Genomic DNA, 144179 nt, shown 5'->3' with positions numbered 1-144179 from the left:
TTTTTCACCCTTTATTCATCGCGTACTGATGATTCGTTCTGCGAATGCTATAATCTCGGCTCGTTTTTTTTTTTCCTTTCCCTTCGCGTCTCATCGAAATGTAACGTTCGCGTGAACTCGATCGTTCTTACGCTTCTCGGGAATATAATCAAAGAGAAACCGAACCGACACGAGCTTACGTGACGTTTATTGTCTGTGAAATGTGCTTTGAATTTTATTATTCAGATTGTTCCTCTTTTCGATGACACGTTTTGATCTACCGGATGAAGAGTGTAATATCATAGGCGATCCACGAGAGTTTGGATAAAATTATTCATCTTTGCAGTTCCTTTCGAAATTTACTTGAATTTTAGAAGCTTCGTTTTAACTTGCGTTTCATTCCGTTTCACGAATGTATATGTGATATCGGGTGTGTTAATAGAAAAAGCTTGGAAATTTCATTATCGTTATAACAAGACACGATCGTCGCGATTCTATTGGTAAAAATTGCAACGAATCTGGAAATGTACATGGAAGTTAGGAGGTGATCGTTGCAGATATCACCGAAATAATTGTTCATTGTATTTTCATACTGAAATTATGTTAATACAGCGAATATCGTGCTACATCGATATCGTAGAAAATGTGTAGATAAAAGCAGACAGAAATCCTAGAAACAGTAATTAATTTCGTATGAAGTAGCTTGTTTACGCCAACTCGATGTCCATTCGATACATTATCAAATAGCTGTCACGGGTTATTACCGATTAATGTCAGGTGCACGGATCGTAGGAATAAACTATCTACGGTGATGGTTCTCTGCCAGATAGATCAATGAATGGCCGTCGCTATTAGTTGAACATCATCGGGTTCGAAGCTTCGCAATGTCAGTTACACGTTGTAATTGTACGGTGCGTTGTCAGGAACCACAGAAACAAATTACGTTCGTTGGCCATAGAATGTGCGTCACGCTATGCATTTCCTTTGGAATAATTAATGAAACAGCTGTATCGGACAAGGATGAAAACACCTTGTTGGAAACAAGCTGCCGAATCAACTCGACTCTCATAGATGCGTCCCTTCCTCGATAACGTTCACGTTATTAAACAATCCCGTGACACGTTGCTATTTACACGTTCTTCCTCTGATGCAGAAAATTCGAAAAATACGCTCGATGAGAAGAGAATTAACTCGATGTCAACATCTGATAATAATCAATGAAAATATGTATATTGACTTTGTAATATGAACATTAATCGTAATTTTCATTTATTGAAAAACACCGAGCGTTGCTTTCGTACGCTTACGAAATAACATTGTTCCATGCTTCGTTCTGAATTTATATTGTCTCATATTGTTTGTCGAAATACGTAAACTTTATGATGTTCATCTAAAAATTGACGAGTGGACTCCATGAAAAAATGGTGTGTTATATGTGTGTATGTGTATATAACGATTTATAGATGTTTTCTTGAAATTGGAATTACGTCGTTCGATGAAATTTTTCTTTTATCGCACTACATCAGAAATAACATTATTTTTCTTCGGGTCAATGATCAAAATTTTTAGTAATTTTCTTGTAATTCTGACCATTGAAATTTGTAAGTTATATTTCTAATCGTTTTATCATTGAGTTCACAAATGTCAATCGATTCCTTTTTATTCTTTTTGACAATCACAAAGCAACGTAAGATTTTATGTTTACGACCAAAGTTCCTAGCCAAAGACGAAAAATATCAGGCGGTAAAAATTAATCGATATTTAAAGTGTACGTTTAATTTGCGTATCTATTCGTGCTTGTTCTTCCTACGACCGATAATTCTGTATTTTCCATTTGGGATTTTAATGTGAAAGAATAACGGCGTATCCGCGTGGCAGGTTTTATTAATCGGTAATACAGAAAATACGTGTTTGCGCGGATTTTGCAAAGATCCGTGCACAGATTGGATTTCGTCAGAAATGCATAAATGCATCGTACCGTTCGAATTACTTCATCGTGTTTTCACGCGAAAATTCACGGGTAAAGTATTACGGAGAATGGCAATTCAAAAATAAAAATGTATCATACGGTTATTAGCATTGCAAAGTTTAATCCAAAGAAAATAGCAATTTAGGAGAAAATCCCTCGAACAATATACGAAAACATCGCAAGTTTACGAAGCAAATAGAGTTGTCTTGAAAAGAAAAAGTAATGATATTTTTCAATTAATTGCGATAAGATAATAAAGGGAGAAATTTAGAAACATCATAGAACGAAGCTTATCGAAAGAAAATTTTTAATTATCTGATTCTATAAATAATAATTTTGAATATTTCACTTCTTCGGTAAAGAAACAAAGTTCGATAAATCTTATATCGCATTGTTTGTAACGTAAAGTTTAGTCGCTGCGTTAGCTTGAACTCTAATTAGATAGCAGAAAAAGAAGCAAGTAAATTTCATAATCTCGGTTGTGACCAAAAAAATATACTATTGCGCGGTAAAATCAATGCAAATGAATCGTACGATAAAATTGAGCATTTTCTGTTTCTCCCCTTATCCATCGCATAAGATTTAATTACAATGATAGATGTAGAATTTTACAACGTTGCAATTCATTAGGATATCAGATATAAATATTTTTAATTTCGCGTTTAAATACAACGACAAATATAAAATTGTATAGCTTTCCAATTAATTAATGTAATAGTTAGTAAATTTGATGGCTACATGAAATTTTTATCGTCCATTGAAACGATGCTCGACATAAATCGTTAAGCTTGCACGTTAAATGCCACCCCCATTTTATAAATATAAAAGGACCGAGTGGAATACGCTATTACAAAAATTTTAATCAATCAAATTTGTTCGTTCTGTTTTGAAATCGCAGGGTAAGCGAACGTTTAATCGGAACTTTCTCAGGAAATGAGATCTGACGCGAAACGTATTTCGAATTTTCGATAATTAAATAGAACGATATTAAACATTCGTGAATCGCCACGCTATCGAATCGAATGTCGAGTATCGACGATCGAATGAACAAAAAAGTGGACGTAAAAGGCGAAGTTTAGAACGGTTTAGAATTTAATAGAACGGTGTACGGCCCGTAAACCAAACTCAAGACCCAACTAAACGAGAACTCTGTCAAACGATTGTGAAATATTGGCTTGCAAATTTAACGCAATGCCTCCATTTTTTCGGAGTATCGGTTTTCGTGAGACACGCGACGATAAATTACGAAGGAACTCCATATTAAAAATTTACAACATTCTGATTTATAAAGACGTCAAAAGCTTTTCACCCTTAAGTATGGTTGTAAAACTTGATCGCACGTAAATCGTACCCCGTCAGAGAATCTATGATCGCGTTTTATTACGGATTTTGGAGCCACGATAATAAAAATTCGGCCATCAATCCTTCATATTGAAAATAAATTCGTACTGTACGTTCCTCTTGGCTCTCAGTGAATGTACACATTTGCCATGATACATGCGGTTTTGCCTAGTAAAATAATAGTTCCTTGTAAGATAAATATTTACTTCCTAGTACTTATCTCCCATCGTTTTATAAAATACATGAAATTTTCGCCGAACTATTGTTCATTCCTAAAAGTACATTAAATTCAAAGGAATTTAGAAAAAAGTTTACCTAGCTAAAAATACAGCATGTAAAATACTCATTTGTCCAAGATGAAGAAAAAAAAAAAAACAGAGTTTTAATAATCGATACCAGGTCATTATACTTTCAAAATAGCGTGAATAAGTATGCAACTCCCGATACCAATACACTGGAATCTGTTTTGCACTTCTACGTGATGTTACATTGTCTGTTTACAGCTCTATTTAACATAACAAAGGCACAACTTTAACGTATGCATATCGAAAACATGCAGCGCAATGTATAACACGACGACCAGCATTATTCCACGCATATTCCACCGATCAGTGGAAGGTTCTACCGTCGAGTGGAAAGTGGAACGACGTCAGTTTATTTTTCCATCAGAAAATAAATTTTCTCGGCGTATTTTAAATTGCATATATTTTGCAATAATTATTTCTCTTAACAGTTACTAATCGAAAGTTACACCGAGCACAATGCTAATTATTCGTATTACCGTTTCCTATAAAGAGATTACACATTAAGAATACGTTGTGATACGCGATTTGTTCGTAAACATGGAACAAATTGATTTCAATATGAAAACGATATCATCGTTATGCGATAATATACAATTATTATTACGAATCTCTACTCGAAAGAAAAAAGAAAATAGAAATATAAATGGAGATTCGACATAGAAAAGCGGTCGAATTGTGCGTAGATTTTCATGGCTGCTCGAAGTTAAATGCGACAGCAGAACAGAAAATTATACAAAGTTACGATTGATGATATTTGAGAAAAAAGTATAGAGTAAGATGTGAAAACATATTAACACTGATACATTTTTTCCGAGCGATACGATAAATACTAGCTGCGAAGTACAGTGCTGTTCAATTGTTTGCTCACTTACGTACGTGCTACTTACTGAAAGTACTGTTTGCTCGTCCATTACCGTGTAATGTTGTGCAAACAGAATCCATTGGAAACACGAAGAGCGAGTGAGACGAATCAACGCTAGATAATACTAACGTTTGATCTATTCGGTTGCCAACCCAATAACAATGAGATATTATCGAATACGTTCGACTAGTCATTAGACGATGAAAGGAATACGTGAGAAAATCGATTCAGTTTCGTTGAACGAATAACTCGAAATCGTGGATCGAAAGTTGGCGACATATTATAAATGCAAATTACAATATAAAGGTTAATGGGTATAACGAATTATCATATATTCTGTGAATTGTTCCTGAGTAAAGCGGCGAGCGACACAACGGTAATAGTCCCATTAAACACATACAAGGTAACACAACCAATTTACAACTGTAATCACCCGTAACAACGTTGAATTTAATGGAACTTCAACTTTTGGAATTAAACTTGCCGACTGTTCTTTTCACCGCCCCCCTTTACTTTCTTCCGAATTTGCAAACCACCCTCGAGGTAGAAACGAAATTACGTGAAAAATTCGAGCGATTCGCGTTTTATGTCGGGAAACTCGGGAAATCGTAACCATTAGGAATTCTTGTTTCGAAATCCAATAACATATTCCAGCGTCATTGTAAAGCCGTTTTGCAACGTTTTTATTATTATAGAAAGCGCGACAGGAGCGGGAATATGGGTCAGCGTTTGTACGCTCATCTTGCGGCGTTTTATAGCTCGAGAGATAAAACCAGGTATTCCGGGATACGTTTTCTGATATTCGTTTTTGATAAAACGAGCTGGCGCGTGCGTTTCCGATCGATGTTCAGCTCGTTGGTTCGTGCGAAAATGATTATATTTCAATTTTGTATTTATATCAAATCAGCTTCGTTATTGAATGGTGGAAAAAAAATTATTTTCTTATAAAATTGCGCTCCAACGTAAACGGGTCTTTTCAATGTTGAACTCTTCGAAAAATTAAATTCTTGAAAGAGAATTTCACGACAACGTGAAACAAAAAATAGTAGGTGACGCGAAGCTGTTATGATATTTTGAATACACGAACAAATTACATTTTATTCAATTTTGCTTACGCATACGGAAACGTAACGTCGGGAAATGCTATGAAAATCGATATGGAACGCCGTTAAAAAATAATCGAATATATTCGATGTTTGAAATTTACGGCGGTCGTACGGCGTACACGATGTGCCAACGTATCTTTTGAAAACGTGTTGATCTATAGTAACAAGCTGAGACTAAAGCAAGCGCGTGAGACCGGAAGTATAGCTAGGCAGGTAGTGCATCAAGCGAACGACCACGAAGAGCGGTCATGTTTCGTCGCATATTACATTTCACCTGGTCGAAAATTCGTTTCTGGTTGAAACGCGTTCGCGGATTCGCGCTGCCTGGGCGGATTAATTTCTGCGAGTTTTTGGTGTGTCCGAACGATGTCTCGTGGCCCGGGTTGAGAGGTCCACGCGAATATCGGTCGGATGGCGTGCAATCGGTGACAAAGCGAATTCCATCGACCGGGACCCCTTTAGGCTTTTCATTTGTAAGCCTTAGCTTTTCAGGCGTGTTCTATCGCTTTTCAATTGGAGCCTACGCAGCTGGCGAATGCGAGCTACGAATGACGGGGCGCGGAATTTTCAGAGGGTATTTTCGCAGGATTGCCACGGCATCGGTGGAAGAGTGGTCATTTCCATAACGGGAAAAACAGCAGTTTCAAATTTAGGATATACCAGAGAGGAATCCCTCGTTGATCTTTCTTTCTATACTGATTATTTTTTCGTAGCTTTTTAATTAGCCATTTGTTGCAATTTTAATCTTTTATTTATTTTATTACATATAGGATGTTTAGTTACGTGAAAACGAAACTTTTATTAGTTTTCTGTTACTCGTTTTTACGTTTTCTTTATTTACAAGTCGTAAGTGTAAGTCGTAACGTGTTTGTAATATATGACAGAGTAATCTTTCTATTACGTTTGTATGCCACGCATTTGTTACTTTACACAATGCCTACGAGAAAGGGCAATTGTTGTCGCAGACGTATTAAATTAGTCACTGTCACGTAGGTTGTTCAAAACAATGCGACGCTTGCAACAATTTTAAAAGAATATTAAGATAAAGTGAGACATCGTATATTCGTTTGAAACACTTGAAAGTGGCTCTATAAGCGTAAAAATACTGCGTGTCACGAAGCGAGTAAAAAGTACGCGAATTAAATCTACCTCGAAAGAAATTTACATCATTTACGTATTTCTCTCTATCGTTGTCATTTGAAAAAGTTAGATCGATAAACTTGATCTTCTATTCGTGAAACAACAATTAAATCTTAAAGAATATTCAGACGAAAAAGTTTAAGAATATCTAATAGTCACGTAAATCTCTTGTAGTAAACTATCCGTATTTTCTATTAATTTCCGATTAGGCTTGCTACCCATCATTTTATAAAATGGTAAAACGATATGCAAGCATAATGTATAAAACTATAGACAAATTTGAGATTTCTATTTTAACGAATGATACATGTATCTTTATCATGGAATAACAAACATAAGTATAATGTTTCATATCAAATTACATAATTCATGTCCTGTTAACGGTACTCCTTTACTGTAGCGCAAGAAATTTAAGCTCAGACTTACTTGTTATCAAGCAGCTTCCAGTTTTGGCGACCCGAAGAAATTCCTAGTTACGAGAGTGTTAAACTATTAAAGGTTAAATAATGGAATATTTTGCGAAAAGTACTTCAACGTAGTATCAGCGAAATATTTATTATTGTTTTATATAGAAAGAACGTATGCAGTGATATCAGATACTTTAGAAAAGTTCATTACACAAATTACAGACGTGCAACTAAGATTTTCGTGACTTAATAAACTATATTTTATGATATTTCTAGAAACAGGTAGTTCAATTTCTTCACGCTCTATAAAATTACAAGTAAAAGAACGAAGAAAAAAGTAGCGATGGAAAAAATATCAAGCGCATAGTTCTTTGTAACTCGATAATACGATGCGGATGAAGCTAACGTTGATTTCTCATACGACAATAATAAGACTGCCATCTGATAATTAAATAACTAGAAAGAAATACAAAGAATTTCCATTAATAACCGGCGAGGCAACATTAATTTGAGTAAAAATATCATCTAACTGAAATAGCACGCAATTCTTAATGCAAACGCACGTAGGAGATTGAATAAAGCGCGCTACTGAGAATGTATTTTCTGTCAAGCCGATATTGCAATTGGTTTGCCGAGACACGAGGCTTTAAAATGTCTCATTTAAAATATACAGATTATCGAGTGGCTATTGAAAATTCCGGAGACAGTATGACCCACTTTTTCTCCTTGTGAAATACGTACAAACCTGTACCAATGCAACGGTAGTAAAAAGATGCTTACCAGCGTCTGCCACTGACCACCGCACGTTGGCCGGGTTTGTGGTGGATCATTGGCAACGTGCAAGCCAGAGTGTAAAGCAAAATGCTTGAAATTATGAATATTTCGCGAGGAAAACTCATATCGAGACTGTAACAAAAACTGCTTTAGGAAACAGATTATTTCGTGTTTAATGGATTCTATCACGATATGTTGCGATAATTTTTAGGGAAATTTTCTGATAGCTCTTCCGTTTTATCTGGTTCTTATCACTGATTACCTAATAACAGATTTATGGATATAGAGATTAGAATAGAAGCTCAGCAGGTTTTATTAGATTTATGGTTAATTGTGAATTTATGAACACGAAGGTTAAAACAGATAAAATTCGTGAAATTATTAGATTTATTTGGAACGAGGCAATATCATAGGGGCAATTCCGTAGTTTATTAATATTCAATTTATGCATCCGAACGCGTACAGGTGTTTTAAAGAATCGATGGGAACGTAAACGAGACAGTCTGGGGAATTCGTTGAATATTCTTTTGTTGTTAAATGGAGAGGAACGAGGGCAAACAAAGGAATGATAATTTAAGTGAGTTCTCCGGCATACACAATGAGATGAATACAGCTCCTCTTCTTTGTTACGCCGATACCCATTACTTATGTAACTTGCGAGTGTTCAGAGCAAAACGGTAACTAAAAATTGCGAACAAGTAGCGCTGCCTGCGATATATGTAACAATGGCAATATGTTTGATAAAATGCGCGATCTCCGCATTTCACACCGCGTAAGATATAAACTTAGAACTTTCTCTTAGATTTTTCCCTTGCTTACGTATAAGGTAAAAGAATTGAAAAATACGTCGCAAAAATTGTACAATTTATTTATTTAGTCTACCACTCGTCCAATACGTCGCATGTAACTGCTTCCTGATTCCCAACTAAATCATTCGACATTTTTTAAATTAAATTGTTTGATACATTCGTTGCTACTGAAATACAGCTAGTCGTATCATATATCTGCATTCTCTTTCTTAGCAGAAGATTAGAATTCGCGTTTTAAATTATTTCAACACACCGTCTTGTTCTTCTCCTTAATCGTTTTCGTCATTAGCCAATCGTTGCTCGTATTTCCATAATCTCCTCTTTGTCCACTATTTTCGCGAAGCTCGACCACAACGTGTTGCTTTTCAATTTTTCACCAGCAACGTTTCATCGAAGTGGACGCGCGCGACACTCGAAACGACGTCTATCCGTACTAAACCTAGGCAAAGAAAATATTTCCACTAACTGTCAGAGCATCGAGCGACGTATCCGGATACATCGTAACTGTCGCGCTTTCATATCGCTTGCGCAGCAAACCGCAGCCATTGTGTGTATCCATCAACCATTTCTCCATCCAGGAGAAAGGGAACCCTCTGATTATCGATCTGGCAGCTTCGTTGACGGATCGCGTTATTGACAATGCACGTCGTGCCCGGATCCAGACAAGTTTGCCTTACCTATGGATTATGTCTGATGAGTTAGAGAGCAGTCCAGCTTGAGTCAACCTCTCGAGAACCACTGACTATATGATTTTCCCTCTTCCGTCGTGCCATTTACACGCAGGAAGTCGTTCGTTTCGGTATTTAGATCACGTGGATTGCCTTTCGATTCGAAGTCCAGATCGACTCTGTATATCAATGATGAATATGAGCGACGAAAAATATCGAAAGAAACGCTTCTACCATTTCCCGTGTACGCCAGAACTATGTGCACGATCGATGAGGTTTTCGAATTCGTTGAAGGGTTTGTATCGTTTATCGATCGTACGCTCAAACAGTACTTGACTTAAAGCTTGAGACATTTTAATTGGAACTTCGCTACGGTAAAATAATAATAATAATAATAATCTATTCCCTTAGCGACATTTCTCCGTATTTGTCCCTATTGTTTCGAGCGATGTAGGATGTTTGTTTATCATTGATTAAACTTTACTCATGTATATATATATATATATATGTATACGCACGTACGTATGTTTACCGTTCTGTGAAATTGGTTTAATTGTATATCATTTGTGGCCAAGATATACTCTCGACATTTTCTGCGTTTCTACAAAATCACACGAATGTTTCGTAAAGAAGCGGTCATTTTGACGGTGACGAGGAATACTTTAATAGGAAATTTGCCGTCTACGAATTAAAAATATTTCTGATAATAATAATAATAATAATAATTCCTTTCATTGGAAGGTATGTGAATGCAGAAGTATTATAAAAAGTTACTAAGTGATGAAATACGTGATTCCCATCGGATTTCTATGTATCTTATTCCCATAAGCGAAAACGGAAATATTTCTGATAATAATAATAATAATAATTCCTTTCATTGGAAGCTATATGAACCCAGAAGTATCATAAAAAGTTACTACGTGATGAAACACCTACCAGAGCTTTTCATTGATGTTCCCATCGGATTTCTATGTATCGTATTCCCATAAACGGAAACGAAAATATTTAACAAATAACGTAATTGCACAAGAGAAGAGAAAAATTAAAAGCGTACGATGATACCACGACTCGAAGGTATCGGCTCCAGAAGCTGTTTTTTCTTGGACGATTACCCTTTGAATCGATCAACTTTTATCACAAACTCCTTGCCGCTTTTTAAAGCAACGAACGCGTGAAAATGTTTCAATTAGGCAGGCTGTTCATATCTTTACAAAAGTTTAAAGCCTTACAGTTTGGTTGAGCGTGAAGAACGTCTAGGCAGCAGCTTTTTCCTGGACACGATGTTCTCGTTGCACCTCTGAGAATTTAAGTAGGTCGTCGTTTCCTCGTGGTCATTCGGTCGAAGACAGATCAGCAAATTTTTTCACTCGTTCAATCCCATAGATCACCGAAAACTATCGATAAATCAACACCGTGCTTTGGAATCTTTGCGCTCGAAGCTCCCCATAGAATTTTAATGATTTCTCCGATAACGCGAATATGTCGTTTTACACGTACAGTTTCGAGTACGCATTGAAACGTACAAATAACAATCTGTTTACCAATATGCAATAACAATTTGTTTATTGAATCTTTTCAGCGATATGAAAAGAAATGTTTATTCTCATACGCCAACGATTTCGTTGAAACAAAATTGAAGTTAAATATAAATTTAAATTTCATAGTATTTTATATGCGGGACAAAATCATTTGCTTTTTTCAATCAAACAATTTAGTTGGAGACGGGAAATTGAAAACCATTTTCAGTCGAATAATTTGATTCATGTTGTAAGCATTTTGTTCAATTTTGTAAAATTTACAAAACATAACCCAACTTAAAACTATATTTTCGAATAAATAAGAAAGAAAAAACCGCAGTTCAATGATCCGAAATACACTGTAGATAGACATTTATTCATTTGCCACGATAAATGTTTAAAAAAGTGCACGAATTTGTTCCCTAAATGTCAAACACCTTTTTAAATAACTGTGTAAAGATAATAAAATATCATTAAATTTCGTACTTCGATGAACAAATCCCATTTAAACTATAATATTATTTACTATTCCACTGTTCGCTTCGTTTTCACGCGCTAATAATCCTATTTGAAAAAGAAGTTGTAAAACACTGGCAGCTCGTGTAGAACGTTAGCAAAATCGGAAACGCAGCACCTGGGTGCCAGACACCTCGTCAATTTCCTGAGAATTGTCTCACAGGTTTAGAGATTGTCTCGCACTTCAGCTTCGCCAGATAAGCGGAAACGGTCGACTGACAAGCGTCCGATACAAATGGAACGAAATCTAGAGGCACGTTACAAAATTGAATTTTATCCGACCATAGAGTCGAACAGACCAGCGTCACGCTCCGATGTTCCTTATAACGTGGAACGTTCTCTAGGAGTATCCCAAATATCGTACAGCTGTTTGGCTGGAGAGGCCTTTCTCGGGCAGAAATGGAGATCGTTTGGTATAGCGATCTTTGGCAGGCGTCGCGGTTAATATGTCTGGGAGTAGTCAGCAGCAGAAAACTACGAAAATCCTTCAAACGTCTGCAAAATGCTGTTTCCATCGATAGAAAGAATTCTTATAGTTTGGAACCGTATCTCGTTGGTCGGATGCGTGGGTAAAATTCCGTATTTTCCAATAAAAGCCTCTCCATTCTGCAGCTCAAGGTACTGCGGTGCTCAAGAGATGATAACCAGGTGAAAAATGTTCCTCCTTCTGACGTTTATCGGCTCGATCGATGTTTCCACGTTGATATGGCCACGTAAATGGTACCACTGACGTTTTCTCTGCAATGGTAGAATAGAAGTGACATTGATTGTCAGAATTATGGAGTGTTAAAGTGAAACGTTGGACTTAGAGTCCGCGACATTCGATTTGAACGGAAAGTTGACATTATTTTTAAAGCTGGACATAGATAAAATATCGATGTTAAACAACTTCCGATCTGTTTCGAACAAAAGATACACGAAAAACAAAAGTATATTTCATCGTTCGAATGAATATTTCATATGTTGAGACATGGTAACGATTAAGAAAAATATCCATATGTTGATTAATATTTTATTGGCATTTGCACAGGAGACGAATGAAATTATCACATCTTCCTAAATTCTGGAAATTTTTAACTAACGATCGAGTTAGTTTGTCTTAGAGGTAATTGTTAGATTCGTTATTCGCACGTATAGGAAATTTTAAGATGTTCACGCAAATATAAAGAGCAGTAGAAAATGGAAATAGATATTATCACGCTTCGATTATTTGTGTAATAATTACACGATGATTCCAAAGTATTATTTTATCAGGAAATAATGTAAAGACAAATTCGCGTAGGAGCAAGTAAGTCAGTTTTTATTAAATGGAAAAACTCTTGAAGCTTACCGATCAATTTATAGCGTCCATAGTATGAAAAATCCTCTTGTGTACAGCAAATCGTAAAAGCATCAGTTTATTATACGACGATGTCTTTTTTTATGGGTCTTTAGAGACACGAAGGTGGAAGATGTTATTTTCGAAACGAAAAATACTGCAGGGATCGAGGTAAATGTCCTTTTTATTTGAATTAAAAATTTATGCTTTTATGGTTGCGCATTTGAACAATGTTTTGCATTCGAGTCAATTCACGCGAGAATATGATCTCAAAAGGAAATAAAATGTATAAATTTAAAAAATTTAGAAAGAATGACTTTTGTTTATGTGGCTATTATATGGAATCCCTGTGTATTATTATTACATTCAATCACTTAACGATATCTGATCAAGACAAGTATCTTCTTCCTTTCAGTAAATACATTTTTAAATAAAAATGATTTTTCGTACTTTTTTTAAACTATTTATTTTATTTTTTACTTTTTACTCGTTAACTATCATTCGACAATATACATTGAATCCCATTGCGGGATAAAAAGATTTTTTCAGATTTCGTCTCAACTAACCAGACGATCATTTCCAACAGAAAAGTTGTCAATTTTTTGAAATCATATCGTATTGTCGTCGGAAATGAGCATACGTTCCGAATTCATCTATGTAGCTCCTCGGGGAGTGGGTGAAATTTCGCTTACAAAATTCCACCCAGACAGACAGGCAGACAGACAAACAAAAAAGTAAGCTAAAATAGAAAAAAAGTTTGTCAATTTTGTAAATTTGTATCGTATTGTCATTGGAAATGAGCATGTGTCCCAAATTACAACCCTGTAGCTGGTCGAGGGGTGGGTGAAATTTCGCTTACGGAATTGTACCCAGAGACAGACAAACTGAAAATTTAGCTGAATAAAAAACACTAAAAACGTAAAAAAATATGACAACCATTTTTCAACTTTAATCATATTATCTTACATCGTACGCAAAATAACGACTAATAACATAATATATTCTGAGCATAAATTAAGATCAAGTAATAAATATCGAATTTTATTTCTTCGCTAAAGCTTCTAAAAGTAATCAATTAATTGAAAGAAATGTATGCATATGTACCGCTGATTATAAAAGTGGTCTAACAATAGCTTAATAATAAAAAAAAAATGTGTAGCTTATTTTGCGTTGTATCGATTTACATTGTAACGACGCAGCACGCTTCCGCAAGGTACGTAATCGTAAATTGAACCGTAAAATGCAGCTGTTATTCGTATAAAGTAACTACTCGCATTTACGCGATTAAATGAAACTTATCTTATATTTTCTAATTATTCCGTTAATTTGGAATTTAGGAAAAGGCATTTTTTCTCCAACGTACTTGCGAGAATTGTACAGTCAGGTAAAAGCTTGACGTTACAAACGCAAATATTTTATTAAATACCACGTTACGTAATAAGAAGACCATATGCGAAACTCTACACACGAATCTAGCAACTATCAAGTTATCAGTTCAACTATCTCAAAATACAAAGTTTAATAAACGTTTCACAATAACGGGAGAAGCAATTTTTTCGAGTTCGTACGAGCTATAAACCCAACTATCGCGCGTATTACGACTCAAGTTAAAATTCACGACAGCTGAACGTGAAACGGAAACGCGTGGTATCTCAATTTAGATGAACGTTAGCAACGTTGCAACTGGAAAGGCTGGAAACTTGCTATTTATTTTCCGACCCAGAAACAAGAAACGAGGAAGTTTTTTAATTCGTGTTCGATCGACGTCCGAGAGATTTAAAAACATGAATTGAGCGTAGAAGAGGACGCGGATGGCGGAGGTCGCTAGGGGCGATCAGGGTACGGAAAACCGTAGCTATTTAAAATATACAACGTGGTAACATCGATACGGGGCCTTTTGCATAGCGATTCGGCTGTAACAAACTGCCTTCAGCGAGTTTTCATTAAATCAGCGCTCTATATACGTGTTATCTATGAAAAAAAAAACAAGAAACTGGAGGGTGAAAAAGAGCGATGGAAACCATGATTTCCAATAAAGGAGTAACAAAGTTATAGTTTTTGATGCGTCGAATGCACCTATGTTGACACTTTCACGAAGAATTAATTTAGAAGGTGGAAAGTTCATTATACGACGGCATTTATATGGATTCTATGGCAAATTACAGTAAATGAAGCGTGCACGAGATGAAAGCCGACGCCTCGCGCGACCGTTCAACTATTTAACTCATTTTGATCGTGATTGGTAGTTAATGAGTTTCCCCGGGGCAGCTACAGCTACGAAACAGCGTTGCCTCCCAGAAATCGTAGCTTAACGGGAATAATCGTTTCCGAACGTCGTTATTCGTATTCGCTCCATTAAAATTGGACGATCGCGCGTCACTGCTACGCGACCTCCCTTCGTTGCTTCCTACATCGTCGACAAATTAATGCCAGGGAAACGACATTTAGGTTAAATAGAATTTACACCAAGGATCTTTCAGCCGCCATTTGACTTGTCGTTAAATTCGTTTGAAAAAGCGTTAATAGTCGAACGTTCGCTATTGTCGAAGGAAATAATTTTCTTTTTGTTATCTAATCTTATACTTTGATTATCTTCCACGTTTATTTGTACGACGATATTTATTCAGGCTGAGATTTTTCAACGACTTTTCTAATAAAATTCTAATATCTCGAAACATTTTAATAAAATTTTTTAGAATTTTTTAATGTTTACCCGTATTTCTGGTTATAGCGACGATAAAAGATATTATAGTCGCAATTTTCAGGACATAAAATTGCACTTGAACAGTTAATTAAGCGTGATCGCTCTTAAATGCTAAACTTCCTTAGTTTGCCGAGGAAAGATTTGCCACAATCTGTCGGCGAACTTTCGCCAAGTTAATGTTCGACCGAATTCGAATAACTTGGTTGCACGCGATAAACGGCGCGCAAATTGCGATCGGGAGAAAAGCGAGCGAAAGTGGTAAGAAGGTTCGTATCTCGGGTCCGGACGAAGGATCGAACAGTTTAGGAAACAGCAGGGCGGATGATCGAATGGAATTGAATTAATTCAAATTGATTCGAATATTCGGGTAAACAAAACGAACGTGAAAGAATAATATTTTTCCCGTCTCAAATGAAAAGAGAAAGAAGGAAGGAAATACGAAATATTAGCAAACCGCGTTATCATCCTACCTAGTGAAACGTTATCAAAACATTTGTACAATTCTATCGTTGCTGTAACTTTATTTGTTTTGCGATTTTAAATTTACGTCCAATAGTGTATCGAATATTGTGTGGCTTACATTTTCCTTTTTTTTTTTTTTTTTATTTTTTATTCAACACTGACAAGTGACATCGTGAAATATTTTTGGTCGACTGCGAATCAATTTATTTACACGTGGTATAATTCTTTCGGCCGATTAAACTTTAACGTGAAATTGCTTTTTTCAGTGAGAAGTATTCTTTTTTTGTTTTGTTAGATCAAAATGACAAAACGTGAAGATCTATTCATCCGTATAGCGAACCTACGATATTTCGAAATAATATTTTAACGTTTCTAGAGGTAATCTTCTCTCTGTTTAATGTATAAAAGAAATTGGCCAATTGCAGATGTAGGATAGTTAGGTGTATTTTATTCTTAGAGCTAGCAGCGAAAGTAATGGCAGGAAGAGGTAAGTTTCTCTGGACTCGCGTATTTCACGAGTTCGATAAATCGACGCAAATTTGCACCGCGAGGGCCGTGGCCCAGTTTTTGATCGGCCTAGAAAATCTGGAATTAATTCAGCCGACGATTATCGAAGTCTGTGGTTGTCTGTCGGCGCCAGCCGATTGCAGAGAACTGCGCTCTACGGCTCCAATGATTTCCAGAGAGATGTGCCAACGGGACGATTCCTCTTATTGCACGTACTTCCTGTCACCGCGTATTGACCTGGAAATCCATAAATTCCGGCGACAATATCGATGCTGATCGAGCGTGCGAGAGCAAGACAGCTAACATACGTGCGAAATATAAGCGCGAGCGAGAAAGAAATGTTTCAGGTAACGTCAATATGTTTCCAGCTAACGCTCAGATTGCGGCTTTATCGGCTGTAAGATTTAACGTAGTATTTTGAATTGACGAATTCCCTATCTGTATCGCGGTTTTCGATTATTCGGTGATCGTGTCACGGCCGTCGATTATTTCGCTTTAGTTTGAAAATTCTGGAATTTGATGTGTTGGCTGGAAAATTTAATGGCACGAGATAACGACTTTTTCCAAAGTAATTTCTCTTTTGCTATATAGTTAAATTTTTATAAATTCTTATAAATATGCAAAAAATTCCATTGTTTTCCTAATGATCACACGTCGAAGAATATCATTATGTGATCTTATATTTAGTACGATATAAAAGATAGCGAACAAATATATTGTTTGTCAAGCGAAAAGAAAACAACAGCTTATAGCTAACTATAACAGTACGTTAAATTGGAACCAGTTATATAGCGAAATTATAGCGAAAACTGAGGATGCAATACTATCGGTATAAAACGACTACTCTCGACGATTCATACGTATACGATAAAACCGTCAAGATCTAATTTATATTCTGACAATAGAGAACGACGAGTGCGCTTATTCACCGCGATGGGCCATTAATAAACAGCGTGTACACACCAGCGACTTTCAAATCCATTTTGCCGAAAAACCGCTCCCACGACACAAGACTGTGGATGCGCAATTTCGATCAATTTTTTATAAAGAATTTATTCGAGTCACGGCTTTAAACCCGTAACACTTTTCGATTCGACCACCAGTTCCCTCGCTGGTATTTTCTGCCAAGCTGCAGCTCGGGTGATTTTTAACCCGAGATACCCCTTTGTTTCCTGTGCGAAAAGTAATCGAACGCGAGAGGATATCCGGCGCGCATAAAAAGATAGTAAATTTAATTCCGGCAAAACGGACATCGCCAGGAAAAATATTACATTGTAATCACCTGGCGGAGATTGAAGCTGGCCTCGGCATCAACGTGGTTCTTGTACATCGTTTTGCGCACAGATTAAAATCGTGTTTTTCCGCGAAACGCCTTTTTACGGATTATACCTCGAAGCTTGGACTCTCGTTGTTTTTCATACGCAGACACGCAGAGCTTTGTGCTTCGTTAGATGCCTGCTGTTTCTCCCAGCTGCTGTTCTTTTATTCCAACTCGTTCCAACTATGTTCGGGGTCTGTTCGACCGTTCGATAAATCATGGAGAGTTTAACATGATTTAGAAAGATTCCACTTGCGACAGCATTACTTGGTAAGCTCGAACATATATTAAACGCAATATGATAAAGGAGATACGAAGAGTACCAGTTAAAGAAGGAATATTCTATTAGCCTAAATACAATTGTTTGTGAAAATATCGTTGCAATTATCGTATTGCTTCGAGCTAAGGAACAATATACGTATTTGGAATTCAAAATTACGTAATTGTAACTGTACCATTTTTTGGATATCGTTCCTTTCGGTTATTTGCTTCCACGTTCGCTTGTATTCGAAACTTATTCGGTATTAAATACCATTAATCGTTAAGTTTTATTTTTTGTTCGAAAATTTAAAACTGCTAGAAGCTAACTAGTGTTGCAGATAATGTCAGAAATGTATAAAAATTTTGAAAGTTTTGTTCGGAAACAGTGCGTTAAAAATGCAGGGCGAGATTTTTAGCAAACAGTTTATTTCGACGTACGAGGAACTGCGATAATTATTCATAACAGTTATTACACGACCGGTGAATCATTTGTTTTTTACGATTCTTGGGTGCGTGCTCGCGTTTCAATCCTTTTTTTTTTTTTTTGTTTTTTTTTTTTGTAGACTGTTCAATGATGCTGTTTTGTAAAAAGAGATTAATTATTCCACGTAATATGCCGAGGTATTAAATGACAGAGATGAATGAATAATTGAAAAAGTGCAATATTTCCGTTGATTAACTGTAATCCCACCACGGCAACTTTAATTCTCTGAATACCGGGACTAGATTATTGTACATGGTACGGTATTAAAAATTTTTAAAATTATAGATAGTAACGTTGTATTGACCTATCTTGTATCTATTCCATTATATTTTAGTATCAAACAATAGATATAGTAAAATATCGCAAGGACACAAAAACACCCGAAATATAAATTGTAAACGTACTATTAACTAATTTTTTATTTATTTATTTAAAGGATACTGGACTCCAGTAAAATACAAATATTTATAAAATATGTATTCACGATACGTATCTAGGATTATTTTACTATTATAAATTACACTATGACTTGATATTTATCAAGCGTCTTTTAACTGAAAGATGATGTTTCTATTGGATTATCGTAGAAATTTCTATGGTTCAAACTATTATTCAGTTCGATCGAACCTAAAATCCAAAGTGTAAATTTTTAACAAGGCAGTAATAATCAATTTAATAATTCGTTCGAACACGGACGAAAGATATAAAATTTGGAAGGTATGCAAAAAATTACAATGTAAATGTCGGAGAAGAAATTTCTGTTGAAACGCTGGAACACAATAATTTTCAGTGATAACAATAACAATAACAATATTCTGTCTTTTGTTCGAAAGACAAACACAGAAGGATATTCTAAGGCCTAAGGTATCGAACAGATGTACATACAAAAAATTGAGAACGTAAGCATCGAAAAGCAAAAAGCACTGCAGACACGGACAGCCTAAAAAGGACGAAAAGCCAACGTATTTTTTTATGTAGCAATTTTATTATCCCGTTATCCGAGATCTTGTTGACGATGTCGGTGTCGCGTCGTTATTTCAGGACTCGCAATAGTATTGCCCTTTTGCGCGGATCACCGTGACGAAGCAGAAAAGTAAAATTACGAGGCGGCTTCACGTTACGACCAGATTTTAATCCTGTCATTGAATCTTATGAAGTGTAGAGAAAATCTAGCCTTGTTCTTAAAAGATCTTAACATTGCGATTTTCTCTGCTCAAACTGCTCGTTCATCTTTGACAAGTACTGTCTCTTTTCCTTTATAGATGTATAATCGAGTTTCTGGCAGTTGGTTTTACATTGATAGATAGAGGAAGATTATCGGAAACAATTTTGTTGGCCAGAGAGAGAAGAACTTTTTTACAAAGAGATTTGTAGTTGTTCGATGAATTTTCAAATACATTTACTTACTTTACGGTAGACTTCTTTGGGTCTCTTTTTCGATAGAATTAGTTAGAAGTGCACTTTTTATACATAGTTCTAAATTTAATCCTCTTTATTCGCTTACGCTCCAAATGATGAAATTTTACTCACGAACGTCGAAGTTTCTTTCCTGAAAATGCTGTTACACGTGTGGCTCAGAAACTGATTGCGAAAGAATTCGATAAGTGTTTCAGAGATTTTTCAAATTTTTAAATTTAATTATTTTAATTGCTAGTTAGGTCGATTAATATATTTTCATTGAAAGATATCGTGTAAAAGACCAAATAAATATAAATTACATTAATTCGTTTCTATCTGTTAACAGCGCGAACGTTATCATATAATGTGACAGTACAATTATGTAACATTATAAATGATATACTGTTATATAATACAATACTCTCTTTATGTTAAATCTGTATTTAACGAGATATAGGTTAAAATATTTTGCATGCATATTATTAGGAACGAACAGAAATGAATATTAATAAATCTCAATTATTCACACTGAATCTTTAACGTTTCACACGAAAAACACGTATATGCATAAATCATTTGAAAAATTTGTCAAACATTTCGTCATTTCACAGATGTGTTAAATACAAACGTATTATATATCCCTCTAAATTTCTACAACGTATTACGCAGTCGACAATGTAATATGCAATTCATATTTTAGTTCTTTACATTATTAACGCGCAATCACTGGCAGAATGTTATCAATAGCTCATTATGCAAACGAAGTTTCTTCTACGTAATTTCTCTTCGAAAAACGAAACGATTTCTGGTACATCTACCTGGTCTATATCCTGCTAAAAAATTTGAAAAATTCACAGTGACACATAGAAATACGATCCTTAATTGCAAAGGAATCGCAATGAAAACACGTTTCATCAAAGACTGTCGCTACAAACGCGAAGAACATCGCGTCGTTTGAGCTTCAGACGTTTTGGAAACTGTCCTATCGGCTTCGTATCGGATAGAGAGGACGGAAGAAAAATCGATCGAAGAGCGAGTGGCTTAAGGCCAGTTTCCGGAGACAACTGCCGGGGAACATTCGTTGTCCTGTAACGGCCTATACGTTATCCAGTAAGCCTGGAAACAACTTGTTAAAACAGTGAATAGCGGTTTCATCGCCTGTCTCGTGAGTTAAGGTGTCTCTAACTCAATGACGTTCTATGGCCCTTCGTTTCACACCCTCCATTCTGCTCTTCCGGCCATTTCTGACTGTATTTTCGCACCAGCGTACATTGTTACAGCTGAGTTTAAACCAGGTGATTCTATAACTTTTCCTGCGGCTTCACTGCCAGTTTTATAGGAATATAGCGCTCTAGACGAGCACTGTAACGTCGAAAGTGCGCGCGTTTCCTACTTTCAGTTCAATATTCAAAAGACTATGTAAGATGAAAATGAACAAATAAAATATGTATATATATTAACTGAAGATTACAGTCTAGCGTAACGTAAAATTTTGTTTATTCATTCAAATCTATATTTGCTCCTAGTACAGAACAAACTATTTAATCTTTGTTAATACATCATGGGGTTTGTCTACTTTTGTGATAATCCGTGTAACCAGGGCCAGCGCAAGGCAGGAACCCGGTCCCGCGTTTTGAGAGGCTCCGCGGTCTACTAAAATTATCTGCGATCATCGATAAGCCAAAAGAGATTTCCATATCTGGCTATTCTGTCAATAGAAAGTGAGGTAACAAATTCGATCAATTTTGATGAAGTTATCAAAGATTTGACGTCGAAAAATGCGAGAAAAATTATCTAATACTATTATTGGATTGTATTATTATTTAATATTCGTCTTATAAAAAATATATAATACGTAAGGGCATTTGTAAATAAATAATTCCTCGTTGTAAAATTTAAGCGTAGGATTTGAATGTGTATTCAGGCCCCGTAAAAGGGCACGTCGGTTCTGCGTGTAACCATCGTGAATAATCTCATCAAGCAGAATAATCTCCTCTATAGTTTATTTATACATTATGCTACGTTCACAAAAATAAGCCATGTAATATTTTAATATATTACATAACAGTTGCTTCTTATCGATATTCTCTATAGGAGACCATACAGGTCAGAATATAGAAATAAACAATGTTCATTAACTTACCTTTTAGTCGGTTTTTATAAAAGTATAATTGGAAATACTTCTCGTTCCGTCAATCGTATACCATCGCAATGTTTTATTCACTTTCTGTTCTACTTGCTTTTTATGAATATATCGCAAAATAGTTTATTCTACTAACTGGGCTAGCCAGGCGATCGACAATTTCGAATATATTCGCGAATAAATTTGGAACAACACAGGAAACAACGAACTATGATTGCAATTTGAAAGTTTCAAGCAAATAGGCGATAAACAGAGTTTACCCCGTTCGCCGTACAGTTTTGAAAACTGACAGCTGAGGCGCATAACTTCTCCGCAACGATATTTTCGGAACACCGTATGCAATTACGAATAACTAATTAGCTTGTCGATATCGGAAAAATTACAACATAGTTTCGGAACTAAGCGAATCGACAGAGTACGTTTACGTATTTCAGTCAACTGGATTTTAATTAAAAACTTTTTTTTTCACGGCTGAAAGCCTAGCGCTGGATAAATAAAAAAATTGTATCAAATTCCTAGAAGATCGTTTGAAAATCTTTCCCTTTGTGTACCTTACGCTCCGAAACTATAATCTTATACGATAGACCTTAAGACTAGAATTATTGAAATTCAAAAGAATATTTATGCAAGTATTCCTTTTATGTTCCTCTGTAGCGAAAGGTAAGGCTGTAGTCCAAAGTCTAAAGTCGTCCAAAGTCTAAAGTAGTCTAAAGTCGTAATCAAGTACTAAATGTTAATAAAGCGAAGAGGTCGAGTAGCGCAATACTCTATGAAATAGAAAAGTCGGTTGCATAAGTGAGAGACGCACTTTTCATTTTGCGCTTTATTTGTGTAATACGTTGTGAGACTACTGCAAAAAAAAAAAAAAGAAAATAATACATTTCTTTTACACCGTTTCTTCATAATGTTCTTGGATGCAAAGAGAGTAACAAAGAACATACACCTGCTGCTTGCTAGAATAGGGATGCAACAATGTAGTCGTTGAACGTGAATGGTATTATCGCTTCTTTTTAAAGGGTAAAGAAACGAATGTACATGGTTGCTGAAGACGTTGTCTTCCGCCGAGTTTTCCTATACGATCCGTTTCCTTTCAATTCCCAGTTTATCTCTGTACAGATGAAATTGACAAATTTGAAAGGATAAGGAACAGAATATACGAAAGTTCCGAGACTTTCTATTCGCTTCGTGGAATAAGGATGTTATCCTTACTGTTTATCTTCGATCTTTCCACCAGACGGTTGCTTCTGTATATTTCTGTGACATTTTGTTACAGCGAATTTGATAAACAAAGTACACAGGTTCGTCGAAATGTATTCGTAAACGACGAAAAAAATATATAGAAATTGTTTTAGAAAAAGGAAGAGGCGAAACCTAGACGCGAAAAGAAGGACTCTTACGAAAAGAAGTCGCTTGTGAATTAAACAAACCCGTGAAATAAATAAAAGAAAAGAAAAGCAAGAGAAGATAGAGAAAATCTCGAATACGAAGAGAAAGAAAGTAAGCAGAAGACAAAGTTCTGCGACGTCTTGAACGAAAAGCTGTGAGTTTCCACTTGTGAATCGCAGCTGCAAAGCCGACGACGATAATACCACGACGCTATAATCTCCGCTGGACAAGCAACAGCAGGGAAATTTAGATTCGAAAATTTCCGTGTGCTAAGTTCTCCTGGGCCGGTCATACAGCAGTGGTTCTTAGCTGCTTATCCCGTCGGCACGTTAGCACTTTTAACGCGTTTATCGAAGCTGGGATCGTGTAACCGGATTAACAGGTTCCCTCGAATAAGGGAGGAACTTTTATTTCTCGCCACCGAAAACGAGGTAAACAACGTTTTCCTATTATCAGCGTTTCTCCTCGTTTTGCGGGCGAAATTGTTTCTCCTTGTTGTCTAAATACATTATCAATTCATGAATTTACCTTCTTCTTCCCCCTCCATTTTTTTATTGTATTCAGAGTAGTAGAATTTGTCGTTGGTGATAACTTTGCGATAAGATTTATTGATAAGAATATTATTTAAAATCTTATTTAATCGATGAAAAGAAGAGTGAAATATTCGTACGAGGTAGATTTGTATCGTAACGAAAAGGAATTTTATATAACATAATTTATTGAATTGTACAAACGAAGATGGATAAAAGGTAATTTGTCAAAGATATTGTAACAATTCTGTGAAATCAGTTGATAGACTGGAAGCTTTAGTTGGAACTGAATCACAAAGTCCGTTCCTTGTTCCATTTATTTACATTCCTGGAATTAATACATTAGCTAGTAGATAAGAGTACTATCAGGTTTAAACTTTCGTGGTTAAAACGTCCCTTGAGAATTTACTGGCTGTGACGCAAAACCCGGCTTATATACTTTAATTAAGACTCGCTAATCCAATATGAAAAAGCGTAGCCAAGACTAAGAATATCATACCGGCAGAAAATTGAAAAGTTCCACATTTTCAATCTCTTGCCTACAGCTATACTTCTCCAGCGAAATTATACCTATCAAAATCACTCGAAATTAGACGCGTTCAATACGTTCAATTCGAAATTATTACAACTCTCTGACAAATAGTGTCTTAGGAAAAATCTATTCAATTATCAAAATTATAATTTCAACATTTTAATTTCTGCTAAGGTTTCTGATAAAATTAAGTATTCGCATTTTTATCTCTCTTACGTATTCTCTTCCATCATCCAAAATTCTTCAATATCCCTTTCCTCTCGTTCAGAAAGAACATCTCGAATCTCTTTTTTCTTTTCTTTCCTTTCCTTTTTCTCTACATTTTTACACGTTAGCCAGAGGTTCACGAGAGCCGTGTAATTCGGAATAATAACTTTTCGTAGAGCTATCGTTACGTCGCGTCGCGTCGCGTCCAGAGAATATCGCAGTCAAACGATGCTGAACTTGGTCACAAAAGCTCGAAGTTACCGCGGAGAAAGACACTGCTAGAAACTTTTACTTCTTTTCACCTATACACACGTGTATATATAGCACGTACACATACGAAGATGGGACATGGAAGCTGGGAATAAAGTTAACAGAGTCGCGTTTTGCGAGATGGATCTGCACGCTTTCGCCGTTTGTACAAATAAACGGTCCACCGTGTAATTACAAGAGTTCTTCGGGAAATTGAAATTTAGTCTCCGGCCAGTGTAAAGTAAAGAGGAAAATACGAATACCGTTTCGTTCGGTAAAAGTTGCTCGTTTCTCTTCAACGTCCGGAAATAGAGTCGCAGACGTCGTAGTTTCGTTTCGGAGTAACTGTTCTTCTTTGACTATCGCCGCTTTAACTCTCTGCACTCGATTCGCGTTTCAAGCCGTATAAATAAAAACGTCGAAACTCGATTGAGATTAATAGTTGGTACGACCCTGCTTTTCTATCAACTTGTCAGATATCGAAGGTGCTACTACACATTTTGTACATTTTCCGTTAAGCTTTCTTTCTAAGGGTGGCGTTTACTCTTTAATTCCTCTTGTTGATAAAATTGAATTCTTTCTTCATACACGTTGCACACTGTAAAAACCGATGGCTCGAGAAGTAAATTCGAACGAATTTATTCGAGAAGAGCTTTCACCTTCTGTTACAGAGAGTACGTTGGCTCCTGAAAATTTATGTTCACGCGTGTTAAATATCTTTTATCGCGTGAACATCAAAGGGAAAATTGTTATCAAAGAGATTAATATACCGAAGCTTGTTATAAGATCGCGTCAAAGAATTTAACGTGTGGATCGTTCGTGTACACGCATAAATTAATTCATAAAATTGCTAAAATGAAAAGTTTACGGTAATTTGTAACATTTACAAGTTGCCATCGTGATATCCTTTATTTTCTTGAATAATATTTCTTAAATTACGTGTATATAACACATTGACATTTTTTCAATTTCCTTATTCAGTTATTGCAGTTTTCCACAACATTAAACAAAAACATATCTTTTTTTTAGACACATGACATTGAAGAGGAAACAAAGTAATCCTTCCAAAAAATCCAATTGTTTTAACGTTGTTACAATGAAAAACTGACTCGATACCATGATGTGCTGTCATTGAACAACATATGAGTGTATTTGTACAGAGTCGGTATGACATGTGTTAATTTGCATCGGTTGTGTGCTGGTTAGTGTACATCAACGTTGACGTCTGTGAACGTTGTCCGCCGGTATCGTTCGCCACTTTGTTACAAATAAAACAAGCCCCTCCAACGTGGTTTCTATCCTCGTTTCGGCACGATATTGCTGTAACGAGTCAGTTACGGCATCACAAAGGGACAGAAATGAAAATTGAAGCAACCGTTGCGAGTTAACCTCACGCAAAACAGAAACGCAACAGAATAGGAGAAAAGAATCAAAAGAAAAATACGAACGGAAAATATCAAATAAAACCATGTATTCTTAACGAGGTTGTCCAGAGAACAGCTTGGTCGTTGTTTTCGAGGATCAACGAGGAAATGCTTTGTCTTTTAATTCTTTCCAAGCTGTGGAATTATTCTTTCCGAGGGACGCGTTTCCATAGAGACCGTTGGACTTCCTTTTTACGCGTTCGTACCATTTGCGAATGAAACTCCTTATAAGATTTCGTCGGTTTCATAATTATTTCACGCGAGAAATTAAGCCAATTTTCAAAGCTACCATCTTCAAAGGAACGCGAGTTACAAATTTTGAACGTTTGAAATTACGTTTCTAGGTAATACTTAAGATTAGCATGGGTCGAGGCTGTTTCAAAGTTACGTACGTTACGCGGAAATGTTTCTGCAAATACTTTAGCGACTTATCGCATCCAATCATAAAATTACGGTAAGTTGAAACTTGAAACGATTCAAACTATTTATGTTCTCCGATCCTAGACACTCGATTCTCCCATGCATCTTCGACATGCAAAATTCACTCATTCTCCGTAAAAGGTCGCACCATATTCCTGTTCGCACGGTACCACAGCTCACAGTCGATGAAAAGGTTTCCAAACGATCGATCGATCTGAAACGCGAAACATTTCGGGAAACGTCGGAATGTAAGAACGAGAGACGACGGTGACCACTAACGTAAAGAGGAGAAATGCTTTCGGCTATTTGTTCACCCGACCCATTTTACCAGATTCGATGGGCCGCGGACTTATCCGGTGAGTTACGTCGCGAAAGTTCCACGCGATTTTTCGGTTCAGCCAGTTTGTCATTGCTTGTTCTATGCGCGCGCCACTTTCAAGCCAAGTAACTTTACTGTACACCCAGCGAAATTCGATTTCCAAGCGAGAAATCTTTGATCCTGATCGCTCTTACCAACTCTCATCGCTTCTCGCGCCAACTTTCGACTCTGCGAAACTCGAGATGCTTCGCAACGTTGTCGGTTAACGCGCGTTTCTTCCTTGTCCGGTCGCAATTAAGACCGCATTCTTGTGTCAAGATAAGCGCTAATCGACCTCTCCTTTTCGCATTCGCTGCTTTTTCTTCGTTCCCTTGTTTCTTCCTCTTCGTATAAATAACGCAAACTGTCCCTTGTTAATGGAAGAGTCGAAATAGCAATCGATGCGTCTGACACGAAAATTCGTAGCATAAATAAAAAAATGAAATTAATCTTCCATTTAATTGCGTCGGACTCTTAGTTGAGCTCTGTCGAATAATTAGTCTGAAAGCTAAAAATAAATTATTTTGTACACGTACATGTACATGTATGATCTGGTGATTTGGTATACGGATGCTGTACTGTAGCGAATTGTTTGTTGTTGCTCCATCAATATCGAGGAGAAGTATTATAAAATACGAAAACAATACCGATCGTACGATTTAGACTTTTTTTTCTAAATCGGTCATTTATTTACTGTATCTCAGCTGCAATAGCAAATACAACTCAAGTTGTGTAATCAGGGTTACACAACTTTCTCGGTGTTACCGTGAACTTTGAAAGTTCGTAACATGTTTGGTTTGTAGAAGCAGGGTTTATAGCTTGATACTTTAGAGAAGCTACGCTACAAATTTCAGCCAGGAAGAAGATCGTAGGATCATCTTATCTTGAATGTTAAAAAATGGGTGATGGAATAGAATTTACAACTTCTCCAACTTTTGAACGATAACATATGCACTAGTAACACGTTGTGCACAAATATCATAGGCTGATTTATGTTTGCACATAAAATATCTTGTATTTACTGACAATTTTACGCTTTGTATTGTACAAGTATTTGCTTCGTACTCGTATTTGTCTCATAAAATCAGGAGCACGGAGATATTAACAAAAAGTGATTAGCAACAACTCTAATTACCATTTTGTATTACGTATCGAACATTTGTCACAGAAAACAGCTGATTCGAAGTTGCAGGCGATTACAATTAACGGATCCGCTAACATCTATTAACAGTTTATAGGAAACAATAGCTAAATGCTCGTTTTCCATTGGATTAACTTTTCTAATTCACGTTCCACGTATCTTCGTCGTGGCCGAAACTGAATTCACTAAAACTTTGCTGAAATTAACCGAATTCCACGCAGTAAAAAGTATAGTTTGTGGCTTGTTGACTTCGTGATAACGCGAGCGTAACTATGGTAGAACGTTTCTCCGTTATTTGGACATCCAATTTTTTTTCGATACGAGAATAAAGTATCGTCATGATTCTTTTGTCCCGTTCTTCTTCAGTACTCAGTTTTTTTTTTTTTTTTTTTTTTAGAAATGATCGATTGTATCGTCTCACAACGCTGGTAATATCATCCGTACAAATTATACTGCGTTCCCTTTATGGTTTTCTCGATGCTTCTTTTACTCTTTTTTCTCATTTTCATGTAAAAAGTGAAAGAAGCTTACTTCGTCTTCGAAAGATGCTCTCGGTAACTAGGTCTTCGTTCCACAGGGAAGAAATAAGCCTGCTTAGAAGAATTCTCGGCAAGCATGTCCACGCTATAAGCGACTGTTCTAAAATAGCTTTCTTTAACAAACACTATGCCCCTTACGATACAACGTAATTTACAGAACAGAAGTAATACAAAGAAAATGAAACAGTTGTGATCGTCGATTATAAAATAATATTATACGTATGTATGTATATGCAAATATATGCCGGCTTCTGTATATTTCGATTCATTTCCAAAAGTATCGCATGGCCGACAGCCCAAGCCATAAACGTTTCGTCAGGGTTTGGACTAGATAGCAGCTTTGAGTGGTAATATTTTTAAGGAATACCACGGATATATTTTCGCCATAGTTTCGGGGTGCCGACAAGGGATCCTCTAATGCCTCACAATCCGCAGCCGAGGATCATGTGCACGATGCCCATGAATCGGGGACACTCGGCGTCACGATGTCCGATGGTACGTGAAAACTGGATAGAGCGATAAGTGTTTTCCAGAAGAATCCGGCTACGCGGAGGAGGACGATGAAGCCTCTGGCAAGAGGACTGAGTGAAAAAGTTCAGCATTTGGAATCTTCGATATACGTATTATTTAACACGTGTTGTTCGAACCGATTCGTAACTATTAATCACTCGAACAATATCAAGAATAACCGATGAACATTTATTAAGTAATTTCAATTTACGACACGTACAGTTTCGGATTGACGATACAATTAAAACAATGTTCGTTATTGCAACAAAGAATCACATGCGCTAACAATATAGTTGTCTATCGTTTGTAATAGAGGCGAATATTTTGTCAACTAAGAATCATCGTGATGTAAAATCTGTTCGTTCGCTATTTTTCGTAAATTATTGTCATCGATGTTTCTCTTGGAATAGAGCTGCACGTACGCGTGCTTATTCGTACGGTAGGTAGAGTAACTGCGATATGACAGGTAATATAGCAAATAGACAGGATAAATGGACACTAACGTAAAATAACGTTTTAAGTCGTAAATTTCATAAACATTATCTTTTGTTGCATTGCGGTGCGCTGCAATTTTTTATCTGGAACCGCGGGAAAGCCTTCATTTTTTACGCTCGAGCAACGAAACATTTCTGACATAGTGCTTTTTATGATTTCCATTGTAAGCCGAGGAACGACCCTCCATTCGTCGCCAAGAAGTTTGTTTAGTATGAATGTCGAACCAAGCAATTTATTGCATAGTATTTTATGCTTGGAAAGCATATTTTACGGTATCAACCGTACCTACAGCGGAACGGAATTTATGGGTTTTGTGAGACACCTCGTTGCTTCTGCCTAGACGCGTACCTTCCTTTTCTCATGCAGTATAATTCTTAAGGATATCATTGCAGTCAGCATTCAGCGAACAAACAGGATTATAATCATCCGAACGTTAGCGCACGAGGAACGCGAGAAATTAATTAAAATTAGTTTTAATTGAAAATACCTTCGTACTACGTGGAAAACTCGAAATTCACTCTATATCACGCGCAGTACGACTTTTCTAGTTCTAGAGAAACTTTATGCATGTATCGACGACATCGAGTATCGTATTTGGTACTCGAAGAATTCAAATACTGGTCGAGTATGTTAAATTCACTGGCGTTAGATTCCGAGATGGTATTAGGCGTTCTGGAATCTCTCTTCACGGTCTTCGTTAAATCCGTTAAATTTATTTCGTCCGTATCACGTTTTAACGTCGCCTTTAATATTTTGACGCAACATAACTCCACAAGAAAGTTACTATCTTTCAATGAAATCAAACGTGATATCCTCGATCTCTTAATTTACGTCTACGTTCTACCTGTCGCTTAACTTCTCGGATTATTCCATTTTCTCACCTCAAATCTGCGATAGAGTGATTTAACACGAAATGTCAGCTAATAATTCGCTAAATTCGGCTGAGAAATCATTACTCGATTTAAAAAAATGTTGTCTTACCGTCTTATCTCGAACTCGTGGTAAATTAATTCCAAGCTGTAAAAAACTGAATCTAAATATTCGTGAAAAGTTGATCGAACTCGGGAGATTTCTCAAAATATCAGTCGTTAGATAAGGTAGAGTTTAACATACGGTGAATCTGAATACGATGACATTGAACCAATTGGAACGTTGAGCTACGAACGGACTAAATCACACGAGTAACACGCGTATGTATCCAATTTCGCCAATGACTGCTGTCTCCTCCCAACTACATTTATCAAGCGGACAACTAACAGTCTACCAGCGCGCAGTGATGTGCAGACACGATAGACAATTCGTAACATTTGTAACAATGCACATAGAAGCGTCGAGTAGAACGCGCAACCGCATTCTCCGAAGTGTTATAACTCAAATATCTAAATGTTTGATTCCATCCTCGACTTTGCACTAGTAAGTGTATGTATCAGGTACAGGTACGAAGAAACCGTTTACGAGCAAATAGTTGCACAGTCAGTGTTTGAAGTGTATCCGGAATGCTTAGAAGTGCACAGCGAAGCTGTTAAAATAAACGAAATTCAACGGATAAAAGCGACTTTTAATCTCGATTACCAATCTCGTTCCGTTTCCTTACGAACGATAGTTCCATTACTGTTCGTATTTACAATTTTCAAGAATTAACTAATGGACGCTTGATTATCGAGGGAAAACCTTCGATAAAACCAGTTTTGGATAATTCAATCAGGTATCGACCGATTACGATGGTCCGACTGTAACATGTACGTATACCAGACGAAGAATTATTTAACTTTATACTCAAATTGTTATCGATAAATTGTATCTATTCATTAGTATCAATTATTCACGTTCTATTTGCTATACGAATGAATAACCAAATTGTTGGAAAACGCGATTAATTACAAAATGTCGAATAGAGTATTACGTGATACATAATTTGGCAAGCAAAATGAGGACAAAAGAAAGAACAAGTATTCGTAATTTGGTACAACGATGATATTAACGTAATGGTCGAACGAATTCGCTTTAAATACGATTTCGAAGGATATCCGATTTCGTTGTCTAACTACCGGTTCACCATAGTTTACCAGATAATTCAATTGGGGTCTATGCGATGATGAATCAGTATGTAAATGATGCCCATTAATCAAATGTCATTGTATTAGATTGGACGCGGAAACAAAATTGAGCATATAATGCGTAATAACGCGTTATGAATTCAACGATCAGAAATGAGAAACATCGGATTCGATGTAAAAACTACATACAGCTTGTTTGATGCTATTTCATTAGGATTAAAATCAAAGGTAGATTTCTAGAAGACCTGGTCTTTAAAGAGTATTTTCGTTAACTGCGTGGTATCGTTTGCAAGTTTTCAATCTACAACAATATAATTTCAAATTATTCTCCTTTATCTCGTCTGATATTATTTCCTCCACAGAGTCGGCTACTGACGTAATAAAACAGAATTTCTTTCCAACGCACGGATATTAATATAATATATGGTAATGTAATCGTTGACCATTTCCACCAGGCAACGATATCGCGTAAGAAATAACCTGATATGCCAAAAGAATGAAACGGGACGGAGCAAGCTTAGAATCGAAAGCTTTTATTTACCACTTTCAACGGCGCTGTAGTCCCATAACCCCGGGCTAAAGCACACATTACTCAGGAAAGTATCTGAACCGGTAGCACAGAGTAGCCTTCGTCTTTTATCCCCGCTGTTAATCTATATTTGTTCTGAGAGTTAAAGCAGTTTGTCCAGCAAATTTCAGTGACCGATTAACCAAACCACGATTCAAACATTCGCCGCTATTCTCGACTACTCTGAAAAATACACGCGACCAAATGTCCTCTAAATAAACTAGATTTCGCTTGTATTGTATCGAGATTAAATCAGCTAACTGTAAAATCAGGACAGTCTGGATATCGAAGGGACATTGGAACATTCAGCGTTTCGTTTACGCGAATGTGGATCGTGACGAGGAATCGATGGCTCCATCGCATCGAACAAGTCGGTTCCCTTCTGCTGACCTTATGTAGGTCCATCGTGGTTGTAGGTAAAATTATTTGGAAATTGGCCGGGGCGGTTAAACCGCCGACTCGTTTGTACGCTATTCCGAGCACGTGTGCGTCTTCCGAACTTGCGTATTATTATTCGTGGTACTCGCATTACCGAGCGAAGCGGAGAACCTCGGACCGGGATACAAATCCCTCGACGTTGGACGAAAACGCGCGTGGAAAAATGTGTTTCGTCTATAGGTGTGGGTCGTTGCAAGCTGCTCGAACACCTCAGCGCAAGGCTATGGCGAAGCGTTTTCAACGGGGTGGCTAAAATTGCCTGGAGTTGCTGGAAAAGTTGCACCTGCATCTGCTTCCAACGACGTCGTTGTCAAAGATAGGGATTTGTCTGACGCGCGAAATAGAAATTTGGACGTTTAGGAGAATGAAAGATAGCGCAGCTGCCGCTTACCTTACGTATAAATCGTGTCGCACGGTTAAACTTCGCAAAAGCACGAATGTTTTGACAAGCGTTTATTGATTTTCGTCATAGTTGCGCTGTTTCACGAAGAAAGTATGACGTTGGATATCGTTTCTTGATAATTCAGTATGTTGTGGTCTCTTAACATTGACAGTTACCTGCGTGTAAATAAGAAAGGACCGAATAAACAAGTCGTTTTTAAGCGTTACTTTTTATATAAAGAGTATTCGTAAGGTGTTTGACGTTCCATACACGTTGTACGATTATTATTATTTATTACAAAAAACCTTGATTTGCTAACTTAGTCTATGGAGAAAGTTCGTAGTATTGTAAGTATAAGCTTAACGCGCTGGCTGTGTAGTTTTAAGATTAATGCCATTTCTTGATGAAGTTTCGTGATTCATTGCGGAGCAACCTCGCGGAGTAATTAAATCGTTTGACAAGTAATACGTAGCACTTTAGCACTTTCAATGCCTGACGTTCAATCGAAACATTAGTTTCCATATTAATTCCAGTTCACTTAAGAGAATACTCAAGCAGCTCCATTCACAGCGAACGGTCAATTTACGTCGAAATGAACAATCTTATGATTACTCTACATAGAACTACTGTGTGTACCTCTCGTAGATATATTGTACATAGTATGTATATATGTATGAAACCCTTCGCAAATCGATACTTTCGTGTAACCTATTGGAAATAATTTTTCCCTCCGATGAGATCTGTGGCTAAACGTTTGTTGCTGTTACAATTTGTCCATTAACAAAAATATTTGTCTTCGTGCAACTGCCTGCTGTTTTGTTCGCATTTCTCTTCTCTTCGTTGAAATATATAGAAACAAGGACAGCTGAGAACTAAATTTAAGACGACGCGTAACGGCGAATTTATTAAAGGACGTATACTATCTCGATTAAAATGGTAAAATCGATTTAAATCGAAGACTTTAATTCAGTTGGCGAATCGATCAAAATCAATATCATTTATTTAAAAAGATCGTTAAGGTGCACGGATTTTTTCATTTTTCGCTACTAGTCTTCCCAGCAACTACCGATATTTTTTCTTCGCCTCCTGCAAACTTATTCCTTGTCAACTTTCGATACTTTTATCGCAAACAATATCTGTTGGCAATCGTATTATCTTAGCATATAACGATCGCGGATAATCACCGGTAAAACGCGATTTTGAGACAGTCTTAAACCCAGCAATTTATTAGGCTCTTCTCGCGAGAAACCCACTTAAAGCCCTCTTCAATTTCTTATTACGTTAATCCTCTGCAAACGAAGCTACCTCACCATTTCGAACCTTCTTATCTTTCGATCAGCAAGAAACCGTGTTCTCGTGTAGCTCAGATGACATCGTCTAATCTATCTTTTAGATGTCGAGCAGTCCTCGACGAGACTCGAGATGCAATTGAATTCATCTCGACTAGCTTCGACTCGTCGTGTCAATCCGTTTAAGAAGAGAAGCAACCAGGTTCGTCGTTAAGGAGAGAAGCGAATAAATTGTTCTTAGGGAGGATTGTTCTAGGATTATCGTTCTAAGGATAAATTAAAGCTATCGTCGAGTTGTTTTTTCTCCCAAGTTTCCGATCTGGGGACGATGTTCGATTCGCCAGAGTCTATCGCGACTCTGTGATACCCGAAAGCTGAGATTAAGACCTCGAAAGAAAAGTAATCTGTAGCTGACGGCAACGGCATACTATTTGCCTAAGTGGTAGTTAAACGTAATCAAATCGTTCGGACAAACAGCGGGCCCGGAGTTCTCGGATTAAATAGAGAACGATTATTCGAGCAATCGTATCCTACGGGTCGGTATCCGATTACCATTTGTCTGATAATCACGATACAATGGCTAATTCTGCTGCGCCGGTGTTTCGATGCACAACGAAGCGAACACTGGCGTAGACGCGACCCGAAATTGTCTGGGGGTTGCGTAATGGAGTTTTGGATCAGTTGGTTCGTATTGTGTCGGCAGTTGTTCTCGTCAACGTCGTCAGACGTGGAAACCGCATTCCCGCGATCCGCGGTATCATGCACTCACAATCAGTGGCGCAGCAAATTGAGCGATGACGTTTCCCATTGCGCAGAAACGAATCGACGTTGCTTCACGCAATCAACCTACGCCGGGCAATGATTTTGATCTAGTTAAAATTAAAGGGTTGGAGTCGCAGGTCAGCCTCGTTATTGGAAATTTTATAGGAATTTTATATCGTTAACTTACTTACATCGGAAGAGATTCTTTTTGCTAGAGTCTTTCAGTAATTCGAGTAGGTCGAGGAAAATCGTATTATTTAGAATGGTTTCAGTGGGCGAAGAAATTGGAAGGCTTGGAAAAAATTGATGGAAGTTTCTTCTTTTATGGGCACAGCTGAAATATTAGAATCGAGAAGACGGATACGTGTACGTGAGTTTTGCTTTTAATCTGGAAATCGCTAAACGTAGCGTTCAAGTAATCTATCCTCCCTTTTTACGTAGATTGAATTTTATGTCGCGACTTCGAAATATATAGAAAACAGTAAATCCAGAAATACCGAGCAAAACGTTTTGCCGCCTCTGTATGTATCTGTGTTTATCTACTAATCTACTTTATCGAGACTGGTAGTGGTACGCGCTACGGACGACTAAATATTTAAACAACATAAATTTTCACGAAAAATAGCTTTTAACCACCTCTGATCGTAAATGTTAATAGTAATTTTGTTAACACAATTCGACCATTCGTCGAAATGTGTTCTGATTCTAAACATATTACTTCCTCGTTGTGATAATAGATCGCTATTCAATTTCGAAACAATAGATCGCTTAAATCCATTTAGATCCTTTAAAGCCCTAGACGTAAATGACCATTGTGCGTTACGTAATATCTAAATTAACTACTGTTGCACGATATCGAACACTTTCCCTTCAGAATAATCGTTCCGCTGTAATAGGTTGGAAAATTCGCGCAAACGAATTCCACGAAACAATAACATCGCGTATCGATTGATTGTAATTCATCGTATCGACGAATAATCACGAAACAGAGAACGATTTTGTACAAATGTGTTCTAAAATCAGCATCGTTATCCGTCAGGAAAACCCATAAATCGTATTGTTTACGTTCAGCCGTGATACAGCAGCTTCCAAAGCAATTTTACAATGTACACAGACGGATTTACACAAATATGTTTGTATTCGATACAACACGCAGACCAATGTCGCTAGTGTTTCATTCGATTTTTCCCATTTTTTCCCCGTCCTCTCTTTTTCTGTCGTTTTTCTTTTCTTTCTGCTTTTCTCTTTCTAACCATATAGAACGAAATTGGAAACTACAACAGGGGTAGCTAGTCAACTGCAAAATCGAATATTATGATATAGACATTGAAAAGAGTTGCGTCGAACGATTTCTTTTGCCAGAGAAACTTGCGTTAACGCTTATCGAGCATATTGAAAGTGTTCTCGAAGCTTTTAACCGAGCGATATTTTTATGAAACTATTTTACAACAACGTAGCCCGTCACAGCGAACGAAATCTAGCATTGGAATAAAACGGTTGCTCGATATCTAATATCGTGATAAATTATAAAGAAAGCAAGCAGGACTGTTATGTCGCGCTATTCGGTTTGATATTTTCAATAAAAAAAAAAAAAAAATGTAAAGATTTATTTGTAAGAATTTTTTGAAACTTTATAACAGTTTCAACCACGGTATAATTGCGAATCTCTATTTATCTTTGCGGTGGAGACAAGTTATTCTAACGAACGGCAGCTTTCTTTCACAACAAGTCTATTTCTGAATAATAACAACGTGCCAATGAAGCATGGTTAAGTATCGGAACAACTACGCTTCGCGAGATATCGCTAATACAGCGCCGTCAGTGCAAACTGTTTCACTTTAAAAGCGTTTCAAGTATAGCAGCTTCCGCGAGGATCATTCATAAAATGAATCGCAACGTATCAAAAGCATTACATTCTTTTATAAGGCGGGCAAGTCTTTTTGCAGTAAAACCTTAGTAAAGGAAGAGAGCATCACGTCGTTGGAAAGATATCAGAAGACGACGATTATCGCAAATATAAAGGTCCTTAGCCAGTCATCTTCGGAATATCATGGCAGGCTATACAGAGTGAACGTGGCTCGCAGTGGTATTCTTAATACCATTGAAAACAGTCCATCCGTCACAAAGCGAAAAAGGCGCACAGAGGAAAGCTCTCTCGGCGAACAGTCAAAAGTACTTTCGCGTCGGCAACGGACATATCCTCTTAGAAACGGTCGAAATTGCCGCACCGGGTTACAAAGAGAATCGCTAAATCCGAAGCCTTGAAAGCTACGTCGTGCCAGCGACCAAAGAGTCGCTCGTTTAGCAAATGAACTAAACCGGTCACCGGTTTTGCGCGAGTGAGTCAACAAATAACGAAGATAAGGTTTTAAAAACATCCTCGAACCATCATCGTGATCATCCGAGCTTTGTAACGTTCGTGAAACATTCTTTTGCTGTGGATTTTATTACGTACAGAGAGGATAATTAGAAAAAATAAGGTTGAATTAAAAGATGTTTGTTTTAACGTTTGATTAAATTTCAGCTAAAATTGTTGCGTTTGCTTTGACGGTATCCGTATTTAGATACTTTGACGTCTAGTTGCGTGAAACTATTACGATGAATAATATCGTAGAAATTTTAACGCTTTCGTAATTCTTCGAACAACGAATATTCCGAACATGAACGCGTTCTACAGATAACGTAGGAATTGAAATAAATTTTACGTACTGTGCGGAATGTTGAGCGACGCAAATATCGATTAAATATATATTTAGGTTAGCAGTTTGACATTTTTGCATTAGCTTGGCTTTTAACGGCAAAGTCCTATAAAATAGATAAAACGCGTTGTTTTACTTCAAATAATATTTTTGGAGATATTTTCTGCAAATATTTCAAAACTGACGATTTTTTACATGTGTCACCCTTTCATAAAACTCACGATATACACGTCCATAATCTATATACTGATATAACGTTTATAGAGAACGACAGTAGCATTGACTGCACGTGTGCGTCCAGAAGAGTTAAAAATCCATACAAAATTGTATTCCTATGAACTTTACAACCTTCAACAACGTATTCTTCGCATTATCGTTCAACAACATATTCTTCGTACTATCGTTCAACAACATATTCTTCGTACTGTCGTTCAACAACATATCCTTCGTATATCATGAATTCGAAACGAATATTTCGTGACTTTATACAAGCTCGCAAAAGTATCCCAACACTTGTACATAGCTCTTCCGAACATATTATGCGTGTTACACGGGACATTTTGAAATTTCATTAGTACTGTTATGAGATTCGACTATTGCGATTATATTGGCAAAGTTTGAAACGAATCTGAAAATATACATACATATAAATTGCAAAGTACCCAGTATGTATTTCGCAGAGATCAGAGAGGTATTTAAAGAGCCGGTAATCCATTACATTGAAATAAACCATAATATTCAATGGGATCATATTTAACGTTTATCTTCTGCTTAAGATTGATATTTATGCTGTGTATTCGTTCGTTCGTTAAACACACGAATGCGATAATTGCAAATATCTTGTAACTTCTGTACACATTTTCAGGTCAATTTCGAATTTTATCGATACACGTAAACATGACAGCCGCGTTTCATTATTGCGCGAATGAGACTTCAAGATATTTTATATTTCGATTTCAGATATTTTGAAAACACATACGACATAGACATAAATGTACGAACACTTTTCTCAGCGTATTACAGCCATTGTATTATCCATTATCCTCGCTTATCCTAAACACGACAGACTACGTCTCTCCATTTGCCTACATTTTCCAGACATTGCTTGTCAAGAAATCGCGAAATTCAGAAACTCACTTATCGAGATTTCTCACGAAACATTGCCAGCATCGATCAATTTTGCCATAGCAGCTACGGATCAAGATTTCCATAGCTCAGCAAATTTTACTCCGAAGGCAATGTCTTGCCTTCGCAATAATCAATTCTATGGCATTCGGGAGTGGTCAAAGTGCACTTAAGTATGCGTTCTACATGGAGTTCGATCGGTTCTCGACAGGAAACGGCACCGCGCACAAGGCGAAACAACACTAGGCATAATGTCTGGCTACGAAATACACGCTGGTCAATCCATTTCGCCATGATTTATGTGATAATCACAGACCATAGCTTAGGGCTATTCTACGTGTCCCGTCCACATTGACTCGCGGTCGTGTATGAAATTGTTCGCAGGATAACGTAACAGGGCGTCGGAACACCCGGTTCCTCATCGGCTGCATCGGCGTCTTCGCTGTCAACGGCTGTCACGCCGCGTACTGTCATCCCTGTCATATTCCAAGTACAACGGCTCACGAAATCCATGTTTGTCTATTCGTGGTTTCATAAAATTTAGGCACTTGCGAAAACTTAAGCAAACCGTAGAAACATTAGGAAATTATTAAAACGTTTAAAAATTGTTATTTCAACCGAAACGAGGCTGTAGAGTTGTATTAGAAAATAAAGCACTCGTGTATTCGATGTTATCATAATCTCATAGATTTCGCATAATACAATTTTATCCTTTACTTATTTTACGTTTATCCGTCGCGTTTCCTTTTTCGTATCTTGAGATTTGGTTTCACGAGCGCTATAAGTGACTTTACAATACAGATTCAAACTTTCGATAAATTTCTTGGAGTTTCCTATCCAGTCCGGTTGCAGTCTTTTCAAACGGATTCGGATTAAAAACCGCAGAGGCATCGACGCGTAATTATTACGATTTACATAAATTATTTTAATTCTTCCAAACAGCTTGAACAGATTTTTGTATTTTACACATGTAGGTATACCGGCTCACAACCTAATCGTTTCTTTGATAACTTTAGATATTTATTTATTGTTTGTATTACGTAACATTCGAGAACACTTTGATATTTTATTAGCACTGACTCGACTATTACGATTACATTGATACGATTTTATGATAAAATTCGACGTTTTCGTAACAGTCACTTTCTCAATTTCTAACTAAAATTGAATCGAACGTAAACATAGCGGGATATCGAGTAAAACAGGCCTGGCGATGGTTTAACGACGTGGATAGATAGACTCTGGCCCTACTAGCGACGTTTATTCAGTTACTACAGCGATCGACTTTCGATCGAATCGGAAGACGATAGCTGGCTAACAACGCGGACTCTAATACGCTTCGACGATCTTGTCTGGCATCGTCAAGGAAGTGGAACGACGACGAATAAGATGCTGATAGGGAAACGGTCTGACTCTACGAGACTTTAATTCCTCGATATTGCGGTTGCATCGTTGGTTAAAAGCTTGGATTTGTCGGATGAATGAAAACGTAGCAGTGGAGTTTCTTGAATCGTTGCCGTACGTATGTTCGATCCTGATAGATTCTCATGTCACATATTGATATTGAGAAGAACGTAAAATTAATTGCAAATAATTTATAACAGACAGTCTTCGACGTTTGTTGATATAACTGTATAACTAAAAGTGTAGGAATACAATTTTTCGTATCATTATTGAGTATATATTTGTCTACAATTTGCTGGAAACATTGTTATCGCGGGTATTAATATCGAATGAAATTTTAATTATGTTTTTTGTTGTAAATTTATATAAAATGTCCCACCATAGAGAGCTTTCGAACGTTTGTTTGCCAGGAGTTTCATCTCTATCGATAACTCGTATCAAAGTTTGGACTGGCGGTGGTGTAACGATCTGTATAAATCTGGAAAAAGTATTGGCAAGAAATGTACACGACCAATTAGGAAACAGAGAAGTCGTAAAGGCTGAAAGAATTGACGAGAAACGGATGGAACTTCGAAGTACGAAATACATGATCGTTTCTCAAGTCAGTAAGCGCATTTAACTCCGATTCGTAAAACGAAGATTTTGAAACCAAGCTTTTCTTTATTCCTTTACGTTTAATAGTTTTTTTTTATTTTTTAATGGGTTTTTAATTTTTACGTATATGTTTTGAACAGAAGATTGTCCATCACGGTTGGTAAAATATTCCGTAGAAAATGTTGCAATCGTGCGTTGATTGCTTCCAGCGAATGTAGTCTATTACGGTTTCGAAAGGAAAACGAAGTAGCTACATGTACATAGCTGTTTAATAGGAATTTCTATTGGAGCTTGAAGTCCTTCGAAGGAACGCAATTACAAACTCGTACAAAGGTCCATTAAAATACGTTTTATTAGGTATATGGAAGTCCATCAGCCCGCTATTACCTTGCTTGTTTTCCTATTGTATCTCTTCTATTGTTACAAACATCGATAAAACGAACAGGCATTTGTCTTTTCTACCATTAGACGCGTTTAAAATATACTGTTGTTGCCATTGAAACTCTAAATCGCGAAGAAGATAAGTGTTCTCGCATAGTGTAATAGCTCGAGAATAGAAACGTCGAGAATCTTGAATATTGCGTGTAACAAAATTGTAGGACGATAAAGATTACTATCAAATAAGCTCTGTTGTTTTTTCATCGCGTATATTCCAATGAAGTGCTGTTCCCTAAGAAGCTATCTCGAATATCGTCGAAAGCCTAAAGAATACAAAGGAAAAAATTGGCCGTGGATCTACCTCTTCGACGCGAAGCCGAAATTCAACGATGGATCCAGAACGATAGGGGCTGTGCCGTCCTTCTTTGCTTTCAAGAATAATAAAATATAAAAATATTATGTCACGTTCTTAAAAAACTTGTTAGGCATACGATTAATGTCGATCTACAGTGTGGCAAATTTTTAATCTCGTAAAGGTAGTTTCAAAGTTGTACCTATGTACTTTTACACATTGTGCCGCCTCTCCGGTCGCTTCGCCACTGCGGAAATTGAATAGCGATCGAGATAGTCGAACCGTGCTCCACAGAATCAACTAATCGCACTATTGCAAAACAAAAAACGGAAAACGATAAATCAGCGACGCGGGATGGTTTCGGTCGTAAAAGCGAGCGATTGAAAATGCGCGAAAGAGGCGAAAAGACGCGCGTAGTCGTTTAAAAAGACGAGAGTCGCGGTTTTGGGATAGGCGGTCTGTGCAAACGCAGCGATCGCGTCGCCGTTGGTAGTCTTGGTGTTGCGTTGGCGCGTATCACCGGGAACGACGATGTACCGGGCGTCGTATTCGTGAACATCGCAGTGCCACACGTCCCATAGACTATGAACCGCGTTCCAACGATTCCACGTTTCGTACGCGGTGACACAGTGTATTGACTGAGCGTGGATTGTGCGCCGCCGACTGATTTGCCGCGGCTGCGCAAATCTGAGCTCGGAGCTGCGGCCTCCGTATATCTAGTGGCCTGGTGGTACCGCGTACTCGGGTACTGTACCCTCGTGACTCGTTCCGTACCCTTAGTCCGTGCTCGTGGCACATACACACCGCGTTCGACTCTCGCGTACAATCTAGCAGCCGCGCCGTCGACGCCGACGCCGACGCCGACAATCACCTTCTCTCACGCTGTGCTCCGTTCTCCACGCCGTCGCTACCACCACCATCTCTCACCCTCTCTACTCACTCGCTCTACTCCTTCCACTCTCGTTCGGCGCTCGGACAACCACAGCCGCGCAACTGGCTCGCTCTCTCGCACCGGACCAAATATACCGCGAGATAAAAACATGTCGATGACAGGCGTCGTGCGGAACGTACCGAAACGTCAGTGCCGGTCCGATTCGGGACGACGCGTCGCGATATAGAGAAAGAGAGAGAAAGAGTGACGAAGAGGGAGGAAGAGAGATCATAGCTCATCCGACAGATCAACACGGTCCTTCTGTCCAAAGAAATCGTTGCAGGACACTGTGAAGAAGAATCGACAAATTCGATCGGAATTCTTTTGGTTGAAGAAGAAGAGAGTGGTGATTGAAAATTCGCGTTTATTACCGTGATTATTCTTCTGCCTGCAGTTTCTTTCTTTTGTTCTATTTGCTTCGTTCGTTGGTAACTTACGGTGTGCGGTTTACTCAAATTTGTTATTTAACATTGTTCTTACACGGTGATCGTTATTTGTGAATCGATTTATCGCACGACCGGTGGACCTCGAAGACGAGTATCCAGAATATTCAGGGACATAGTGTGTGTCGACGCGTTAAGCGGTTACGGTGTCCTGTGGTTGAGCAGCCACGGCAGCCAGCTACGCTTCTCCATTGGAACGTGTTGTTTATGTGATGAACGTGGTTTAATGGTTGATCCGCTAAAACTCTTCTGGGTTATTACCAACAGCACCTATTTAGGTACGTCGAGTGATACGCTTTCAATATCGTTGATAATAGTTATTTGTCTTTTACACGATAAGATCACGTACGACACTCTGGCGAAACCAAGCCGAAAGAACAGGGAAAATGAGATAAGGATAGAACCGGGGAAGAGTCGCGGTAAAGTAAGTCTGACGATAAAAAGATACGAAGGGTTTGTTTCTTCCAATACTATCTATCAGGATTTCGCATCACGGACTCGTCAGACTAGCTCGATCTTGAGAAAATTCAACGAGTTCTAGGATACTCGAGGACTTTGCGAGTTCGCTAGAGGATCGCCCGTCTTGTAATTAACGAGCTTTGTGTCGGGAAAATTCGTGCGAACGATCCGCAAGTTGCGCAACACGGATTCCCCTTCGCGTATCCCAACAGGTGAACGGGATATTTAACACGATGCGAAAGCTATAGAGAAAAGAAAGTTTTCACGGTCGAGAAGAACGCTCGAGAAATTCTTTCGCATCAGCGTTGAAGTTTTTCGGAAAGCAATTGAAATTTCCGCGGCGAGCCGCCTTATCCGCCGCTTCGTTCTATTCAATACTTCTCTATTCGTCCTCCGGAATATTTGAAACGCGATCTGTTTCCCGCCAGCGGACAAACTTTTCGACAAAAGCTTCAAAGGACGAACCGTCACGAAGGAAGGGGCGAAAAGTGGTGGAAGATTTCCGACGAAACGGTGGTCATCCGACGACGATCAAATTCTCGTTACGTCGTTGCTCGACCAAGTACCGGAGAGGCAATTGGCGAACGTCACTCCCGATACAAGCGATATCCACCATCCTTTCCGCGTGCAATCATCGATCGAGGTCGCTGTTATTTTCAAAGGATACGATGTGTACACTGTACGTGTACAACGACAGCCGGCCCAAGCTTGGTTTGCTTCGCACAATTGGGATATCGTTCCATTCAACCGACGGAAAATCAATTCGGCCTGGTAATTACGAGCCGCGCCGACGGAGAAGATATCAGCGACATCGTTGCGTTTGCATCGAGTTGCCATTCTCTCGTGTACCGATCGTTTGTTTTACTTACGTTTCGTCGATCGTGCGACGCCAAACGCGACATTGCCATCGAACGAAGACTTTGCTCGTACCAGTGGAAGCGGCCAACGAAATTTTCCATGATCCGTTTTACCATTCAGCGGTTCCATGCGAACGGTTTAGCAGGCAGGATCGCGAGAATATCGCTTGTTAGCTTATGAACAGTAGCTTCGCAAGATTTAATGTGACCACGCGACGATAAAATTAGGTACTGTTTCTGAACGGTCGAGTCGTAGGGCTACGGTTTATCGCGGGATATCTCGGTAAAACGCGCCCTGTTTAAACAATGAGGTACACGTTTCGTTACATTCGACGGACGAACGACGCTTGGCCGCGGTTTCTCACAGAAATTCGATTAAGAGTCGGTCCGTTTGATACTATCGTTCTTCTTTGTTCGAAGCAGTTTTTAACCAGCGTTAAATCCTAATTGTAAGTGGTTCTTCGAGATGAATTCTTTGATAGTTTGATATCCGCGTTCATTTTGGATATTGAAAACTGGGAAATATTTTGGGGGAATATACAATTTCCATGGTGTTTAAATGGTACGGAAATCAGAATTTTCTTGCGATTATATTGGAATTTTTGGTTTCGGAATATCATCCTCCCGCGATCAATTCTTTAATATACGTAATAGTTCGATATTTCAATTTATCTTGCATGTTGAAAATGAACGAACAAATTTCGAGAAGAGATCTTATCGCGTTTTAAATTAAATGAAAGTAAAATTGACGTAATCGGTATTTTCTTGCGATTGCGTTGTAATTCCTGGACGCGGAATGCCATTGGAAATGTTAATTTTCAAACACTGTTAATGTGTTAATTTGGTAGGTTATGCAGAAACAAGGTGTTTGAAGGGGAACTCGTGCCGTTGGAAGAGATAGATTGGACTGCTGTCAATTACGACGGCTGAAAATTTGCACAATCTACCTTTGTGCAACAGTGTCTTACTAATTATACCGTGCTGTATTTGCTGCTTTGAAAGGCGATATAGTTTGAATTTCGACATCGTTTCAAATTATGTTTCAATGAGAAATGCGAAATAAAAGATAATCCCGTCTCAAACGAATTAGATCCACCATCAATTTAGTACACCGAAAAGTATCTTTCAGTTGAGTCAATTTATATTCTAAAATAATGCCAGCTACATTAATGTATTTGATCTAAAAGAGCCACTAACTATTTGCTTCATGTCTGAACGTAAAATTTAGGATAATCAGTGAACTTGTTTGAAAAGTCAAGTACATTTGAATTTCATTACTTGCACATACGCGTTGCATTTCGTCATAAAGTGAAGTTTTGTAACTGGTGCGTGTAATAAAGCTGAAAGTTTGACATAAATCTGTTCTGAATCGAATATGTGTTTGTCAATGGAATTTGTATTTGTACAGTTCGTATTCGTACAGTTTGTATTCGTATACACGCAGTTAGTGTTGTGGTATTTTAATTAAAAAGCTGGCCAATGTTTAATAGAATTGACTCGCAATTTATACCGCGAAATTGTATCGTTGCATAGTTTACCACGTAGCAAAATTGAAAATTAAATAATGAAGCAGCAAGTTTTGCCATTGCAGAAATTACACATTTTTATTACGTTATTCTTACTTGATTTACAAAAATACAAAATCAAGATTACCAAATACATAAAATCATGAAAATTGTAATATTAATGACAAATTATATATAATTGTAGTCCGTTATTACTAACAAATAGACGTGTAACGTTATAACAATTCATTTCCTCAAATACGACATTTGAAACAACGAGTCTATTAAAGAGTCTTCATTAGGGAAAAAATCTGCCCAACTAATGTGACACAATGTAATTTTATTCAATTTATGAACGTAAATCGTCTCGCGACAAACGCTTAGCCATACGTATACAAATTTTTATGCGACAGACTTATTCGCGATGACATTTATTATGAAAGAATAACTATGTATTGTTAAAAATAAAAAACAAATGAGAAAACGAGAGGGGGTCGAGTGAGATAGCAAACACAATCTCGACTTTTCGCATACTTTCTAATTAGCAAATGTAGGTTAACCTCTTTAAATTTTCAGAAATAAAATTTACATTACAGGTTTGATAAAGTGTCGGGAAGATTTACGATGAAAATTAAATTATTGAATATAATGACGTAAAATGGTTGCGCGAAAGTGCTGACGGGAGCAATTCTTATCGCGTCATTTCTTCGAATCTTTTATTTTCGAAAACTTTCCTGACACGCGTTCATCGAGAGGAATAATTTAGGATACACCACTAACTTCGTGTTTATTAATTATAAGGTACTGACGTGCTGCTTTTTACAATAATTAATATCGCCAACTTTAATAAATATCCAAAATCATCAACAACAGCGTTCGTGTTACCGCTTACTCATTCTAAATTCATCTTTCATCGTACTGTAAATTCAACTATAAACCAATTAATTTACACGCTACGTTTTATTAACGTATATACGAGCAAGACTCTTCGTTTATATCTGTGAATCAACATTTCCAGGAACTGTACAAATGTCGCATTATTGCAAAATTTGCTGGGGAAAAAGGAAGATATAATATTCTATCACGTTCGTTGACAAGGAAACGTTGCTTTTATTCATTCCGTTTACATACCAATACATGGAAAACTTACACCGAGCAGAGCGAAAAGGCATTCAATCATTGCGTTTGTTTCTCTTTCGCCATTGTTCGAGTGATTTAATCCGTTACGAAGCATTTTTCAGTCAGCGCACGTTGAATCGGCTCGATATCGTCAAATACGTGGGTTGCAACGCGTTCCGACGCAATGATCCTCGCCAAACAGCGAAGAAAAATTCTCCGGAATACACTTTCGTAGCTGAATTACGAGCAAAGATCGATCTTGGCATGCGCCAGGCATCGTCGAGTTTTTTACATTTGTCAGCATACCAAAAACCGCGTAGCTTGCATCGTCCGCGAACTGAACAAACAAACCACGTTTCACGCGCTTCTGTCGGGTTCCGTTGGTCGAACCAGTCGTTTCGTCGCCGAAGACACTCGCTGTTCGACAATCGACAAAAGAGTAAACTAGTAGTAGTAACCGTCCCGTGACTGGACAGTGTGAAACGGACGACAATGATTCGAGACAGACGAGGAAACATCGACCAGGCAAACGTACGGGTTACGGTTCGGTTCGCATCGGTGATCTGGGTGCTGCGTCAAAGGCAGTGCCCGATGGATTCTCGCGAGACTCGAAAATTTCGTCAAATTCTTTCAGCAAAATTCGAATCTCGCAGATACGCGATAAACATCTACGATCTAATGTTATCACACCGATCAGAGTCAAGTTTCTAAATCTCCAAGGAACGTCACTTTCTCCGCTTTGCGCTACCCAGAGGACTACCTCAACCTTTATTCTCGAATCACAGAAACCATCCGTTATACCGCAACCACGCGATCAAGTCTGTCGACATGAGAAACGCAGCGTGTACGATAGTATGTATCTTCACGTTCCTCTCTATTGTATCTACCAAGTCTTACGAAATATTCTCGTCTACGAAGTTCCAAGAGATACTTTTCCTAAATTTCGATATATTAAAAAAGAAATACGAATGAAAGAGATATCAGGTGTTGACAAAGGAATGTCATCGAATACACGCGATATTAATAAAAAAAAAAGAAGAAAATGTGAAAAAAAGTAATCCCAAATCGAGAAGATGTTATCCGTCGCCATTGTGCCTGAGGTATATCACGGAGCAAAACTGCGTGGACGTTCATGAAATTGGAAACGGTGCAGAGCTCCGGCATTCAACAGGAGATAATACGCGCTCCGGTATCGTTGGTAGCAGGTGAGATCGATGCCAGTTCTCGAGATGTACGTGACGGTGTGTAGGTGGCTACTCTATAGGTTGCAGAAAGCTTGTACCTCTTTCATCTCTCTCTCTCTCTTTCTCTCTGTCGCTATCTTGCATGTTCTTGCATCGACCATCTCTTTCTTGTTGGTGATAAATCGACGCGAAGTGCTCTCGGAAGATCTGTTGAACGACTTTCAAACGACAGGATAAATCATTCATATACTCGCGTTTGTCCGGAAACGGCTGGAAGCAGGCTTTTCGAGAAGAGAGATATCGGTTTAAAGGTGGATCGATTCGGTCTTCCATCCTTCGCCGTTGAACGTTATTCGTGCGTCGCGTCGCTTGCGTCGTTCGTTGCGTGTGCTGTCGCTCGCATGGAAAAGTAACCCCCTACGGCGCTCGAACGTCCTCCAGCTTCTTTATGTTCATATTTCACACTTGACAACGCTGATAATTCTCCGTTTTCTAGGACAAACGCGAACGAGCACGTTACGTGAAAAATACGGATTTTTCTGCCAATGAACGGCGAAACAGCCATGTGTAAGGAGTTGCGCGGTAACGTTCGAACGAAAAATGTAAATGCCTGGCCAGAGAGCTGCCACGAACTTAAATGATAAGGCGACCGACTGATTCGGAAAGAAAGAATAGAGGGTACCGACCCATTTAGACGACTTTTTTCTGTTTCGTTGCGGAATCCGTAGCAGCATCGCTTGGAAATATTCATGAGGCAGATTTATTTAAATACGGCAATGAATTGTTATTGGATGATCAGCGAAAGAAAGGAATATGAGATCTTCCGCTTTGTTTTTCGTGTTTAACGACGATGGGTAATCCAGCGATATATAAAGATATTTGCTCGGAAATTATGATTTTATATTACTTTCGTGTGTTAGTCTAAGTGATGTAAGTTATTATTAAAATTTCATTAAAGAGTGTAGATTGAAAATGATAAGCAGACTGTCGGTGTTTATGCAAATTCATATTTTTATGAACATAGCTAAAGAAATGGAAGTTCAGCAGAGATTTCTTGTATCTCCTTCCATTCCCCTCCATCTCCAATCAAGAAGATAATTCACATCAAGATCCTAAATTATTTTCAAGTTATTTTAAATTTCGTCAACATCGAGTTTACCTGATACAATGATTTTTCAACTAATTTTATAAATTTTACTTCACCAATTAACCTAAAATTCACGTAACATAATTATACACCGCACCAAGAATGATCTCTGTTTATCACATACTCTTCCTACGCTAATCTCGTCTGCGCTAATATCATAAAATCTCCAATTATTAAACGATGAAAATTTAATAAAAACGTACCGCTCGAAGGCAGTACAGTTTCTCAATTAATCGCAACTTCCCTGTACATTCTATAGATTGCGACGGAACCGCTTTCTCTTGGATCGTTATCAATTCCAAGTCTTAATTAGCGCGAATCTGATACGCGAATCCGATTCGAAGGTTAATTCAGGCGAATACCATTCGATCGGTTAGTTCTTGTTGGTGTGGTGGGCGTACGTTACCCACGTTTCGACGTCGCGTCGTCCTATGTACGCGGTGTCAATGGTTTAACTACAAAATCCCAACCAATAATCCGGTTACTTTGATCTGGATTTCTATATTCGAGTACGGTGATTCTAGTCGAGGCCGATACCGAAACCGTGCCATCGTGAACATCCGGTGATTTCATTCGTGAACCGGTTTTCTCGGTGAAATAATGCTTCGTGTACATCGTCGCGATTCTGCAGACATCGTACTTACGTCCGCTGGAAACCTTTCTTGGTCCCCGAAACAAGTCGAAGAGAACGCCGTTCCTACGGCGCGCCAACAATCGATTCTTTACTATCCGGCGAGAAATAAAATCACTTTTTTTTTATTCCTATACATTTCGTGCCATTCGCGTAAAACGTTGACGACGGAATTGTTACGTAGACACGTCTGTTTGATCGGTTAGAATTTGCCATTTCTCGTGTGAAAATTCGCTGATGCAGACAATTAGCGGATCGTTCGCTCCAGGGATTTTATGAATTCGCTGCTAAGTAACAAGTAATACGTGTCTTTAAAGCTGCTTCGACTGCTCATGCCGAGTATCGAGGGAATATGTTCGTTCAATTGCTTATTTAATAAAGACGAATACTCTTGTTTCTTCCCGAAGATGTAGGAATCACTTTTTATTAACAAAGTCGTGTATCCATATGTTTATATGCTTGGTGTCTCTTAATTTTCTCACAGCTAAATTATATCGTTTAATTTGTGAGAAAAATTGCTTTTTACCAGATTATTGGTAATAGGAGCACAGTAGCGTTCTTGAAGAAGATTATAGAAAATAAATATAAAATAAATATCACTGGAACATCTTGTACAGAGTATGAGATTGTAACGAAAGTGCAAACCGATTGAGAATTCGAACTGCGCCGACTTTCGATTTAACATACATACGAGGTATACGATTTACTCGTTGTCACGACGCATCTCTTTAAAGCTATCTTTCGTTGCCAAAGAAAATAAAATCTCTATTAGGTTGTTTCTTCGCCGAGGGAGCAGGTGTACGCGCTCGAAAGGCTCCGGCCGAAAGAATTCTTGCGAATTGTTCGCGATTTGCATAGATATTCGTCGTTTCGCGCGTGTAATCGTAGCGAGGATTACGAAGCATTTAAATTCAATGCATCGTGTCTGTTATGAGCGCTGACTGACGTGAAAAGTTTCTATCGATCTTTTCTCGCGACTTGTTCCTTGTTTCGTGGTTTCGTACGCTTCTCGAATGTAAAGAACGGATCGAGAAAATACACTCCTCTAATTGCTACGTCGTTCCTTTGTGCAACGAACGCAGCGGAGTCGAAGTATATATTGGGTTGACAACTAAGCGATTGCGGATTTTGTTATTTGTTAGTTGCCAACCCAATAGAATGTAACGAAACAAGCTGAAATCTTTTTCTTTTTTTTAATTTAAGTTGAACTCGCCTTAAACGAGTAGCCTTAAATTATTATACGTATATTCGAAATTTCACGGTATTAAGCGATGACCAAGAAATTTTCCGCGACTAATTCTACTTGACCAATGTACGGAGAAGTCTTTGAAATCGGAGCTTTTGAAAGCTGTACTGGCGCGGATGTCAATAACGCTAATCTGGGTCAGTTGGAGTGGACGGTGCGCTAAGCACGCGTGTATATGTATGTGTTTCGTAAATAATGCAGAGCATACTAGACGATAGAGAAGGCGAGAAGGTTCCAACCGCGTGGAAAACCACGTTGTTCGTCCACTGAGAGTCTGCTGACCAAATTTCCGTTATTGTAAGAGACACGACGAGTTCGTTCAAATATACAGGATGCACCCGGCTTTAATAGTCAAACTTCGCCGGTGTATTTTGTGAATATAATCCAGCAAACCATGTTATATATATATGTATAGATATATATTATTAATTTTTGCCTGCCGGCTACAAAATAAGATTGATTTACATAGACTTTTTCATTTAACCTTAATTTACACTATAATACACACATGCAAACGATACTGTATAAATATTGATTATTTAAAACTTTGTTGAAAAAATTATAATAGAAATAGGAAAAGTAAAGAGAGTAACATTTGGAGATCGATATTTCACGAAACTGGATTTTTATGTGTTAATAGTTTTAAAGAAGGAAGATACGTCAAACAAGTATTCATACGCGTGGCGCTGATACAAATAGTCTATCGATTCATTGAGGCGAAGCAAAATGAACTTCATGGAATAATAGATTTTTAGAGATACAGTTTGTTACTGTCGTCGGTTTCATTTCGACAGGATGAAGCAAAACGAGCTTCATAGAATAATAGATTTCTAGAGGTTCAGTTTGTTACTGTCGTCGGTTTCATTTCGACAGCAACGATAAATATTTTGAAACGGGGTATCGATTGTTAATAATTATATCGATTGCAAACTTATTCTTGTCGTATAGCATCGTAATCGTAAGTCCATTACTGTTTTTTACTCCCTCGTACTTTGTATTTTTATTCTAACTTGTTTATACAGTTCCAAATAACCTGCCTTTAAATATACAATATTTGTCACTTGGTTATATCTACAGAATATATTTACAATATTTTTTTTTTTTATTTTATTTTGGTTATTTTACAATTTGTCCTTGCGGACATTTGGTAAAGTGTTATATCTTGTTGGCGAAGAAAAAAATATAAATAAAAAATAATATAACATGTGGGCGGCTACCCCCAGCGGGGTGCCAGCTTCGTTTTTTTTCTATGTTATATCTTTTATGAGGTCTATTGGGTGTTTCCTTTTTAGTCTTCTTGCGATATTTGTTGTGTTGCACGTTTCAGCTGCCAGCTGGTTCGGGTGTGTTTCTATTCTTGTTCTGTATCTTGTTGCGAATTTACAATATTTGACTGTTAAACTTTACGACACTCTGTATATCTAACATCCACATAGCGAGGGGCATTAGGAATATCCTCTTTAAAATTCGTCGCCTTTGACCATTTTTCGGTAAAGCGCGATTACACATTGTACATTACATGTTGTACGGTTAGATTATAATTGTTTGGATTGTTAAAAGAACGTGGAACAGGTCCGTTCGTCTGCTGTTTCGTATCGTCTCGAGGAAATTACAACTACGATGAAACAGTTCTCTCCCTGTGTTCGTCCGCGATGGAAACATTTAAATAACGAACAGGGATTTCGTGACTTATTACAATTATTATTTACCTACTATGACGAGAAAACTCGAAGATGGAGACGGTCCCAAGGATACGGCGGCAGATGATGACTGTCCTCCTTTATATTATTTCAGTCTGTCCTTTTTATCGCTTCCTCGCTGATGTGTTTTCTGAGATATTGCTTAGGATTAGGGTGATGCCATTTTTATTTGCAATTTACGGGGAAATTCCTCGAATAGTAGCTGTTATTTTACACTATTAATAAGAATGTTTCCCTTGGGCCGACTATCGAATATAAATGTTATATCGTCGATCAAAAAATTTCTAAAGATATACGATACTTTCTATGATAATATCAAAGATTTGAACTAAACCCGGTCCTTACCGTCGGATGATAGAGCGCTAACTCCTTGGCCAGGTAGCTTAGTCCGTATGAATATCTCGAACAGAAAAGCTATGCTTTAGCATAAGCTCTCGAAAATCCGGAAAATATGAAAACCCAAATTAATAGAGCTTACGAGGAATTCACAGCGAACGTGCCGTGACTTTATAGACATGTTGGCGTATGGCTCGTGCCCATCGCAAGTTATCTTTAAAGTTTTACAGATTTCGATTACTTTCATTCCAATCACATTCACTCGCAACCCTCGTAGTTCGTTTCCGCTTAATTAATTAATACTATCGAACTTTGCGTGTAATTCGACAGCTCGTTCGAATTCGTACCGCAAAATATTCTTGAAACTCGGCCAGTTGGACGGCTTAATAATGGGAATATCGATTTTACATAAAGAAAAGTTTATTGTACCATGCTTGGCCAAATATAATTTGCCCTAGCGTTAGTAATTTAAATATTCCCGAAAAACAACTGATAAAATTCGCGAATAATTCGCAAATCATATTTCGATGAACTTTGTATTCACAGAATACACGCGAGTTGTGATTTCTTCTCGACTGTTTCTTTTCTTTCCTTGCTTTTTCCTTTGCCATTCTTTTCTTTAATTAACACACGTGCTTTTAATGTATGCGTGCGCGTTGATATAAATCAGAGACGCGACTCGCATTCCTGTACCGTAATTTGCGAAATTAAAAATTCTTCTCGTTCGTTGTTCTCGTCCACATAACGTCACGCTGCGACGGCGAAGTAGAAAATTTTTCAATGGATCGTTCGATTGCTTTCGATTAAATATTCGCGATTATTCCTTTAAATATCGAAAACTAACGTTTGATATGACAAATTATTTCTGTTACCGCTGTTAGATCATTTCGTAATCCAAGAAGAGAATACAACAAATTGTTGCTGCAGTCATAAACGCTTGTTACATTGGAAATCCACTCTGATATTTTACGATTGTTCTCACGGAACTGTACAATTTACCAAAAGAAATACTCCGTCATGATAGAAGCACAAAGTATTATTTCCATTACTTCGCTCTTTCATTTCCAGGGATTACTGTCTCGTGGGCAAATGTTGAAAATATCGATTAAAAAATTACTGTGTGCGCCACTCATTGCCCACCGTACAATTACCAAATAAATTTCCAGAAATAAAATCAGTGGAAAGAAGTTGGCGAAGAATTTCACTTCGCTAATTAATTCAAACTTTTTTAATTTAACCTCGAAAATGAATCTCGTCAATTATTCGTGATTCGAACAAGGCGCGGAATAAAAATTTACCGAGTCCAAAAGCAATAACGATTCGGCCAATGAATGTAATTCGTCAAAATTTGCCTCTGATTGGCCACCGTATATATTTTATTTCACTCTCCCAACGCTGTTCCTTCCCTTTTCACCGTGAAATTCAAACAAAAAACCGATCAAAGCAGCGATCATCAAAAATGTTGGCCGCATTAAAAGCGGAATGAATTTAGTGGCTGTCGAGATACGAAGATTTCGCGCGAAAACATCGGTTCGTCCACAAAGAAATATTTGATATTTCTTTTACGTAAGCGCGCGCACGCAGATTTTCGCGGAAATAATTCCTGACGAAATGGAAGTGAATTTTCACAGTGCTCACTTTGTTGCTCTCAGTTTGCTTCGAGTTGTTTTCCTCCACTTTTTTTTCTGTATACGTGAGACGTGTTTATCAGGTGGAAAGGAGAGAAAAGAGGAAACGAGAGAAATTTGCAATCTCTCATAAGTTGACAGCCACGCGAGGAGAAGAGACGTCATCGTTCAAAGCTTTATTCGTTGAGATTACGCAATGGAAACAAAGTTTCCTTATAATCTCGCTTTTATGAAACGAACGTTGAGATTTATGAAGCGCTCGCGTTTTTAACGGAATTGCGGGGAATTTTTGTAGTTTGTTAACGTTTTGAGAAACGTTCTTCTATCAAATTTATGGAGTGATCGCGTGCTCGATGGAGAATCGTTTGTGGTTTGTTAACGTTTAACGAATTTATGAATCTGCCATTAATTTTGAAATAAGGCTTCCGATTAATAACGAAGAAGCAGAGAGGATAACTATTAACGCACGATAAATAGTATACGTAATTAATTATAAAAAAAATTACTTTAGATACACGCGTTTGTTTGGATAGATTATTATATTTACGAAAGTATCTATAATCTCTCTTTGAACTATTTTATTGCACTACGTCCCGATATCGAAATATCAACATTTAATTATTCATAACTAGACCGTGAATATTTATACACTTGTGGAAAATATATAGAACGCGTTTAGTATTGGAAAATATATAAAATATTCGAAAGAAAATTCTCGTTGTTATATTTCGTAGGCGAAACAAATTTTTGCCCTTCGGTATTGTTTAAAAAAATGTAAATTTACATAAAATAGAAATTTGCATTCGCAGTCTGTTCATAATATTTATTCTTCGACTATTCCTTTTTTTCATTTCGCTAGATTCGACATCACGCCAAAAGATATCTACGACATCGCTTCTTTAGTTTCCACAATTCTACGTTTTCTCTCTTTACTACCAGCATAACAAAATTGTCAATTTTCTTTGCCACTGGAGCTAATTGAAAATCTAGCAAAAATAATTCTACGCTACTATTTAGCCTCTTGGACGTGATTCTCATTTTCACGTATTATTAAAGAAAATTTTTTATTCTCGAGCATTTTTCTCTTACGTTTGGAACAATGGGAACCATCGTCTCACATTATCCAAAGTCCGGATCTTTTCGAGACCCATATTGTCCGGTTTTCGCAGAGGAAAAGGAAGTAGACGACCGCCGGGGGAAGCTTTTAATCGTCCGAAAAAGGGGTAATCGAGGATTAAAATTTAGAAAATCCGCAATTATAAAAATGCTGGAAATTAGAAAGGGCTTAGCCTTTTTTTGCTCGCTCTATATATATTCTACATCCTAAAAATTATATTAAAAATATAATTACGGATAACGATGCTATGAGATGTGTGCGGACGAGTTAACTGTATATAAAAGGTCGAAGGAAGTTGAGACAGAGGTGAAATATTCTCCAAGTCGTTGAAACTGGTTTATAAAAGTTCCAACGATTGAAATAATGGGAAACTTCTTGCAAGTATCAGAAAGTTAATTTCACTCGAGTCCCTATGATTACTTTGGAAAATCTATAAAACTGCTACAAACCTCCAGTGAAAATCATAAAACTGTCTTGAAAAAATAACCCTATTAGGCCTTCGAGTATTTTATAGGGCAAAAATCGCGTTAGGCTAAATGCTTTTTCATTTGCACCGCGTGGTACATTTGTATCACGAATATGATAAAGTCAGTTTACGATTCAACCACTACAGAAGCTATTAAGCCCGTTTTCAAGGAACATTCTGCTTCCGTAATGACACGCCCTTAATTATAATCTCATGTAAATAACCACTTTTTCCACGATTTTCATTTTCCACGTAGCCGTCTTGTCCGATAGTCGGCCATTATTCTCTGAAATTACGACAATTCCTCAGCCGCATTATCTTTTCCCATCGATTTCTCATCATGTCCGTGCATTTAATTCGCCATGAAAAAGGGGACTCATTAATTTCGCGGAGTTTTCGGTTTGTCGTTCATCGCGTAGATCGATCGGTCACCGCTATCAAACAAAACGTTCCATAATATTAACCGGTTCTGCTACACGAGCTGACGTTCGATGAAATTTACTACGTCGAAAACGATGTCGAATAGTTTGTTTAACTGAGGATTTTTCTCGGTCGATGAAGAATACAGAATTTATATTTCGACGAAAAGCAATGTAATGGATTCAGATTCGTTCTACTCTGCTCTGTTGCCGAATAAAAAACTAAAATGGAAGTAAAATCCAGAATATATTCTCCTACGTTTTCCGTGCTTCAGCTTCCATTTTGACAGCGGCAATTTGCTACTTCGGTTTAGCGCTTCCGTTAATTCCCCTTGATTGTAACGGCAAACATTTCGCTTACGTGTTTCCGTGCTCTTGCTCGGAATTCTTTACCGGATTAAAGCCCGTAATTTCGACTTATCTTTTCACCTGGATCAAGCGACGTTCCATTCGTCTATTTTCGCTAGTACGTTAGGTCTCAACTGGTGCTACGTTCGCCGTCGAAATAACAATCGGAAAGTAATTTGAAGTATCAGTGAAATAAAATTAGAAGAGAAACAATAAGATAGGAGAATAAAAAAGGAACGAATATAAGAAAGAAAATCGGTTGCAGATCTTTAAATTTCTTTTTCTTATTTTATTCTAGAAAAGAATAATGATAAGAAAGAACATGATAAGTGCATCGTGGATAGCAGAATCAGTTGCTTCAGCTTAAAATCAAAAGCAAATTGTTCCAAATTCGCCATCTTCTTACTTTCTCTTTTAATAATTTCGCTTTCAGAACTACCGATATCGCTCTTTAAAATAATTTTTCTCAATATCTAATAACTTTAAATCCAAAGTCAGTTTGACGGTGAAAAGAAAGAACTCGCGTGATTCTCTACTGCAGTTGAACGAAGAAGAAACGATCGTATCAAAGTTCTTCAGTTTAACTACAGCTGAACAGTCTTTCTGGTTTGTTACTAACCGATATCATTCTTCTTACGAAGGTATTACAGCAGCGAAATCAATACCCCGGCGGACCTATAACCAGAACGTTACAAGCAACTAATTTTGAGAAACTACTCTTGAAAGTTTGAATAAAACAATCGTATACGATCGCCCGAACACGATCGAGTTACGAAACGACTGGCTCCTTTATAGATTTCGAATTCAGTATTCCCTTTAGAGATTTCCCGGCGCACCAGCAATTTCCTCTCCCCCGAGTGAGGGAAATACTAGGAAAATTCCGGGGAATTCGTGTCCTTCTCTAAAACGTACCGATAACTTCACTGTTCCACTTTTTATTGCAAGATTTGTTCAGTGTGCTGAAAAAGAAGATTTTATTACATCGAAATGTAAAAAGTTAAGAAGCTGGCGGAAGACTTTTTTCATTATCATGTACAATTATTGCGAACTTTGTTTGTGACAAATTATATTTATATATATATATATATATATATACTTGTTGCTAAACAAATTGTTCGAATCGAATAAACCTGTTTTGACGTCTTAAATGTTGGATAAAAAAAGAAGGAAATTCCTCCCCTGCAAGTTTATTAAGAAGCTAATGAATTCATTGTAATTTATAATCAGTAATCAACTTCTGTGATCGTAAACAATTTAAAAAGGAATTTGCATGGTTTCGATTTGAGTAGCGTTCTCCAGATGTTTACGAATAAATGATACTTGTGTGTCAATATGTATGTAAAATTCAGCAATTAGCAGCATGTGAAATATTAATATCGGTATCGTACTTTTACGACATTAAATATCGATATGTGAAATTAATTGGTATTAAAATAGCTTCCTTTTTTGTGAAAGCATTGTTGCAATCCTTGTTTCTTCCGCAGGACTATTTATTAATTTATAACTCACGGACGTTGAACACGAAGGGATAATTGCTTAAATAAGATTCGTGGAAATGATATATGTACATCGGGAATAACATTTAGCGAATTTAAATGGAGATCGATCGAATAAAACAGTACCAGCGATATTCATAGTATTTCGTTGTTATTCGATTTTCAGCGTCGGGTTAGCGCGAATCGAATCAATTTTACCGTGCTTATAATAAGCGAATCAACAATCATGGATTGACAGTACGAGATAATTCGAAATAAGAGAGAAAATAAACATTTTCAAGATATTAATTGTTATAACATCAATTATATCTTTAATAATTTTATCAAACTTCGTGCACTTGTATAATATTTCAGTTTCGTAATAAATCTTCTTCCTTTCGATCGTCCCAATCGACGAAGAAAATCAAGAAACGTGGATTTATCGTGTTTTTCCTACGTTGGTGATCTTCGTTTGTAGTTGTATCACTTTTAAAGCACGTTTGCTATATCTTACGTACCATGAACTCTATTTAATAAGAGGAATATTTAATCATACTTTGAAATTAATCTCTCCAAGTTATCTCAAGATTCTTTCTTTCGTGGTGATTGTCAAGGTATTTATGTCGCAACATCCGCCTTTAAACGAGAATTAATATTTTAATTTTAAGATTTTACTGAAAGTGATTTAAAGGTGAAAGATTTCGTTCGTTCGCTTCACCAAGCAAACTTCCCTTACCTATCAAACGTTATTTACCTCTTCCGACCAACACGTTAAATTCACCTAACTAATTCCTGGAATCATCGTTCGAGGGTTTCTTGCTTAACTTTCTTCTTTTTCTTTGTTAATAACTGTTGAAGTGATCGCCACTTCTAAGAAAACTCTACGTCTGGTCTTTAGTTTTCTCAAGCGCTGAGGCCATCGATAGCGCATAGACGAAAGAATGCGTCGACGACAGACCATAAGCGGTACATGTGCGACGTTGGCTTCAGGGTTCTTTTAGTCTCAGGGTAACATTGCTAGCGAGAGGATCTGGATCAGCTTACATTGTATTTCACATTTTGTACTTTATTATTCACAATATATATACTTTCAATGCCTTACAATTTACCCACGCATTTCTTTAATTCCACATACACCGAGTAACCTTAACAATAACTGTTAAGGTTATTGGATGTATGTGAATACAAAGGAACGCGTGGATATATTGTAAGGTAGAAAATATATATATTTTTGAATATCAAAGTGTAAGTACAAAGTTTGGAATACAATACGAGCTGGTCCAGATCCGCACGCTAGCAGCGTTACCCTATCACTGAAAAACCTTTAAGCCAACGTTACATGTGTACCGTTTATGGTTTGCCTTCGACGCAATCTTTCGTCTCTGCGTTGTCGATGGCTTCGGTGCTTGAGAAAACTAAAGACCAGACGTAGAGTTTTCTTAGAAGCAGCGACCACTTCAACAATAACCTCTAACAAATTCCTGCAATTCGTCCTGCAGGACAATCGGCATAATTGTTAATGGTAATTTCATCGGATCAGCGCTATTACAAGAATGTATTTATATTTCTTCTTGCGTCACCAGGTCCTGCTTCTTCTTCAGTTTCCTAACGGTACTGTCAGCGTACAATGTATTGGCTAGCGCGTATGGGTGGTTTATCGTTTCTGTTTCGTAACTGTCTGATATTCGCTGAATTTTCTCCTTTACAATGGGGATTCGAAGATCTTCGCGTAATTCCATTTCGTATGTGCCAATGTGTGTCTCATGATACTTTACTTTCTATCTGCATCCTTTCGTGTATGTGCCGTGTTCGTGTCAGTTTTGAGTCTGGATGGAGTCCCAGGGGTTTTTACCCAGTTTTGTTTGTGCTATTTCATTCGCTTAACTTAGCAAACAAAATTTCTTTTCAGTATTTCTACGGTGCTTGCCTTCAATGATTCGGTGTCATCCTCCTTTAGAAAGGTTGCGGCGTTCTCGTCGCAACGAGAGAAGAGCGCATGCACGTACAAACAATTTCGCGGAATCATGGGCGAAGGTTGTTCGTGTAATGAGCGTGTTTTATTATTTAATCCCCCTTAAACTCTCGCAGATTATGGCACTTACGGCGACTCCTATCTACTACCATCAGGCCTGCCCTGTTTCCACCGCCGGTGACATCTCCGCGCTAATTAGCATCCACGTTCGCTGGTTTCACCTGTCTGCGAGTTCTCGCGTCAAAACCAACCACTTCGTTCGTCTGTTTTTTGCACTTTCAATTTAGTTTTCACCAGCGTGTTTCACCGACTCGGCTTTATCGTGGATTACGTGACTCTTTCTTGGAATTTATGAAACTGAAAATGAATCTAGCGTTCCTTGCTTCGATTTTTTGCTTCTCTTTTCACATTTCTCTTACTTTTCTTTAGTTTACGGCTACAGTTACAGTGGAACGTGTTCTGACAAAGTGTTCTTCCGACGAATGAAACATCTGGAGACCGAGATGCACTCACTTATAAGAATCTATATATGTACATATGTATGTATTTGATTGCTTGAGTGTAGATATCGAATTCGTCAGAACATGCATCTACCACAACCGTATCCCAACATATTTCATATAAGCTCGTTATTTCGTCGCATCTGTCTTCGTTCCTTCGTCAAAGTACTGCGTCAGCAGTTTACAATTTAATATCTCCTGTCCTCGGTTATTTAACAATGATTTATTTTTTATTCAGGGAAATCGAAGTATCTGCGATAAGCGAAACAACATTGCATAATTTAATTTATAATACCCGTTATAAGTCGATAACGAATCTTACGCTTGTTTATCTATTTTTTCTCTACCATAGAATACCTGCAGTCTTGTAATATCTCATTTTGCGTATATTTAAATGAAACTCGTCATTTCGATTGCTCGAGAATTTCGCTTTACGTGTAAATTTCCTTATGCAGAATTTTCTGATTGTTCGAATTAATGGAGTATGAATTTTTTCTTAATTTTTATTTTTCCCGGAGAACGTATTAATGAGTTATACAACAACGACAGGCAACATATTTGGACAGGGACAAAAGAGAAAGAGAGAGAGAGAGAAACGTATAATACATAGCGAGTAGGGAAATTTTATTAATTCCATACAAATGAAATCCGGCATTAAATGAATTCTTTCGACAGATACGCATTTATAATATTCATTAAATAAAATTCGGAGATTCGTCAGGTTGGCAACGTACACGAATCGACACGAAATATTCGTTATATTTCTTTTAATGGAAACACATATTTTTAATTAACTTTTAATAAATGCTTTCAATACGCATCTCGATGACGAATGAGCTATCCAAGTTTTAATCGAATTCCTACATCATTTTCTGTAGAATTTCAAGTTACAATAGTATTCTAAGGCCTGAGATATTTACTTCTTCGAACGACAAACAGCAATATTTCAATATTCTTAGGAAATCAGATATATCATCGAGATCAGAAACCAAACACAAACGTCGATCGAAACCTCTCGATCCTCTCGTGTTTCGAACAGTCATATCCAACAAATATTCGATTAAATAATTTTAATTTTCAAACAATTTTAAAATAAACGCCGTGGCAGGTGCTTTAATTCTCGTTACAGCGAATCGAATTTGTAACGAGGGGCGGATCAACGAAACTCAAGTAATTCACTACGGACTTCTATTACCAAACCACAACATTTCTTTTCCTTGTGTCGATAGAACGTTCGCAAACTCGCCAGCCTAAAATTCTCGCGTTACTACGAAGTGCATTATCAATTAAAATCTTTCATTCGGCTGCAATGAAAATAAATTGGAAATTTGTCAAAGATATACGAGCTTAACTAATTCCTCGTTGAATATGAGCGAATAAACAATAAGATGTTCACTTAGTGCATAATTTTGTCGAAAACGAAATTTCAAAGGGAAAATATCTTATTCTATATTTTCTACTTATTTTCACCTGTAGGTTAATTTCCTTCGTACCATCCGTTCCTATTCCTTGTTCGAAGAAACTGCGTTTTTTTCTATAACTTTACCGTTATATCGTCGGTAAAAAGTTATGCTTTTGTAATTCCTTGAAAGCTATAGAATAACGTCGCATAGATATTTCTGGTGCTTGGACTACACAAAAATGCGCCACATTTTGTCATCTACCAGTATAATAACTTCGGATGCTTTTGTGAGTCGCTGTACGCTCGTTGTCCCGTCCATCGAGGTCAATTTGCTTTCGGAGCTTAGACTACGTTTAATTTCTCGTCACAATAGCCTCGAGCCAGTGCAAAATACACGCGAAGCACGCACTTTGTTCCTCTTTGATTTCGGATTAATAATGTTCCGTACATTCGGCTATCACTGTTATTGACAACATCCTGTATCACATTGCTTTGTTACAAGTTAATTAGCGACCAGTTTCATCGCGAACGATGTGCAATGAACTGGCAAGGAAAGAGAGTGGCGATCCCGTTTCTGTTTAGCGACAACGCAAGACAACAATTACACCCTGAACGCGGACTTATGTAGTTTCTCTTCGATAGTTACCTGACAATAAATTCTTCTTTGTTTCTGTTAAGGTAATTTGATGAATAGAGGATAGAAATCAGGAAGAAAGAAAAATATCTGTAACTTGTACTTTCTTTCGTTTCATAAGGTGACAATAGATGAACAGGTGACAATAGATTTCTGTTTTATATTATTTTATTGAATTAGGTATGATCCATTTAGTTCTATTTATATTATTACGTTCGTGCATAATTCAATAAACTAATATAAAACAAAAAACATTGTGCGTCCATTATTTCCTTATAAAACGAAAGAAACATTTCGGACAACCTAATACAAGGAAAGATGAATAGAGGATAGAAATCAGGAAGAAAGAAAAATATCTGTAACTTGTACTTTCTTTCGTTTCATAAGGTGATAATAGATAAACACCAATTTCTGTTTTATATTATTTTATTGAATTAGGTATGATCCATTTCGTTCTATTTTTATTATCACGTCCGTGCATAATTCAATAAACTAATATAAAACAAAAAACATTGTGTGTCTATTATTTCCTTATAAAACGAAAGAAACATTTCGGACAACCTAATACAAGGAAAGATGAATAGAGGATAGAAATCAGGAAGAAAGAAAAATATCTGTAACTTGTACTTTCTTTCGTTTCATAAGGTGACAATAGATGAACAGGTGACAATAGATTTCTGTTTTATATTATTTTATTGAATTAGGTATGATCCATTTAGTTCTATTTCTATTATTACGTTCGTGCATAATTCAATAAACTAATATAAAACAAAAAACATTGTGCATCTATTATTTCCTTATAAAACGAAAGAAACATTTCGGACAACCTAATACAAGGAAAGATGAATAGAGGATAGAAATCAGGAAGAAAGAAAAATATCTGTAACTTGTACTTTCTTTCGTTTCATAAGGTGATAATAGATAAACACCAATTTCTGTTTTATATTATTTTATTGAATTAGGTATGATCCATTTCGTTCTATTTTTATTATCACGTCCGTGCATAATTCAATAAACTAATATAAAACAAAAAACATTGTGTGTCTATTATTTCCTTATAAAACGAAAGAAACATTTCGGACAACCTAATACAAGGAAAGATGAATAGAGGATAGAAATCAGGAAGAAAGAAAAATATCTGTAACTTGTACTTTCTTTCGTTTCATAAGGTGACAATAGATGAACAGGTGACAATAGATTTCTGTTTTATATTATTTTATTGAATTAGGTATGATCCATTTCGTTCTATTTCTATTATTACGTTCGTGCATAATTCAATAAACTAATATAAAACAAAAAACATTGTGCATCTATTATTTCCTTATAAAACGAAAGAAACATTTCGGACAACCTAATACAAGGAAAGATGAATAGAGGATAGAAATCAGGAAGAAAGAAAAATATCTGTAACTTGTAGTTTCTTTACCCAAAATGTTGTCGTTGTTGGATTTTTCTATAATTCTATAAATCGTTGCATCATTAGATTATTTTGAGTCTCATAGCCTACAGTATTTTAATTGAAATATATTAGTTTGTTTGTAAGGTTCGAAGAATTTAGATATTCGAATATCTTGATATCGAAACGTTCATACGCAATGTATATCAAATAGTGTAATACTACTATACAATCGCCGTTAGCGGATAAGTTGTAAAATATTCATATTTACTAACCGCATGAAAGTCTTAATTCGCTGTGCGAATTCCTGTATATAAGCGACTTTTTCGCGCGGAACGGTAACATCGCTGCGGTGTTCGGTAGTTTAGGGCTGAAATCAAGTTGTTTCACGAGCGAATTGTATCCCGCCAATTTTACACTCGCAATGCAGGCACCGGTGTGCCGAATCACCGCGTACTCTACGTTAGTTCGCGCTGAGTTTTCACGAAATCTCGCTGAGACTACGCGCCATACATACATCGTGTATACGTGTACGTACACCAACAAAATTTCACTTTTCACAAGGTTTATCGTTCCTTGTACGTGTCCATTGTCTCTATTTTCGTTCACTCTGGTTGGAAAAATACCATCAGCTCTTAATCTGTATCGAAAATTAATTCCGTAGGAATATACACATATACAGGGTGCGCCGTTAGAATTCGGACAGAATTCAATTTGTAGTTCCCACCATATTAGAATTCAGATGTTTGTGCTGATTGACTCTGAAGTTAGTTAAATATGTCAATAAGTCTTCTATAACCTCAAAATGACAGAACTCGTTAAGCAAAACCCGGAATACGATAGAAGAGCGGCGATTATAGAAAGTCTTCGCGCCGGGAGAACGCCGGTCGAAATTATAAAATTCTTTAGCTACCCAAGATCGACGGTATACGACATTGCTAAGAGATACGCAGCCTCAGAGTGGTTCGAGAAGGGTTCTCCTTCTCCGGCGAGAAAAGTTCAGGTTAGGGAAAAATCAACAAGGACGCCAGAAATTATTCAAAGGGCCCAAGACATGATTTTGGAAGATCCGGGAACTTCTCTCCGAAAATTAGCCTCCGTCTTGGGGGTGAGTGAAACGATTGTCCGTCGAATAGCTCAAGAGGATCTTAGATATGCCTCCTACGTTCTCAAAGTCCGTCAGATGCTCTCCGAGGCCGCCAAGCTTAAAAGATTTGCCCGTTGTCATTTGATTCTGTGTTCGTTAAAACACGAAGCTGCTCCTAACAGTCCCGACCTAAACCCATTGGACTATTACGTGTGGGGCGTTATCGAGAGACAAACTAATAAATGCAGGCACCCCAACGTCAACTCCCTACGAGCTGCTATCGAGTCAGAATTCGCGACAATTAAACGCGACCAGTTGAAGTCAGCGTGCTCGCGCTTTAGAGCAAGAATAGAGCAGGTCATAGAGGCAGAGGGTGGTTACATAGAATAAAAGTTCTCAGCAAGGACCCTTTAAATGAGATATAACAACATTTTCATGTGTTTTTGTGTATTGACTTAAATAAACAACTTTCTGCACAAAACTTCTTTTGTCCGGATTCTAACGGCGCACCCTGTATACGTAGGCATATATCTATATTATATACACGTTTACAGGAATTTTAGAAAGAAAAACATACATACATATATAGTAAAAAAGGAAAAAAAAAATCGAAACGAATCAACGTTCATGTATGGGTTTTGCGGATCTGGTTAGGAGTGGCCCAGATTTCGTAAAACCAATCCTCGTTTCAGCGCAGTCGCTTGTGCTGTACGCAGCGTTGCGGAATAAGATATAAAAAGAAGAGAGCGTGTATAAACGGAGCGTGCTGTGGCATTTAATTATCGTCTCGGAGCATGGATAAATTCCGGTGAAAGGGCACAGTGATAACGGTCTCGGCTGATGTTTCGAGAAACGCCTATGCGATAAGAGGTAATATTTATTCGATTCATTGTATGTCGCGTTATCCGATTAGAATCTCTCTTGTACGCCTTATCGCGCGATGAAACAACGTCTCGTCGTTTCAGCGACGGCGAAACTACGTGAAACTGCGATTGCTTCTTTATTACGTACGATCTTTGCTTACGAGTTTTTCTAACGAAAATTACTTTTTTCCTTTTTTTCTCATTACGAGAAGGATTTTATCTGAATAAATATATCTCTTTTGAGATATTCAGTAATATATCAAAACTAAGGCACTTTATACGGATCAAAAGATCGACAAAACGAAACAAAATACTTGGAAAGCATGGGCAAATGCTGTACAGCGATATGTGGCAATTTTGCTGAAACGGCTACGCCGTTATTTTCCACAATTCGCCGTTATCTCCATAGAGGGTAGCGACAGGCGAACGAGGACCAAAATTTCGTTGCACTACGCATTGCTAACTTTTAGTTGCCACCGACTCGTCCGCTATTTATCTCCGGCAACTTTTAATTCTCCACTTTTCCGGACATCTCCTCCGCCGCGTGCATAAATTCAATCCACCCGGTTAATTAGTCGTCGTTGCGGATGTGAATTTGCAGACGATTACAAAACGAATTTCGACGCGTAATTAATCATTGAGAAGTAAGTAAGAGCGGTAAAGCGGCGACGATGATGATTAAGGGCTCCACGACCCAGCTAGAGCTTAATTAAATTATCGTTGTTTTAATTTAATCAGTCGGGCGTGGCTGACGTCCCCAGCTAATCCACCGTGAAAAGTTGACGAACGATCCTTTTCGATCGTCGGTTATAGCGTTGTTAAACAACGTTACGGTGAATGGCGAGGAACGACTATGACATTGGATTTCTCATCGGTCTAACGTTAATCATCGATGTTCGAAAGCGTTGAATATCACTGAGGATAATTTGATAATACCACGATGAAAAATTGATTTCGGCTGAGTGAAGTTCAAATAGTGAAATATTCCAATTATTTTGTCCCAATAAAACGATTTATTTTTCTCCTCGCAATTTCTATATTTTTATCTTATTCTTTGGACTAGCTGATGATGAATAAGTGAAAGTAGATTGTGTAGATTGAATAGTGAGATAGTACGGAACTTTTTTATTCCGATCTACATACATATACACATATATATATATGTCGGATCATCTTTGGAAAACGGGGCGTGTAATGAGTCTTGCTGCTAGTTGTCCACAGTTGTCTTATACCAGATGACGTTTGTTTATGGGAATGTATTACAAAAGTTAACAAGTGATATCGATGATCGAGTGATCAAGATGTCTACGAAGATGAATTTGGGTTCGATAACGAATACACGGTCAACGGGATGACGATCGCGATTGGGAACTCGATGTACGTGTTCACTGGGCTAGTCGAACTTATCGGATTGCACCTCGGTCCAAGTGGAACTGCCCTTATATACTCCTCTCCGTATTCCTCGGGTCAATCCCTGTTTTTAAGGAGAGTTGTTTAATCACTTTATACCTCTGTTAGGTACACGTCCCTCCCGTGACCGTGGCTACGTTCAGTGACCCATTATGTCACTTCGAGCCCAAGTCCACTGTCATAAATCTCGGATAATCATAATTGACTTGACTCATAAACAGCTACTTCTCAGTTTTATTGTTTAAGTACGACTATAATAAAAAGTCTGGACCAAAGTATTGGGAACCTTCCCAAATATTCCGAAAGAAAGGCTCCGACGTCTCTTCATCTCCGACATATACATATCTTCTTTTTTTTTATTGCATCGTCTTAAGCAGCGGAATATTGCAAATATTTCAGCGTGATTAACCTATATTTTTAGCGATATGTACATGTAGGTCACGAGAGAAACACGCGATAGGCAATTGAAATGTTAATTTTATCAGAAATTTGGATTCTCGCGAAATATCGTAAAATCGCTTTCGATGTTCCTCCTACAGATATTTTCGCGTCGATATTTTTATACAAAAGTTTCAAATATCGAAACTTTAAACTCGCTTGTACGCCTATACGTCTACAGTTTGAGCGATGGCGTAGGCTCGAAATCTCTAAACGCCGAACATCGCGTAAATATAATACAAAATTTCAAATCTGGCGATCGCAGCGTGACTTTCACGTCGGCCTGGCGTCCGCGGTTATTAAGTTTGAAGTAGAAAAACTGAATAGCCGGCTAACTAATAGGATTCCATCGATCTCTCAGGAGCTATTACAAAGAACGAGCAGCGATTAAGTCCCACGGGGGAAGAAGATAGCGGCTTTGAGAGAGTCGATGCACGAAGGATCGAAGCTTCGCAGAAAGAAAAAAAGAAAAAAAAAAAGGAAAGAAAGGGTAGTCGCGAGGAAGAAGGTAGCGAGCGAGGCTCGAACAAAAACTACAGAGGAGAGGAAAGAATTCTTCGGATAGCTGGTCGTCACGGCAAAGTGGAGAGATCCTCTTGTGAATCTAGCGAGTAGTAAGCTCGCGATGATCGTATCCAACGTTATGAAAAAAAAGGTAGAGAGGCAAAAAAGAAGAAATATAAGAAAAAAATATGAATAGAGAAGGGTGTTGGAGTGGGCGGATCTTAAGGATCGCGCTTGAATCCTATAGAGTATAGACAGAGGCAGAGAAAGTGAGAGAGAGAGGAGAAGAACTTTTCCCCCGAGAAAAGGCTGCCGTTACGTTTATTCGTTATTGGATACGGCACCACGGTCGATTTTATCATGCTTCGGCGCGATACTAACGTTAAATCCGTCAGCTCTAGAACCCCTTGCAGAATCTGTGACGGTCATTAAGGTTGGCGCGAAACGCGCATTCCGTAATATATATAGATATATATATGCGGCAGCACGCAAGTCGATAAGATACTCGTCTGTAAGTTAGCGGGTCTGGCCTTGCTTGTCCATTTTTATTTATGAAGCAGATCGTCGATATCGTTGCGAAACACGCGCCCTGAGAAATGGACGATACTGGATTACCATAGGAGAAATTTTGTTTTGGGCAAAGTGAGAAATGGCATGGATTAGGTAAATTGTGGAAATTCAGCAGCGAGAATTACCACATTCGCTTATTTAATCAGAGAATTAAAATTTAATTTAGCAAAAAATGTATTTTCCGATCAACGATAAATTATTAATGAACGCAATACACTAAATTAAATATTATATCTAATTACTGCCGATACGCGCCGAATTACATTCACGTTTAATATCCCGGCGAATAGAGGATCGGAGTTCGCCAAGTTTACCGGAGCTCTGTGTTTCGCCCTTGGCACGAGCGTGAAATGGACGCTTGAAATTCACCGTGTCACCACAATTTTCCCCGTTGAAAATCAAATTCCGGTTTTGAGGCGGCGGAACGTGCTCGCGACCACAGGCAATGCCAACCATCGAATCAAGGAAAGTTTCCTGCTCGACGTTGATAAACGACCCTTCTTTCTGACTTCGTTCGTTACGAACAGTCGAATTTTTATGACCAAAGCGTACCTTTAATTCTAAATAAACATTATGAAAACACAAATTTAGTAACCAATGAAGACTCGAGAAAGCTAAAAAGATAAAGTTAATATTACGAGCATACGTAACTGTAAGGAAGAACGGAATTGAGCGTGTGCTACGCGTGTCTGACCTAACACGTGCTCGTACTACTTGCCTGCCAATAATTACTAGACACGGTATTTACCGATAAGTGTTAAATAGTTGATAAGAAGAAAAGAACATATAGACACTTTCTTAATCGTTTTTCGCACGAAATACAACGACTAAACTTTTCCACCGTAAAGTATAACCTAACCCGAACGATTTCAACAAAAAGTTTGCCACATGTCGCCAACAAGAATTCGTGTAACTTTCGGATTTTAAATGGAGGTCGTAGAGGCAGGAAGATTGATCGTGGTGTACACGATTCGTGGACGCGTATCAAAATAATGCGAATTTCGAGGCCGATATTCCCGTGAACTTTTTCAATTTCAAGTTTCGAGCAGCGGTCCAAGTTCTTCCGGTCGCCGTCGACAACACGTGAGAAAGGCGATAAATGGTCACTGGCTTTTCGAAATTAAACTTTACGCAGCTTCAACCCCGAGACTTTGTTGATCCTGAATGCGTAAAGTTCCACGCGTTCCGTTGAAAGAAAATCCAAGAACACGTTTGGCGTCGGTCAGATTCCTATCGAATTTTGAAATCTTATCGAACACTTTGAACGAAGAGCGTTACAAAGTTAAGATGAACGAAACGTGGCGCAAAAGGTAATGATATTGCCACGGAAGCTTTGCTCGTTCGAACAAAATATACAAAACTGTGAAACCATCGTTTCAAACGTTATTCGTAATAACTCGGGCTCGTATAATTGAATCATTAGGCGAACAAAGATCTTTCATCTTTCTCTTTGAATTCGTTATAACGATTTCGTTCGGACATTTTATAAACGCGCGTATTTATTAACCAAATGACGAGTGTCTATCGACGCGAGAATACGTCCGATTCGACGGCGCGTTGTGTGTGATTTAATCATAAAGACTCGTTGTACCAACAACGGCAATACGTTTCATTGTTGCCTGTTTACGCGCGATCATTAGACACGGGTCAACAAGCGTCGTTCAACGTTTTAATTAAACGCTTCTCCGAAAATTGGACCGGAATACGATTTTCGGGCCGACCATTACGCGTTCCTCGTATTTTCACAGAAGAGCGCAACGCATTATGATACTTGACCATCGAATCATTTTATTTAAAATCCGATACAAGTACATATTTAAAATCGTGATACAAAAATAGACATCTTTGACGTTTCTTCGCTTCTACTTTTACGTTACCATCTACCCAAATTGCGCATATAATACGTACATTGTTACGTAACTGACAGAAGCTAAAATATTTTATTATTATCGTAAGATTCCGTAAGACGAACAACTTTTTTTCTAGAAATTCAACTTCTCGTAATATCGATGTTTCGATCGTGTAACGCTTTGATCTTGTTCGATAAGATTTATCTCACATCTAATTGTTTTCGAATATTATCATTTATCACCTGGGTATATATAATTATATTCCTCGATTCTTTGATAAAATATCTCTTTTACTGAAACAATCTTCGGAATCTTCGATAAAGCTGAAAATGTAAATCGGAAACTGTAATTGTTCGAATTAACGAAAAAGCTGAACCCTCCGTTAGCAAATACAAAGGAGAACGAAAGACTGGTTCGATGTTAAATCAGAGGCCGAATTCCCGTTCCAATAGCCGATTGGCCGTGGAATGAACACGATCCAGATATCCGAGGTATTTACGATCGTGAATTTAGGATTTTGTTGAGTTAAGCGTATCAGTTTTGCCGGAACAAATCGGCTTTTGCGAATGAATGTGCAATAATGCCATCCAACTGACGCGTCCAACCAAATTTGTATACGCTATAATTTATTGTCACTTTATTATTCCGAGTCTAATCCTTCTCTCGAAACAGTTTATTTTCCTGTATAATTTGAAATGTCATAATTTATAGACGTAAGCGATTTATTAAATATTATTTGTATTTATCGGTACGAATTGTTTGAAACGTTAAGAGTTACTTATCCATTCTTTTATCATAATCTTTTTTATCACAAATTATCGCAGTTCTAAGATTGTTTTAAAATGTATTTTAACATTTGTTAAAAATTTGTACGAAACAATCTATATAACAAAGCGCGTAATGAAAAGGAAGATATAAAACTTTATACATATATCTCATAAAAGATCCCTTAAATCGTTGAGAATTCCCGAAAATCTATAAAATTGCTATGGAAATTTATGGATTCTATGAATTACGAGTTTTAACGTTAAATTAGCCGCGAGATCTGCGATAGATAAATTATTTCATATACCATTATTTAGGATGATAAATTTACATATATCGAAAATATGTCTAATTTCTTTTTAACGTGATTGAATATTAAAGGAAGTTAAACACAGAATTACTCTTACGATCGAAACGTGTACAGTAGATAATGCATTGATTTGCATAAATTTCCATTCCATCGTTTCTTCAAATTTTAATAAAATCGAGCATTTCTATATACTCTTTTTATTTATCATATTTTAGATAACGTTTCTCTTCTACCTTTCCAACCGCGCGTTTAATCTTCTCAAAAACAATCCAGTTTCCAGCGACCTGTGTCAATGTTTATGTTGCATAAAACATGCAATGCGAAATCGTTGTCATATTTCCTGCTCGCAAATATCTGTCATAACGGAGGTTACGAGGTTTCAACTTTAAAGAAAAAGGTCCTGGATCTCGTTAAAACGAATTTTACGCAAATCATTTTTCAACAGCTTTCGAGCATACAGATTCGTGTCGCATTTCAAATGCGTGGAATATCGTTACCTCGTTTTTCAAGGAGGAGCCGTGTTCGTGACAGTGTCAATACGTCAATCACATCCTATCTAATAAATAAAATATCTGTGCTGTTTCGTTTTCCCATACAGGGTTTACAGATCGATACAAGGCTGTCCATGGTTTTCAGTACTTTGTGCGCAATTTAAAATACCAAGATTAAAATTGAAAAATGTATAATAGCTCGATATCGACTTTCAAAATTAGTTTGAAACCTCATTACGTTACATCGTGCAAGTTTCAGTATAGCCTGTGGGACTTCGTTTAATTAATTTTCTTCCTTACCCGTCTGTAAATATATGTTACTCGGTTTCTTAGTTACTTGAAGACACTTTACGCTATCAAAATTTGTTTTCATTTCCCGAGACATAGTCTTTAATAGGGATTTCTCATTTATAGTTATACCAATATCGCAGTAATACCGGGTGTGACGAGTAGAAATTCGAATTAAATGAAACTATCGAGTGCCAGGATACGGATCGAAGAATCAGATAGTTTAATAATACTGATATTTAAGCCACGTGATTATGATTCACGATTCGTTCCTCTTGTTCGTATTCTGTACACGGCTAGCGGAGGGTTTTGGAGGAAGAAGATAAATCTATGGCGTGGAGACCTGTTTAACGATTGATGGTTTTCCGCAATGAATTCCTTAGAATGGGAAAAATAGAGGCAGGTATCTCTGGTCTTTGTTTCGTGTTCGGTTCAGTCAAGTGTTTGTAATGTTCGTCTTAAACGATGGTTGTAAAAGTGACCTTGGTCAAAGAGCGGTTCGACATACGGTTCTCAGATTCAAGGAAGACGAAAGACCAGAATCTAATCAAACTTCGAAATTTTATTTCGCTCGGTTCGTTGTAAATGTTGGAAAATTCTAAGGTTTTCAAATAATCTAAAAAGTAATTATTTGAAGAAAATAATTACCAACAAAAGCAAACGTTAATAAATTCGCTAAGCTTTATAAAAAATTAAGGGAACAATTAACGTAATGGCGATCAATTGGTTTTTTAATCTTCAACTAAACGTAAAAGAATTTAGAAAATTAAAGTACTTACCTAATTACAAAATGGACAATGGATCGAACGATGGTTGGTTCCGTGGTATCTTTAAAATCGTTACGTAGAATTATATTAAAATTAATTATATTCGTAATTATGAAATTGTGAAGTATAACGTATAACATTATAGCTTTGAACTTATCGTTCTGAAGAGACGTGACTTATCAAGCTTCTCTCGTACGGTGATAATAAATAGAACTGTAACACGAAGACCTAGTCGGTAGTGTAGGTGGTAAAATGATTTCTGTTTCATGTCAATATGACTTTTCGTTCTCGAGATTTGACGTTTAACCTCCTCGGTACGACGCTCGGCCGTGCGGACATATTCCACGGCTGTCGACTATAGTGGACGCTCGCACTTTCAAATCTCTCAATTACAACTCTCTCGTCGCTCGTAATGGTCAACGACAGACGTTAATTCAGCATCCTTTTTGTTACTACCACGAAGCACGACGCATTTCCAGGGGAAGAATAGGGGTCACGCTTTTTCAATGGCCACTCAACGATCTGTGAATTTTAAATGCCTGCACTTTGAAGTCACACATCTGCACAGTTAATTGAGATATCGACTTGAAACAAAATGCATTTTAAAGGGCATGCTTTCATCTGCGTTTCTGAGTTCATCGAACGAACTTTGTTCGCTCTATTATTCTTATTCTATTTTTGTTCGCACGATTGCCACTTTTTTACGAGTATTTTCTGACATTCTAATTATGTATTTAGAATTGTTGAGATGTGTATAATTTTCTGTGCCGGGCTGGGTTAAATGCGTATTAGAGATACTTGTATGTGAGTATCAGTGTGTGGATATATGTGTGTAAACGTCAGAGGGAGTCCAGGACTTAATTAGGACAAAAGACGATTGGCAGTGGTTTAGAAGCATCAGGAAGAGTCGGTTAACGGTCGAGTATAGAAGAAAGTGCTGAGACGCGTGCAAGTGTGTATCGATGAATATTTGAGAAATCGTCCGTGAAATAAATATATTATTATTTTAATATTAATCCTCAGTGTATATTCAGTGTTCCTATAAGATTATTTCGGCTCCAAAGATCCACAATTTTCAACAAGAATATTTATTTATTTGGTATTTAGAATTTACGAAAGGGATTGTAACGTGACCTTTAAGAAGATCTTTATATATGAATAAAATAGTCAAGTAAGTTTTTATTTCGCCACTTGGAATAAATCCACCGAATATTTCTCTTGCTGTCGCTATTTTAAATATTTTCGTTATTTATCATTCTCGTCCCATAAGCATCGAGAGATAGATAAGAAAAATAGCTGCTTAGGAATTGAATGTCGAACGTCATTTATGTTAAAACGGATTTGGGCGAATAAATCAACGTTTGGTAAATCGGGTGGAATGTCGTCATGGTGGCGATCGTCGCAATGAAACCGTCAAAGGAAAAGACACGTTTACCGATAAATCAAGCCACGTTCACGAGCCAAGAATAACGATTGCATCGGCGTCGTGGAATATTAATGATCCAGATTTGTATCGATTTCTTCGTGAACTATCGCCACGGACCTACTTACAGAGTAATTCTTCGCATAGCTTTACAACGAAATGTCTCTTTCGGTGAATTAGCGAGCTACGTAATAAACAGATAAACATTTCGTAGAGGCAGAAAAATTAACGTTTGAAAATTTGCAGTGCAAATAGAGAGAAGGAATAAAAATCAGCATGTATCGCAAATTAAATTATCTTATTGCTTCCTATTATTATAAAGATATTCGATCTTATGATATTAGAGAAAGTAAAAAAATTATAAAAAATTGTTTTATCGACGTTACTTGCCTCTTTTGTACGATATATATTTGTACAGTCGCAAGTGACTGAAGATTTTTCCAAACTACGGCGTTACAGATAAAAATGAAGAAAATTTCATATAGTTTACGCTATATTTTTCTGTTTGTCGGACGAAAATAAGTGAAAGGATATTATTTACTGTATCCAATTTTTATTTCTAATTGAACTTTGCTCGGACCAACGAAATTCTCCTCCTATCACGTCTATTGAAAAATGCCAGCTTTATTACCGGAACGATAAGCCGAAAGGATTGAAAATTAAAGAATCTTTTTGCGTGACGAGATTGAAAAATCAAGAGAAAATGCAGTACGCATGTAATATATTTTTCCAATTCTCGTTCAAGAATTTGGCATCTACACAGTTTTATTCATCCTTGTCCCACAGTTTACGATAAATTGTTTAAATAATTCAATTAATAACAAAAATATAATAATAGTATAATTTTCTGTCGTTGCAAAAATTTACGACAATATTACGCATTGAAATACATTAATAAAGTGTCGCATCTTGTTAAATTTCACCATCGATTCGCTTTTGGCGCAGTAGCTTTACGGATAATTAACAGCGCTATTTTCACGAAAAGGTATAATTGCGAAACCGAATAATTAGAGCTGGCTAATTATAATTCTCCGGGATGCTTGTCTCGCTACGCAAAGCACAGTTCTCCGAGACTAAAATCCTTAATTATCTTCTTTAATACATCTGCCAGAGCGAAGGAAGCAACATAAGCCGGATGTAGAAGTACGTGGTCGCTTCCTTGTACTCTCTACCCTTCCGACCGCTTTTTCCAGTAATTTATAGGAAATTTTCCGGCGAAAAGCTAAGGCGTGTCAGTTTAGCAAGTTCACGCGGTATATTTTCCTGCAATTTCCTTCTATAAATCGTCGTAGTTCCGTGCCTCAATCTCGACTATTTCGAAATTCTAGAGATCTCCCTGTAGCACAAGTGTGTCATGCAAAAATAACTGCAATTTGTCCCTTTGGTTAACTGCAGAGCAAACTGAACACGCGATCCTCGCTGGAAAATGAACAGATTAGTTTCTAAGCAGATGGTAGCGTCTTGTTCTTTTTTACTTTGCTTCCCTTTTGCGAAATTCAACTTCTAACGTAATTTCCTGCATATATTAATTGTGAGGCAATATTCTCCTAATTCAAATATCATTTTCTCGATGCTAAAGTATTCTTTGGAACGACGTATCTTAAACTTTCGTAGTCGAACTACAGGAGAATTTGAATCGTAATACGTGAGACTTTTATATAAGGAGCGAACGTTGCGCAAAATTTATATTCCTAACATTTCGGGAAATATCGTACTTTGGCGACGATATCGTTAAATCTCTGATTAAGATAATACGCGTAAAAGGCGGGCAACATTTGCAACGAATTTACAAATTTATAAACCTTTCTATTTCTTTCGTATTTTTATTCTACTTTTGAACAAATTTACACGCAGTAGAATCACAATACGTCTATCTTTTTGTATGGCGTGAACAACAACGCGCTAAACATTCCTCCGCATTCTATGTTAACGTAATATGCACTTTGCTACATCACGTTGTTTCTTCGATAAACGTTATTCATCTTGCGTCGTTGATGTTCGTCCATGCGCTCGTCTCATTCGCATATAGAAAAATATCGACTTCGCGCATTATGTAGCCCATTTCAGACTTTGTTATAATTCGATCGAGATATTAATTTTTTTAAAATTAAAAAATGAAATATTGAAATACAATTGCCAGACCACAACGAGTTCTGGATCAACGGTATTTTGTTGTAATCGTTCAAAGAATCGAGATAATCTATGTCTACGGTAATATATACAAATAAGAATATACACAGTACAAAATTAATACAAAATTAAATCTAAATTTCGTTCAAAAAGATAACACGGTTGTTACACAGTTCCTACGTTCAACGTTCCAGGAATCATATCGGGTCACCATAGGGAAAACAGATTGACAGGCTGAACGAAGTTAATTCGTAGCCACATTCCTTCGCTGTTAGCTGATAGCTTTTGAGATCACGAGATTCTATGATGCAGCTATACAAAGCTATCGATCGTTTGATCGTTTTATTGACAAGCGCGCTCGCATAAATCATTGGAGAATTCAAAAGCGTCAATAATGAACAGTGAAAGCTTTAACTTCTTCCTGTTGCTTTGAGATACCCATTGCCAAGATTTGTTTAATCCGCGTTTCATCACCGTGGAATTTCGCTCTACCATCGTACATCGCATTTGGAACTTGTATCGTTGATAGCTCATATTAGACTCGCGTACTGTAAAGGCTTCTTCATGTAATGCGGAAATTATGGGCTCGTTTGAATAAGGATCGCTAATTGCTTTGATGTGTACTCACGATTTCGGAGGAAAACGAAACAGATGAACTCGGTGCTGATGGAAGCAAACAGATGTAATAAAATAGTAATTAAACATATAGGATTATTTCGTAAATGTTGTTAAACTGTAATTTGCAGTTTCAAATAATTTCTCCAACTTTCGATATAACATTCTTTATGATATATTAATATTTATACAAACACCTTCTATGTGATATAAAATATATTTTTTTTAAATACCATTTTTGTGAAACGAAAACTGTAACAAATTTCTATATACGACAAAAAAATTCAGAAACGCGACTTCAAATTTTAATTTGGACAATACTTTAACGCTGTATAGTGTCGCAAGAAAGTATGAATTATTTTATCACATAATTCGAACATGAAAGATATAACTTAGAAAAAACGAAGCTGGCACCCCGCTGGGGGTAGCCACCCACATGCTATATTTATTTTTATTTTATTTTTTTTCGCCAATAAGATATAACACTTTACCAAATGTCCATAAAGACAAATTGTAAAAAACCAAAATAAAATAAGAAAAAAAACATAATTCGAAGAGCTACTAAAATAGAAGACCTGCTACGCCGCAAAACTTTTTCTAACATTTTCTTCGCCTTTGTATCAAACTCCCATATAGAACATCGCTAAATATTGAACTTCTCATAATCAGAATTAACCGACGCTCGCAAAGCAGGAACATGGTAACAGATCGCAAATCGATCGCTCTATGTCGGTCACTTACACAACTAAACGTTCTCTATTTACATTGAAAGGCAGGTTTGCGCGATTTTCCTCGCGCACGCTTCCATACCGGCAATCTCGGTTTCACGTGGCACAGACAACGCGTCGAGCAAGTTTGAAAGCATCTTAACTACTCTGGAAAGACGCGTGGTCTTCCCTCTGTTGGTTCACTTCATTATCATACACATATCCAGGTTTAAGGTGGCCCTGCGAATGTCAACCAACGCAAGCAACAGAGTATAACGCTTGCCCGTTAATAGTAATTTCGCGAGCTTACCGGATGACGAAAATGCTTAGCAAAGTGCTGTATGCACTCTGACACGAATGGAACGCAGCTGATGTATTATCGAACGAACCTATGCATATATTACTACGAATTCTTACGTTACTATCTCTAACGAGAAGGAAGTACCACATTGTTCCCAAACTATCAAATAACAGTCAAATAACAAACGATTTTGAGAATCTGATTCGTTGATAATTTTAGATAAATTGCGTCCTCGTAGACAGTTGATAGACTTTGGCGAGTTGAACAAAAATGAGAATTTTCAAGGAATATAAATTTTCTGTTTGCAACTTTGTCGCTTCCTATTACGAGTGAACAAATCGATGAATTTTTTTATCTATTAAATTTGTTGTTAAGTTTTATATACTCGTACAGAGTGTACGATATATCTAGGTCTACATAGGTGTATTTATGTATTATATATTCAACTATCTATCAGTGTCGTATAGTTTAGAGCATGAAATTATCGTTAACGAGCTATCAAATTATCATAGCCTACATATTTATAACGTTTTAATTTGAATATGAAAGATTCATGTGAATCTTCCACAAACATCTTCTCATTTGTCATTGCCTTCATATTACTCCCTTCCTGTAATACTAGATTTTACGAGAGTCGTATCTCATTCGGTATTTTTCATAATAAATCGATTCACTTTTAGGTATTTTATCCCATAAAGGGTATATATGTGTATTCTATCCTGTTTGCTTTACATATGTATATTCCCACAGTTCATTCAAGAGCAAAATGCATGAACGATGTACCGAATAAAAAAGTACACCGTATAAACCAGACCGCAATTACACGTGAATTGTGATCGATGGAGACACCGGAAAGCTTTGCAATGTAAATATCAAGGCATTTTTATTTGATCGATCGCTATACCGGGTACAGTGTACGATTTACTTTGGTTTATTCGTTAGATTTCATCGATTCGACGTTCATTCGGTGCTGTCCTTTAAGAAGCTTACATCACTCGCGTTGATTTAATTTGCTTCGATGATGTACGTAAATTAGGTACTTGCATTTAGTTGTTAGAATATTTAATGGAGGAAACAAATTTCCAAGCCGCTTAATTTTCATTTCCATAATTCTATTCCCAAATATATGAATTTCCATAAACATCCACGCTCTACTAATAAAATAACGGAAAAAATAAATCAAACGTATAAGGTCAAAGCGAGTTATTTTTCTCATAATGTAAATTTTTGGGACGAGGTATAAGTCACGAGCTTTTCGATTTCAAACTTGGCTCTTTACAGTGCTTCTTCCGTGAATAACGATCAGCTTCAGAATTAAAAGCACTTGCTCGGCTTATCATTTTTTATACTTTGACAAGTAAGGTCCAGGGGAGTTGGTCGAACTAGTTTGCATGTTGACAACCCTATAACCAGGATGGATGGCCGAGAGGCTTCTAAATAGCGTGCGAGTACGATAACTTTAAGTCTGCAGCGTATACTTTGATGTCGAAACCGAACCAAAAATAACATGAAATTTTTACAACGATTAGCGACGAAGAAAGATCACATCGAACGAAATCTTCCCATAAACAAAGTAAATATACTTGCTTCTTAAATCGATACAGTTGAATACGTTAAATCGATAAATTTTGTTGTTAGACGATGAACAATTATTAACGGTGTTCGATTAAATTAAATTGTAGCGATCGATCGTTTTGTTTAAAATTCTCTCTCCCTTGATACGCATTCGAACAAGTTGTAGCGAATCTGTGACGGAAACTTTCAACTAAATTGAAAGCTGTTGGCGACAACTTTGGAAAAAGCACTTCGAAGATTGGAGGGTTTTTCAGATTCTTGGAAATTCTCCTGTAAGTGGCGAAAAACATAATGTTTATTAGGAAAACAAAACTTTACGATAAGAAAGAAAAGTACAGAGCTGAAAATATGTACTCACGGAGTTTGTATGTTAAAATGGAAATATCGTAAATTTAAGAGTTTTAGATTCTGCTTTCTGCCTCTTCAAACGATACACCGAAGCCAGATTTTAGCAATTATCATTATTCCCAGATTATTACGCAAATAATACGCTCGTTCTCCGAATGTTTCATCGTCGAATCAGAAAATTTATTTTCAGAATATCATTTAACAATTTAACGTTTTAATACTCCGCGTCTTATCGATCAAATTCATAGCACTGGCAGAGTAAGAAGAACCTATAGAACTTTTTCCGACTTTCTAGGAGCTTCATCCGGGACTGAAAAGCGTCGTGACGTTGGACCCTTCAAAGTCTGTCCTTTTCACGAATACATTAGTTGGACGTAATGTCTGCCTTTCGCGGACGAAAAGTGGATGTGACAGTTTTGTCTTCTTCCTAAAACTTACCAGTCGCTTAGTAATTCTCTTTTCTTGTTCTTTCTGCCTGCCAAGATGCACGAAGAGGGGAAGACGAGGAAACTTTCGACAAAGACATAAATTTCTCATCGTTGTTAGACGATAACGCGAACTGGACGATCTAACAAAGATACGCGGCAGCGGTTTGCGGTTTTCCGGTTAATTCACGGGAAATTTCGAGGCAACGGAGCAGCGAAGTCGCCTCGGTTTCCTCGGGTTCCCCATTCTGGCTCTTTCCAATTTCCTGCGGGTTACGGGATAGAAACAAAAGTTGCTGCGCGCGTTTCCTCGCCGAGCTGAAACATGGCTTGTACGGTTTCCGGTCTGCTAAGAGACCAGTTTGACACTTTCAACTTGCCGACAGATCGATAAGTGTTGTCGGCGCCGAACAATTTGCTAGTTTGACGAAAGCTGCGAAACGGTCTTCCAGAGTTTGTCGACTACGTTTTGTCTATTTCCGAGGTACGAGACAATTCGTCGGAATATCCTTGCGAGTTCTAGCTTTATCATTAATCGTTATTCTTTATTTGCAATTATATTCGTCAAGTTACATATTCAGTAATGTTAAGGTTATTCAGTGGATGGAATTAAAGAAATGCGTGGGCAAACTGCAAGGTATTGAAAGTATATATATTGCGAATAATACAGTACAAAATGTGAAATACTATGTAAGCCGATCCAGATCCTCTCGCCAGCAACGTTACCCTGAGACTGAAAGAACCGCCGAAACCAACGTCGCACGTGTACCGCTTATGGTCTTTCCTCGACGCATTCTTCTGTCTACGCGCTATCGATGACCTTAGCGCTTGAGAAATCAAAGATCAGATGTAGAGTTTTCTCAGAAGTGACGATCACTTCAACAAGTAAGAACTATACGTAGAGTTTGTCACGAATTAATTTTCCTTTTTACCATGTGGCACGCCAGATGTGACGGTCCTTGTAAAATTCCACGTAGTCCGAACGCCAAGACCTATCTATTGTTCCATTAACTCGCAACAGGCCTAGGAAGACAAACATAAACCGAATCTGTTCAGTTTCAGTTTCCTTCACGTAAACATTTTCGGTTTATATTTGTTGCACGCTCTTACCTAATACGGAGAAAGCGGGTGTCTGGCAAGATAAGAGTTTTTCCACGAACAAGGATGCCCACGAGCCATATCTAGCTCTCCTTGTCTTTACTACCTAATTCATTTACCAATGGGCATCGCGGATCGTTACCCTCACTTTTCCACCAAAAAGTGTGGACAACGAATCCGCGTTCTGAGTTCCAAAGGGAACACCCACACCGAGCTTTCTTCTTTGATGGTACGAGTCCGTTCAAATAGTTCTATTTCTAATTTCAATCCAGTTACAATATTGGCCTCTGTAATAAAACACTAAGTCTAAAGAATAAAGACTATACTGAACTCAACTTTTGTGTAATTACTAAAAAATTACGTGACAAGTTCACCGCGTTTGTTCTTTGCTCTTCCTTCAGCGCCTGCTCTAATCAAGTATTTGTTTTTAGCCTATTTTGTATCCTTTGATATTCGAAATTCGATAGTTTGTTATAAACGTTCATAAAATATGTGTCAAGTAACTTTTTGCTACCAATTAGTAGAGCAAATTGCTTTTTCTGTCTTTCTTGAAAGAGAACAAGATACCAAGAATTAAATTCGACGGTTCTCCTCACTGAGAATTAAATAACACACTGGCTATAAACTTTGCTTTCGTATTATCTCAAAAGTACTACGTACATAGCTCTTTCGTCATAGACGAAGAACATTTTGACGAAGGATAACGTTTTGACGTAAACTTGAATGGCCTTATATTACCAATTTGCTTCCAGATCAATAAGTTTCGCTGAAACCTGGCAACTTGATACGTCTATGATATGCAGAAACTAGTTGCCGAGTTCGCAAAGCACGCCTCATTCCAATACTTGTTAGCTAGCCCTTCGCTAATTGCTGCGGATAGTTTGATATCGAGCTAAAGGAGCATTAAATTTTACAAGAACGTGGACAGGTAAATTCATTTGATGCGAATGTATAGGTTTTCTTCATTTTTGCATAATTTCCAAAAAAATGTTAAAGAATAAAAAAAGATCGAGACACTCGGTATTTTTCCACAATTATTATGAATATTCTAGTACAACTCCTTAACCTGATTTTAAAGCTTTTACGGCTTTTAATTTTCGCCTGGCCTGGAATATATTAAGAAAAAGTGTTCAACTTTCGTTTCTCGCATACAGAGAAGATTGCTTTTAATTTTTGGAGAATGTACCTTCTAAAGTTCCTCACCGTCGGATTTTTAACTCGCGACATTACAGAGATCTTCCTAAACCATGCAGCACTCTCTCTAGAAATTTCATATACAACAAAAAATCGTGAATGACAGTATACAGTTTGTAAATTGTTGGTACATACGTTTGCGATAAGAATTGTCGGAACTTTTTACCGGCAGAAAAATTCAAAAGCTTCAGAAGTAATATTTCGATATCTCGGAATAATCTCCGATAGAAGGAAGATTTATAAACTTGCCGATCACAGTAGCATCGTTGCGCGTACTTTTTAAATATTCCAATTGTTTAAACTTTTTAGTAATTACTAGACCGAGACCGTTCAGGTTAATATAAATCGTTTAAAGGCGAAATTTTCAGAGAATGAATTTAATGGAAACGTATAATAAAAATTATAAATGCGATTTACGTTTATGGGTAATAAAATTTCTAGTAGAAGCATGGGTCGCAGCATTAGATCGTTCATTGAATTTCTCTAAATCCAATTTCTATGCAGGACCATCGTAACTAAGCTGTGCAACATGAATTTCGACAATCAGAACAAGCTGTCGTCCGCATCAGCATTCGTCGAACAATTTCCACGGTCAAGATTCTTCCTTTCTTCCTAGACTATCCCAAAACGTTCAACGTGTTTCCCTTCAACTCGCGTTACTGCATTCTGTGCGCGTTCACGAAAACTACATTTTTCATCGCTGCGTAATCTTGTTATCCCAGGCTCAAGGGGTTGGGTCAAGAAGTGCTTAATAACACGCCTGTAGAAATCATCATTTTCAACGACGGCTCAACTTCCGACACTCGACAAACTGAAAGAATCTTTATCTCAAGCTGATTCGATCAACGGTTAGGGAAGCTCGTCGAATATACGACGAGAAGATTGGAAATATGCCTGTGATGTATTAACGTCATTAAACCTGATGACCAAGCAAGCAACAATGCTTCACGGTTCTTTTTTCCTTTACTTTAGTATCGACGGTTCCCTGTGTTTACCGTGGTTTCATAATTGGTTTAGGGGTAAGTTGATTTATGTCCCTCTTTCTTAAGGTTTTTGTTGACCAGACTCCTCTTACACGATACATTTAACAAGCGACAATGTCACGTCTATACGTTACAAATTACAGATTATATGTATAGTTCAATGCCGATCCATTGCAAATGACAACGTGAATTACAAAAAGTTTAGCGTCGAAGTTTGGTATTCCAATAAAGGAATGGTTTGCTCTTAATCGTGAAAAGTTTTCGAGAAAAACGGTATCCGATCGACTGCATAATTGAATCTGAAATGATTCTTCTGGTAGATAAACACCGAAGGACTGCCGTATTATTAACTGGAAATACAAATATGAGGATCGTAGCGGAAGAATTTATAAAGCATCTTATGTCGAATCACTGTTATTTCGAAAATCCGAATAAATATTATTATATCAGTATTGAGAAATGTGAAACTGGATGAAAAAATCGAAAGAGTATCTTGTCGTTGATGAAATGAGACTGTTTCCAGTCGCCTTAACCGCTTTCATATACGGGGAACCTCCGACAAATGGTAAGAAAGAACCTCTCGATAATTGCGAGAGGTTCATCATCTTCACCACGGTGTGGAGGAAGCTTAAACGTATTTAACAATTCTGAAATATTTCAAAAAAATTTCCCAAACATTCCCAAGTGTTAAAATATCGAATTAATAATTTCTGACTAAATTGCTAAATGGCATCGTTCCTGTTCAATAATTTCTGATAGAAGAAAGTCAAGAAAGAACTTTCGATAATTCGCGAATCAACCTTTAAGTAAAAAGTTCTACTGGCTCATTGGCAGACGCTGCAACTTAAACACGCAGAGTAAAATAATGCTATGTAAAGCCGTATTAAAACCTGTTTGGACTTATGGGACCCACTTATGGGGAACAGCGAGCAATTCCAACATAGAAATTCTCCAACGATTCCAATGAAAAACTCTAAGATCTTTGATAGATGTATCTTGGTATGTTACCAACGAAACGATACATCGCGACCTTAAGATACCCACGGTTAAAGAAGAAATATCCAAATTCAGTAACAGATATAATATAAGAGTTAATAACCACCAAAACTCATTAGTCACCCAATTACTCGACACGACGGATCAGATCCGCAGACTAAAAAGACAATATCCTTCAGATTTAAGCATTAGATTCAACTAGAATCAAACATACTATAAATTCTTATAATCCAAGTTACAGTAACACGCCAAAATAATTTACTTACAATTCTCAATGAGAATTGATTGTAAAAAAGTCTACCAAATAACAAAAAAAGTAAAAAGTCTCGTTACACTTTCTTCTTCTCTGATACTTCGTTGTTACAGGACGCGCAATACAAATTTTATCGATTACTTTGTCCGATTGTAATGAAAGCACATGGTCGTGCACATGGGCGTCGAGAATGTACATTGCGTTCTCTGATCTTTAAATGTACACTCACACTCTATCGATACGATATAATTCGTCGTAGCCAGGTAAATTTGTATTGCCAAGGTGGTTATCCTGGAAGAACGCTCTACTTATATATTCTTTCAAGTTGTCGAGCAATATCGTTAAAAGCATCGTTTAAGAAAGTTCGCAGTTGGATCGTAGAGTTGCCTGGAAATTGCAGGAGCGAATTTTAATACGGCTTCCCCTTTTCGTAAACTGGCTTCGCGCTCTAAATCGCGTGGAAAATTTTAATATCTTGGCGAAGAATGAGGGACGTGTATAAAAAAGCGGCGATAAAGTTTCGATCGGCCATCGTTGGACGCTCGAACGAGCTGGAAGTTTAAAGAGTTGGGTACAACGTGTGCCAAAAAACCGTACGTATCGGCGCGTTCCACGTTTTATTCGACATTAATGGCCGATCGATAATCCTGTTTGACGCGGAGGCAACGGCAATGGCAATTTACCTTACTTAGTTAACACCGGTTTGCTTACCGCAGAACAAAGAGCTGAATTCCTGAATACTGATAATAAATAGCCGTAATTAACGAGACGTCTGATCCGTAATGGACTTTGTAGCAAATTATTATATTTTATTCGTATTACGAAGCAACGTACTTTTAAATCAACTGTCAATTGATTCGTCGCAATTGTAAGTGAACAAATTTGTTAGAAAAAGGTGAATGGTTAACTTTTTCTTCTTTTTGTTTCGCTTCATTACGCATTATCCTTGCGTAATTATCTTTCGACTTCCATATTTCTGTAGAATTTCACTGCGATATTTAATATAAAAATTAGCAATCCTATCGAACCTATCAATTTTTTTTATTTCGTGTAATTACTGAAAACGAAATTAATATTATTAACAACGCGCGTAAGTATTGACTCGTACCGCCAGTATATGAATATTAGTATAAATTAATGAGAAAATAATGATGGAAAACGATGCTTATTATCTTCTTATGGAAACAACAAATAATAAACTTTAATTCTTTGTATAAAGGTTAACACGTACTTGTACATTGACACGCGTACTTTTAATTTCAGCTTAGTTTAAATTTCAATGAAAATTGTTAATATTTTTAATACGCTTCGAGGGAATATAAATGTGAAAAAGTCAGCCGTTTCACAAGTTGTGAATTAAAAGGCGTTGCTTACGCTTTGTACCTCTTAATTGAATTTACGTGTTATCATAGGAAATATCATACTTCAAGTAAATCGAAATAAATTTTAAACAATTCAACGTGACATCACAGATGTTGATTTTATACAAACAGTACGGAATATTGAAATTTTGAAAACGATTACTAAATTGTTTTATTGTACATTGAACTGTACCGCGTACGTTGTATTGGTCTTGTTGAATACGCTGGGAAAAATTTTTGGTTCCACTCTTTTACCGAATAAGTGAAAAAATTGGATTCGCGAACGTAACAAATTTTTTTTAGTTTACGTTAAAATCTAGGATTTCCAGCAGGAAGAGGAGATTTCACCATTTCGACTGTAAAATCGGCTATAAATTTGAAATATAAACAATAAAAAAATATTTAATATCTCCAACAATTTATTCAACTGTTCGACACAAAACGTATTTTTAAAGGTATTGAAATAAAATCGAAAATGCCTGTTTTTTTCACAATAAAACTCTATATTATTGTTACTAACAATAAGATAAATCGATTGTTCTCAATATGAATAATATAAAATCTAAAGAGATTAATTGGAAAACCGAATCGGAGTACATATAATCTAGGATAAATTTAATCCAAACTATGAAATTAGGTTACTACAGATTTAGATCTAAACGCATAATATTTATGGTTTTTGAAGTTTTCTTTAAAATCTCGGTAACTGCTGCATCTTCTTTTAGTCGGTGATATTTTTCCGTATATAATGGTCAATATCGCGATTCTTTCTATCGGCTCGTAACATGGTGCAGGAGAGAACAAATATTTCTATATAATTTTCACTGGCAATTTGCTTACGACGTTTAAGAAATTTATCATTAAAACGATATTTCTCAAATTCATCGCGAGAATATAAATGGAATCATCCTTTATTTACAACTACATATGTATCCCTAAATAAGAAATAAACCGATCCTCGCGAATTTTATCGCCAAATAAGTTATTCACAGCAATATTTCGTGTTATTGTACTTTCTGTTTGCTACATCAGACCTTGTTACGACTCCTTCGCTTCGAAAATAATTAATTCTTGATCGATCTCGTCGACGATGCTGAGAAACCCATCGAAAATAGAGAAATCCGAATCATTTTCCAAACAATGCCGATAGATAGGTAAGACTTAATCAGCAATTCTTCGTGCTACTGGACTTTCGTCGAGTTATCCGCATTCCTCGTTTTCTTCGTCTTTCTTACATACGAGTAGAACAAACGACCTATTAAAAGAGAACGCGTGATTTACGAGAGGCCTGCGTTGTCAAGACAATTAACCGATCGAAGAATAAATCTGAAAATCGATTTGGAACAACGTGACTAATGTGAATTTGTGATCGGTTATTTATTTATCCGTTTAGGCGAAGAAAGTGATTTTCTTTTCTATATTTTTTTAATTATAGATTTAAGTTACAGCGGTTCGTAGAGAAGAGTGGAATATTGTTCTTGACTAAGTTTTGTAAATTTTACAAAATTGTATTAAACGTTTTCATCGAATTTGTAATACTCGAAAGCACGATATTTTAAAGTAATAGATCGTCCGAAAAGTTTCTTTCGTTTTATAAGGAAATAATAGATGCCCAACATTTTCCGTTTTATATTATTTTATCGAATTACGTATGACCCATTTTGTTCTATCAAAATAAAGATCACAACGTTCGACAGATTAAGTTCCATATTTGTATAAAGATGCGTGGTTGTAAAAGACGTGTCTGTAGAAGAAAGACACTTTCCGGACAACCTAATACTTTTCATTGCTTAAACTTATTCGATTTACAGTAAAGTATTGTATAAAGTAGTGGTGCTAGTTTTCCCAGAACAAGCTAATGTCGGCCGCAAATAATAGTTTACTATTTCTCTTGCGTTACATGGCCAGATCTCGTTCCCAGTTTCCAAGTTGCTCTGCTAACAATCCAGATCCTCGTAAAGTACGAGTATGCAGTTCACAGCAGCTGATTTTAATGACCCCGTTCAAGTGACAAACTCTGGTTCGTCTCTCCAACGATTATCTAGCGAATCGCGAACAGGCGTGGTTCGCAGATCGTCAGATTTTGTCCACGTATCCTCGAAACATTGACAACGAACGAATCTCTCTTGATATTTCAAAAAGTTTCATGAAAATACCTAAAATCCTTCAGCGACATAGGTGTCATTATTGACATCATCTGGTTCTTCGGCACTGCGAGTCTTTTGTAAATAAGATGTTTTTATATAAAAATACATTGCTGTATCCTGTGTAATCGTTATACTTTTTTTTTTTACTAAAAATGATTATTTTTTTTTTTTTTTACCACGAAGAAAATTATCTATCTATTTATGTCAGAATAAAGACTCCTTATGAATTTGAAAGACGTATCGTAATGAGTTATGATGAAATTAGTATACGCCCGTAGTTTACAGTGAATCGTGAATAGGCGTGGTCGAGAAACATTTTCTGTCGAGAATTTGATATATCGCCGCTGTTTCCTCTAAGTTTCGTTATATTCTTTCGAAGTTTTTTTTAGAAACCATTTCTTTCGCTACAACTTTTTAACTCTTCGCTCAAGCAACCAAGTTTAAAGTGTATTATTTATTAGAATTTTCTATTGTATTTAATGTTACCAGTGAGCAACTAACCCAACACGTAAAATAATAAAAAGAGATTAACGTGTTCACCTAATTAATATTAGAATATTTTCACAAAATTGTTTGTCTACAATTTTCTTCTCGTTTATGGAACCTTATGAAACCTTGCTATTTATGAGAAAGCATCTAAAATGTCAATAATGCACAGTATTTACCACCTATTAGATCTCCTCAACAAGTAACTTCTACATTTCTAATATACTTTTTCAAATTGATTTCAAGTTTTACCAACATAATTAACATAATAAACATAATAAACGTTAACATAATAAACAAGCCGCCTCGTTGTGCTAATAAACACGTACGTATGTCTACATAATATACACATAAAAGTTTTCTACGACAAACGTTTAAACATCTTCGTGAACTACTATCGCGAAGCTCTCATCATCCGAACATGAAACTGCATGCCATCTCACCCTAACAAATTACAATAAAGAGCCATTAAGCGGGTCGCTAATAACGATAACGTTAAACACGCTCGATGGAGGATTGAGAATGAAGAAGGAGCGTGTGGTCCCTTTAAGCTGGTATATTTCTCGCGGCTAAATCCTGTCACCCTAACTGTATATCAGCTGCTAGTGTCATAACGTTCCATACTTTACGATGAACAATTCGTCCCCAACGCTTTATCGTCGAGTTTCGGCGTTTACCAACATCACACGCCGCTTAAATTAATTAAGTTTACGACATGCTACGAAGTCCCTGAGCGGAGACTGTAGAAATTTCGTGGCAGAACGGTGAATCTCCCTTTGTAGAACGTCACAAGGGAAGCAAAGAAAACGTTGTTTATGAGAACCGTGTCCGGATTACGAAATTTCTTCCCGTCGGTACATTTATCAGCGCTAACGAATGGTCGACAGTCGCACGAGATACGATTCCCACTGGAACGATTTCTCATTAACATCCTGATGTTCCTTATTAACGCGTTCATCGCCGTAATAAGAATCGGTCACGTTGTTTATTCCCCCTTTCGCGCTCAAATGTAATATCCTACCGATGATAATATCTACCGAATAAATGTTCCGGTGTAGATTTTAGGAAGGTTATAGCTCTTCCTTCGGTTGTAATATTTGTCGAGAAACTATGACTTTGCTACCGTTTAATTTAGTTTGTTTAGTTTAGTTAAACTACGCGTATGCTCGTGCATTCGCACATAAACGTTGCGAAATGTAAAAATCTTGGCTTGCGTTATTCCGACGTTCGAGCCGATGTTTCTCTTCAAATAGCAAATTATCTCTTCAAATATGTAAGAAGATCGTTCATAACTGTTTTCGTTTAGGTATACACTTGTTCGGACGATAGATCTGAAAATAGGACCTAGTTTGGAAATAAGATACAATTATTACTTTCTGCCTACAGAATAGATATCTTTTCTTTTTTACCTTATTATCGAAATTTATTGGTGTGCTGAAGCAGAAGTTTTTAAAAGTTGCTCCCGCCAGAGATATTTTTTTCACTCGCTACAATCTATCATTCTGTTGTAGCTACTGGAGATTTAACGCACTCGGGATATACAGAATCAAAAAGATAATGCTGTACGTTGTACAAATGGCGTTCAACTGTGACTTATTTTCCAAATAATCGAGTAATTTTTGTCGTAAAATTCATAAACCACAGTCGACTTTGGAACTCTTCCTTTTCTGAGTTTTAAAGCGTTGTACACTCAATTGCATTAGTATTATCATTAATATACGTCGTATCTCGATGCATATATATACACGAAGTACAAATTACTTTAAACAAACTTGGGAATTTTAATTTCTGATTCGATTATATCAATATCAAATAGTAAATTACGTATCGATCGGTGTCTAAATCGCGGCAGCAGTCAACAACTTCAGCAGGCAGTCACTTTAAACCCAAGAGTATGCGGCTTAAACTAATATAAAGCAAACTTTAATTACCGCTAAGTTGAGTAAACATGTTAAAGATGAAAGGTTTGATATTCGTGAGAAATTAATTTTCCGATGATGAAAACCGGGCAAGTACCTATTCTCGTCTTAAATCGTATCCATAACTTGTTATTACGTTTCTCTATATTAAACGTTCCCCAAACGATATGAAACAAATAGAGTAATTTACGTTTCTCTTTTTCTTTCGATTTATTTCCTTCCAGAGAGAAGTAATTAAAATAGCAAATAATGAAAAATTACAGGATTTAAAAAAATCCTCGTAACTGATTAGTCTGGCTATGAATAAAAATTGAAAATATCTCCCTGTTGAGCTTTCCCATTTTTCTATATTTTCTTTCTTTCCTCTGCGCCTTATCCCGATATCTATCTATTTCCTTTTGTCTTGTAAATTAACATTGGACGTTTAACATTAACGAACATAGCGTCTCGAAGACACAAAGGATCTTGCTCATTTGTTCCGGTACATTTTCTGACGTAGCCGGAGTTGTTCTCCTTTGATGAAAAGAATCCGTCTATTTTTTTTTTTTCCTTCTCGGCGAAACGCAAAATGAAAGCGGCCAACAGACGAGCGGATAGAAAAATTTATTCCACCGGCGAGGAGAGTAATGCCATGGTTTTCGTTTCTGTTGAAGTTAAAATTTGTAGCTCCATAGATATTCATAAGCTGCGGCACGACCAACGAAATTGGCCAGCTAACTGTAAATTATCGCCAGTCTCTCGATAACAAATTTCCATGTTGTTTCCAACACGCATACATTTTCCTCCGATCGCGTTTTTCAAGAGATCTGACATTTGTGTTTAGTTTCAGTTATTTCGTGTTCACCGTGTCACACGGCCCTGCCCACCTGTTTCCAACTGATTTTTCAGTTTTTTTCAGTGATATTATTCGTTCTATTATTAAATGGAAAGTTTACCGCATCGATTAATGTTGGCGAGGATGGAATTTACTAAAAATTATTCCAATAATCTTCTCTCCGTTACTTTTTCTGTTAGATAAAATACCGCTAATAATTGAAAGAATAATCGAAAGCCATCAAACGTTTCTAAATTCTCACACATTGTATAGAATCAGAGTGCGAAGAATTATTCCGTGCAATTACGCGGATTGAAGCTTCGTTTAAAGCGATACGTACTATAGCGTCATTCGATGCGTTTTCCCTCGTAACGATAATTCATCCTTTCAGGACGCATTTTGTTTTGTCAGGTAACCACAATACGAGCGGAAAAATTCTGTCTGGAACGTTTCTCAGTGAGCTACTGCTCATAGTGCCGGTAATTGTAGATCAATTAATCAACGACAATGGCAATCCAGACGGTGAGACCGGTTACTGAAAGCCGGCAACGATTCGACTTAATTGGCTGAATTTTGCGTTTTGTCGAGCTGGTGACAAAGCCTGGCTGAATTCGCGCCAACCGGTAAATTGCTAATTTAAATTCTTGCTTATTTTCTTCTGGTTTGAATCGAACCTTGGCGCTTTTCTTTTCGCGTATGCGTCTCTTTTTTGTTCGTATTTCCTTTACGGGTCGCGACGATGACTCTTTCATCGTGATCGTTCTTCCAACCTGATATTTCTTCTTAATTTTTCTTCTTTCCATCGTCGAGGCGAACGACGATCGTTCGTTATTTCGTCACACGTTTTTGAAGCCGGCGTCGGGTTGCGAACGAAAGCAGCGATTCAATCGAGGAATCGACTCGTTGCAGGAACAATCGTCGTTCGATTTCAGTTCTGTCTAGTTGACACGCTTGCGTCTGACAGCAAGCATGTGGGAAGCGAACTAACTGCGAAATGAATTGTTCTGGTTCGTGGACAGGTCGTGTTTCGTGATGAACTATTCAATTTCGGGTTTCCAAGCTGAAATCTTCAGACCACGAGGACCGAATCTTTTGGAAAAATCATTAAAACTGCTAGGAAAACGATATTCCACCAAGACTGCGTAAACACGCGAAGTAGCCGGATGAAAGATTGTAATTAAATTACGACTTTCCGACGTCTCGTTCCACGTCCTTTCTTCTAATTTCTTTAGCTCGCGGTGAAATCCAGGATTCTTTCCACAGGACGTTTCTTTATTGACAGACATCGGTGGCAAAAATCTCACAAACATCCGGCAAAAAACTCTCGCAATGCCTTGATTTCTTGCGCCATTCTCTTCCGTGGAGAACGGCGTAGACACCAGAGACATAAACAAATGAAGCCGGAACAAAAAAAATCCGCACCGTGGCGAGAAAGGAATTTCCGGGACGAAACGCGTTTACCTGACATTTAATTTTCCTGACGACACGCAGCCCCGTCCCTTCCTACTTCCCTCTCTTTTTCTTCTTTTTTTTTTTTTTTTTTGCTTTTCCCACCTTTTCGACGCGCGAACTGTTTCCCCTGAATTAGAGCAAGTGGAGTGGAGCTAACTGAGGGACGTACTCAGGGATGGGCGCTTTAAAATCGCTCGTCTAAGCGATGATAAAGATCGTTGGATGAGCGCAGCCGTGTAACACGTATGAGCGCAGATTCGGAACGTATTACGTTGTTCGAAAAATTTCTTTCATGTTAGAAGAAACTAATGGACGCACAGTGTATTTTGTTTTATATTAGTTTACTGTATCATGCACGAACATAATAGTAGAAATAGAACGAAATGGACCTTCAATAATGTTGAGGTTATTATTGTATTATATAATACAAAGGAACGCATGGATAAATTGTAAGGTAGAAAATATATATTTTAAATATTGAAGCGTAAATACAAATCGGAACATGGATCAGCTGATCCAGGTCCGCACGCTAGCGGTGTTACCCCTATGACTGAAAACCCTGAAGCCATCGTCTACAGTTTGTGGTCTGTCTTCGTCCCATATAGTCTTTTGCCTATACGCTGTCGATGGCTTCAGTGCTTGAGAAAACTAAAAGACCAGACGTAGAGTTTTCTTAGAAGCGATGTTCATTTCAACAAATAAAATAATATAAAACAGAAATTGTTATTCATCTATTATCACCTTATGAAACGAAAGAAACTTTTCGGACAACCTAATAGATTCAAATTCACGTCTGTAAAATAGCGCGATCCTCTGATACATTCTCTTCTCCGACTTCCTATTTCGAATTATATGACAAATGTAACGAACAAGCTATTCCAGATATTACGGACTAAGGAGTTGTTCGATTATACCCTCGGGAGCTCGTTTGATCGAAACAGTTCAGCTGAACGAACAGAAAATTCGAGTCCCGATCCAACGAATCGGTCGGCCAATTCTTCATCCCGTTTTTCAAGAAGAAGAAGAAATTTCACTGGACTGTTGAACGACGAACGATTCGAGACAGGTAGAATTTTTATTTTTCTTTCTTTCTTTCGAGTCGTTCAGTGATAAAGAATGTCCGAAAGAAGTTGACAATGGGAAGAAAGAGAAGGGAAGAAAGAGAGTAAACGTTCGAGTACGTTTCTTTCTTCATTAATGCGAATGGCGCATTCTGCCGGCGGCTGACCTTTGGAATTGATTAAAATCTCGCCAGGGAAGTACATAGTATTATCTTCAAAGCTATTTTCAGTAAATATTCGATATTATTTCTAGTTTTTCGATAACACCCGTTCGTATCATAACGAAAAATGGTGTCTTTATACTTGTAACAAAGTTTCTTATGAATATGGATGACCGTAAAAGTCAGAGATATCAAGATAGTTTAATTTAGTACGTTGAGAAATAGGTTTGTTCGCGTTTATCTTAAAAGAGCACGTCAAATATTTATATATACGATGTGCTCTTCTAAGATAAGTTTCATTTTTGAATCACTAATTTCTCTCTACAGCTATAGAAGGATATAAATTCATTTCTTCTGTGTTGAAAACGTTAAATATACGAAGCTGTTCGATACATAAGAAACACCAAACGTTACACGTTACACGTTTACGATAGAATAGACGAAATTTGATCTAGAAATAAAGAAATGAAGAAATGGCGAAACATAGTGGACTAACTTCTCCTGAAAGCGGCGAAAAGCAATTCAATTCCGAAGCTTTTACAGATAACATTACAAAATAAATAGAAACAGTGAAAAATTGTACGAATGATGAAAATTTCTAACCAATCTGCGATACGGTATTTCTGTTAAATATTCGCCGGCAAGTCAACTATTTATCTTAAACGTACTCGCAATAATTGAACGGCCTGATTTTCTCTTCCGGAGTTTAATTAAACGTCACGTTGAAAATTCTATTCGTATTTTCTGTCTTCCTGTAATAGCGAGATCGCAGAATTCGCACGGCGGAAGTTTCACTTGTTTCTATATAACGAGCAAAGCTTCGCGCGCCCTATTCATTGAAGCGCACCTCTCACAAACAGTAACAAGTTACATCCGTGTCATGATACCATTGCTAATGCTCCGATGTCAAAATCTGGAGTTAATGACTTCGTACTGAATATTTGACGCGTAACGATGTTTAACGACGGTTGAAACATCGGAAATTAGAGCAGAATTATTATACGTAGAAATCGCTAATACGTTTTAAAATCGTAAAATTATACAGTTATATTTCATACATATTTTTCCATTTTTAAACAATAAATATTTTAACAGTTATACGTTAAAATAATCGTGAAAGTCAAGCGATAAATTTTTCCTAGTGGAACTTTTACGAATTGAATTTTAACGATCCCCAAGAGAAAATATAATAAAATACATGACGATTCGTGTGCTTGTCATAGAAAAACAATGCCAATGTGGGATATAATATTTTAGACTGACAGCCACAGAAAAACAATAACGATAATTAATGAAGGAACGAGAACAGATGTGGCTATAAGACTGTTGGGAGACTGTCTTGACTGTCTTGCTCTTTTAGGAAAATGTATACTCCTCTCGTTTAATTTATTAAATTGTACTACAGCTGCCGGTAAACAAGCAGGCTTTTTAAAAGAAAACAGATTTATCATTGAGACAATAACATCTGACGAACGGTAAGGGAAAATTATAATGCTTCGAGAGATATGCTTCCAGTAAAATTGATTTTAATTGTCAATTTAAATCGTATGTCGATAACTAAAAAAGGAAAAAGTAACTCTGAATAAAATTAACGCTTAATAAATTCTTACGAATATCAAAATTTAACAAAAATAAGAAAATTGTAACGATGTTAAATACGATGAAATTTACAATTTAATATCCATATACTATTATCAGAGAAGAAGAAATTGGAACATATATTGTAACGAAATTCATATACTTTAAGAAGCATGCGATTCTTAATTCAACAATAACATCGATAAAAGTAAGATTAACAGAAAATATATGTGACATTGTAAGGTTTAATACTAGTAATAATAATAATATAGGAATTTAAAAAGTCATATCGCATTATAAAAATACGAATAATACAAAATTCAAACATTCTAAGATCTGTGACAGCCACCATTCACAAGCAAACGATGTTGTTACAAAGTAAACTTCATCGTCACGTACAAGCTTCTAAGTGCTCTCTAAATTATGTACCAATAATTCAATTGGTCAATGAAACGTTAATTTACGCAAGGATCATTCGATTTGTCTTATCTCATAATTTATCGCGGCCAGAAACTTTGTAGAAACGGGTTCCAGAATTTTCATTGACCTTTTCGCGCACCGGAAACGTCGCGTACGCAAACAGAAAAGAAACGTTGCGCTCCAGTTTCAGTGCAGGACGTTCATAACGATCGTATAAAAGCGTTGGGCGTCGCGACGCGTTTTGTTCGAGAAAACGTTAAATTCTCCTCGAAAGGTTACCCCATGACTCTCGTGGATGTCTTCGACCGGTGCAACTTAAATAAATTAAAATGCAACGCTCGTTGGGCGAAACAGTCGAAACGCTTTACGTGCAAACTTCGAGTGAACGAACGTGCACGCACCCGGTGTGTTCTTCCGTCTAATAAAATTATTATGCGAGATATGCCGTCACCGAATGGCTGACAAAAGAAAAATAAGTGCGTTTATAAATTAGTTTCAAACGACTAAGTTTTTCCAAAGGCATGTTTCACGTTGTTGTAGGATTTTGTTAGTTGTAGTCAATTTTTACGATCCGTAATGCTCCGTTTAAAACGGTAATAATTTACCGAGGTATCACGCGTGCTTCTCAGAAGCCATATCGATCAATTCCATAAATTGAAATGTAGAGAAAAATAACAATTAAAAATATTATTTTCCCAAATTCATCTTAGAATTTTGGATTATTCGTGTCATCTCTTTGTGATAAATAAATCTATGAAAATAAATCCTCCGTTTTGCAAGATATTGAATCGTAGCCGAATCCTAATTCCTGACTATGTACCTGGTCGATGAAAATAAAAACTTCATGGAAAGCAGAGTCGATCGGTTTCGTACCTAAGAGGCTGGTATAACAAATATTAGTATCAAATAGGATGAATATATCACAAACCGATACGCGTTCTATTCTGCTGCATATACATATAAACAATTTAGTGTTTTCTGTTTGTCGGACACGCAGTCTAAGAGAATTTTATTAATACGCAATTTCGTGCTATCTCGAACAGTAGCAAGAGCTCCTCGAGATCTCGAAGCTCTCTAGTTGATTGGGACATCGAAAGTTGCGCCGACCTCGGGAAGATGGAAGGTCTTCGAAGTCTTTAATAGGATGAAGGATCTTGAACGTTTTGAAACCTTCGTGAATAAAGTCTTGAGAATCATAGAGGGCTTCGAGCCAACTAATGCCCGATCCTTTGATACTCTTTCCCTAGAACTTCAGGGCCCGTTAAAAATTTCAAAAGTTTCCGAACCAAACGTGTCAAACGTTGGACTCTGCGCTTCTGGATCTAATTTTCTGAAAGTACTTTATGACGTTGCTCTCTTTCCACGCATTAAAAAAATTCTTTCTTTAGAATGCTTTTTATAGCCATTTTATGCTTTCCTTCAGCTATAGAGCTATGGCGAGAGCTTTTAATTTAATTCAGCGAAACGAGTCGTACGATAGCTGCGATGGAAACTGTAAAACTTTTTCCTTTATAGCAGATAAACGATTAAAGCGTGCCTTTTTACATACAATTACGCAAAGTGAAGGAAAGGACGTGCAAGAGTTTATCTTCTGCAATTTAACTACGAAATATCTACGTAAAGTTCCTGGATATCTTAAAACTTTCAAACACTTTCAAAGTGTTGGAACTAACCACGAGTCTGAAAACAATTTACATCAAAGGTGATTATTGAAAATCATTCTGGTTCAGAAAGCAGTGAAGTTTCAGTTGACACTGCTTAGGATAGCTAAGGATGAAATTTACTTCATAATCTTTGTAAAATTTCACTGTAATTATAAGTATTATAAGTAGAAGTTATAACACAGAAATTAACATTTCTAGAAATAACGAGATCTCGCGATTTTTTTAGTCAAATTTTACGCAAAATTATTTTCATAAACCAATTCTTAACATTTATTTTTATACTTTACATTTATGTTTAAAATGTACTTGTCATTCTTCCTACTTTTAACAGATAAGTAATTTATATTAAAACAATTACCCTACTATTTCAAGCATCAACAATTCACACAAATTTTCATTCAGAAATTTCAATGAATCCAAGACTCGGTACCAGATAGTTATCCTGTTATTTCTGTCATACCCTTAATTCCATAAATCTCAAATCTCTTTGCCAAATTATCCCACGGATGTACCAAGAAAAGGAGCAAAAAGGGGACCAAATGCAAATTAAATATATTGCTTCGCTTATCTCTCTCGTTGCTGTCGTTGTAACATTCACTTAAAAAAGAGGAAAACGAAATAACCAAAGGGAGTTTGATTTTTGCGGAAAATAAAAATTATTGGTGATACTGACGGTACAGTGGTGTACGGTTGCCTCTGTGGCATATTCGGTGACTGCGGGACCAACGAACAGGATTCGGTGAATACAATGTTTTTCCCTTGAACAGCTGATGGGATCGATGCTCGATGTTGACTATCTCCGAAGCCTCTGTACCTCCACCAACAGATATAACCAGATTACAAGGCATCGATCTGTGAATAGAACTCGCGTTATCAAATTAAATGTATCCTGGCGCTCGTTCGTCGAATTTCACGTCAGAGATCGGTGTATCGCAAAAAATGCAATACCATCGAAAAAAAAAAACATTTTTTGTAGCGAAGCACGAAGAATTTCATTTCTGTCTTCTGCTTTCGTTTCGTTTGTTCTTCTCCTCTTGGTTCCTTTTTTTTTTTTTCTTTTAAATCTGTGTTCTTTAAGAATGGATGAACCGGGAAATGACATGTTCAGTGATCGATTTAATTATATCGCCCTGTAATCAACGCTTTTAACGTCATTTTTAATAGAACACCGGTACAGAGAATATTTCGAGGAATCGTAAACAATGATCTGGCGTTAAGCACGAATTTCCGAGCTTTACGGGGCGGAACATCGATTTTACTTGGCACGGTATTATGCGAGACACGTGTATTTGTATTTACGTGTATCACAGGCTGAATATGTATGTATGGAACTAGGTAATTTGGATTCACGTAGCTAAATACGTCTTTGTAAATGAGATCTTAAGTTCATAGTTCTTGTATGATATCATGTCGAAGGCGAAGTTGCTTGAACGTAAATTTTAAGGTTCTATCAATTAGAAAAGTTGTATTTAACGTAATGGCGATGCAACGAGTTGCGAGGAAAAATAATAATAATACGGTCTTTTTCAACTATTGGTGGTTTGTGATTTTTCAAGCTTCAACTTGTAATTTCTTAGAATCTACGTATCATTCTACACAATCTATCGACAGATGTAATTTTTAAACGCGATTTTATAATGTACTCTTTGATATTGAGATTATTATACCGTAAAAAATCGTTAATTTATACCAACCATTATTTCAGAATATTTCATTGAGATAATCTTTTTATCCAAATAATTAAAAAATTCGTAAAGTTTGAAGAATAAGGTTTCCTTCGCATTAATAAAATAACCAAAAAAAGAGAATTTCCTTGTACTTTAAAAGAACGGGAGTTAAAGAAAAGTTCTTGGATATAATATAATGTATTGTTAAACGAGTTACTATTGTTGCACGTTGAATGGTATCGTAAAAATGCAACTGATTCGTCGGTCGATTTCAGTCGGAAAATCATGAATTATTCGAGAAGGTACTTTGTAAATGACAAAGGCTCTAGGCAGCTAACTTGAGGTTTGAAATTGAATTGGCCATTTAAAGGTTAAGTCGAAATACATACCGTATATAACGTGAAGTAGAGTTTCATCTTTTATTCGTAAGTCTTGGAACTGTACTTTTGCAGACATTGAAAAGCATTAAGCCGAAATGAAATGTACTTTTCCTTGAATTTTAAAGCATTCGTACCTTCAGGATGACACACGATTCTCGAACTTTTGTAACTTTTGTTACTTAATGGAAAAACTTTTTCCTAGAAAAAAGAATAACTTTTTTAAATCTGTTTTACTTGATAAGATGCTTCATGGTGCAAGGATGCTGAAATTTTATCCAAGATTAATTACATAAATTGTTTGAAGTAAAGAAAAAACGAACAGAAGTCTATCAGAATACTACATGTAAAGTAATTAAATCCAAAATTCATTGAAAATTTAACAATTACATTCATCAAAATATATATTAATAAATTTTTCATTTAAAGTTACATTTAAAAGTCAAAGATATGCTAGATATAATTTACAGCTAATTTTCTTTTATTAAACTATTTAAAAAACAGATAAATATTTCAAATACTTCAGGTCGAAATTTATATTAATGAGAGTATCAGTTCGTTGTATAGCGTGCCATAAACCGAGGAGTATAGCCTGCGGTGCTAACGCAACGATCGCAATTTCATGGGAAGTGATTATCTACTCCATTATAATTATTCCAAGCGTGTACGACGACAGATTAGCTACTTCCTATTTATGCCATATCACAGGTAAGCATGATTAACCCCGTCTACTAAACGATTGTATGTACAACAAAGAACTGGTAGTCGTTTACTGTGAGCGAAACAGTTCTTTATCCACATAAGCCTTGCATTAGCAGTTTATCCGTTATCCGTGTCATTTCACGATCCTACGCACTCGTGTATCTTATAATTAAAAAGATAATAAGAACTGTAATACCAATGGAACTGAAAGTTTCCGCGGAAATAGAAACCTGAAGATTGAAAAAGCAAAAATGACTGGTTCATAAAATAAGATTTATACAAATAAGAAAATAAGAAATAAAGAAGTAAATGTAAGTATTCCGATCGCAGTAACTCGTGTAGCTTTTTAATCGAAAATATCTTTACAACTTCTTTCGCTTCTTCCTTCTTCTTTCAAATAGATATCTCAGAAAAGACGAGGCAAAATTCTAACCTAAATTACTTGCAATTAAAATGACTTTTTCGGGATAATAGCAATTACGAAAGAATCGCTAGATGCAAAGTTAAGAGTTCATATTTCCCTTCGTTGAAAGTTAGAAAACTAGCAACGTTAGAAATGTAAAATTACGGGAATAATTTTCTACGTTGTACGGTAAGACGAACGTAATAGAAGCTCGTACGCGATCACAGAAAAGCCGTTGCCAATATTGGTCTCGAGATCGAACATCTTACCCGAAGCTTCTTAGCAGTGAAAACGGATATATCGAAACAGCTTCCCGTCCCGAAGCTTCTATTTCCCTTGGTGATGGTCGGTGTCTTCGGCAATTCCCATCGCGACGACAGTGTGCGTGCTTCTGCGTGGTTATTTTCTCGATTAGAATGTGAATATCTCCATGGCATAGTATCAACTTTTCTGCAATTTCCTTCTATTTGCCTCGAAAGTTTCGCGAAATTTCATGTCCTATGTATCCTATTCAGGTAGCAAATTTTCATCGTTAACGAAAACCGATTCCCTTTGCTTCTTCACTGACTTCCCTTTTGTTCCCGATACTGTCTGTTTTCTGAATATTTCCTACTTTCCATCAGTTCAATAAGAGAACAGGATTCCACTGACGTTCTTTGAAAATTTCGATTCTTAATGAAAGGAAAGCTTACTGTTGGAAGATTTTATCAACAGTATTTAAATAGTGTTATTTAATTAATTATACCGAGAAAAGAACAGTCTAAATATGACGTTTCCTGTAATAAATAGAATGTAACAAAGTTAGGAATTATTTACACATATTTAGCAAGCGTTTAACAAATAGTTGGAATAGAGATAAACATCATCGAGTGTCAATTCTTAAAGCTTTCGTTGTGTTACTTCCGAGTGCTCGTTCATTTCCGACAAAGATACACAGGAGTAAACAAGTTTCTTCCTTTCTTCTCATCTCAATTCGCAAAAACAGAGACAGGTACAATAGTCGATCGCACTATTCCTTTAGCAATCGAATGGCTCGATAAAAACGTGCCTGGAGGAAGTCATCGATAGATGTGTTTGATAGACAAACGAGAGGCTTAAACATAGTTCTTTTATTACTAAGGAGTTAACCACGACACCGAGAAAGTCTCTCTCCGAGTCAATTTTTCTTCTCTCTTTCGTTCTCCCTTCCTTCCTTCCTTTTCACTCCATTTCTCTCATATCTCTGCCCACCTCCCACTCGCTCGTCTCTTCTCTTTTGCTCTCTTATCTCCAACTTTTCTATTTCCACCTCTTCATCGTCCCTTCCCATTTTTATCCCTTCCACAGTCACATTTTTCTCTCTGTTCACGAATATTCCGGAGAAACGCGATCCATCGGTGTAATTCCAACGAAGTTGAGAAAAGCTGCGAGGTCAGTGCAGTGGTCATAAATCTCGTTGGTCGACTCCTTTCGCGACGTGCTATGAGGATCGTTTAAAATTCCAGATTGCTGCTGTTAAAAAGTTTGCTCGTAAGGTGGTGTCGGTAACCGGCGTCAATTCCTCTCATTCCTTTATCCCCCATCCTAGATTCAAGTTCGCTGGAGAACCGCACCCGTGGCTTTACGACAGCGCGCCGTTGACACTTTTACAGTGTCCTAATTCATTGGATCAATGCCCCGGTAATTAGGCTCCATTATGCGGCAAGATGAGTCGTCAAGTTTGTAGTTGAACTTCGGCCCCGTTCTTCGCCACGAAAGAGTCGAACAGCCGCGGAAAACGAAGTTGCGGGGCGGAGACCGAGCTTCGAACTTGCGAAAGTGGATCCCGAAGGAGATTGATGGCACACGCCCGGGAAATTCAACGACGAACCCTCGACGAATCGTCGACGATCTTTGTCGTGCGATTCCCGAGCTGAATAAATAATCGTCTCGTGAACGAGAGGGCTGTGGCCGCAATTCACCGGGTTACCAGCTGCGTTTAATCAACCCGACTTTTTCTTCGTACTTTTCGTCCGATATCTGTTATTCATGACGTGTCCTCCAAGTTGACTGGTATTACCGCAATATGATTTTAAACAGGGAGCTTCTTTTTGTCGTACGTTACGTGAGACGTAATAACGATCGTGAATACCCCTTTTGCGACTTCGTCTGAAAGTATTGGCGCTAGTTAACGTTATTTTCCTTCCTATTTATACGTAATAAGTCGTTCTGTATCTGCAGTACAACGCTTTACGTAAGTAATTGTATAGTAATAGATAAATAAATGCAGATAACGAATTTTGCAATTTTTCAATTGCCATTATCCAAATTTATTATTATTCAAATTGAAAAATTGTTTCGAATTTTTTTATTATTTAGAATAAAATATCTAAGAACACGTAACGTTACGTTAAGCATTGCCCTCGAGATACAAAACAAGTTATTGTGCATACGAACGAAGATAAATCATTACTCCGACAGGAGCTTTAACACGTTGCAGGTAACGAATTAGTGTGAGCTTTAGCTTTCCTTGAAAGTGTCGTTCATAAATTGTGCTGTTACTGTTCTCAACACCTTAATTACGACACTAAGCTTGAAATTGTGTCTCTTAGTAGCGTTCCTCTATGTTACATCCGTTTCCATTAAATCGTAATTGTCATCAAATTTATCCGCTTCCTATCAGTGCCTCTAACGTTTTCCTTGTAATTTTCTAAAACATAGATAACTAAACTCCAGTTATATTCACCTTTCTATTCGTTAAAACGAAAATACAATAATTTTAAAGGATGACGACATTAACGCAAATTCGTCGAAGAAATACACACGTATATAGACGTTAAGTATCGCTTGAAATTATGCCATTAAAATGCAAATACTATTTCGAACGTCAATGAACAAGTCACACTAGTTTTTACAATTTTTCACATGTCCAATTTCAGACATTTATCACGAATGTATTAAGAAATAATGCAACTTAGAGTGGCAAAAGTTGTTCCACAGTTAAGTCATCCTTTTAATAATCATTCGCTTTTGGATTCTTGAATCTACCACAATGGGAATTTATTGGTCTCCGCTTATCGTAGACTTTGAAGATCAAATACCAATGGTTACATTAACTTTCTAACAATCTGCAACATTTATCGAGGAAACAGCATCAAGCAAATTATCCTAAAGCGATATTGTTTCATAGTCAAGTCAAGCCTTTTCTAATCATTCACTTTTGAACTTTGCAATTTATTCCAAAGCCAAGTTACTTTTCCAATCTCATAAATTAGATTATAAAGCAGAACGTCGTTTTTACCACACAATTTTTCGCCCCCGCTTACACCGTTCCACCAGGCAAGCAAAACGAAGCCAATCTTCGCGTATATTCTGCGATATAACTGTACCTTTGAGGCGAAAAATTCCACGAGAAATATCAGAATTTTGCGGAGCACGATGGACGAAATTTTGCGGATTCCAGAATTTGCCGATAATTCTTCCTATAAAATGTTACCTCGCGATAGGCTGCTGCTACTGCAGAGGAGCCACATTGTGTGTCAAAATGGTTGGGGGTTCGAATTTCGTGTTCTCGACACTCGAATCATAGCAGCTTCGCCCGATGCCACGGATTCCGAGCAAATTCCTGACATACAGGGATGTGTTGCGAATTCTAGATATCACTTTGATTCCACGATGCCTCTGATTCAGTCTCGGCTAATTTCGTGTCGGTACGATGATTCACGAGAGAAACGCTGATAAGTATGAAACAAAGCGTACATTCTTTCAGAAAACTTCGTTAAGGTTGTTGGAACAAATTTTTCTGTGATTTGAATTTCAAAAGATGTAACGCGAGAGGAAAAAGGGTGGTTAAGCAATGGGATGCAAAATCCTTTATGCAACTTTATTAGCTCTGTGCGAATACTTTATGATATTACTATAGGAGATGAGTTGCCGGGTAACGATGAAATAAAAATTCTTCTATGAATATTAAATAAGTTTTACAATTTTTTTTAAAACCAACTATTATATAATATTTGTGTATAAAATATACATACATAGGTATACTTGATCAATTAACGATACGATCTAAATATAAAAGAAATCTACCAACTGAAATTACATAATGACGTTAACGTCCACGTATATCAACGTACGAAACTTGTAAGTAACTGATCTAATATTAAAATGTAACATGCGTCATGGCGTTTTCCATTATGACATTCATAACATCCTATCTCTTTTATTTAACGTTTTCTCTTGCGCTTGTTATTTCAATTATAATATAGAATAAAATATTTGTGTTGGTAAGGTAACTGCACAAACCTTTGAAGGCAGCCGAATATTTTTCCCTCTTTTATGTATAAATAAAGTTTCAGCGAAATTGAAACGTTACAATTGCTACGGTCTTTTGAATGATTAGAATACACGAGTTTGAACGTAATAAATCAAGCAAAGAGTATTGAGTGAACGGACAAAGGACAGAAGCGAACACAGCGGGAATGACCATTTCGTAAAAACGTGAAATAAAGGAAAAGGAACGGTCAACAAGGTCTTGATTGAAGTTTCCAACAGAACAAAAGAATCTTTATTACGAGGTACATTTTATTTCTGCATATTTTCTTATAAATACGCAGGATAGAAGTAACAATATGCTACGAATTAACAATCTGGGACACGCGTATTTGTTATGAAAAGTTTTATACTAAATGTAAAGATCGCTATGGAATATTTTCAGTAAAAGATTCGATACTTTCGTCTTTGATCAAACACGATAAAAACTATTAATAGGTATTCTATTGATAGAAAACGAGATATTTTTCTAGGATCATCGTAATTTCTGAAAAGCAGAATTTGCGATAAGACACGTTCTGCTGTAGTTCGAAAGTTTTATCTAATTTACTAGAATACTTTATCGAAGTTCCACATGCTCGTGGACTTTATTATAGAAATAGAACGAGAATTTTGATGTTAGTAAGATCGAAGTGGTTCGATAAGACGCACTAACCACAAAGTCGAAGGAAAGTTTTTGCACAAAGATGTGGGTCGAACAAGTTTCTTCCGTATTTATTTTTTTCTGTAAATTCCCTAAGGTTTTAGCATTATTCCGGGAAAAAATCACTATGTCGCCAATATTTCGTAAGATAAAGTTGATCATAATATCGCTAAAAAAATAATATCGATCATAATATAATATAATATATATCATAATATCATAAAAAAATTTGAAACGATGTATAAATTATTTTGAAAAAATTATAGAAAAAGTATATGACAAAAACGTTTATTTTTTCCATTAATAACATTTTTAATATCAAATGTAACGGGAGAATTATTAATTTGGAAACTAAAATTTAAAAAACACTGTATAGTAATAGTATGGCATATTGTGTTAACATATAGAACATTTCCTTGCCGTATCTCGTAATAGGGAACGGTATCTTTAATCTTAAATATAGTCTCTTCTATCTTACGCGGTATTAACCAAATCTATTCTGTTTCAAATCTTCGATATCACGTACAAAAGCTAAATCCAACGAGAAATAATCGTTTTTCAAAAATAACATTGAAACTATCTTATATTCCGTTGTTTCCTTACACATGGTAGTTCGATTAATCCACAGGCGAATAGTAATAGTATCTAAATGAAGCTAACAATGTTCAAATAGCAATTAACTCTAATATTATATGTATCAAAATATTTCATATTAACAGATGCCCTTAATTTTTATCTTTCTTATTTGGGTATTTAGAATCGCATAAACGTCTCGAGTCTTGAATCAATAAGGACTATTGTTTAAACTAACGTTATTGGCAGCTGGGATAAAATATCCCCTCCCTTCGTGTGTTTTTTATTCTATGTACGATCCTAAGAATTAAATGGAATCTCTAAATTCCACAAATTATCGCAAATCCTGGAATCACCGAAAACTACCAAGCAAAAACTTGACACTGTCGACTACAATAGCACGACAAACCATGATTAAACTACAATTCGTAAAACGATTCGTCTGCAACAATCCCCCTTCTCTGAAAAAAGGAACAGGATAAAACATGGCGCGCAGTAATAACTTCACCGAGAACCCGCCTCGTTGCAGAAACAAGATCCGGTCGCGACGAGATTTTACGCAGAGACAGCACACACCGGTCCAGCTAGATTTTATCTGAAAACAGTTTTACCCATGCAAATGGCAAGGCGATCGAATCGACCGGTCGCAGGTTCACCCTATATATACGTGGCATGTATGAACACACAGGTGCACGGCTCGTAAGCGAGGACGTGATATACTTGGCTCGGACGGCACGTGACACTATTTTTCCCGCGCAATTTATTACCACGGATTTATCACCGGAGATTTATTTCTACGGAAAACAGGAAGGAAATTAAGTCAGGAACCCCGTTTTCTTCTCGTTGGCTAAACTTTATGTACTTCTTTTTTTTCTTTCCGCGGTTTCATCTTCGCGCGGTGAATCGCGGGGTACCGCGTGTCCCGACACACGTGCTTCAGGGTTCATAGTTGAACAAACGGTCTTACAGAGGCTATAAATCTTTCGTTACGCTCGTCTTATCTGCAGGATTCGTCTCCTTGCCACGTTGCACTGATTTACGACCGGGGATTAATACGTTACCAGAGGCCGCTTCAAGTGGTTAGCGTATCTAATTGTATTTTTTACGCCACTTGAGGGATTTAGGTCACGAATTTGAGGAATGATACTCTTGCAAAAGGGGATTTTTATGAAAGATGCCTGGGTCGTGCTTTTACCTTGTACGATTGAATGCCTTTGGTATCCAACCGACGATAAAGGTGAATATTATTTCAAAGACTAGCGTCCTAACGATGAGAAGGATGCGAAGAAATTTTTTCAAAGTTTCTGTAGATTTATACGTAATAGCACATTTTGCTAAATAATACAATGGTATAATATTTGTAGTAATTGAACGTTTACACTAATGGATATTATAAATTGGTGATACATCAGTATTATTAATGATAGTGCCATTAGGCACAAATTCTATTATCGTAATTGATTTATGAAAGATATCGTTAAATTGCAAACCATTATGACGTATGAATAATTACTGTACGGTCGTAGTAATAGAAAATATAGATAATTAATGTTCCTAGTACGAATATAACTAAACTTTGAACTCGTTAGCCGTAGAAATAAATTAAACGTTATGAAAAGTTATTTGAAATTATAATTGAACAAATAATTAAAATATATTAAACAAGTGATTGCTAATGTATTGTATGTTAAATATATAACATAGTAATTACGCTACTATTTTTTTATAAATTTCCAAACATCCGTTGAGTACGTAGTTATTGGTATAAAAGCTCATACGTATCTCTTGCATCGAGCTTAAGGAAAAATATAACGAACGCGAGTTTTGTGAGAAGCAGACTGAAGGACACAATCAACCTACATTTCTTCTTGATTCGTGTGAAAGGGAATGGTCGTTAAATACGTATCACTTCAAATGAACTTTAAAGCGATGTGAACCAGCTCTTGAAAACTGAAACCGTGCGATTAAAAAGTCAAAACTCTTCCGTGAAAATGTGGATAAGTTGAGTTACAAACCTTAGGTATTTCTTTACGTTAGAATATTTTCAACGTTAGATGCCTCGCGGATTTATAAATTGAAATTTTAAATAACTATAGACGGCTACGAGATATCAAAACGTGGGAAAGTTCTTTTTCCTGTTATTATGTACAGGGTGGGGTAGAAATCGTTGAAATAGTCAACCGGGCAGAGGGTGATTCTACGTGAAGAAGTGAGAAAAAGTTTGGTATAGCACTCCTTCGTTTCGTTTTCGAGAAAATCAATTTTGAGGATTTGACAAGCATACTTTAACTTGGTTAATTCCAGACTGGACAAAAGTAAATCATCAACAAATAATGAGTTATTGTTTATTCGTTATTTTCACCTGTTTTACAGTTTATTTGTTATATTTTGCAAATATCAGGAGAAGATATAATAATGAAAATAATCTTCGCGTAGAATCTTTTGATCATCTTTTAACCGCTCGAACAAGTTAGGCGAAAGATTGTAAAAAATCGCATAGATTCGTTCATCATCAAATTATCGCAGTTAACTTAATACAATATCGGTTCTGTCGGATCATCGTGCATCCACTTCTACGCTTTGAACATCCCATTTTTTTATCTCTATTTCCGAGTACGGACGAATGGGAAACGTGAAAATGATTTCCCGGTCGGTGAAACGCGAGAAACTTCACGGGCAATCGCGTCGTCCGGAGCGACGCTAACAAGACAAGCGAAAAAAATTCGTTCGCACCTCGTCCAACTTCTCTGCTCTTCCTTTCGTTGCAAGCAATCTCCGCACGATTGGATACTCGATTACATCATTGTTGCAAACAATTCCAATTAAGCGAAAAGCGCGGCAATCAGGTTTCGAGTTCGTTCTTTTCAGAAGTCTGTCGCAAGAGGTGGCGAGGCGGGAAAGAAAAGAGTAGGAAAGTCAAGAGGGAGGGAAAAAAGAAAGATCGATGAGATCCATTAGTCTTCATTCAACTCTGGCCCTTCTCGTGTCGATCGAAAGTTCACCTAAATTCTAAACCGTGCCTTAAATTTTCAATCTCGAATTTACAACTCGGATGCACGCACGTACGATTTAACACGCCTGTTTCCCCGCTATACGATTTACATTCAACGTGCGATTCAATGGCCAAGATTTTCCCCTAATGTTGGAAACGATCGGAGAAACAGAGAAGAGCCTGAACACGTCTTTCAGAACATGTATAGAATTTACGTGAAAGATCCAATATCTGTGTTTTTTAATTCCAAATATTTATCCCGCGTTCTTAACGATATACAATTACTTTTTTCTTTATTTGTATTTATACTTTTATATCGTATACGTGCTATTTATTTGCAATTATATTTTTAAAATTAATCCTGTTTGCACGCGCTACGAGAAGGTATAGAACTTGCATAAAGTTTTAAAATGTGATATCAGAAAACTTTTAACAATTTTAATATCTTGTATCCTGAAGAAAATATGTAATTTGTTTCCTAAATATCCTGAAACAATGGAATTATTTTAAACAATAAGTTTATGATTTATGAGAATATCCGAGGTCTCGCACTTTATACTTAATGTTTAATGTTCATCCGTACGGTCTTCCTCTTCACTCGTTTCTAAAATACATTACATAGAAAGCCTAATATCTCCTGTTATCTCATACAATATCAAAGGTACTCCAATGAATATCGTCGGTATTATTAGACTGCAAACGTTCATAGCTGGTCGAATGGTATGTGAGTAAAATTATCCTGAACTTAGGCCACCCTAATCATTTACATTAATCGTTTCCTTGGCCATGATCCAACCTCGGTTTCGTGCGAATCGTTTCTAAACGATTGCTCAGTGCTCACCCTTTGTGTAAGCGTGCTCCGTCACCGTTCTTTATTTCCTCGACGCACACATTTCCCTCGAGCTCGTATCGAATGAACGATGGCGAGAGCGACTCGAAGCAACAGAAATCAAGTATTTTCGAAAGCAATCGAGTGATCCGAGGGAGGGCGCGGTTAAGGATAAGCTTCTCCGGACCGTTGGAGCTTGGAAAGTGGTCGGAAAGGGGTTAGAAGGCGAGTGGGATTGGGGGGCTTTATCGATTTCTTACACCGTAGCCCAGTAACGCGTTTTGTACGTCCACAGCGTGGCGTCATTGGGTGTAGCTATTGCTGGTCACGCTACAGAGAAAACAACCCCCGACCATCCTGTGCAACTCCTCGATCTATCGGCCGATAACCGATGGCCTCTCGAACTCGTTAAACTTTTGTTCTGTCGTTCCTCCGTGAATTTAATGGGCGACACGGGACGAGGCAGCGCGTTTTCACGATTTAAGTCCACCGATAAATTTGTAAACTCGCGCCATGCCAAGACGACATCCAGCTTTATTGCCATCGGCCGCGACGAGCAGCTTCGATGCTTTTATGTATGAGAGACCATTAACGTCGATGGAACTTAAAGAGAGAGAGAGAGAGAGAAAAGGGTAGAGAAAGATAGAGAAAATTGATTCTATTGTAATCGTGGAATTTTTGTTTCATTGAATCGAATGGAAGTGAAATCATAGCCATGAGATTTAATTTGATCAGTCGATCGTTATCGATATTGAAATTTTATTTTTGCCCGTATTTGGGCATTTTTCCTTTTTTTTTTTTTTTTTTTTTTTTTGTTGTATTCCTAGCAATTGATAGGCTTCGTATACATGTTTTTATATCATTTCGTCATAGTGTTGCCGTAGCATGGTAATTCTTGTAATTGTTTGAATAGCAATTTTTTTAAAAGAATCACTGTTGGAAACAAAATCATAGTCTCTAATTTGACCGATCAATTATTCGATCAATAATAAAATTTGTATTTTTACACGTGCTTTGATAGCTTTATAATTAAAAACAAATAAATTGTATTATGGCATACTATAAAACAAATTGATATTACGAATATAGTAAATTATTTTACAACTTTGAAATTCAATTATTACGTGATTAAAATTAAAAGAATTGAACTAAATTTAAATGAATCAAAAATACACATAAGAGCATTCGCTTGTAATATATTTGAAGATGCTCACTTCATATTTCGTTGGAAGATGGAAAATTTCATTTTCTCGATTCTCTAATGTCCATCAAAATTGTGGAACAGCTGTGAAATCATAGAAAAAGAATTAATTTCGCTAGAAACCCGATAGCTGGCAAACGGGAAAACATTTTTACAAAATTATTCGTAGAGAAACAAGAGAGCTAAACCGAGTGAGCTACGAACGTATACACGGGATGATTCCTGTGCTTTACAGCATGCAAGCTCGCGCAGCGCTTCGATTTCAATTTTCACATCGGCCCCGATTTCGAAGATGTTTACAACGTCGTAACTTCCTTTCGGAAATCAATATCGCAACGATAATAGCGCACGATTGCAAATTCCAATCTTCTCCGTAGAATAACAGTGACTCTGAGTTTAGCATGAAATTTGCAAATGAGCGCCAACGGAAATCAAGCTTCGTCGAAGCGTTTATCGCGCGGAACATTTGAATAACCCGTTATGATTTATGCAGAAAACTTTCCAAAAAGTAGCACGATCCCCGTAGTACGACCACGTAGCTGACTTTCCGCGGAAATGGTGAGCGAGAAAAACGGGAAATCGTCGTCCCTCGAGGTTTCGCGCAGTTCTGTTAGTTTCTGATCAAGTTTCATTTCATGAAAACAGAATGTATTTAAATGTCACTCTCGATATCCGGTCGGATCGAAGATTAAAGAGCTTCTGGCTCTGGGTAGTTCAAACACCAGAGTTCAGTTAACGATACTTGCAGAAGATTTTACGCAGCTTGGTCGATCTATAGCTGCGATTGCTTTAAATTTTGTATCGTTCAAATTGTATACCGACATATTGCACCACCTCGGACGTTTCTTAAGGAGCAACATTTTAATATCAAACGTTAAATGTGTAAAAATGCTCGTCGGATCGTTTTAAGTTTTTCGATGAATCTTGAAATTTCTAACAATCAGCGAGCTTTCTGAAGACTATCGAAAATAAAAATTTATCGTGACTCGTAAAAAGCGAAGCTTTTTAAGGGTCATGATAACTATCAATTCGAAGGCACTTCATACTAAGTAAAATTTTCCATACAATTCACTCGATTCATCATTTTGCCTTACGGAACTCTCTTTCCAAAAAATTCCACGATTGTTTATTCCAATCGTTAAGGAAATATCTTCTGGTAATTCAGTAAATTATGACTGCACGTGTTGTAATAAATTTCAGTTTGTTATTAGAGAAAAGACTAAATGTCGTAACGAAGAGCGCGTAAATTCTATAGAGGGATATGTCGTTGTCTCACAGGAATAGTAATAGTTAACGATCGCATTTGTTAAATCCAGGATCGCTCAGTTTACAGATCACTGACGAGTGATTGCAACCACATTCGAATGCCGATGAGGTACAGCGTTGCAAAACAAGAGCGTTCGGTCGAAGAGTAACGACAAATTTAAATCATTCGTCATGAAGTATGTCAGGTACCTGTTTCGCGATATTAAGAAACTAGTAATATCTCGTGTCGTTGATATATTTTACTTCAAATATTTCTTTTAAATAAGAGACTAATCTCTTTTATTAAGATTTTCTTATTTTAAGAAGCCTCTTACCTTAAAATTCTTCTTTCCTTATTAGTTTGCTAATAAGTGCAAAGAGGAAAATATTTGTTCGTTGGAAGTCTGAGATAAACTTTTTCATTTATTAATAGGATAGAGCTTTATGACTACGTAATTTCATTTTTTATCTTTTTCGTCTAAAAGAGTAAACTGAAAGTTTAAAAAGTAAAATAACCAACTAAAGTATGTTCGCGATATTTACTGAACAAATAGTAAAGATGAATCCGCGGTTTCATATAGTGTTTATCTTAAAATTCATGCTAGTATAGTCAGCAGAGCATGGGACAAGAGAAAAATTTCACAAAAGCCAGAGTTTCATATTTTTTTTATAACAAAGAATTTGAATTTGAATCAACTTTTCCAAACCCAATATGTAATCAATCGTTTGTAGAATTTAAATAAAGAAATTTCGAAACAATTCCGACTAATATTACAGATCAACAATTCGATAATGAAACGAACAATATAAAAAATATTATTTCATCCAAATTAAAAAAAAAGAAAGTAAATTTGAAATAAATCAAATACTACTTTTGTCCATACTTTCAAATATATAAAACAAATTTATTGATATTGAATCGATAATTTACCAGTTTTTTAGTGAATGATAAAATGATAACGCACATAGAATGCTAAAGATTATTCTAACTTACGTATGCCTATTGGCAGGAATCGATCATGTTGTCAGAACTAAAAAATATTCTACACATAAATTATTTGTTAAATAAATGCAATAAAAGGTATACACATATCTTGCATATGGTTTTCTTTGTCATTCTATCTAAATCTATCACATTTCTTATTTCAATTTACTAAAATTTACTAAAATTATCGCTAAACGATACCTTTTGGAAAGCTTGTTTATTACCTGACATATGATATAAAGAATATTATATTTGATTTTGAGAAATTTGATTAGATACATAGAAGAGATATGATATATAGAATATTATTTGAAAATCACCAAACAACGAATAATATGATATAAACATATATATAATAATATAATAATAAGTAATAGTAATAATATATTAATAGTAATAATAGCAATAATATAATAATAAGTAATAATAAAGTAATAGTACATCATTGAAATCGTGCCGTGTAAAACTGGCGATATTTATTCCTCCTTTTCAATGAAATTTTAACAAAGAAATTGAGAACATCGGATAATTAAGCGAAGATTCTTTTGTCCTTGTTAACATTTCGCGAATCAGTCATTTTAAATCGCAAATAAATTTCACGAGAGCTTGTACGTCTATCCAAACACTCACTGCCGCGGATAGATAGTCACGTAGCACGTTGGCCATTTAGTTATCCACCGTATGGATTGCCGTACCGTTAAAAGTTAACGCGTTCCCCGCCAACGTCTGTCCCTCGTAAATTTTAAATTGCACGCGCCGTGCGAGAGGCGAATTTATTTTACCGCTGCATCCGGCATATTTACTGCGAATCACAATTCACGATCAGAAGAGTCGCGATACCATCAGCCCTTTCCGTTGAATTGTTTGGATCATTAAGCTCTTTTGACTTTTAATTATTAGATGCTCCAACGAAATTGTTATCTGTCGATGTTACTATTGATCGTTGGCATATGCAGCGAATTCAAACGGCACGAGCCTGTTTCAAATTTTATTTATGCAAAGATAGATTTCGCTGATTATCAAAACCTACCATAAAGGACAATTTAAAGGATCATGAGTCGATAGAAAATAATTCTAAATTATCTACAATGTTCTAAATGTATCGACATAGATATATTTTTCTAACTCTGAAGAATTAGAAATCACGAAATTTTGGTAGAAGATTTTATAGTAATCAATACAAAGCGCGTATGTAGAGTTTCGCGATAAGTCTTCCGTGAAAGTTATTTGTTAATATTTAGTACAAGGATGTGCAGTGAACATATTGAAAATATCATGAAACTTTAGTGTCACGCATACGAAAAATTCGGTCATAAATTTTTCTATGAAATATTGGAAGAATGAAATATTTTAAAAAATTGATGCTTTTATGAGATGCAAGAAAAATGGAACATCTCTCCGAAAATATTTTTTATGAAATTTTAATTATAAAATACTAAGTTTAACACGAAACTTTAGCCCGTTGCATTATGAAACATACTTGCATTATTTATTTTTCTTCCTTACTGCATACATCATAATAATACAAATTACGACAATTTAGTATTATGTAAAATATCTACGAAAATTTAAAAATAGATACTGTATTATTTGGCTAAACGCATGAAACAAATATCAGCAATGGTATAACAACATAAATTTTAATACGTCCGTTTTAATATTATATCGCTTGTGTAACACATTCGAGAAATATAGTTGCTATACTCATTTGATTTATAATTACTAAACGCTTAGATACACGCATAAGTATTACTTATTACCATGGTTCCGTGGTATTCCTATAGATATAACGATCTATACATAGACCACCGTGCACTGGTTTAATATTGTTTGTGGCTAGTGTTGGATATATGAGGTATCTGGTCATTACGCTCTTTTGATGTTTAATTACTAGATACCTAGGTAAATGTTACTTATTACCATACTTGTTAGGTAAATTATAATAATCTGGCTTCCCACACGGCGCAGCAGCGCTCTAATATCCTTTGGAAGATGGTAAATGCATTTCATAAATTCGTAAACGATTTTTCTCTCGTATTTATACCGTTGATATAAATATAAAATTGCTTCGCGATAACTTGAAACAAAAAATGTATATCTACTATTAATACTTAATAAAAGTTCATTTTTTCTATTTAGACATATTCGGAAAGAATTTGTTCATTCATTGGATATGTATTGAATAACACGTATGAATTATTCTAATAAATATTCTTTAAAATACGTTTAAAAAACAGTTTTAGAAAAGAAATTAGTTTACAGCGTGAAAGTTACTTTTCCTCGTTCGCAATTCGATCTCAGGTTATCTCATTCCCTAGGATAGTACATACAGTTTTTACTCCACGTCATTAAACAGATCGCGCAGTGCAAGTAAAGCGGAATGTACCGATGTACCGCAGTAAACTCTAATTGCACGTTTAACGCTAAACCAACTGTGATACTATTTCCTAAAGTAACGTAGAAAATAAAACGAAAGATGGCACCTCTGATTAAATATTAGCTGTATGAAAATTGAAACAAATTTCGACAGCGTCGTCTGCGTCACTCGTAGAGAATATCATTTTTCTATTTATTTTCGCGCCATCGCTATAAAATTGACATTTAATCTTCGTTTTATAGAACTATTTTTATTTTTAGATCACTATCGCATTTTATTTCGAAGTTTTCGCTCTAACTAAAAATAAACCAAGACTATAAAAAGAAACAACGTGAGAAAAGAAGAACGAAGCTGTTTCCAATAATGTAATATCCGTTTACAAGTCTCCCTTTGCACATTGGCATAATTCTACAACCAATTCGACCACATTTTGAAACTACATTTTCATGAACATACGAGCACATCGATCAACAATCGCTATCTTCCTCTCGCATGAAATACTCGGTCGAATTCGACCGAGAAATCCGGATATTGCCGGCGTACCCGCATCCGTCTCCTCTTTTTTCACCACCCTCTCGATGCTCCTCTACCATCCCATCGCCTCTGGTTAGCAATAAATCGTGGAAAGCCGCGCATTAAGAATTACGGTCGAGCGAAAGTGGGTCACGAATCAATCGAGAGAAGAAAACCGTCGAATTGTTACGGCCGAGTCGGGGTGGTTTTACCCTGCTGGAAAGAGTAATCGCTGCGGAAGGGCCTCGCAGCATAATTAATTCCTCAGCCTTCCTTCAGTGCCTGTTCTTCATTCTGTGTAAACGTTATACCGTGTACCTCAATTTTTTCATCGCTCCACGACGGAAATTAATTTGATGAAATGACAACAAAGATGAAAGGCTATGAATAATATCAAAAAATCGGTGAAAGCACGAAGAATTGGGAACGTGTTTGATAATGTTCCTCTCGTCTTTTTAATGTTATTGCTGCCCATCGGTGGAAATGGATTTTATATTGCTTTTTCTTTTTTATTTTTTTTTTTTTTTTTTTCTAATTCTGATGTAACGATGCTTTTTGAGAGATTGCGTTTGTTTTTGTGAAACACAGATAAAAGGACAATGGTGGATTACATTTGATGAACGATGCTTCGTTTCGCTTTCTTTTTATTTCTCCTCGAGTGTAATTATATCTTTATTCAGTGTTTCTGTTATTACGTTTCTCTAATTTCGTGTATACATTACGAATCGATAAGATTAAAACGAATTCCTGTTAATATAATTTAATAAAACTCAATTATCGTTACTATATAAAACTAGTAGTGTTCAAACTATGTATACGTGCTAGTGTAGATAAATAGAATAGAAATGTATTCAAGTCGTAGTTTCGTAAAATAAGTTGTGCTCCTATCTTCTTAACAAGAAACTAATAAATTATTTTTAATTTGATCGTCGCAACCAATTCGTTTATGAGACTTGCTCTACGAAATTCTAAAGCCAACATACCAATCACAAACTCCTGTCCCATCCTCCGTACGCTCGCACGATATCACAAATTCCACGAACGAAGAATCGCGCGAATCTTCATCGCAACAAAGACAGCGTTTTCTCAAAGAGATTCCAATCCTTATCAGCCTGGTTTCCGCAAAAGGCGACTCTTCTCGTTGCACTGTCTTATCCGTCCAATGCCATCTAATCGGCTGTGAAAATCCTCAAAAAACGATATCGATTCGCGCGAAATTCAACCAGTCGAGGCGAATAGTTTTTCTAGCGGGATTAATTGCAGATGGAATTTAGGATTTCCAGTCACGAATGACAGGAAGACAGAAGCACGATTTCGGTATGGTGTGGCGCGCTAATTGACTTAATCAGACGGGTATTTGTCGGGGAAAGAGAATCGAGGGAAGTTAAACTCTCAAAGATAGGCGGAGGCAAATTGCCTGGAGCGATGCTGCATCCAGGGCGTTCAGCAAATTGACGCGAGAATTCATCTTAATAATCCGCCTATTAGTGGCGCGCAGATATGAGATATGTATTTCGGATACATCGTTTCGCTGATGGCAGCCAGTTACACTCTGAATTCTAGCTCGCTGAAAATCAACGCTGGAATACGCTCGAATTTGTTTCGTTCTCGAGTAACGGTGATTCTGTCGATGTGCTGTTAATCATGAAAATTAAACTTCTGCGACGATCATTTTCGTAAAACATGCTATTTTTTTTTTTTTTTTTTTTTTTCAAACTGTTGTGAGAACGTCGTTTCTCACAATGTATTAGGTCCTGTATTTAGAAAAGTCTGCGAATGCTTGCAGCAGTTAATTTGTACAATTTGTACGCGCAGCAAGGAATTTTAACGAGCGTGTTTGGAGCTGTTGATGATGTCTGTTGAGAAAAGTTTGAATTTCTATACGATACGATGACAATACAGCAATCTATTACGAAAACGTTCTTTTTTAACGTCATTAATTTACTGCAACTTTTTATATATCTAATTATATTATGACCTAAAAATTTAAGTATAAAATCGAGTAATAATTAACGAAACAAAGTTACCATTTAATAGCATTTAAACGGAGATTTTCCTCTTCTATCTTAATTTTAGAGAGGTTAGTAAAATGAATAAAAAAAAAAAAAAAGTCAGCTTCACTGATCATATTCCGCGATTTCGTGATAAATCACTACCCGTCGCTGCTTTCGTAATGAACTTCTGTCTTCGTTTAACTATTTTATCGTGAAGATCGATACCTGGTTTCTCAAATCTCCGATCCGCAACGGAAGCTAATAAATTACCGAACATGAATTTTCCATTAAATTATCTGCATAAATTAACCGTGAAATATCAAGCTCTGGGAACAAGTCGAGAACGCCACGCAATCTTGTTCGTACCCGAATGAAAATCGACAAGTAGGAAATTTCAGTCTGATGTATGCGTTTCGTTGACCTACTATCTGCGCTAAACGTTACACAGATGAATTACTTGTTCCGCGAAATTGAATTTTGGAATTAGTAACAAATCCAAAACGCATGTGATTTTCGAGCAACTTACCGATCATTTAGCAAAATCGATTAATATTATTTTTTAATATTAACGTGCCTGCAACGCGTTGACGAGATGTTTCTTTCGTTCTTGATAGTAGATATAATTTTTACATTTCTACTTGCTTAAAAATATAAAAGATCGTAGAAATCGTAACTATTATAAAAACAATTTCTTCGTGCAATATAATATTTAACACTAGAACTACCACACTGGCCAAATTGACTGGCTTTACAATTTTATTTTAAAATTCCTACTTGATTCCTTACTACAATAATGTAATGACTTTCGCAACGATAATTAAAAGAATAATATAATGAATTTTATTTTGTTTTTTATGTATTCAAACTCACAATAATTTTGTATCGAAGCTACTTATACCAATCTATTTATCGAACCCCGATTAACCAATTTCCTCGTTTCGTACAACTTGCTACACGTTTTGAAAATTTTTACCGCGTATCATTCGATATGACGATATCAGTTATCAGGAAAATTCCGAATCGATCGCTAGATCGCTAGATGCTACTACTGGAAATACCACGCCACTCAAAACGACTGGTTCTACAATTTTATAAATGCGTCGATCCTCCTTTAAGGATCATGGTCCTAGATGGATTAATAATACCAAAAATGCACTACATGGAATGCTTCTGTAAGAAAGTAATAAAACAATACATATAAAAATATTCTATTATTACGTATTTTTTAAAGACCAGTCATTTTCACTGATTTTGATAGAAATAGCTTCGTGTTAACTATCGGTAGTTCTAGTGTTAAATATTTACGCGAAACGAATAGAATGAGTGAAATGAAGTGAGAAAAATTAAGCATTAAGTGTAGAAATGAATTTTTTCCGATTTTTGCGTAAAATGAAAGTTTGATCGTTGGAAAGAACTCATCTATACACCTAATATATGTAAATGTCATCCGAGAGGGAGAAAAAGTACACGTGTGCGTGCGCGAATGTATGGAAATCTGGAACGTAAAACGTAACAACTGTAGAAATACGTGACGTATTTTCTTAGTTAAAAAAAGATTAAGGACGTAACGTCTCTTAAGAAAAATATTAAACCACTATCCTTATTACTTGTAACGCAAACATAAAAAACGGTATAAAAATGGAGAACTCCTGAGGCAAAGAGCACCACGAATATGCACGCAATATACATGGAAATTACTTGCGAATTTTCAAAGTAGATGTCATGTTATTCTACGTACGTATATGCGATTTTATCCAGCGAACAAAATAAACTTTCCACTCGATGCACAGGCTGTTCGCTAGTTTTTTATCGGCAAGTATATATAAGCCTTCGTAAATGATATGACGAGTCTTAGGAAAATCTGGATGGAAACGAATTTGCATCTTGAAGAGACATATCATAAGGAAATACGAGAACAGGCTTTTGAATCTTTCAGAGGGATTACTTTGCAACCCATATTCACTGACTTTCATATCGTAGCGAGAATGGAACGAAATCTAAACGTGTCTTCCTGCCTTTTGTCTGTTTCAGTGACGAAATTCATCCGTATTGGAATAGCTGACAAGAACGACAATCCGCCTTACTTCGACAAAGGCCTCTACGAGGCTGAAGTAGACGAAAATGAGGATATACAACACACAGTTCTCACTGTCACCGCCAAAGATCACGACGAGTGTAAGTGAACATATATGCAAATACGCGATCATTTTTCACTTTGATGAACTTCTAAAGCTTGTAGCTCGTAAAAAGAAACGAATACCGAGGCGTGTAATCGTTTCGTTCGAACGCCAAGTATCAGGAATAAAGGTTTTTAAGAAAGGAAAGTAATCGAGATGTGTCAATATTTAATTAGCTAATTGTTTGCACTGCTGGTTTTATAAGTTTTCGAAAGTTTTTCGAGGGAAGATTGTTTTCGTGGTAAAAGAGATAGAATGGAAAAATATTCTGAAAAGTTTGCTTTACTTTTCTAGTGACAAAACAACGCTGTTTCACCGTAGTAAAGATAAATACTGCTGTATGAAAACAGCTACAGTTTGTTTTCTTTCTATTTCTCCGTGAAAAAATATTATAAAGCGACGATATTGTAAATTGCAAATTGATATTTCGTATATGAAAATAAAATGCGATTCTGTATATTAAAATAACGATATTTCGTACATAGAATAAGAAGTTCCCATAAAATTGTAATCCATAAACGTTGCAATTTGTATAAAAATATTCATGTCATGGTAATCAACTCAACATATATTAAACTACATATATAGTATCATATTTTCTAATAAATAGAAATGTCGTCGTCTATCAAACAATTAGAAAAATCATTCTCGCTTATCGAAGGTATCGGCTCTGACGGAGTACCGATGAAGTTCGCGTCGTATGTCTTCCCTTTATTCCTGATAACGATTTTGTACATCGTCTCGAAGTTCTGTATCCTTAACCTGGCTAATAAGTTTCGCTAAAATCCATCTGCCCCTTCGCGACTCGGGTCCAAAGGCGCATAAACTGCTTACAAAACTTTAAATACCAGATGGTTGGAGCAAAGTCACGAAACATATTTATCCGATGGACCACAATTAAGAACTTAGACGTATGGATTTATTACCTTCTAATAGAACCTATTTAAGGATACAGTCTTCTTTTCTTTTCTTTTTTTTTTCTCCGTAAATGAGAAAGGATGTCAGAGGGAAACCAACGTTGCCGTTACTTATGGTTGAATGCGGTCCCTGGGGAAATTTTCCCAGTGAAAATTCAAAGATTGACCATTTTAATAAATCTTGCTGTTAAAATCGTAAATTACCGTAAGTTGGTTGTAAGACAAATGAAATATTTTATTTCGTAGTTATATTAAATTGTTTCACGATAGAATATATATTCTTTCTCGTGTCTCTCGCGGTAAACTCGTTGTTCGTTCAGCGAGTTGCTAAGCAGAAGAATTTAAGACGTTTCCCTCTGGCGTATACCGATCGTTTTGTAAACGACACACGGACGACAGAACGGCAGGTAACGGAGTCATCGCAATCTCCTAAGGAATTTCATCTGAAAGGATCTTTCTCTGCATTTTACAGCCTCGCGTATTCGATATGAGATTACGAGCGGTAACATAGGCGGTGCATTCGCCGTGAAGAATATGACTGGCGCCATTTACGTCGCAGGTGCATTAGATTACGAAACGAGGAAAAGGGTTAGTGCATCATGGTATCACGAACGAAAAGGAAAGACACTGACAGCGGTGGAGAAAAATGCGGAAGAATAGAACAAGGAAGTAACAAAAACATAGGGAAATAGATAAAAGAGAGAGAAAGAGGAGCGAGAAAGCCTTCGATACGTCCCTGTTTAATCCTTTTAACCGTGTCCCAAGCATCGCGTTTTATTACTCGCGGTCCAATAAAAACCGTGAAATAGTGCGAAAACTTGCGCGGTTATTGCGCGTTTCCTATCCGCTCATTTGTCATTGCTTTAATAAGTCTTTCGTTTCATGCGCTCCGACGTATCGTAGCTATGGCATTATCGTAAATTTTGTTGAGAAATCAGATCACTCTGCGCTTCGTTTTAATCAAATTCCCATAGCCTGGCGCGGGTCGCGACGTCAAAACATTCGCTTCGTTTTGGATGGTTCTTTATGAATTCCCAACTTTTCGCATTCGACTTTTATCGTTTTCCTTTCTCCTCTAATTTCCTTCCTTGCATTATTTTTAATCAAGTCAACCGGTTGTACGAATTGTTAGGAATGCAGAAGAATAATAAATTACACGATATCGCAAGTTATTCAATAGTTTAGAAATATTTGAAATAATTTTATCGCTATTCCGTTCGATTTATCGTTCTTTGTCGTACGTATTAATTTGTAAAATGAATTCGTTTTATTAAACAAGCTGCACGATGTTCACGTTCTATCTAATATTTTATCTCGATTATAAAATATATAAGTATATTTTATATTCTTAATATTCAATTTCACGTCGAATTTATGTTAGAAGATTAGAAAAGGGAATGGTCTCTCGCGAGGATTAAAGCACCAATTTACTTGATTAATCTTTTACTTTTTGCCTTGTTTCATTAAAGCGTAAGGTTGTTCAACTTCGTTCGTCCATTCTACGTATTGCTGCAAAAAAGACTTTCATGCTTTAAAAACGGTTTCATCAGTCCACTGTTTTTATAACTTCCATTAAAAAAAAAAGTAATCTCGTTTTTATGAACTTTTTTTTGGTCCATTAAATAGACAGCAGCGCTCGATCTTTATAAACTTTTTTATCAGAACTTTCCGTACCAAGCTTCTCGCGTGCCTCTGGTCTCTGATCTATAAAATGTAACCAAGAGATAAGTTTCGCTGTCAAACATATGTTTCGTCGAATTCATCCGAAATTTTATCGAGAATTTATTTCCTTCGTTGTTTCTACGATAAACTGCTTATCTTTTTACGATCCGTAAATCGCTGCTCGAAAACACCATTTCCATTATTCCCAGAAAGAGACCGCTGTCGGTGCAGTAACTCGGGTCAGCTGCAAACGCTGTTATCCACTTGTTCTGCTTTAATCTTGCAGTACGAGCTTCGCCTGACCGCGTCTGATAACTTGAAAGAAAATTACACGACGGTCGTGATACACGTGAAGGATGTAAACGATAATCCGCCTGTCTTCGAGCGCCCGACTTACAAAACGCAGATCACAGAGGAAGACGACAGGACTTTGCCTAAACGCGTCCTCGGGGTAATTATTCCACTTATTCTAAAATAATTTACCAAGCGATTCGTACTTACTTTATAGTTGAATCTTACACTTTGAGAGTCGGAGAACCGACATAAATATTACAACGAATTCTTTGATATTCGTTACTGAATATATGATAATAATTTAGAAAGGAGCCGTGACAAATTTTTATTTTCAAAAATGACCAACGTAATTAAATCGTCCAGCTAGTCGATAAATCCTTCTCTTTTTAAGCTGCGTATATTTCAATTGCCTTTACGTATAATTCGATCAAACGTGATCGTCCTAAATCGGGTAAAGAAATAGGAAGAGAATAGTAAGAGAATGATCTTATTCTGGAAAATTGCTAGCTAGAAAATTGATGAAATTGATTCGTTAAATCGTTGGACACGAATTCGATTCTTATTTTATCCAATTACGACTAGGCTATCGTTACGTCTTCCCTGTATGTCCTTTATCACGAACTTCTGGATAAAGGAAAATTATAATATTTGGAAACCAGTAGGTTGTATCTACGAACTAATATAGAATTCAGAACGTAAAATCCCGAATAAAACAAGGTATATGGGGCATAAAGTATGGATTGTACAATATGGAATACATAATACGAAATGTAAAATATGCAGTATAGAGTATAGGATATAATGCGTAGAGTATAACATAAAACATGAAATCTACAAATTACGCTCAAAGGCGTATAAATTTCTCGTCGTATATATTACCTACGTACGACGAGATGAATTAATAGAAAACAAAAGCGAATATGACATTTTTATTAAACTTGTCATTTTAAGTATTCATATTTATGTCAAATCCACCCAAAAGTATTTAAAATAAAAATATTTAAAATAATGCGAGTGGAAATTATCCACTCTATTCCACGAACGAAATTTTAATTGATTTCATACAGCTTCGTACATTTTGATTGACAGAATAAGAAATTTAACACAATGGCAGGCCTCAATGTGGTAACGAATAACAAATATTTTATATCCAAAATGTTAACTAATTCTTATCAGAAGAATTGAAGAATAATGGAGAGAAGAATTATAAAAATGTTCGTTAAAAAAGGCTATTATATATAAATATTAGACTTAGATTTTTGTAATATTTTCAAGGTACATATATGTACAAGTACAATTATAAGTAGCAATTATAATACTAAATTGCTGAAATAACGTATTTATCGAATTGAATTTTTGACACAGGTCACAGCCACTGATGGGGATAAGGATAGGCCACAGAATATCGTCTACTTTTTAACTGGTCAGGGTATCGATCCTGATAATCCTGCGAATAGCAAATTCGATATCAACCGCACCAGCGGAGAAATTTACGTTCTAAAGGTTTGTTCCATTTGCCAAATTTAATTAACACGAATCAGTATAAAGATTAGTGTATGTACAAACTTCAATCCTCGATTACTAATTCTTTTATCGCTAACAAATACTTTCCGTCTTTATTAATTTTTTATTTATTAATAATTTTGATACTTGGATGCCAAAAAATTATTGAAACAGGAGAATGCTCGCCACAAACTCTACGTGCCAAATTAAATATTTCTACGTAAGCTCATAAATCCATTAAAACACCTCTCTAAGTATCTTAAAACTTCTACCTCGAATCACCTCTTGCTGCTTTTATACAAAAGTTATTTAATTCGTTCAAAAGTTACGATTTAAGTTTATTTAAAACTGATACAATGCAGCAACGAAAGAAAGAAATTAAATTTTCGACGATAAAATCCTGTATTTAATTCGTAATCCCTGTCGAAAGTACGTTTTGTCGTCAAGAAGTATCGTACGGAAAAAAAATTCTGCAGAAGTTTCAGCGAAGCTTCTTTTATTAAATTTGCCTCGCATCCTAAGTTACTTAGGGTCGTAATCTCGGTGTTACTCCACAGCCACTGGACAGGGATCAACCAAATGGAAGACCGCAGTGGCGATTCACTGTATTTGCTCAAGATGAAGGCGGAGAAGGTTTGGTTGGATATGCTGACGTTCAAGTGAACCTGAAGGACATCAACGACAATGCACCTACCTTCCCACAAGGCATTTATTTCGGCAACGTCACAGAAAACGGAACGGCAGGTAACGTTAGATTACATCTTCACTGCGAAGGAAATATTGCTTTTTCCTCCACGATGCGTTAACGTAGTCTTTGCAATATATGATTTATTCATGATACATTGGTAGAAATATGAGAATGGACAGGCGCGATTTATATTCAAATAATATGTAATAATAATCTAGATTGGCAATCTAGAACAAATGGACATCTTTAAGTATCAATTTAGGGTTTGTGTGAAAACGATTATTGTTAATTAAGAGCTCGGTAGAATGTATTAATAAAAATACATTGTTTCTAAAAAGATGAAATAAATACAGAAAGCATAATATGTAAGACGTGTATTTATCTAAAAAAAAAAAAGAAAGAACAGTGCATAAGTATTTTAGTATTCTAGTTTTCTACAATTAAAGATTTTATCATTCACATTGCTTTGCATACTACATTGCTTTTTCTATACAAATGATTAAGATCAATTTTTTCCTTACCTGTTCCCAGGATCATAAAAGATATAACTTAGAAAAAAGCTGGCACCCCGCTGGGGGTAGCCACCCACATGCTATATTTATTTTATTTTATTTTTTTATTTACCAATGAGATATAACACTTTACCAAATGTCCTTCAGGACAAATTGTAAAAACCAAAATAAAATAAAAAAAAAAATCTTGTTCCCAGGAATGGTTGTAATGACCATGACAGCGGTCGACTATGACGATCCGAGCGAAGGTACAAACGCAAAACTAATTTATTCTATCGAAAAGAACGTCATCGAGGAGGAAACTGGCTCGCCAATTTTTGAAATTGAATCGGAAACCGGTGTGATAAAGACGGCGGTATGCTGTTTGGACAGAGAACGCACGCCAGATTATTCTATACAAGTGGTAGCAATGGATGGAGGGGGGTTAAAGGGTGAGTTAAAAATTAAAATGGAAACTCTCAAAGATCTTTGGAAATTTTAACTTATTAACGCATAAGGTACAAAGTATTTTAAAGATAGAAATATCAGATTTGTTTGATATGCATTTCAGTGTTTAAAAATATCAAGATCTTTTTGTATTTAATACTTTAAATACTTGAAAGAGACAGTAACACGTAGAATTATTTGTTCCCTGCTTTAATTATAATCTACTAAGATTTTGATGGTATTTTTCCAATATTTAGGGACGGGGACAGCATCTATACGAGTGAAAGATATAAACGATATGCCTCCGCAATTCACAAAGGAGGAATGGTTTACGGAGGTAGACGAAACGGAAGGTCCAGATTTGCCGGAAATGCCAATTCTTACGGTCACTGTACACGACGAGGATGAGACCAATAAATTCCAGTATAAGGTACTGTTCATTGCGTCACTCGAATCGTTCCTTCTCGTATCTTTAATTGATTTAACAGAAAAGTTTTATCATAACGATTAAAGAAAAATAATTGTAAAAATATCGTTTAACGTATTAATTTACAAACGCAGGTGATCGAAAGCAGTGGTTATGGTGCTGATAAATTCACCATGGTAAGAAATAACGATGGCACGGGTTCCTTGAAAATTGTACAATCGTTGGACTACGAGGACCAATTGCAGAGCAACGGATTCAGATTTAGGATACAAGTTAACGATAAGGTATTTGATTAAAAAATTATACAATTCTATAGATAACTTATATCTGTAAATCTACTATTATCTTCCTACTCTATGTTCCCATACCCATTCTCCATAAATAATGAGATCATTTTGTAGCACATTTAGTACATTCTTCGTCTTGTATGATAAAGTACGAGTTACACTCGTCATATTTTATTCTATTTGTATTTTTATATTTTCAATCGACGACTTTTGGTTTCTGATACTATACGGTAATATTCTGTACCTCGTAGGGCGAAGACAATGACAACGACAAGTATCACGTTGCCTATTCCTGGGTGGTCGTGAAGCTACGCGACATAAATGATAATCAACCGCAATTCGAGAAGGCGAATATTGAGACCACGGTTCCTGAAAATGCTCGCATTGGAAGCAGTCTCGAAACATTCACAGCCACCGATCCTGATCAGGGTGGTAAGAGCAAAGTGTTCTACTCGATCGATAGAAGTTCCGATCGTAAGAGACAATTTTCGATCAACGAAAATGGCACGGTATCGATCCAGAGGAGTCTCGACCGCGAAGAAACCCCTAGGCATCAGGTAAATCATAAAAACGTATTGTTTCTAAAATATTCATCAGATAATAACTTGTATTATTTATTTAATATTTAGATTATACTAATGTACACTGTACTTAGATTCGAGACCAAGCAAACTAAAAATCGTTTGTTCCAGGTGAAAATCTTGGCCATCGACGATGGAATTCCGCCTAAAACAGCAACAGCCACGTTAACGGTAATCGTACACGACATAAACGATAATCCGCCACGATTTCTGAAAGATTATAGACCCGTGCTACAAGAACACTCGCAACAGAAAAAAGTAGTAGAGATCTCAGCGACGGATGATGACGATCGATCGAAGAGCAATGGACCACCGTTTACTTTCAGGATGGATCCAAAGGCAGACGATGTGATTCGTGCCAGTTTCAAAGTTGAGAGCGATAACAGTGAGTCTGGATCCAATCCTATTACGTTCCCGTTTCAGTGGAACGTTGTTATTTGTAGTTTGATAGTTCTCGCTAACAAACGCCGGTTTTCTGTTTCCTTGCAGAGGGAGCGAACGGGGATGGCATGGCTATTGTGTCATCGTTACTATCGTTTAACAGAGAACAACAAAAGGAGTACTTGATACCGATCGTTATCAAAGACACAGGAACTCCATCGATGTCTGGGACCAGTACTTTAACTGTTATCATCGGGGATATTAACGACAACAAAATGCAGCCTGGATCAAAGGATATTTTTGTATATAACTACGCAGTATGTATTTCATTTCTATATTTCAATTTCATATAATTTTCTATTTAGTTTGACTTTTTAGAAGTAAAGGAATTCATGCTCTTTATCCTATCAATTTTTATCCTAGAAACTAAGATGTAAATAAAATCAAAATACTATTTTCATACATAACTTATGTGTAATATAATTACTGTGCTATAATTACATAATTACTGTACTTATTTGAAAACTTATTTGAAATAGCACATTAATCTTGCTAAATTAATACTCAAAGAATTAAAGATTATATCTCAAAGTTATTATTCAATATATAATTATAATTAAAAGTTCATATAATTTGACTTGGTCGAGTTCGTTTCACAGGGACAATCACCAGACACAGAAATAGGCAGAGTTTACGTATTCGATTTGGACGATTGGGATTTACCGGATAAAAAGTTCTATTGGGAGGGTTTGGAGCACGCTCAATTCAAGCTAGATGAGGACACCGGTATGATTTATATGAAATCAGGCACTCACGATGGTAGATATCATCTACGTTTCAAAGTCTACGATCGGAAGCACACGCAAACGGATGTCCCAGCAAACGTGACGGTCACGGTGAAAACGATTCCTTTCGAAGCTGTATTAAATTCTGGTTCGGTTCGAATATCTGGTATAACAGACGAAGATTTCATTCGTGTTTGGGATTATAAAGTAATTATTCTATTTAATTATAGACTATTAACTCGTTCTTTTTTATATGAAACCTATATTTAATGAATTTTTAATTTTTTTCTCTTCCAGTCACAAACTATATCTCGTAGCAAAGCAGAATTATTTAGAGATAAATTGGCGCATTTGTTAAATATCGATAGAGAAAATGTAGATGTGTTTAGCGTTCAATTACGTAGAATGCATCCACCGTTGACAGACGTCAGATTCGCGGCCCACGGTTCGCCCTATTATAAGCCTGTAAGATTGAATGGAATCGTACTAATGCATCGTGAAGAAGTAAGTTAATATAAATTAATTCATGGTATTTCAATTTGTTGTAGTGTAAATAATTAAAAATTTGCGATCTAAATCTTGAATTGAATATTTTTGAATTCTACTTTTAATTGTGAACATTTTTGTTTCATTTCTGCATTAAATTTGCTTCTAATTAAATGGACTATCAGTGAAAATATCAGATTACTATAAATATAGGAATATTGGATTATTTCAGCTTTTAGCAAAATTTTGTATCAGAGATATATCCTTTTCCTTTTACGTACTAGGGATAAATCCTATTATGAAAGAATTATCAACAACATTCAATCCGATATTATCACATAAATTAATACTTGATGAAATCAATAACAATATTTCATAAATTGGATATTGTTTTTACTGAAGCAAGAATTTCATGAAGTGACCTGTTTTATAATTTATAGTAATAAATGAAAGGTCTCCAAATCGCAAAACCTATCAAACTTAAATAAAGACTAAAATATATTTCACACGGTGTAATTCACGCTTAAACAAATCAATTTGAATAAAAAATAATTTTAATTCAATTAGATCGAGAAAGAGGTCGGTATCAACATAACGATGGTCGGCATCGACGAGTGTTATTACGAGAATGAAGTATGCGAGGGTAGTTGCACAAACACCTTGGATATTAGCAGTTTACCATACATGGTCAATGCAAACAGAACCGCCCTAGTGGGTGTGCGGGTGGATGTAATCGCTGAATGTACATGCGGAGCTCGGAACTTCAGTAAAGGGGAATCATGTAGAAACAGCCCTTGTTATAACGGAGGCCGTTGCGTGGAAGGCCGATTTGGGTTATCGTAAGTCTAACAACTCGTGAAATTTAGCATGCGATGTATCATACTAGCATATTAATTTTATTTAATGCTTTTTTTATTACGTAGATGTCAGTGTCCTGCTGGATATAATGGTCCAAGATGTCAGCAAACTGCAAGAAGTTTCCGTGGAAATGGCTGGGCTTGGTATCCTGCACTAGAAATGTGCGATAACAGTCATCTGAGTTTCGAATTCATCACTAAGAAACCTGACGGATTACTATTATACAATGGACCTATTGTTCCTCCTGAGGCTGACGAAATTATGGTTTCTGGTAAGCAAATATAGATCATAAGATAATAATAGATTTCTAAGGTAATAATAACTTCCTCTGTGATATCTTTGCCAGAGTTTATGTCTGATAAATCAGCGATTTTTAGAGTAACGAATGAAATAACATACTATTAAGTAATGTACGTATTTACAGATTTTATATCCGTTGAACTGGAACGTGGAATACCTCGACTGTTGATAGACTTCGGTTCTGGTACTTTAGAGTTAAAAGTGAAACCGAAAAGAACTCTGGACGACGGAGAATGGCACAGACTCGACATCTTTTGGAACACGGAGGTCAGAATTATCTTTTAAATCATAATTTAAATATCTCTATATGTGTTAAAATGAGAAAATAGAATTAAAATTATTAAAATGATTTCCTTCTTCTAGAAGGATAAGATTACAACTAGATAACATCCAGTTTACAACGATCGCTTATAATTAATTCCACGGAATTCTGTTTCATCTTACAGACGGTGAAATTAATCATCGATTATTGCAAATCCGCGGATATCTCAGAACCGGAAGACGGCACGCCACCAGAATTCAACGACACCAGTTGCCAAGCTCAAGGCACCATACCACCCTTCAACGAATATCTAAACGTAAACGCACCACTTCAAATCGGTGGTTTATATGTCGAGCAATTCGATCCAACTCATTACAAGTGGAAGCATATGCCAGTTGGTAAAGGTTTCGATGGCTGCATCAAGAACCTCTTTCACAATAGCAAGCTCTACGATCTAGCACATCCTGGATTATCAAGAAACAGCGTAGCTGGCTGCCCTCAAACCGAGGAAATCTGCAACAACCAGGAATCCACCTTCCGTTGCTGGGAACACGGTACTTGCGTAGGAAGCTTCACCGAAGCTAGATGTCAATGTAACCCAGGATGGACTGGTCCAGGATGTATGACATCCACTATACCAACGACATTCAAACCACAAAGTTATGTCAAATACGCGTTGTCGTTCGAACCGGATAAATATTCCACTCAAGTACAACTGAGATTCCGCACCCGAGAGGTCCATGGTGAATTGTTTAGAGTCAGCGATCAGCATAATAGAGAATACGCTATTTTGGAGGTGATTATTCACGTTACCACATTTTAGAAGTGAAAATAATATTCATTTAAATAAAGAAAGGAAAATAGCTAATTAAATTAATAAAAATTCAATTACAGTTATTGCATCTTTTAATTTCTAGATCAAGGACAGCAGACTGCACTTCCGTTACAATTTGAACAGCCTGAGAACTGAGGAACGAGACATATGGCTGACTGCGATAGCTGTTGATGATGGACAGTGGCATACAGTTAGAGTATCGAGATACGGATCAGCTGCAACTTTGGAATTGGATGGTGGTGAAGGAAGAAGGTTCAATGAAACCTTCTCCTTCGAAGGACACCAGTGGCTATTGGTTGACAAACAGGAAGGAGTTTTCGCGGGCGGCAAGGCCGAGTACACTGGAGTTCGGACGTTTGAAGTGTACGCGGATTATCAGAAAGGTAAACATTTTATCATTTTTGATAATCAAGTTGAAGAAGAATAGAAATAAAGACTGTGGAAAGTGGCATATTCAATTATATATAGACAAAAGTTGTTGAACAGAAAGGTGCAAAGTTAAATAGTTAGAAAGACATTATGTGATAAAATACAAAAAATAAGATGCAATTATAAAAAGACTTCAGTGTTCACAGGATGATGTGAGGAGGAAGTTAATATAATTTTTCGTTTGAACAGGATGTCTCGATGACATAAGATTAGAGGGCAAACATCTACCATTACCACCTGCTATGAATGGAACACAATGGGGTCAAGCAACAATGGCCAGAAATTTGGAAAGAAACTGTCCTTCGAATAAACCCTGTGCCAACGTCATTTGTCCAGAACCATTCGAATGTATCGATCTTTGGAACGAGTATGATTGCACGTAAGTATTGTAAAATTTAAAGAATACTATCTTTAATTTACATATATGTATACATACGTGTGACTTGATAAATCTTATCTTGTCTATGTTCCTAGATGTGGAGAAGGAAGAATTCCATCGCCCGATAGCAAAGGATGCATGGACAAAAACGAATGCATAGATTATCCTTGCTTGAACGGTGGTAGATGTATCAATCAAGATCCACGCTTTAGATATAGATGTATTTGTCCCGATGGTTTCTGGGGAGAAAATTGCGAGCTCGTTCAAGAGGGACAAACATTGAAACTCAGTATGGGAGCTTTGGCAGCTATTTTAGTTTGTCTTTTGATTATTCTTGGTAAGTATCGCGTGGACAAGATGTATTACACGCGTAAAAAGCTACGGAAAGAAACTTAATTTTCTAGAATGAAAAATTACACACCAACTAAAAGAATTGTACTATAGTTAATCAGTATCGTTCCTTTGATATCCCTCGTCCATTAAAAATGAAAAGAAAATGTATCTTTACGAAAAAATAATTGGCAAGAAACATTAAAATAATTTAAGAATCAACCGATACAGAAAACGATTAATGATATTCGTATTATGTTGTAGTTCTCGTCTTAGTATTTGTCGTCTATAATAGAAGAAGAGAATCTCATATTAAGTACCCTGGGCCTGATGACGATGTCAGAGAAAATATCATCAACTACGATGACGAGGGTGGCGGAGAAGATGATATGACCGCATTCGACATTACCCCGCTTCAAATTCCTATTGGTGGCCCGATTCCAGAAATGGGTGGGAAGCTACCGCCATGTAAAATACCCTGTAAGTAATTCTCGTTGCTATATATATCCAAGATAACGGATAATCGGGTGTTGATACGATTGCAAATATTTTACAGACACACTAGGACCAGAACCAAACGTGGGCATCTTTATAGAAGACCACAAAAAAAGAGCTGACAGTGATCCAAACGCACCACCGTTCGATGATCTACGAAATTATGCGTACGAGGGTGGCGGAAGCATCGCAGGTTCATTGTCATCGTTAGCTTCCGGTAAGCACTTCTGTATTCGTTTGGTATTAAGAATGAATGAAAATTATGATTACCAATTACAGATTATTTGCAAAAAGGATACTCGACTGTTGTTTGATTCACCTATAAGAGTAAGAAAAATATATGTGAATAATTATTTTAAAATCAACAGGAACAGACGACGAGCAGCACGAGTACGAGTACTTAGGTGCTTGGGGACCGAGATTCGACAAGCTAGCCGACATGTACGGACCGGCGGAAGAAAGCGAAGAAGAGGACTAAGAATATCATAAAGGATCTCTACAATCTGTAAGCTCGCACGATTTGTACACCCTCGGAGAAACAGTGTTTGCGTGAGCTTAAAAGAGAAGAGGGAAGAAAAGAAAAGAGGAAAAACGAAGAAAGAGACTATCCCCTAAAAAACGTGTGTGCTCGAACGAACTTTCTATTACGAAGACGAGAAAAAAGAAGACGTACGACAGAATCGAAGAAATCGTAAAAACCAGTGTTTTTTGCGTTATTAAGGCAACAAAGACGTTCCGTTTTGTTGATGAAACAAGTGCACGTTTCCAGGCGCATATTTTTTGCGATGTGCACACGCGAACAAGAACGAGGCGACCACACGGTGTGCGCGATTACGAGAAAATGAAAGAGAGAGAGAGAAGAATTAACATCCTCTGGTCGAAATTTTATAAAAATGAAGCTACTCGTCGATGTTGATGTCGATTTCATGAAAAGAGCTTTCTATCCACTTCCCTCAGCCGTAAAACAAGAAAAAATAAACGAACGTTATTGCAATAAGAATCTCTATCGAATCATGGTCAATCGTCAAGACACACCGTAGGTGGCGCATAATTCTCGAAGGGTGTAATACCTATCTGTATAGCACGTTACGCGTATACGTAGTGAATTCGCGCGTGTCAGCCTGCACGCGAGACTTTTCTATTATAATAAAATAAATCTATATATATATTATATATATTATATATGTACGATTCATTATTTTTAGTCACAGTCATAGTTACTATTTCTCGGTACAACCGTTCTCGATGTCTCGGTATTCGATCGGTTAAAATTATCATCGGCGCGACAGCATCGGTTCTACTGGAATTATATTCGTGAACACGTTACTACTGCCAGCCGTGCGCGTGATAGATCGTTTCTGTTTTACCTCATCTACATTGGGTCATCGAATGGCCGTATATGATACTTTCAAGGGCATTTCTCATTTATCCGTCTTCTAAATCCCACTGAACTTATTCATCGTATTCAGATGTTAGCTGGCGGGAATTCTTTCGTTTCTTCCGCGAACGCGCACCGGCTAATAGGAACTCCCCGTGTAACGTACCATGAATTCGTATATTGACGTTGTTGAGTATAAGGGAAGAGAGATCTTGAGTAAAATGGTTCATTCGCGACGCCTTCCTGGTTCGCGCGATGCGAACGATCCTAATGTGGTCTATCGTACTAAAAATAGGGATTATTTAAGAGAGAGCGAGAGAATGTGAGCGAGAGAACGAGAGAGAGAGAGAGAGAGAGAGAGAGCGAGAGAGAGAGAGAAAGAGAGAGACACGTTTAGTTGTTGTTCGCGAGTCGTGAACCATCCTCATCGTTGTCATCGTCGCCGTCACCGTCACCCACATTAGTTATTGATAGTATTATTATTGACATTACGATAAATATATATATATTATAAATATGGATTTATATAAATAAATAAATGAATAAATATAAATAAATAAATATATATATATATAGAAAGAGAGTTAAAACGTACTGCAACGTGTGCAACGTGTGCAACAAATTGGGAATTCCTGCGAACGAATGTAATTATAATTAATATTATATAGCGGTATAAATATAAATATGAATATAAATATATATACATATATATATATATATATTATATATATATAAATGAAAGAATCACATACAAACGAAAACACATTGAAAAGAAGATTAAAAAGACAAAAATTACCAAAAAAAAAAAGAGAAAAACAGAGAAAGGAAGAGAAAAGAATCGTAATGGTACGATACGAGGGGCCGGTTGTCGAGAAAAGCTCACGATTCAAGTCTCGACGTAGAATTAATATTTATTTTCTGTCGATGGTCGAACCGGCCAACAAGTTGCAATTACATGAAAGAAAACAATGGAATGCAAAAGTACAGCAAAAAAAAGAAAGATGAGAAAAATGAGAAGGAAAAAGAATGGAAAGAAGAAAGAGCGGAGGAACGAAGGAAGAGAAAAATCGGCGAGCGTGCGAAAAAGGAAATGACGCGAAAAGTCCCTTCTACGTCGCAGCATTAATGGCGAGTTCGATACCGCAAATGATTTCGTTGCTCGATCAATGCCCTTGATTGATCGTAAGCGAAAAATCGTTTATGCTACGACGATAATAAGGATAACGTCAACCTAGTGCATCTCCATGCATGTGTCTCGACTGATTTGTAAAATTCTCTACGGAAATATTAATAGTCAATTTATCGATTAGGTGAAGCCCCGTCGGATCGAGTGATCCGGGCGTAGTGTTTAAGCACTTGTACGAATATTGTAAGTAACGTCGTGTATTTCGGTGTGCCGGTGCCGCTCGTAATGCGCTGCGATCGGTACCGAGCATCTCTGTATAATTGTCCTACCAAGATTCGTCGTCTTGCGTATCGTTTCCCGGCAATATTTGTGATATTACGTTTTCCGCGCCCGTTGTCTTCGACGTCCGTTTACGTCTGTTCCTCACGAGCCTCTGAGAACATCGAGAAACACATCGAAATCTCACTTTAAGCTACGTTCACATTGCACGTACATTTATCCCCGTATCTCTTTTTCCATTATTTTTCTCTAGATGTTACCACTCTGTGTGTTCGCCCGAGATATTCGTTTTCGTAGTTGTCTGTTCCCTCTTTTCTTCTGATTATTGAAAGTACTTGATTTGAAGATCACGGAGGAAAAACATGATAAGTCACATTTGTTTTTCATACGAGTAATTTTAAAATCCAGTACCTTCTCGACTGATCACATATCTATAACCTTCGCTTTTTAACCCCCTTTTAACCACTAAATAACTTCAAGATCAGAAAATCAACAAAGTTGTACTTATCGTATTTTTCTCCTGTACTTTTCGTTTCTAAGCATCACGAGACTTTCCGCTGATTCTCAACTAAATTACAATAGATTGCAACAAGATTCTAGATATTGGTAAAGTTTCGTTTTCAAATATTCAGCTTGAATGAATCTCTACGTTGTTTAGATATCTTCTTATAAAATTGTTTCTTGCGATAACATTCGTAATATCAAACGAATTTCTATTATCACTTCGATTATCCGTAATCGTTCTTTCGACGACTAAACTTTCCATTCTATACTCTCCAAAATGTAGCTCAGTGTTTCTCAAAGATTGTTAATCCGAATTCGTTGCCTCTTTATCAACCAAAGCAGATTTTATCCTTCTCGACATACCGAGACCGCTACACTTCACGTTTCTCGATGTCGATAGGTTCTTTACCATTGAATTATCGTTGTTTCATTATCTCACCGTCCTCCTTCGTAGTACACCATTTCGTTTCTCCGGCCATTCCTAGCGTCGATTTTACCCCGCCAAGTAGTTTCTAAGCAGAGACAGTATTCGACGGACTGGCGTTATAGGAGGACGAACGGTTTATCGTTGAGTAACTGATAATGAGTTGAATAGCGTGCATAAGCGCGCACGTGTGTGTACAGTGGCAAAAAAGAAAAAAAAAAGAAGAAGAAAAGGAAAAGAAAAGAAAAACGGTTGTCGCTTGATTTTTGAAAAGAGTAACTCGCGAGATTGGAACGATCCTCGATTTCTTGGAGATTGGCTTTGCAAGAAGGAATCAAGGAAGGAATAATAGGATACCTCCCCTTATTTGATAAACAAATCCAATTAGATGTATACTTTGATAATGCAAAGCTTTATCAAACTATCGGACATTTTTGAAAATAATAGATACGTTAAAAGAATAATAGGAAATATTATGTTCGTTTCAATATATTGTCGAAAACATAACGTGTATGTATATTCATTTATCACAAGATCAGGCAGTAGAAACGTGGGTATAGTAAGAACGTTCTTCGTTAAAACGAAGACTTTAATTATTCTTCATTACGTAATTACATATAACTGTAACGGTGTAACATAATTTTAAAAAGATTTAAATGTTAGTAAAGTCAACTTCCGAGACTTACTTTTACGATGCGCAAGTTTTCAGCGTCATTCGACAATTTGATACGAAGCGTCTATCTCCATTCGCTTGACCTAGGCACCTCGAAGAACTTGCGCGATACCAAAAGGGACGCAGAACCTTACGAACAGCAAATCAACGAAAAATTACGCAATTTTTTCGTTCTTATAAAAATTTCATGTCCTTGCTTGTATTACGAAGCGAAGTAAAATTTATATGTAAAATAACGCCGAATACATTCACTTCGACAATACGAAAACATCCGATATTTGCGATCGAAATGAAACAAATGGTACATCGACGGGCTAGCAAGCTGTGTTTTATCGTAACATCTTTGTTAAACCGAAACTCTCGATATCGTATATTCGTTAGTATATATTTTTATATAACTTTAAAGCGGAAGCAGTTCGTAAGGTGCAAAGGAAATATTGTTCAGAGCCCGCTAACCACCTGATGTAAATATATAATATTTGCAAAAGGTGTCAGATTCGTTGAAGAAATATTCGTTACGATTTCGTTTGCCACTGATGGAGCGTATTTAGTTGCGAAACGTACAAAAGAGAGAAGAAGCTGTTGACGCGAGTTTGAGGAAGGATCGAGTAGAAAGAAGAAAAGAAGAAACGATCGTTGCGACGAAAACGTTCCTTATCCTCATTCCATAAGATCGTTTTCGGAGTTGGTCGAAAACAATCTCTATTTTTAAGACATAGAAACTTAAGTAGCTTCGTTTTTAGTAATTAATACGAAATTCTATAGTCAGCGAATATTTATAAATCTTTCTGTTTCTAACGTATATTTAGAAACGTTTTCTTCGTATTTTCTGTTTATTTATATTCATAAATAACGATTAGTAAGATAGCCTGAATTTTGAATAATAGCAATAACGGATTTCTTAATACATTGTAAATGTTCAAAGCGTGTCACGAATGACGAGTAAGCGAGTCTAGAAAAAGGAAATCTGTAAATTTTGTAGCATAATTGTGAATATTTAACGTTTCTTTATGTACGCGGTAATTACCAACACTTGTGTCATTTATATTTTTAACTTCACGACCTATGTATTAACCAATGCACTGATCACAGAGGACAATTCATTGTACGAAAGAAATTTAATTTCATCGAATCAGCATATCTTTTATACGAAAGAAAGAGAGAAAAAAGGATACTCCTGACAAGACGACAGCGTTCTCAGGATCGATTTACTTTTCGAGCAATATCGTTTGTATTATACACCAGATTTCATGTATTTCGAAAATGATAAACTTTACAGCCGTCGAATTGCTTGAAAGACCCAAAAGTCAGCGTCGATCGAACGATATTAAGTTAAGGTACCATTTGAGGCACACACGGCTCAACTTTTTTACCGAAAGCGAGTTAGCACGTGAACAAGAACGTCGAAATGTATTTAAGAATAAACGAGAATGAAAAAGAAAAAAAAAAAGGAAAAATCGAAAAAGAAAGAGCGAAGCGTACTTACGTTTGAGAAGATCTCAAAATGTTGAGATCGGAAAATGACGAATGTAGGTATCGAGTTTTCCGATCGAGGCGAATAATCTGTACAAGAAGAAGAGAAAACGTGAAAAAATGGCAGCCACGCGAACTCACGTTACATATCTGTAAAACTTTTTTCCAAGCACTGCCTAATCGTGCACAAAGAAACGAAGCAGCTGATGCCTCGATCTCAAACTAATTGAGATTGAAACGGAACGACGCAAAGATAATATCTACAACGGCACTAGTCCGCTTTGATCGAATGCTCAGCGACGACAGAAACTTTTTCTTCCGGGTTCGGAATTCTTTCTAGCTGTCTTTGTTCGTTTGTCGTCATCAGAACGCTTTTCAACGAACGCAGTTTGTATTTGCGATGGCGAGCGAGTGAGACGCGTCTGCGTATATCGAAAAACGAAACATTGCTCACGAGGATGGGAATATTCGGTTGCATATGCGTACTCGATGTATCTTTTCCTTCCTATTCGATATGAAGTCAAGAATTTCAATATCGATATCGTCTTCTCTTTTTTACAGTATCTACTTATAATAACTTTGAAAGTAATTCTAGTCAAAGAATTAAAATAGAATTTTAATTAATATATCCTAACATTTTTTATTAATAGGTTAATAATATTTCAATTGATGTGTTAATTTTTATTTCAAAATTTCCTTCAGATTAGAGATATATGCTTTTGTCTGTATAACTTGCTCTTAATCATTTATAATTCATTTAAATACGATTTTTCTTCGATATCGTAATATTTAATATACTCGTGAATATTGTATTATCCTGATTTCATATTACAAAGGATCAAATTAACGTCGCATTGCATCCAACAAAAATATTTCTCGACATCGAGCAAGCAAGTACTTTTTCACATTGTCTTGGTCACCGCTCCACCCCGCTCCGACCTTCCTCCCGAAGAAATCGATAATTTATAAAAACGAAGTATCAGTGTGGCGCGACACAAGAAACAGAAAAGAAAAAAGAAAGTATATCGAGGAAAATGTAAAAGCACAATCGAGGAGCCGACTTATTATCGTCGGTCAGCGATAATGGATAAATCATTGTAATATATACACTTCGGTGACAAAATGATTGTAACGCTGCCACTGAACACATCCCGTGTAGTACAATTACCGTATATATAGTATTCCACAGTATACTGGTACACACCGTATTATTAATTGAATTGATATTTATTAACGATTAATTATTACATTATTATCACTATATTATCTATACCATTTGTACTTTGCATTTCAGTTGGAATGAAATAAATGCCTTCTTTTTCATAAAAATAAACCAACCGTCGTATTTTAAATAATACAATAATACAATAATACAATTGTAGATAAATTCCTAGATAAATTTTGTTTAGATTTTTTTTTTTTTTTTAAATCGCGCCCTTCGACTCGATATTTTCTTTTGCCTAGTCAGAATGCAGAAATCGCTAACTAACGTTACCTTGTGATCATCCTCATAGAAGATAAATTCCATAAATTCCAAGGAAACAGCAGCGATGGAGTATGAAAAAGTACGAAGGAGAAATAGATTTATTTGACATAAAGAATACTTATACTCGGAAACAATTAATTTTTTTCACATTTGAAACACATGGTTTTTCATTTCGAACAATATTTCTCCTATACTGTGCATAAGTTCGAAAAATTGCTTAGATCGTCGTTTCTAAAGATAGACGTATAATAGCGTGCAAAAATAACGAAAGTAAAATAAGCTAGCGATGTACAAACATTTGATATCATAGAGATATTTAACTGTTGCGATGTTTCACTGCAACTGTTTAACTGTTAATTCTAAAAATAAATTACTATCAGCGAAAATAAGAGTTTAGAGGAAAAGTTTAGAGGATATGACTGTGAAAGATAAATATGACGCGAAGATAAGTGAAAGGATGAGGTTAAAAGTCAAGAACTGGTTGAAATTACGTCAATAAGCGTAATATACTCGAATGATTGATTTACCGTTTAATATGTTTTATAATTCTACAAATATTTCTTACAGTTTACTTTCTTAGAGCGACTTCGTTCAAAATATTAATTATTAAAATTATCTACTGTTATTAACGCCACTTTTACTATTACTTCTTTTACTGCTTCTCCTACGAACTTTACAACGGCACGCTTTGGTTTCTTCAATTAAAAATGGAAATTCTTGTTGCGCTCTTGCCCATAATTTCTCTTGAACGTGAGTTAAGAAACACATTGTTCCACAATCTCTGTAGAAAAACGGATTCAATTTTAAAGTGATATTTTTAATCCAGCAATAAATTTCATTCGTTCGATTTTTTGCTAATTTTTGCTGATCCTCTCACGCTCGACGTTACGTTCGTATGACATTGTATTTTAACACGATACTTATCGATTACATTTACCGGCCATTTCTTTCTTTCTCTTTTTTTTTTCTTTGATCTTTAAATATTTATTCCACTTAAATATTACTGTAAATGTAATAATTGCAAACATTTTTTTTCACAGAAACGTTAGAACAGAAAATTTCGTTGTACGAGTTACTTTTATTATTAATAATCCACACACGACGAAAGCTCGTCTCATAGTTCCAAAGCAACTCGATCCTACGAGAGCTCAAATCAATTTTTCATTTCGATATTAAACCAATTTAATTATAACGAAACATATGTAGAAATACTATCAATAAATTAAGATTTATATGCCAACTTCAATGAATTTTCTGTCTTTTACGGAATGCTAGGAAATTGTTCGTTGAGAAATTTCTTAAGAGCTTTTATATTTAAGAAGGTTTATATATCTGATCAGCGAAGACTCGAATAAGTTGAGGACATTGAACAGACAGAGACAAGACTACAGAAATAAGAAAATGTAGAAAAATAGTGGGACAATGTATGTGTATCATAAGACAGATCAAATAAGGAAACTTGAAAAATCAGAGAAATCAAAAAGTCGAGGTAGATCAGGTAAATGAAGCAAATGAATCGAACAAATCAATCAATCGGATATGATGGACTTAATCGGTTTAACTTGGTCGTAATTACAAATAAAAATTCTACCTAAGGACGTTATAATCCACAGCATCCACAACGTGAACCGTAAGTACAAGAAACGTAATTGACGCAGTGTAAGTTAGAACAATGGTCCAAGATTTGTTTGTTAAAAACGAAACGGCTGCATCTTCCAATCCAAACCGTCGAAGTGTCTATTTTTCAAAAATCAAATACATTCTCGTAAATGTTAATCTAATTTTATAAAGTGTATATTCGTTTCAATTATTTTTAACCTAATTAAACTATTTTG

General features: G+C 36.6%; 1 protein-coding gene and 1 long non-coding RNA gene across 3 annotated transcripts; one reads left to right on the top strand and one right to left on the bottom strand.

The window, feature by feature from the left end:
- Positions 1-8813: 8813 nt before the first annotated feature.
- Positions 8814-9428, bottom strand: LOC132914466 (uncharacterized). Its single transcript, XR_009659603.1, has 2 exons — positions 9370-9428; positions 8814-9131 (listed from the first exon to the last, which is right to left on the bottom strand). It is a non-coding gene; the product is annotated as an uncharacterized LOC132914466 (long non-coding RNA).
- A 21615-nt stretch (positions 9429-31043) lies between these two features.
- On the top strand, positions 31044-136753 carry LOC132911156 (neural-cadherin-like). 2 transcript variants are annotated; one of them, XM_060967576.1, is made up of 24 exons: positions 31044-31518; positions 122019-122162; positions 123554-123669; positions 125030-125194; positions 126403-126540; positions 127098-127284; positions 127938-128171; positions 128424-128596; positions 128728-128877; positions 129132-129437; positions 129573-129846; positions 129951-130159; positions 130502-130834; positions 130925-131131; positions 131681-131952; positions 132037-132242; positions 132396-132538; positions 132718-133329; positions 133451-133751; positions 133987-134176; positions 134272-134513; positions 134771-134986; positions 135063-135218; positions 135370-136753. In XM_060967576.1, the coding sequence occupies exons 3-24, from the start codon at positions 123616-123618 to the stop codon at positions 135477-135479; spliced, it is 4878 nt and encodes a 1625-aa protein (XP_060823559.1). In that variant the 5' UTR covers positions 31044-31518; positions 122019-122162; positions 123554-123615; the 3' UTR covers positions 135480-136753. The 2 variants fall into 2 exon arrangements, with proteins under 2 accessions (XP_060823559.1, XP_060823550.1); XM_060967567.1 differs by lacking the exon at positions 31044-31518 and adding an exon at positions 42284-43479.
- The last annotated feature ends 7426 nt before the right edge of the window (positions 136754-144179 follow it).

This window comes from Bombus pascuorum, chromosome 1 (assembly GCF_905332965.1).
Source record: "Bombus pascuorum chromosome 1, iyBomPasc1.1, whole genome shotgun sequence".
NCBI lineage: Eukaryota > Metazoa > Arthropoda > Insecta > Hymenoptera > Apidae > Bombus > Bombus pascuorum.
The sequence above is the reverse complement of the archived record's forward strand: the minus strand, read 5'-3'. Positions and strand labels throughout refer to the sequence as shown.

Excerpts from the sequence above, each read along its gene's own strand:
- LOC132911156 (XM_060967567.1), top strand. The coding sequence starts at position 43,428 with ATGGTTGATCCGCTAAAACTCTTCTGGGTTATTACCAACAGCACCTAT. Across the intron at positions 131,132-131,680 it reads TACTAATGCATCGTGAAGAA|ATCGAGAAAGAGGTCGGTAT; the intron begins GTAAGTTAATAT and ends TAATTCAATTAG. Across the intron at positions 132,243-132,395 it reads TGACGAAATTATGGTTTCTG|ATTTTATATCCGTTGAACTG; the intron begins GTAAGCAAATAT and ends ACGTATTTACAG.